This window comes from Haliotis rufescens, unplaced genomic scaffold, assembly GCF_023055435.1.
Source record: "Haliotis rufescens isolate VD_foot unplaced genomic scaffold, xgHalRufe1.0.p SCAF_7, whole genome shotgun sequence".
NCBI lineage: Eukaryota > Metazoa > Mollusca > Gastropoda > Lepetellida > Haliotidae > Haliotis > Haliotis rufescens.
The window spans coordinates 51,253,563-51,397,741 of NW_025964361.1; the positions used below are offsets into that span (position 1 = coordinate 51,253,563).

Consider the following 144,179-nt stretch of genomic DNA (forward strand, 5'->3'; position numbering starts at 1 on the left):
TAAAACCAGAATCACTCACTCACTGAAACCTCAAACAATGGATATCTCCTTGTAACACCCAACCCTCCCTTGCAATTCGATAGTCTTCAAAGTATTAAAACTAAATACAATAGAATCAGGACGAATTAAAATAAAGTAAACAAATAATACGATAATCGAAAAAAAGATACAAAATACGTATCACTGAAAACACTTCCAGTTGGAAGGCTTTGTGCTGCAACACCCACCGGCCATGACAAATTAACTACAGTCATAGGGAAAAAATCGGGTGTTCTTAAACTTCTTTTAAGTAGTATATGTATTACATTTTTCGCATGTTTGGTGACATTAACAACACAAGAAAGATTCCATGATTAGCACAATATGTTTAATACATTCAAACCTTCTTCGTGATATCTGTATTCTTGACTGTATTGACAGGACGCTTTTTCCTCCTGTTCACATGATGTTTTTATGACTCAGAGTTGAAACAAAGACGTTTCTGTTAAAAAAAACATTTCTGTAAAATTCAAACCGTCATTTTATGTGTATAACATGCAGTAACTAGCAACTGCAGCTGCCGAATGACAAACAGAACTTACAAGAGGAAATACTTCAAAAACATATTCTTCTGTAAAAGAGTTTGAACAACTGGCTTTTTCACCCTCGACTTAGCACGTTCGGAACAGCACTGGTTTATTATCTTTATTGTGGGTTTTTAGTCCGAAAAGGCCTACAGATACTAAATAGAGTTAATGATGTGAAACGATGGTTTCCAAGCAAATCGTGCACGGCTTTGACCTGTTAGTTAATCACACACAAGCACAGATAGACATTCCGCTTGAAAAAACCCCATAATACCCTCTCGTCGCATAAACACACCACATGTCAGAAAATTCCTTAACTCATATATTGTCGAAATGAACATGTGCTTTTCACGCGTCTTGCCACCCAGTAGAAATTGACAACGCCATGCTAAAGGTAATTTGATTTGACAAAACCAAGTGACGAAGTAAACAAAGCGGAACTGAAGATCGCGCGGTATATGCTACTCGCGTGTCGGCCTCGCGCGTCGTATCCTGCCACATGTTCGCTGTTAGGTTTTGATTTATTTAACTCCGTTCCGTTTGTTTTCTCTAAGTGAGGAAGAACAACAAATGGCGAATTAATCCATGATCAGATAACGGGCACCAGACTCCCGAGGTTTCCGCAGATACTTCACAGAGGTGTGCCCTCTCTCCCGAGGTTCCGCTTATTGCAACGGGACGAAGCTTTCCAGACCGATTTGACTGTAAGGCACTCAGTGTCTGTGTTTGTATGAAGTCTGACTGTATGTGGTAGGCCTTTGTGTCATATCATGCGAAAAGGTGACTTATTGTTTTAGATCACACTACACTAAACTACGGTTATAACGAACTCCAAATATAAACGAACCACTAATTTAGTTCGTTATAACCGTAGTTCCTTATAAGCATATTTAAAGCATATAAACATCGAATGGACGGAACTAAAAGAACAGTTCGTTATATCCGTCAGTTCGTTATAAGTATGTTCGTTATAAACGTAGTTTACTGTATGCCAAGTTTATAGCGGCATGCTGGCTATACCATCAACAGTATTTTCTTTTTATGCTTCTTATATACTACTCAAAAGAAGTTAAGGATCACCTGATTCTTTCATATTACTATAGTTAATCTCTCATGTCATGACAGATTAACTTTACTACCATTATGAAAGAATCGAGTGATCCTTAACTTCTTTTGAGTAGTATACAATGAAACTCTCGTTACGTCAGTTCATATACCACTTAAACGATGTTAGGCTACAGCCTTAGAGAATCTATATCAGTACTGTAAGCGCTAATGTCCGCATTCCACTAGTCTGTCTTACAGACCCTGATACAAATATATATCAAATACAGCCCATGCAAGTCTATAATGTTTGGCAAGTCTAGATCACTGCAGTATCTGAAAATGAAGAGAGTCACTGGGCTCCTTTTTATTATATTTTTATTAAGATAACTGAACATCTGTTTTTTTATGTACGATATGTTCATTTCAGAGACTAGATGTTAGTCTAGCATTTCACTTGTGTCGAACGTTTGTCGTTTAATGCAGCACTCAGCGGTTTGTAAATAGTCGAATCTGGACCATACAATCCAGTGATCGTGTCGAGTGAGTGAGTTGGACTTTACGCTGTTCTCAGAAATATTCTATCTGCGTCACAGCGGAAGACATCAATGATGATAATCGGGAATCGAACTCGGATTTTCATGACGAGCCGACGCTTAACCAATTAAGACTACCAAAGCATGTCTCTAACAACTGCAAACTCTATACATATGTACATGCATGAATGAGTGAATGTGTCGGGTTTAACGCCGCTTTGAACAATATTGCTGTTTTATCACGGCGTGTCAGTTTTATGTGAGAATGACATGTGAGAATGCATCCACGATAGTCGATATAACAAGCTTACTGTTTTAAGAAAGAACAAAGTACATTTACAGACAGGTATCATCCTGTTTGGGAAATGGGGGGCACGGGTGGCCTAGTCGTCTAAGGCGCCGCGATTCGCTGTGCAGAGTTGCGTCCCTTGGGCACGCCAGAAACCTATGATTGTGGGTTCGAATCCCGATTATGTTTTAATGTTTGTCAGCACCATACCCGTGCTCGTGGGTTTAACCGACGTGGCAAACGTCTGAGACCTGCATCACTTCGTGCTTTCCTCCCAAATTAAGCTGACACGCCGTGATATAACTGAAATACTGTTAAAAGCGGCAGTAAACCCAACTCACTCACTCACTCACTGTTTGGGAAACGGGTGTCAAACTGTTTCATGTTTTTCAGTTTGTCTCATCTCAATATTATATTAACATCACTCGTAATAAAATCAAGCTATCTGATTGGCTGGACATTGTGTTGTAAAAAGCCATACAAATCGACCGCCCTGTACGGACATAATGAGGTTTCACAATACATATTGAATTCATTTTTTTATCAATACATGTCTATAAGCATGTACAACACAACGCAAAAACCTTTTACTTTATTTTGCAAAATTTCCGCCAATGCTCTGCAAAAACTCCGCGGGAATTTTGTAAATCTATTGCGTAGCTACGCGAGGACTCCGCATGATTTTAATAAATTTTCTGACTACATGTGTATGCCTGTCTGTTTTCAAGTGTCAAGTTACCAGCCATGTGGCATTAACTGACGCATCTATTTTGAGACCTGCAAATGTCCAATTAAGATGGACATCTCGTAGCCAGGCTTTCTAAGTTTCTCAAAATCCAAATCAGCCACATGAAAGTATTCCAAGATAAATGATGATTTTACAAAGACTTATGACACCCATTTACTGATTTCATTACCCTTGCCATAGGCACCAATTCCATGTTGTTTAATTCTGTTAAATAACCTCAAGTATCTCTTTACTTAAGACTAACTTTTATATATTTATATACGCTGAGACAGAGTGTTCTCCCTTTCTTTTACGCCCAGGTAAGTTTGTTTCCAATCTCATTAAAATCAGATCTTAGTTCTCGCTACCGCTAAACAAAGATCTTAGGACATCCCATTACGCCGACCAACCAGAGCATAGCTTTCCAGATCAGGAAAGTGATAGTCGGAATGTTTTCTGATCATGCAACCTCGAAAAGGCTAAAAGGGGTTATTCTTAGACGGTTACGGGCTGTACGACTTGTTCCGTAAATATCATCATTGTACTGCCATACAGTCTCGGCCATGTACACGACATTCCTGAAGGTTCTTTTGTTCATTTTTCAAATATTGAATCGAGAACTTTGTCAAATTATCAAATGGAAGTCGCCAGTTTTAAAGTAGTGCGGTATAGTTCGAGAAAGCTACTTTATGATTGGCTAATGTCGACTTCCTGTTGGTCATATCATTGGTCGGTCAAAGTTCAAGAAAGATCGTTCTAACTTCTAAGTCTATACAAAGTTCCCCCTACTAAGTCTATTCAAGACTGCCTCCTACTAAGGCTACACAAGACACACTCCTACTAAGTCTATACAAAACTCCCTCCTACTAAGTCTATACAAGACTCACTCCTACTCAGTCTATACAAGACTCCGTCCTACTAAGTCTATACAAGGTTACCTCCTACTAAGTCTATACAAGACTCCCTGCGACTAATTCATTTCAAGATTCCCTCCTACTAAGTCTATACACGACAGACTCACTCTTACTAAGTCTATACAAGACTCTCTCCTACTAAGTCTATACAAGACTCCCTGCGACTAATTCATTTCAAGATTCCCTCCTACTAAGTCTATACACGACAGACTCACTCTTACTAAGTCTATACAAGACTCTCTCCTACTAAGTCTATTCAAGACTCCCTGCGACTAATTCTATGCAAGGCGCCGTCCTACTAAGTCTATACAAGATTCACTCCTACTAAGTCTATACAAAGTTCCCCCTATTAAGTCTATACAAGACTCACTCCTACTAAGTCTATACAAGACACACTCCAACTAAATCTATACAAGACTCACTCATACTAAGTCTACACAAGACACCCTCCTACTAAGTCTATACAAGACTCACTCCTACTAAGTTTATACAAGACTGCTTCCTACTAAATCTACACAATACACCCTCCTTCTAAGTCTATACAAGACTCCCTCCTCCTAAGTCTATACGTGACTCACTCCTACTAAGTCTATACAAGACCCCCCACCCCCCTCACCCACTAAGTCTATAGAAGACTGCTTCCAACTAAATCTACACAAGACATCCTCCTACTAAGTTAATACAAGACTCCCTGCGACTAATTCATTTCAAGACTCCCTCCTACTTAGTCTATACAATACTCACTCTTACTAAGTCTATACAAGACCCACTTCTACTAAGTCTATACAAGACTCACTCCTACTAAGTCTATACAAGACACCCTGAAACTAATTCATTTCAAGACTCCCTCCTACTAAGTCTATACACGACAGACTCACTCCTACTAAGTATATACAAGACTCCCTCCTACTAAATCTATACAAGGCTCCCTGCGACTAATTCATTTCAAGACTCCATCCTACTAAGTCTATACGTGACTCACTCCTACTAAGTCTATACAAGACTCCCTGCGACTAATTCTATGCAAGACGCCCTCGTACCAAGTCTATACAAGAATCACTCCTGCTAAATATATACATGACTCCCTCCTAATATGTCTATACAAGACTGCCTCTTACTAAGGCTAAACAAGACTCCCTCCTACTAAGTCTATACAAGATTCCCTCCTACTAAGTCTATACGAGACTCCCTCCTACTAAGCCTAACAAGACTCCCTCTTACTAAGGCTATACAAGACTCCCTCCTACTAAGTCTATACAAGATTCCCTCCTACTAAGTCTATACAAGACTCCCTGCTGCTAAGTCTATACAAGACTCCCTCCTGCTAAATGTAAACAAGACCCCATCCTACTGAGTCTATACAAGACCCCATCCTACTAAGTCTATACAAGACTCCTGGTTGCTAAGTCTATACAAGACCCCATCCTACTAAGTCTATACAAGACTCCTTCCTACTAAGTCTATACAAGACTCCCTGCTACTACGTCAATACAAGACTTACCCCTATTAAGTCTACACAAGACCCCCCCCCCCCCCCCCCCCCCGCCCCCCACGAAGCCTATATAAAGAATTCCTACTACTAAGTATACACAAGACCACCCCACCCCCTCCTTAGCATATTTAAAGACTCCCAGCTACAAAGTCTATATTATACTCCCTTCTATTAAGTTTAAAGAAGTTTCTCCGCTACTAAGTCTCCCTGCTGCTAAGTCAATATATGTATCCCTGCTGTTAAGTCAATATCAATTTCCCTGCTACAAAGTCTAAACAATATTCAATGCTTCTACGTATTTCCTACGCCAAACTCAATCTCTTTGAAACAAATATGTTTAAACTTAACTAATTAATAATAAAACCTGCATCAAACTGGATTTAAGAACAATTTACATACACAATATCAGCGGTGCCGACAGATAAAGAACCCATAGCTCCCGCAGCACTGATACACAAACACAACGCCATTACGTCTAAATTTTTCACTGAACATTTCAGGTGGCCGTATACGTACAGTTCGGGGTCGCCTCTAGTGTCAGCGTGTTGGGGGGTACCCGCGATATGCAGTCATTAAGACCAGACTTGTACTAATCATGACAAATGAGGTATCAAGATAATAACCAGGAATATTGAAACAATAATCATAGGCAACTGAGCGCGAGTCTTCATCAATCTCGTGAATGTCAGATAAGTTGAATAACAGGGACTTGTTTGGAAACACGTACATGTATGGGTATGGGTTTCTTGTTTGTTTGTTTGTCAGCAATATTCCAGCTATATGACGGCGGTCTGTAAATAATAGAGTCTGAACCAGATAATCCAGTGGTTAACAGCATGAGCATCGATCCATGCAATTGGGAAACGATGGCATGCATCCCCTTAGTCGCCGCTCACTACAAGCATAGTCGCCTGTTATGGTAAGCATGGCTTGCTGAAGACCTATTCTACCCCGGATATACACGGTTGTTGTCTGATGAAGACCTGTGAGTGAGAAGTGATACAATGCAATGGATGAACAGTGCACGTTGTGCCTACTTGTATTTATATGGGTCAGTGTGGCCCAGCAGTCCAAGGTAACTTCATAACACGCAAAGTTGCGTCCTTCTGAAAGCAGGATCCGCTGATCGCTTGTTCGAATACAGAACACGTCCTGGTAATAATCCTCGGCTTCATCAAAATGGTAAGGGAGCATATATTTTATTTGAGGAAGGGAGAGTTGCATGGGGAGAGAAAAATCTTTTTTTCCCAGCTTTATCAAACAAACTATTTACTTACTGCGCACCATCAACAATATATTTATTTTCACTATTAACACAAACATTCTGACGTTGGTATTTTCCACATAACGAACTATTACTTTTGGGCATATTTTTTAACTATTCACTTAAAAAATCTTCCACCTCACAGAAATCAAATGGATGATATTATTTGGAACGGTACCATTATGAAAATAAAGTGCGTCAGGGAGTGAAGGCGTACTTAATCTAGTTTTCTATCAGTTATTTAATCTAAATATTAAAGAAATCATGTAGACTACATAGGGTAAAATAAGAGTGAGAGTGATTTGTGTTCTTGGCCTCTTTGAGCTGTATTTCAGCCTATTGGCGGCGTTTCAACTTGAGGGGAGGTGAAATGGGGTTTTACGTCGCGTCCGAGATTATTGCACCTATATAGCAACGTTTCAACTTGAGGTGAGGTGATGTGAATGGGGTTTTACGTCGCGTCTGAGATTATTGCACCTATATAGCGACGTTTCAACTTGAAGTGAGAAGAAAACCGGAAGTGATGCCAAAAAGCGATAAAAAACATTTCCACAATCATAAGAAATATCGTTTGACAGGTGAGTCGAGTGTACGATCCCGACTATATCATAAACATGTGTTTATGAATCACTATAAATTGGTGATGTTACCAGGTGTGCGGGGAAAGGTGACCGTATCCTGCTATACCGACGTGGCACCTGTCACAAACACATGCAGAGGCAATTCAATTGTTCACCTGAAAAGAAACACGGGAATATGTGGTACGTCATAATGTAGGTCACTGATGCGTCCAATTTGGAAACATCATTCCCGTGTCTACCATAAAAACTTTTTGAAAGCCTTAAAGGCCTTCAATTTTGTAACACTGATCAAACAACGATCACGCATTGAACTATATTCGATGTATTGATGAACTGTTCTCACATATCCCCGCTCAAGAACTAGCCTAAACAAAGCTATCGATCCGTGTCACTGTGTTAACGTACATACTGAAAGCCCGTTTATATCGCTCAAAGCACCTGCGACGGATTCGCGAGACGACAAGGTAATTAATTCCACGCTGTGTATAGATCATTACAGAACTTAAATCATACACTTATATAATCATAACAGATTTCCTAAAATGATATCACAGCAGTTGCAAGCGCGCAAGGGATATTAGTCGGCTTAATGATGAGGGGTACATATGTATATCGTGAATCAATTTCATATTCAAACTAAGCTGCCGCCATGTTTTTTTTGCCATAGCAAGATTTCACACAATCCAAAGTCTCACCGTTACAATCTTTAAATGCCATTTTCAATTTTTTTTATCCTCTTTCGCTGACTTTTTTTCTGAATGTTATGATTTAAACATTAGTAAGGGTTTTACAGTAATTGTTTTACACAAAAACAAGTTACGCGGGAAGCCGTTGCAGGCATTTGAGTAGCGGGCTATTTTCCCAAACTCTACAAACACACTTGTTCCTGCAAAAAGATAATATTTCATGCTAAGAGCTGTGTTGGCCGACGTTATCTCCAGAAAACTCCGAGACAATTGGAAGTCCACAGGGTGCCGTTTTTTGTCACGGGGTAAGCAGAAAAAAATATTTGTCAAATTGATCTTGTTTACTGTCCGGACAAATCTCTTAGCTTTTCATACACAAGATTTGGGATTTTTTCATCAGAGACCGTGTACCTCTAACCTCAAACGACTCAGGCTGATTCCTTACTTCTCATCAGTAAACATCGGCTGTGAGATTAGGTGAAAATGTGAGAATCATCAGTTTTCTTAACCCTGGCTAATTATGTAAACATTCTTTGGCTGAAATCCCCCAAGGGGGCTAAAGCAGCGAAATGCTTTTATAAATTACGAAAGCAGAGTCGGATCGCTCCTCCGCCTCAAACATAGGTTGAATAACGACGGTTGGCGTTTAAAAGCTGGCTTCTTCGAAAGTAATGAAAAATCATTTGCACTTGTTTTTACTATCTCCCGTTTCAAATTAAGATGCGCTCTTTGTAATCTTGCGGCGCATGATGAAGCAGGCGGTCGGTTCCAGAAGATGGAGGGAACAGGCGTAATAACATGTAATTCGGGGATGCTGGTTTCTAGATTGTCAGCTATTTGGCGAATGTTAGCATCGGGAAAATGAGTCACAGTTATGTTTATACTGTAGATTTTGTTGTTATTTTGTTAATTTACTTTCCTTTCATCTTATTTCTGTTGATTTGAACGCAGACGAATGGCATCACTGTGAAGCAGTTTTTACAACGAAAAAGAATTCCCGAGGTAATGAAACCTAGCCAGCATGACAAGGCTTGGAACGAAGAGACGGACATACTCGGGAGGGAGGGAGGGAGGGAGGGAGGGGCGGAGGGTTGACATTTATTTTATGGGTTTGAAGATTATTGGGTTTTTTTAAATGGGAAACTATTTTGTGTATTTTCGCAGCACATATTATAAAGTTATCAGAGTAGGCAGCCCATGGGGGACATTTGTGTTGTCGAATGCTCGGTATGGTACTGGTGTGTGCAGTTATGTGTATGTGGTTTGGTCATGCGCTTGTGCACTACGAGGCAATGTTATATTGTCGTTTTCATAGGTTACCGTTAGGTCATTTGTTACCGTTAGGTTGCGGCATCTGTGTAAATGCATCTGCATGTACAATTTACATGCGAGAAGTTACAGATATGACGTCACAGAGCCCCAGTCGCAAAGCTTGTATTTAAGTGTTATTGTCTACACTGAGACCTGGGATTATAATCATGAAAACGCTTATTGCCGCCAGGGTCAATTTAAATTGACCATTCACTTGCCCATCCTTCGTAATTTTATAAATCTCTTTGTTCTCACTTTAATATAAATCTAGTCTGTCATACAGACCCTGAAACAAATATATCCAATACAGCCCATGTAAGTCTATAATGTTTATCAAGTCTAGATTACTGCAGTAAATGAAGGAAGTCTCTGGGCTCCTTTCTATTATATTCTAAAACTATAATTTAACAACTGTGTTTTTCTGTAAAATATGTTCGTTTCAGAGACTAGATGTTAGTTTAATATAAATCGTACTTTTCGACTTGTGGAGTCCCATTATCACTTGTGCGAAATTATCTGCTGACAACATTAACGTCAACACACACTGAAGGGGTAAGCCAAAACCATTCAGTTCATTTAAGATTGTCGTTCTCAATTGAACACTATCTGTTAAAATGATGGGATTCTTTTCATCAAATGAACAGAATTTTACAAGCCTCCTCGCGCATTCACTCACTCACACAATCACTTTGATAATGTGTTTAAGTTTTCTACATCACTGTAAAAGTACGGATTTTGGTTAAGGTTATGTCAGTGCATTTTATATATGTTTTACCAAAATAATGACGATATCAGATTAGTTATTTACAAATTTGACGCATCAGTGACAAATATTATATCTGATGCAATTCCCTTTTTTGACTCTTACAATGTATTCCCGTGTTTTTTTCAGGCGAACAGTTGACATGCCTTTAAATGTGTTTGTGAGTGTGCCCACGGTGGGGCAGGATACGCTCACCTTTTCGCTAACACCTGGTACCATCACTATTTGATAGTGATTCCTAATCCTAAACAAACGCTCCTGATACGATCGGAATCGTACAATGGACTCTGCTTTTGGTACAGATTTCTTACGATTATGGAAATAGTGTTGACACTTTTACATGAATTGTTCTCCCAAAAGTAAAACTGCTTTATTAAAGGTCATTGAACGCCTCACCTGGGAAGTTAATTGTCTGAATATACAATTGCAGGTCACAGAGAGATTCAACCCAAGTGTGCCTGTGAATAATTGAGGACGACCATGTGACGGATGAGGGATGTTATTGCTGCTTGGCAATGTCACCAAACATACAGGACTGGATGACTGTAACGTTCGTTAACTTTGGTAACACAGAAAATGAGCGATCACAACACAATGTCATTGCGTGTGCTATTAGTTCTACTTCAAGGGGGGTGGTATAGCTTAGTAGTATAAGCGTACGCCTGGTACACTAAAGATCCGTGTTTGATTCCAGAATTGACACAGCGAGAGATAACTTCCCTCACCACCACCACCACCACCGCCGCCGCCGCCGTCATCGTCATCGTCATCGTCATCGTCATCATCATCAGTGACAAACAATCGTATGAACAAAAATATCTTCATGAAGCTATGCACACTGGTGACAGTTATGTCAGATCCGTGTCTTAGAAACACATGATGCCGTCCCACATGACCGAAATTATGGGAAAATAATTCTTAAACTTCAACACCAGAGAATGCACACACAAGCAACACATGTATCATTCCCCACATCTTGTTTGTAAAAATAAAACGGCTACGCTAGAGATTAACCCTGTCTCAATTATCCACCGAAAAAGATTCCACTGGGTGTGAAAGGCAACATAACGGTAAAAATGATATGAATGGATCACTGAAATCGAAAGTGACAGTATCGGAAACGAGAAACAAAATATTCTTTTCCGGCCTTTCATATGCCCGGTGCACAGTGGCAGAGGCAGATGTACGTGTTGCATCAATGAGCAGATGATGCTTCTCCGTGTACTGTTTTTACAGAGGCAGGCATGTTTCTAATTAGAATACAAGCAAATATTCCATCATCACATTGAATGGGCAATATTGAGGTTTAAAGTCAGTTTGGTTTTGTAGGTTGTAGGTTGTCTCCAGAAGGCTGCATGCTTGCTGTTATACAGCTAACAACTTAGCTTCCATCATGTGTCACACATTCTCCTGCTTGATTAATGCCAATTAGAACAAAAAGTCTCAGATTCTGAAACAAAGAAGAACACAAAACAAAGCTTCAACTAATCCTCAAATCCCTTCCAAACTAATCTATCGCCAGTCATCAATCCATCCACAAGCAGTTTACCCACCCATCCATGAATCCATCAACCTAACCATCGACCCACAAACTACCCACCAATTTATCCAATCAATCCATTCATCCATAATTGTGTTTAGTTAATCACTCCTGCCACCAATTTTCAGCACCCCACCCATCCATCCATTCTTCAGTTAAATCAAGTGTGTCATTAAACTACCAATCCCTCAACCAACCAACCCACCGTCTATCCATCAGTTAATCACTCATATCATTCACCAACCAAAAACTCTCCTACCAACCAAGTCATTTGTTCATCACCAATCTTCAGCAACCAACTTAATCATCAATGCATCGGTTTCTGCAACCCAACCATCTGTCCATTCATCAGTTAATCACCTCTGCAACAAACACACGCACCCATTCATCAGTTAATCACCACAGCAACCAATCCACCCATTCATCAGTTGATCACCTCTGCAACCAACCCACGCACCCATTCATCAGTTAATCACCACAGCAACCAATCCACCCATTCATCAGTTGATCACCAGTGCAACCATTCCACACACCCATTCATCAGTTAATCACCTCTGCAACCAACCCACGCATACATTCATCAGTTAATCACTTCTGCAACCAACCCACGCATCCATTCATCAGTTGATCACCACAGCAAACAATCCACCCACTCATCAGTTTATCACCACTGCAACTAACCCACACACCCATTCATCATTTTAAACACCTGCGACAAACCCACGCATCTATTCATCAGTTGATCACCAGTGCAACCAATCCACCCATTCATTAGTTAATCACCTCTGCAACCAACCCATCCATCTATTCATTTGTTAATCATCCCTGCACCTAACCAATCCATCCGTCCAATAGTTAATCAGCCCTGCAACCAAGCCATCCATCCATTCATTAGTGAATCACCTCTGCAAACATTAAAACCACCATTTATTCACTTGTACCATTAATCTATTTATTCATCACCTAATTAGTGATGCAACAAACCCATCCGTTCAGTTACAAAATTACCTCTGCAACCAACTCATCCATTCATAAGCTTCTAACTTCTGCAACCAACCCCTCCAATCATCAGTTACAAAATTACCTCTACAACCAACCCATCCACCCATTCATAAGTTGTTAACCTCTGCAACAAACCTACTTATTATTAGTTACTCACCTTTGCAACCAACCTATCCATCCATTCATCAACTAATTAGCCCTGCAACCAACTCATCCATCCATTAATTAGTTAATCACTTCTTCCATCAACCCATCCATTAATCAGTTACAAAAATTACCTCTGCAACCAACCCATACACCTATTCATTAGTTAATTACCCCTGTAACCAACATATCCACCGATTCATTTAGTTAATTACCTCTGCAACCAACCCATCCATCCATTCGTTAGTTAATTACCTCTGCAACCAACCCATCCATCCATTCGTTAGTTAATTACCTCTGCAACCAACCCACTCATTAGTTAATCACCTCTGCAACCTCAGTTCAGTTCAGTTTATTAACCAACCCATACACCGATTCATTAGTTTATCATCTCTGCAACCAACCTATCAACCAATTCATTAGTTAACTACCTCTGCAACCAACCCATCAACCCATTCATTAGTTAATCACCTCTGCAACCAACCCATCCATCCATTCATCAGTTAATCAACCCTGCAACCAACCCACCCATCCATCCATACATCAGTTAATAACCCCTGCAACCAACCCATCCATCTATTCATTAGTTAATCATCACTGCAACCAACCCATCCATCCATTCATTAGTGAATCACCTCTGCAAACATTATAACCACTATTTATTCACTTGTACTATTAATCTACCCATCCCTTCACAAACCAGACAACAGGCCATCCCTCGCATAAGTTAATCACTCTTACCATCCATCTACCCATCCCTCCACCAATCAACCCACCATCCATCCATTAGTTAAGTGCTTGTACTATTAATCTACCCATCCCTCCATAAACCAACCAAAACACCCACCATCCATCCATTAGTTAAGTGCTTGTACTATTAATCTACCCATCCCTCCATAAACCAACCAAAACACCCACCCATCCTTCCATTAGTAAACCACTCCTACCATCCATCTAACCACCCCTCAGCAAACCAACCAATCCACCCATCTGTTAGTTAATAACTTCTACCATCCATCTACCCTTCCCTTCATCAAACCACTCATCAATCCAATCCATCCATAGCACGATGACAAATATTCTGTCTCAAGGAAGCAAAAGCGTGCCTCGAGTAGCTCCATCACTGATCTTCTCACCAAGACGCTTGGCCGTCTCCTCCCCAGTTATCAGGCTAATTGTACCGGACACCGCAATCGGACGGCGAAGTATGGTGATGGAATCCATTGGCTCGAGGCGAGAGGGGGACTAGAAGTTTATCAAATTACCACAACACTCGCTAACATGGTCCTCACCACATTTGCTTTAATCTAACACGCGAGTTCCAGTTACTAGAAACACTCACTTGTGATGTCTTGAGTAGCCATCTTGTAAAACATGCCGTAATTCGTCGCATTTCCGGCTGCCATTTGTTAAAGGTCGTAATCTGTCTTATTGTTTAATCTAAAATACGAAATGGTTTCCAAAGGTTATTCGTATTTCATTTGTAATCTTATTTCCCCAATGACACATCTGTAAATTTACAACATAACGATTTACAAATATTTTTTTAGTAACTTAATAAAATTATCATTTGCAGGTTTAAGTATGTTATGAACAATATTTTGTTTTCGAAATATGACCTGTCAGATATTAAGGTTTATATAACCACTAAATCCATGGTAATAGTATGGCGGGAATAAATCCACACATAACATGATCAGGTATGATGCGATTCTTGAATACAAAATGAAAAAGAACAAGAAAGCCAATATCAATAGATAAAAAAAAACACACCAAAAAACATTGACAAAAGTTTTCACATTGTGCAATTAATTAAGACAAATTCTGTACAAAACCGGCTGTTTTTACCAGACCAATTCTAATCTTCAGCGTTGTGTGTCCCTTACGGTTATAACGAGAATCTAAGAATTCGCGACATTGTCCTAAAATACAGAGAGATCTAATTACTCGGCGACATGTTTGCTGTAATTACTTCTTTTGTATTTGCGTGTATACAGTCAGGAGGTAACTGGATACCGGGGTTTCTCCGAGACATACAAAAGTCGGAATAACAAGAACGAAAACGGAATGTATAGTATTTTCCTATTATCCACCTACATCAAACAAAAAAAACCATCTCTTGGTTTCATGCCCTTATGGCGGACACTATTAAATAGTTATTACTCTCCCAGAGAATAGAAACGACAAGTAATTCATTCCCCGAGTCCACAGATGTAATATAATAACGTCATTACTACCGCGGAACGAGATTTCGAGAATTGGACGGAACTTCTAGCCCTAATATGAACTCTGTCAATATTTCACTGGCATGTGTGGACTGCAAAATAAATAAATCGCTTTATTTAGTTTTTTCCCTCAAAATGAACCGCACTTTTATGACAGCTTGATGACTACAGTATTCCGAAGAAGTTGATATTTTGTTATGATAGACTCAATGAATCGTTAAAGATTGTATTGATCGAACACCAGACACATTAAGTATAGAGAGAAACATTCAATATGGTCGCCAGCGCGGAAAATACCTTGCACATGATCTGGGTATTAATTTCGCCATTGGGTAGTCCGAAGCGGTCATTAATTCCCCGAGTTTGTGAAATAGATTTTATTGGTTTTGGGATGACCAGCTTTCAAAGCTATTACAGTCAATCATTTAAATTCATTTGTCACGGAGCAAAATCTCAGTTAAACGCCAATCCTGTCAAAGGAAAATGAAACGGGTGAAATATGTTGTCAATTTCTCGTGTCTATCAACGATGACACCCGACCAGTCACGTGACACCATCTTGGCAATACAATAGGGTGGTTTTGAAAGGGGCAGTCATTTTTCTAACTCGGTGGGATAAACGACTAGATTTAACAAATTGAATGATTTGAAAGGGACAATGATTAAACGACCACTCGGAATAACCACGTGAATAAAACGATTCTGCCAGCCACATATCAAATAGCTGATCTGTTAAAAAGAAATTAATCTTATTGGATTTGCAAATTGGATGCCACCGTTAAACCTGCAAATCATCCGCATATTTTCTAAATAGGAAAAGGTTATCAAAATACTAGGTTTTTCTTGGTCGACCAAATTACTATTTGGCGGAATAATGAAGCAATTAACGAGAGATTGATTGAAGAATGTGAAATGCAATGATACCCATAAAGAAGGATAAAAGTATTAAAGATGTTCAGCTAGGAAACCGATTTGAAGCTGAGGAGGGCTGAATTCATCTTTTATTTATACAATGATAGGAATACTAGATAATGCGATAGCGGTAATGTTAAACCCTTTATGATAAATCGCCAACTACATATCGCTGCAGGGTTAGCTGGGAGGTAGGGGGCAAATGCACCCTTACACGAGGATGGGATTATTCCATTGCATATATAGATGCAGATGCACCGCTTGAATTCAACTGGAGTGAGTTGAGATGCAGAAGTTTTGGAGCCAGCTCAAGTACGAATTGGAATGAGTACGATTTGAACATGTTTGAGTGCGAATAGGGGTGCACAGGTATTGAAGTCAGATAGAATATGAAAAGGAGTGGACGGGTTTTGAAGTCACCTCGATTATGATTAGGGGTGCACAATTGAAGTCAGCTGGATCCCGAATAGTGATGCACAGGTTTTGAAGTCAGCTAGAGTACAAGTAGCAATGATCACGTTTGAAGTGAGCTGAAGTACGAATATTGATGAACAGGTTTTCAAGTAACCTCGAGTTTGAATAGGAGTGAACAGTTTTTGAAGTCAGCTTTTGTACAAATAGGGATGATGACGTTTGAAGTCAGCTGGAGTACGAATAGAAATGAATAGGTTTTGAAGTCAACTCGAATACGAATATGGATGAACAGGTATTGAAGTCAACTCGAGTATGAATAGGGGTGCACTGGTTTTGATCTCAGCTCAAATACGAATAGAGATGAACAGGTTTTGAAGTTAGCTAGAGCACGAAAGAGGTGCACAGGTTTTGAAGTTAGCTCGAGTACGAATAGGGATGGGCAGGTATTGACGTCAGCTCGAGTACGATGTTGTGACTTCCCTGGTGCACCAAACGAGATGCGCTGGTTGAATTCTGTGTCCAAATGAACCAGTTTACTCGCTCCCATTTCAATACAATGTTTCCTTATATTCATTAGTATTTTTATGCTCCATTCAGTCAGTGAATGTATTATTATTAACACCTATGTTTAAATGTAGGTATATACTTGCTACACACCTACATCACAAAGAACGCATCATCTATGTAAACATGTACAGTCAAACACCATTGTGTCGAAGGTGAAGGGACCTACGTCGAGTTATCCGAGGTTCGTCACAACCGAAAATAATGATTAAAGAAGGAATACATTAGGACCATGCTTTTTCTTCGAGAAAACCGTAAGTTCGACACAACGGTTTTTGACAGTATATGATAAATATACAAACAGTGACTAGCCAAAGTTGTATTTTTTATAGAAGCGTATTCGTGCAACATTATGAAAAAATGTCATCTGCGTAGACCAGATTTACGTCGACGTAGATGGCACTTACATCTACGTGAATGATACTTACATCTACGTAAATGATACTTACATCTACGTAAATGATACTTACATCTAGGTAAATGATACTTACATCTACTTAGATGATACTTACATCTACGTGAATGATACTTACATCTAGGTAAATGATACTTACATCTACTTAGATGATACTTACATCTACGTGTATGATGCTTACATCTACGTAGATGATACTTACATCTACGTAAATGATACCTACATCTACGTAGATGATACTTACATCTACGTATATGATACAATAATTGTGAGTATCGTTACTCAGACAGTGATATTGTTTGTAAGTAGATAATACTTTCTTTTACGCGGATTATAATATCATATCCGTTGATGTGAGTAGTATCATCTATGAAAATAACAGTATGGTCTACGTAGATGTAAGTATCATGTACGTAGATGCTATATTATTAGAATGTGGCACAAATAAGCTCCCATACTACTTTTTAAAGTTTTCCTAAAACAACAGCACGTTTTTTTACTCAAATTCTGCAGTGAGCGATGCGGACCCCCAACGTGGTACACACATACAGCGCAGTCGTATTACTTTGACATTTGGACGTTTAATGATTGATATATCACAACTTTATCTATTCATACGTAACGAACCCAGTCATAAAGCCACTCAAATGTAAGTAATACAAAAATATCTCCAATGTTTAACTTTTTACGGTTTGTTTCCGAATTTCTTAATATTCCCACGAATCACAAGCAACGTACGCCAACCAACTGACATCGTCCCAATTGAAAGGAACTTTTTACTGTCGGCGCAGCGATTGACGCCAGTTCTCAAACCGTCCCTGTTAATCTAATGGCGTAAAATATTAAAGTAATGAACTGGGTTCGGTCTCAAACAGCAATAATTATCTCTCAACTGGAATACATTCTCATAATAATGTGTTACGCACTGGTGCAAATACACCCTACAAGCAGGATTCTGATTTATTAACGGCTGCTTAATTAGTTACATGAGAAAGATTTAGTATCGGTCAATTTTGAAACGCATGTAATTTGTATTTAAATGTCAACTACGGGAGTGCCCATTTCATTTCTTGTAAATTTGTCTCCCCTGCTGAGAATTTGAATTCAATACTTGTAGGTTTAATTATACCCACGATGAAGAGTAATGGAAAAATGTTTTTGTGTGTATGTACATCCCTTTGATCCCCATGTTTTGCAATATATAACTCAAAAGCTTGATATATGAATGAATTATTGGCTAAACATTTTTTTGCTCAAATGAACCCAATCTGGTTTAAACTGATGCGGTGTTTTCTGGTACTAATGAGAAAACATAAGAATATGTGGCGTTTTCTAAACATGCCTGTTTAAAATAATTTTGTAATATTGAAGCGAACTAAGTGAAATATGAGATGAGAAAAAAATCCGTTTTAAAGTCGCAAGATAACATTTCATCTTGTTGATGATGATGATGATGATGATGATTATTATTATTATTATTATTTACAGATTAAAAATAAAAAATGCAGCAAAGAGGGTTTGGGTGATCCTGGCACAGTCAGGCTGGTTAGGCTCATCATCAGCTCAGGGACCTTTCCCCCTCTACACGCAGCCCAGACAGCGAATGGGACTTCTCCCAGGAAGCACTGCCTAGTCAAACCCACACAGAACTTTTCGGAGAATGTGAAGAGTCCCCAACACTGAAGCCTTCTGCATTACCCAGATTGTCAGAAGGGCTGTATTCCTGGTAGCAAACCGGGTACTCTCCCAATGTCAGTTAACAGATTGGGAGGTTCCAAACCTAAGACACCGAGAACAATGGGGAGTCGGACAACTTGGTATTATTATTCACAGATTAAAATAAAAAATGCAGCAAAGAGGGTTTGGGTGATCCTGGCACAGTCAAGCTGGTTAGGCTCATCATCAGCTCTCTACATATTCCGGGTCTTACCATGGATGGACCTCTGTGTCAAAACCACAAGCATGGCGAAGACGATAATAAAATGACCGAGCCGCCCCATCATGTCGCTTAAGATACTGTGTCTGTGCCAAAGCTGGGCATCCACTCACAATGTGTTGTACAGTCATTAAATTCATTACATAATCTGCAGTCACACATTGACGGTTTCGAGTTGATAGTGACTGGTCCTGAGCAGCAAACAGAAAGCCTTCTGTTTCACTATTCAGGCTAGACGACTTCATCCAAGCCAAGGACTCTGCAGGATTGCTGAACTTCTCAACACACTGCACATAAAGTCGATGCAGTGTTCTTCCAGAAAGGCTCTCCTTTAAAAACTGAGTCTGGGCCGATTTGATATGGCACTTCGCTTGGTTGACATTTATTTCTGTGCCGTCCAGCAGTAGAGAACCATCAACAAAATCAACACCGACATTGAGATTATGTCCCACATCATTTGCTCGTTTTAGAAAACTATGGAATGCCTTGTTTTCATCATGAATCTTGTCATGCTTCACAATCGAATCATCAGACAAATAAATGTGTGCAAAAGTGCACAAAACAAATCTATCATGAAGAGCCTGCAAATTAATCAAACCACGCCCTCCCATCATAATTGGTAAATATAAGCGATTGAGGGAAGAGCGAGGGTGGTGGGATCTATTGTTTGACATGATTCTTCGTGTGAGGGTGTCAATTCCCTGAATTTCTTGTTTCATCCAATCAACAACACCAAAAGAATACGAAAGGACGGGCAAAGCATAAGTATTTGTGGCTTTGACTTTTTTGCGAGCGTTCAGCTCTGCACTCCAGATTTTCTTAAGATTACATTTGTACTCTGCCCGAAGTTTTCCTTGATATAGGCATTCTGGAGTTTGTCCCTAATCTGCATCCCTAAGTACCTACAGGCCTGACCTTCCACGAGACGGTCAATAATTCCTCCTCCAAGTAAACTGACTGATCCTCCCTCTTCTACCTTGCCACGTTTCAGATGAAGAATGTTGCATTTGTCGAGTCCAAAGGACATGCCGAGATCATTAGAAAAGAACTTGACAAGCAGAATCTGTTTTTAGAGTGTGGATCCTCCATTTGCAATAAGTTCAAGGTCATCCATGTAAAGGAGGCAAGTAAGGGGTGTTGGGGATCTGTGCTGAGGAGGTCCAGGATGATAACCTTCCTCTTTGCTAAGCAAAAAGCTTAAAGCATTTAATGACAAACAGAAAAGCAAAGGGCTGAAAGAATCGCCCTGAAATATTCCCCTTCAAATAGAAATGGGTTCCGAAGTCACCACCTGCCCCTGCGAATACATCTCAAGTTAAGTTGACCAGCAATTGAGTAAAACAAGTAGTCGCTCGGGGAGGTCAATACATTCCAGTGACTTCAAAATCCATTCGTGAGGTACAGAATCATAAGCTTTTCTGTAGTCTATCCAACACATTGAGATGTTACGTCGGTAAGTTTTAGTCTCTTCAAGGATCATTTTCTGAACCAGCAATTGATCCTTACAACCCCAATATCGCTTTCTGGCTCCTTTCTGCTCCATGTAGATAATGTCATTCGAAGCGCAGTACGATGACTCGAGATCTGTAAGACACCCTGTAAATAGTGTGTACTGTGTGTTCAAACAAGTAGTTGGGTGGAAGTTTTTAGGGTCAGTCAGATCAACTTTCTTTTGGAGAAGTATTGTTCGCCCTTTGCAGAACCAAGGCGGAATATCCCATGTATCCACAAGAGAACTAAAACAGTGAAGTAATGGCGTTTGGACACAAGGGAACAGTTTCCAATACCGGTTTCGAATACCATCAGGCCCTGGCGCCGTATTAGATTTGGACTTTTTAATTACATGTTTTAGGCAATCAGGTGTAATGAAACACACCAATGGTGACCTTATTTTTTCATGTACACTATCAATGTAATCCTCTACCCATGGTTCCTCGAGGTTACAGATGCCGGGTACAGACCACAACTGTTTCCAAAATCTTTCCCTAGAATCCATTGTGGGAATTTTCTCATCACCCTCACTCGTTGCATTTGATTGCCTGTAAAATTGTTTTTCATTTGATTTAAACAATTTATTTTGTTTTATGAAATTATTTTTCTTATCCCACTTTCTTTTTCTCTCTGTCCAAACCTTTAACTTTGCCTTTAGAGAATCAAGAATTTGATTGAGAATTTTCTCTTTTTGTGTTTTGTTTTTAATTTTTTCCAAATTGATCTCTGGCGTTTTTACATACATTGTCCTGAATAACGCAGTTTTAAACAAAGTTCAATCAAGGACACATCTTTCCTTGTTTCATTCAATTTAATTTGAAACCGGTTTTTCTTTTGATTATTTTGTTTATTTCCCTTTTGTGGTTCATTTTCTTTGGAAACTGTATGGAGTTCCTCCAGTGTTTGAGCAGCAGCATACACGCAACGGTTAATGTCATGCAAAGAGCAGTCCGCACTGCGAGTAACAGAAATAATGCCATTTAATTTATTAAGTTGATTCTGTGGAAAAGATTCGTTAATTTGTTTTATTGGCCTCCGTTTCTCAATGAGTAAATCAAAGATTAGATTATAAAAGGGCATAAACAAAATATACAAGGGATCATCAGAAAGATCATCGACAGCAGAAGGGTCGAAAGACAGGGACAACTCAAAATCTTCGAGGACAAAATCAGAAATTTCATTTTGTCAGCCCATCAGTGGGTCATCAGGTAGTTTAGGGAAAACAATGCGAACGTCCATTTGCAATTTCGGGTCTGCTTACAGAGTTTAGTAAGGCGTCACTGAGACTATATATTTGACAGAACTACGATAAAAATACGAAAAGTTATCGTGCATATTTAATGTGATATGCTTGGTTAGATGTATTTTTGAATTTTAGAAAATAAATAACCAGTTTGAATCCGTTCATGTGCATTTCGTGAGGTGATGGAGGGATTCGATATTCTCGAGGCAACTGGAATATATCAGAAGTGGGGTGTAGTAGATGAAGTGCAAAAGATTCTTGCGGAACCAAAAGGTAGTAGTAGTTATAGTAGTAGTAGTCAGTAGTAGTAGTAGTAGTGGTAGTCAGTAGTAGTAGTAGTCAGTAGTAGTAGTAGTAGTAGTAGAAGTCAGTAGTAGTAGTAGTCGGTAGTAGTAGTAGTCGGTAGTAGTAGTAGTAGTAGTAGAAGTCAGTAGTAGTAGTAGTCAGTAATAGTAGTAGTCAGTAGTAGTAGTAGTCAGTAGTAGTAGTAGAAGTCAGTAGTAGTAGAAGTAGTAGTCAGTAGTAGTAGTAGAAGTCAGTAGTAGTAGTAGTAGTAGTGGTAGTAGTAGTAGTAGTAGTAGTAGTAGAAGTAGTAGTAGTGGTCAGTAGTAGTGGGTCTCACAGTCCATAGTATTTCAGGTTCCGGCGAACCCTAACTGTAATGCTTTAGCCCTAAGTGAAGCAAGTCTAGATCTGCCAAAGGTTCACTCCTCACTGGGGCTCTTTTCAATTGTATGTAATTACTTGTTTCTATCAATATTATGTGTTTTCAGAGACTAAACGTTAGTTAGTAGCAGTAGTAGTGGTAGTAGTAGGGGTAGCGGTGGTGGTCGTGGTGGCATTGGTAGTGGTTGCGGTAGCAGCAGTAGCAGCAGCAGCAGCAGCAGCAGCAGTAGTAGTAGTAGTAGTAGAAGTAGTAGTAGTTATAGTAGAAGTAGTTGTTGTAAATTGCGTAGATCAAAGCTCATGTCAATCACTCGATTGTCCGGTCCAGCCTCGATTATTTACAACCGTCATATGGCTGGAATATTGTTGAGTGCGGCGTTATGTAACAAACAAACAGTGATAGTAAAGTAGCAGCAGTGTTATTGATAGCGGAAGTGGTACTTTTATTTCGAATTGAGAATCAAGGTCGAATTTCGGCTTTCAGTTAATTCCCTTTTGTTGTCAGGATCCAACACATATGATCGATGATGTGATAACCCAATTCTGATTCTTACTCTATTGGCACCATTCCGGTGGGTTTACCAGTGTAGGAAACGTGGGGGATCTAGACAGACGTTATTTCGAACTTTCCTCAAATGAAACGTGGCGATATAATCCCACCGACCTGAATAAAGTATACATTTAGGATTTGACATTACAAACCTTATCAAAACGTTACTAGGCTGAAAACAGTCGCAGACACACTGCAAACCTAAGGTCCAAAGTCCAACTATGGTTTCCGTATCAAATACATCACCATCGAATAATCATGTTTTGTTTATTTCATTTTTTGACACCATAAATCATGGGTGTATACTTTCTTTTGCCCGTCAGTTTATACGGTAATACGTGTGTACATATATATATGTTTACGTGTGAGTGAATATTTCTTTACGCCACAGTCAGCACCATATGCAATATACTTTATTAAATTATATATACTATGGGGTTCAGTGAGACATAGTGTTAAAACCGGACAGGCGTCTCCAATATATCAACTGAAGGGATATGGCTTCACAACACTTCTGTAGGCACAGGTGGCACAGTCGTTTAAGGCGCCGCAATTCGCTGTGCAGAGTTGCATCCCTTGGGTACAGAAACCCAGGATCGTGGGTTCGAATCCCGGTTCGACCCGATCATGTTTCTAGGTTTGTCAGCACCATACCCGTGCTCGTGGGTTTCACCAAAGTGGTAAACGTCTGACAGCTGCATGATTTCGGGCTTTCCTCCCACAATAAGCAGACACCTCATGATATAACTGGAACATAACTGGAATAACTAGAACATAACTGCCGGATCACAAACGTACAAGACAAGGCTGCAGATATTTTACATTTTTATTGATGACAAAATAGGAATGTCTCCACGAAATATTGCAAAAGTGACACAAAATATACAGGCCACTAGGACGCATAGCAATACACTGTTTAACCCGAGGGTAAAATGACATCATTTCCGTTACACATGCGCAGAAGGAAATTTCTATGTTAGACCAAGTCTTCAGACAACAGAGTTTCCACCAAACCATTGATTTTAAAGATCTGACCAATTTTGCAGCTTCCGAGAATGGCAAATTTATCAATTTGATTAAAATGATGTACATGGCACAAAAGATGGCACGTTCTATTTCATAATTTAAGATTAATTTATGAAAATAATCAAACAGTGGCAAAATTGAAACTGATTTAGATAAAATCTAAATAACAATGACTACAACTAAATCATTAGTAGATGGGGGAAATATGGCGACAAAATGTTCGCTGGTGATACATCGTCATACAAATATATACGTTATCAAAATATTCACATTCAAACGAGTTATTATCCATCACATTTGGGTGGAGAAATGGTGAAAATGAATCTCACATTTGTTAGTCATTTTTCACTAACATGTATATTATCTAGTTTCGCCATTACAATGACGTCACTAAATTACGTCATCAAAATCTGAACACGATAGGACGAGACCGAAACAAGAATGATATGAAAAATGAAAAATATTATAAAAACAAATGATATATTTATCATAGCTCAAGGACAATAATACTTCATATATAATGTGATGCTTTATCGAATAAACCATATCTCATAGATTTCGGCAGTAATAAGTAGATCCGTTGAAATGAATCCTTAATCAACAAGTTGAAGAGGTAGTAATTACGGATAATGTTTCATGTCAATACCCATATTGGGAATAGCTCATTATTGGAGCTCGGTGTGCACCCAAGCGTGAAGCATTTCCCTTCATCGATCTTTGTCATCCGGGCACCGTGAAAGAGGCAGGCAATCTTCGCACTGTTCGTACTGCAAACGTACTTAACCTTGGCATATTTTTCAATGGACGTTTGACGAAACCCTTATCAAATGAACTTTCAATACATAAATCTAATAATTCAGAAAAAAACCACTTAATTGTTGCTACAATTATTATGCACAGTTATAAGCTTCGGAATATATTACATAATATCGTGTTAAAAGTTATAATACTTCTTTTAGAATACTTGAAAAGATATTTAGTGTAAGATTTGGCTCGGAAAATTCAAGAAACGTTTCTCGGGCAATTTGTGAATGATATTTGTTTTCACATTTTAAAGAAAAGACATGATTATGAGGGTGGGGTGGGCGTAGGTATGGGGGGGGGGGTAGGGGTTGGGGGTTGGGGTTGGGTGTCGTGTGGGGGTTGGGTGGTTTTGATTGGATGTTTTCGTGGCTTAGTTACCATGTGTTTTTCAGCACGATCTCAATGGTGACTGGATAACATCCGGGTATGTAACGTCATGTTTTTAAATGTGTCATTAAAAGTACTTATGCCCGAATCTAAAAGCATCACGCCCACAGTTTATTTTTTTGTTTCGCCTTTCCTGACTATCATGAATATGAGCTTTTATACCTACGCCAGCTATATGAAATCTACCATAAGTAAATTATTCAATGATGTACAGCAATCGGCAGTTTTTAATCGACTAGATTTAGGGATGACATTGCATTATGAACGCTGGAGACATTTAATCTAATGTAAAATGTCATTAGCTTGAACACCAAGCAAAACAAATTCCATCTAAAATTATGCCACTTAAATTTGAAAATTAAAGCTAAATTTAGAACGCTATTGACTATGAGTAGTCTCTATCTTTGGCCGTCTACTAGATACTAGATATTTGGTTGAACCAATGAGAGCACCATAGTGTAGCTAAACGTTTCTAGTGTCTGTGATAAAATATTTTTTAGAGTTAAATATGAAAACATGGTAAAAGCTGGCTTATGTTAAACGTTTAACAATTAGTATGCAAGTATACCGGCAAAAATAGTGAGTGAACATGAATATTTTTAGGGATATATTTAACAAATTGTGTGCTAAGTCTTCACTACAAAAATATAACCCAAAAAATATTCACGATCCCTAACTGTTTTTGTTCAGTATATATATCCTACTCAACTTTTAATAGCGATATCCTTCGTGTCGGCGTTTATATTGGATGCTTCATGACATTCGCATACACATTTCCTTTGTAACAGGTTTTTCATCAATAGGAAATATATCCTATCCCTATAAACGTTGAGTAGCATATATTATGCATTTAGGGGACACTGTGCTTTTGGTGATTCCTTTTTGATTAAATTAGTCACGACGCTCTGTTTAATTATTATTCAGCATTCAGATACTGGCGACTCTGATGACCTTTCGATAATTCTCACCGTAGCGCACGTTGTATGCGATATACAGAATGTGGTATAATCTTAGTAACCGACTTAGTAACGTCAGTGGTTTATACAGGCATTATAAAAAACCCAACATTTGTAATTATATTGCAGAAAACACAACAATATGAACACCATGTCAGTAACCAAGAGAGCGTTAACAATGAGGTGCGACGCGACGCGATGATACGCGAAACATCGGCGTGTTCGTTTTGTATTCATTTTGCCTTTATTTTATCAACAATAATATGTCACCATGTTGCTAATCATAATACGACATGATATTAGTATCAGTACTCTGATTCTAGCCGCAACACTTACTCATTTTGACTTTTTTCCAGGAATATTATGATACGTATTCTGGATTTTAATTTAAATATATATCGCCAACTGAAAGCAATTTTGAATGCGATCGTGCCACTTGAAGTCCGTTCCGTCGCGTCGCACCATGTACTGTGAACACGCCCTACAATTCTAGCAGACCAACAATATATGCATTTATACCAATATGAAGCAACACTTCCGTCTAAGCGTTTGAGATTACATCTAACGTGTGGTAGATCCAAGTTTTGACATTCATCATTGTTATAGAGATTGAGCTGTATTTGTCACAACCATCATAAGTAGTGGCAAATGTTCCGCCAGTGTTTTATAAGTACAACACACAGACCACACACACCAAGGGCGCACACATCTCAAGTGTAGTGAAATCTAATCTAATGTCGTACGTACATGAACAACCCTCTTCTAACCTAACTCGTACGCTTGTGCAGCTGGCCTGCTCAGTTGTCTGCCTTCCTGACCTTGACCTTGCATCAAATCTGCCGTTCGTGAGTATGCCACGTTTTGCGCTTGCTGCACGTTCTAAACAATATGATCAAGCCAATATTTCTTCTTGGAGGCATATGTACAATGTCCGCCTCCTATCTAGGTCGGGCTGTGGTACTCTAAGTCCTTAGTTAGTAGTTACAGTCGTCCCTAAACGGGAGGCTAGTACCATTAGAGACAGGGTAGCTTCCATGCAGATCCAGAAGCCAGGTCAACTATGACCTCTACGTTTTCTGAGACCTTGAGTTCTGAGACATTGCTCTGACAGTGTCAGAGGAGTCAAGATGGCGGGCTGTCACGTGACAGCCTGTCGCTATGACAACTAGATATGTTGTTATGGTGACGATCACTGGACTTCATTCTGCACCATTGGGAGGTAGGGAAAGCGGGCGCTGCTCAGAGTATGGGGTGGTGGGAAGGTTTCAAAGATGTCTCGATGATTTGACCGACCGTCAGAGAGATCTGAAAAAAGTAACAAACAAGATAGAATACAAAATGTTACCATTTTCAACATGTATCATTCAAAGATCAGGTTTAAACAGAGAAGGTTGGTACAGCTATGACGATGTATCCTATGGTGTTAACTCACCTGGTGTCTTCTTTCCCGAGTCACACTGGCTGTGTTTATCGCCGTCTGAGTCTTGGTCGATTGAATCTGAAACATAACTCTCTCTTTAGCAATGATACCCTTGTACAATGAGTGAGTGAGTATGGTATTACGCCGCTTTTAGCAATGTTCCAGCAATATCACGGCGGGGAGGGACACAAGAAATGAGCTTCACACAAATACCCATGTAGGGAATCGAACCAAGATCACGAGCGAACAACTAGGCTACCCCACGCCACCACCGCCCCCTGTCGTTGTAAAATATGCCAAGATTAATGTACACTAAACAACTGCATTTGTCCCGGTTCGTATTTATCGTATGTTTTTCAGCATAGCTTCTGTCATTTTAATAACTTGAGCTCGTATATACGAAATAGTGGGCGATTTTAACCCATGTTATGGCTGATACATAATTTCTATACAATTGTTTGTAATGACATATAGGAGCATCAGTTTCGCTTGCTTGGAATGCATGTTGAGAATGACCAGTGATTTCTTGACGCAGAATCAACTGCAAGAACAACAGCATGACGTCGTCATAATGATTTAAAACGGGAATATGTAACACTCACCTGCGTTATTTCTGGTAGACTCTGGGCTATTTGGGGCCTTGCACGTGTCGAGGGGTACTCCGGGTTGACCTCCTTGTTGAGCCAGAACCTCCAGCTGTTCCTGAATCCTCCTCCGGGCTTTCTTCTCCTTCTTCAGCCGCTTCTGCAGGATCACTACAAGAAAGGAGAAAGAATTGTATATAAAGAGGAAGATCGAAACAGAGGAGAGAAGTTGCATATGAAGAATAAAGAGTTAGCCACTTTGGACATTATTTCAGTTTTCTAACCGCATGACATCATGATGAAGGGGGAAGCCTAAAGTTAACATCAGCAGATCCAAGGACAACTAAGGGACACAACTCTGAGTTCCAGCTCCTTAGATCAGATAAGGAACACTATAAAGAGGTCAATTCAATACTTCACGGGAAGCCGTTTTATGATAATGGGGAAGTTTTGGGATAATCACCAATTAGCTGTTAATTAACGTTGATGATTCCCTTCCCTTATTTGATACAGAGAATGAATGCATGAAAGGCATCTGTTATTCAACGCATGTCGTGTCCGATTAGAAAACTAAACTGGGAGTCCTGTAATAGTATGGAAGCCTTTTAGGGCCATTTGTGTTTTTATTTAAGTGGACATTTCAAGATGCTATGTTGAAATATCAAGATACTAAATTGAAATTTCAAGACACATACGTTGAAATTTCAAGATAAAATTCAAAATTCAAGATCATTGTCTTGAAATTTCAACTTAGTATGTATCTTGAATTTTCAACTTTGTATCTTGGTGTTTCAACATAGCATCCTGTAATTTCAACTTAGTAACTTGAAATGTCCAGGAAAAATTAAAAAGCAAATGGCCCTTAACGGCTTCCGTAGTAAAATAGACATTCGTGTTGTCTCTCTGTGTCTCCGTGTCTGCTCACCTCTGTTCTTCTGTTCGTCCATGAGCTGCTTCTCCGTCTGTTCACGAGCTTCCTTCTCTCTCAACAGCTCCATCTTCAGCTCAGCTGTAACAGAGCAACGACACCATTAGAACATCACGTGAGAAACGTCAAGTATTATTAAGGACATCACGTCAAAACCTTCGTACATACACCCCGAGGAAATGGACCTTCAAGAAGGCGACCTTAGTGCTAAACACAGTCGTAAAACACAGGTATCGTTACAGATAGTCGTTACGCTAAAATCGCCTTGTGAAATAGTTTCCTTGACTTTAAATTACCTCACACTTTATCACAAACAAAATGAACATTTACTCAAATATTTCACAAATACACAACCGCGTATATTAAGATGGTAAACAGAAAGATCGTGTTCCACAACTTTTAACGAACGTGAAGAAGAGTATTGCATCTTAAACGTTACCAAAGCAAACGACCTTGACATTGCACACTTGTCTTGACAGAGTCTACCCCCGTTTACAAAGCGGAAAGGCAATATAATTCACCAATATATATCGACTGCAATCGCGGCAATTGAAGGTTAATTGTTTCCCTCCTAAATACAATTAGAGATTTGATCATTGTTTTAGATTATACAGCGAATGAACTGAACCACACTGCTACATAATTCATCAGCAATCGTCTGCAGCCAGCTCCGATGTTTATTACAAAGAGAAATCCTTCTGCACCACGGGCCAATAAATAACGCATTTAATACTTAATAAATATGCACCGAGTCACACAGAACTCAAAAAGCAGTCTTTAAAGACCCACACACTTTTTATTGAATGACATCCGTGTTAGATGTTCCACAAACAATCCAATATCAACGCTTCTTTGCAATGCATTTATTTGTACAGCGCTTCAATGATCGATCAGAGCCCCACACCGACTTAAACTCGGAAACAGAACTTGTAAATTCAATCCAGTTATACTGAATACGTTTCATTGTAGGAGACAGCTATGTGAAACAGAAGGGGATTTTATTCATTTAAGCAATCGACTATAACCAGATTGAGATGGATCCCGTCGTCTGTTCCAGCAACTCTGCTATTATTCTCTCCTTTGTCACTTGAAGACAATCTACATTTCTCAATGTCTCTGATAAATCAATAACACAGCCAGGCTTTTATTCCTTAACCGAGAACAAACCCACTACGTTTCTCGATCACTTAAATTTTAATCTTTCATTTGATTCTTGAGCAAGCAATTACAATTTTTTTTCGTTTTCTACATCAATATAGTTCAGTATTTGTTTATATATCTTTGTGATTTTAAACTGTAGTTATGCAATGTAAGCTTGCTATGTGTCAGCTTGTAAAAATAACATGTTGGTTGGCCATGAAGTTTATAGATTTCAAATTGAGCTCGACGGCCACTGTTTCTACATTGTGATACAGCATTGATGTACATACCTTCTATGTATTGATGATATTTAATGTTATAATAAAATAAACGAACAAAGATAACAATTAATCTACGAAAAAAGATAACAATTAATCTTTGGCCTTCGTTTTTTTGTACATTTTATAGGATTCGTCCATGTTTTACTGCAGGTGGGCGTTTCACGTGGCTGTGCTCCGGCACGTTTGCACCATATTTTAAACATACCTTAAAATTGCCGGTACAAAAACAAACAGTTCGTTGTATCTATCAGTTCGTTATAAACGTGTTCGTTATAAACATAGTTTACTGTACTGATGGTCCCGTAGTGTGCAATTATTCGGTGTCTGTGATCCTTAATCTGTTTCGTGTCCACAGAACATGTAACGTCAATGAAAGAGAAAATCTCGAGTTTCTGTCGGAACAGATGCCATTGGGCGAAAAAGGCAGGAAGGCACAGAATTTGATTTAGCTCAGGTAGAAAAAACATGAAAGACTCCGACCAACCATCACGTCCTGTCTTCGGATCCCGACCGTAACCACTGATTATCACAACACACCAACCCACCCCCACCCATGCCATAACTATGCATCTCCCACCTAACCATCCACTTAACATCAGATCCAGACCCTAACGACCCAAAGCGTGATGACACAACCACCCTAGCAGCCACATCCGCATCACACAACCACCCTCACAACCACCGTCACATCCTCAGATCTTCATCCTAACCAACCATCATCACCACATCCTGACACCTCTTCCAATCCTCCAATCCCAACCTTCGGTCCGCCCCCCCCCCCCCCCCCCCCCCCAACACACACACACACACTTCCTCAATCCCCTTCACCCCCTCCTCCATCCCCGTCACCCCCCTCCGAGTACCTCCGAGTAAGTTCTGTGCCAAGTGACGTGTGTAACGTCCCAGTCATGTTCATCCGAACAAGGCCAGTATGTGTACAATTGTGCGTTGATTGAAGCCTCATTTGATGCAATTTAATCAAAATCGTATTAAACGATCGGAACCCTCAATCTACAAAAAACTACAACTCTGCTTGAGAAATGACTGTAAAATCAAATTTACACCTAACATGAAAGTCGACAGGACAGCGAATCAAGCGCTTCATTGGGCTCCGAACGAAAAGTGAAGTCCCCGCATGCTTATCACTGATATTCCCAGCATCTGGCAGTCTGCGTAGAGTCACCCTGATTGGTAATCCCACCTACTTCAATCACTGAATCAGAAAAAGCCCCAATGATAACTGAGACCTCGTCCAGGCCTATCTTTATCTAATTGCAGTTATTGTTATTCATCGCGATCCATGGATTTTTCTAAATTATTGTCTTCAGGCTTTCCCGATGTTACATTTGACAGAGTCACATAGCGGTCGGCCGAATCGTAATCCTATCAGTAAACCGCACTATTATTGATGGCATGGCGAAATTACGCCACACGTAGATGAAGCTGATTTGAATTTTCGCGCAAGCCAACTCTGAAAACACGATAAACGTCGATTTCCAAACGACTGATCAAAGCAAATGCACATGTGGCCGTCGTAATGGGTCGTTTGACAAAGTCTGAAATATTATTGTTTCTTCACGTCAAGACCCAAATACAAGACTTTGATTTACAGGGACCAGGAGCCCTATCTTCTGTTACAGAACACTAAATTATCTCCTCATTTTCTTATTTATTGGCCTTTAATTTATTTTTGAGATGAATCAGACTCCTCGAAGTACGTTTGACTCGGCGGCGATCTGGGATTATGACGAAGAGGCTAAACAGAAATGAGAAATTTTCACATTCCGCGCTCGAGCGATGATAGATTTGTATGCTTCGTCACCCCCATTGAACGACCAACGAAGGTAGAATCAGGAATAGGAGTAAATCACTGTTTTTCCTTCTGGTCATAATGACAAAGCATTATCCACCGCGTTAATGAGCAATTTCTCTCATTCCGTCTCAGTCACAGCAAACCCCGACGCCTCACCAGGAAAAATGTAATAAAATGTTTAAAATAAACGAGAGTAACGTGACGGTTTTCCAATAATTCTCACAATGAAAAGCCCCATCACGACTCCTTAAGCACTGCAAGACTGATGCAGATTGAATCTGCTAGTTTCAGACAAAGGCCCCAGGAAATGATTTCTACATTGAGTACTCTGTGATAGAGGCGGAATTTGGAGCAGCGACGGAGTAAGGACAAGTGACGACGCTGTGAGGAGCCATGGAGCCACCAAACCAGGTGTGGACAGGCGAGATCAGGTCTTCGGGGTCGGAGCGGGTAGAGCCATCCATCATTATCTGGCTTCTTGTATTGAGACCGATCGACTTTGGTGACAGGATCAGAAAGGAATGGCAAATACGATATTCAAGACCATGTTATTGACACAAGGTGTCGTTCACAATAATAGATTCCTACAGGAGTTGGACTCCGCAAGGTGTGGGTTAATGGACCTATGATTGAGTAATGGTCGTGAATTGTTGCAAATCAGCTGCCTGATACGAATCGGAGTTCAAATTGCGTTTCCTAATAAGGAAAATAAAGGGCGCTTGTGATTATCTCAACGGGGGAGCATTGAGGGGATTGTTTCCTTTAGTTATGCCCTCAGAAACGAGGGCTTGCCATTGAGAACGGTCATCAAATCCAAATAGCAAACCCTTCATTTCCATCGGTTCTTGGCAGTTATAACATGAAACAATTTCTATGTTTAGAAGACATGAGTTAAAAGTAAATGCCTATTTATGCATCCGTCAAATTCCTGAACTCTTTACGTTTGGGAAATTTAAAAAGTTTATAACTCGTAAAAACTTGAATTTCTGTTGACGGCAAACGTGAATTATTCAGTTTTTGCACTGCAAAAACATGTTTCAGGTGTGTTTTGTTATTTACTTAACTTCAAATGTTCAAAAGAGTCGTATAAATCGGTTTACCAATTATTCCCTTCCTCCGGAGCAATGGGTACGACGGAACAGGGGTATAAAATGTATTCCACAGATCTATTCACATCCTTTAACAAGATAAATGATGGACAAACCATTCACGCACCTTTTTGCTCTCGCTGTCAGGTAATTAATACTTCTATTTAAAAGAGTAATCGACACAGCGGATTCTATAGTGCACCTCTCCTAGTGAGACTATCACCTACTCAATGAACCGCACAATCGTAAGGGTCAAAGCTCGCCGCGAGGGGGTCAGGCCTGTCCAAGGGGGGCAGGGGTACCCATGGGGTTCACCTAGGGTGATACGATGCTGAGATGGTTGTGCTAATCTCTACACTGACCAAGGGTCAGTTGGGATGACCACAACGCGATCGCCGTGACCACTAATTAGAAACATGTACATCCGTAACATGGGAAAGGCGGGTTTTTACGACCACAGCAGACCAAGCAGACTCGTGGGACTGTGAATTTGAAAACATTTGTCAGGTCACGCCGGACATTACTGTGATAGAGTGTCAGGTGGGTCAATTAAAACCCGGGGGGTGGGGCGGGGGGCAAATGCATCCCTAATCACAATGAGAACACGAATCAAACACCATGAGAAAGCCAGAAACACGAAATACGATCCCGCCGTGTTCTGTGTGAATGAGTCGAAGCATAGGTAAAACAAATTATTTCATTTCATGCTACATTGAAAAGCAGTACCCGGGTTTGAACTGAGGCCCTCTTTTCATTAATCGAGACGAGTGTTACAATGGCTGTCTCAAGGGACAATGGTATCATGTTGACTCGAGGGGGGTTCATTTTCCCCTCCCTCATCCTCGGGCCAGTGTGGTACGCCATCCATCTACCGCCGAGTTCATCGTGGCTCTAAGTACAGATAACTGTCAGACGTCCTATAGTAAATCTCTGCATGCTTGAAACCGACTGTAATATTTCTGCCAAATTTTCTCCCATACCATAAATATTCCGGATAATGACTTTTCAATCCTGTCAGGCCTACTGCTGATTAAAGCAATTATATTTGAATGCCGATTGCAGTAAGAGTTATAAAAAACAGTTCCAAGTTTCGTGTTGAGTGTATCCTTTCGAGTTAGACGTAATATATACAGTGTGAGATGACGTGTGTGATTTATTTATCTGTTCTTGATACTAAAAATGACATTTATAGCGGTTACTTGTGTTCTTTAATAAATACAATTACACATCAAAACAGTTCATTATTTTTAATGGGTTAGAAGCTACACATAGCTTGTAAAGTGTGTTATAATTAGCGTCGTAGTATTTTGGTATTTTTATTTTTTATATATTATTAATTATAAAAAAAAACGTATGTAAGAAATTACTTTCAAAGTTATCTTCTTGTGTCAAGGACAATAATCCTATCTATGTTTTATCCGATGTCAATTTCATGCACTGACAAATATAGACAAGTTTCTTATCCCTGGCATCCGTGTGATGTTTATGCATCAATTCTAGTTTGGTATTTCAAAATAATTAGTATATTTCATTCCATGACATTTGGTTATTGGAATATAATTAGTATATTTCATTTCAAGCCGTTTGATTATTTCAAAATAATTAGTATATTCATTCTACGACATTTCAAAGATTGAAACGAACACGTGTCAATTTCAGGATCCATCGCCAGAACACATGTACATAGCAAAGGTAGAGGATCCGAACAGGCTGTTCCTTACCTCTGACAGTTAATCCTACCAGTATCAACAGTTTATTCTAGGCCCGTGCTGGGTTTTAACAACATCAACTATTAGCCGTGCCCTCAATTATCGCCATATTTTGTTATGTTTCGGTGTACATTCCGCGAAGCACCTGTTGACCAGAAACCATTGCACGCACAAAACATGTCCACTGGAGATTAGAGGGGGATGAACGAGTGAATTGAGACTCAAGGGTTGAAATTAACACTATGCTTATGCATATTTTCACACATGCTCTGAATATCTCCAGCAAACCTAATCAGCTACGGATTACTGTGGCTGTGTTAATGTGTTGTCTAAACACATGATGAAAATGGACATGTGTTCCCGAAAGACGATAGTGGTGTAATTATTTTGAACATATATCTGTTAACAACAGAACCTCGTTATTGGGGATTCTTTTGTATCCATTGTAAAAATGTGTAATTACTGTTAAACTCTATTATTTCGGAAACCTGATATTCCGAAAATTCGTGACGGAAACGTATTACTTTGGATTAATAAAGGTTTGGCATAACATCAGTCATGTTGTAGTCCATCACCGAGACAAGCAGTGTCGTGTTAACTTATAACAGGCAAAAAACATTACTTTTTTTATTTGACGAGCCACAACGAAACAATCATTTTTGTTTCTAAACTGCCGGAGAAAAGAAAGGATACGCTTGAAAATTGGAAACGTTATCAAAACGTTACTAGGTTGAAAACAGTCGCCGAAACACAACAATCGTAAGACAAAGACACAACCATGATACCCGTACCAAATACATCACCATCGAATAACCATTTCTTGTTTGTCTCATTTTTAGCGACCATCAAATATGGGTGCATACTTTCTTTTGCATTTATGCATTTAAATCAGAAATGTGCATGCATGAAAATGTGACATTTCATGATATAAACAGAACGATCTTTAAAACGATACTAATAAAATAAGAAAAAAACTACCAACCAACAGCTTTACTTTAAACAGTAACGAGAAGCTAACCAGGTAATTGTAAATCTTTCGAACGCGTCTACTTTGTCGCCATGCATAATCATAATGTATTGTTAGAATATGAAATATATGTCAACATAAAAGAAAATGTAAAAATAAATAGATATTAATTTCATCAACTGGAGTTAACTTTTTAAAAACATCAACATTTAAGTGCATGTTATATGTTTTCTATATCGTAATTTACTCTATCGTGTTTACTATAACTGTAATTCCTTTCATATTACAAATAATCAGTATTTTACAACGAATCAAATAATCAGAATTTGATTTAGTGAGCATGCGATTCATTCAGTTTGAAGCATTTTAAAACATTCTTCAAATTAAGCAGTGAATATTCTACTTTTGGACGGCACTGTTGGATAAAACCTCTTCAAGTGAACTCGCCTCATCGAGCGTCATCGCTTCCTGATTTGTCGCTGTGACACCGTAACGCACCCAATTAACACTAATGAAGACGTCGACTCCGACAAAGGTCAACGCACTTTTTTCATAACGAGAGTTGTATCCCCATTCACGTCCCTACCTCGTCATCAGCAGCCCCAAACAAGTATAAGAAATAATTCTGTTTCCAACGGGCACCAAATGGCTTTAGTGGTAAGCAGTCGCACTTCGTACTACCGCAGACCAAGCACATACTGTTAAAGAAATAACCAGATTAGTGTCGCTTCTTTGTAACAATATTTTGGAAATTGTTTCGACTATTATTTCATGTTTGACAGGTAAACCCAAAGATGTAATTGCACCATTTTGTGTTTTCGATCCTTGGGTCATAATTCGTACCACAGCGCAGTTCTGCGATTTCAGAAAAATCCAGATGTTGCTTGACTGGGAACAGCGTGGTATACGCACACGGTTGAACCCACGCTCCTCTGATGTACACAGCCTTGCTTACACCAAAATAAACAAGCGACGAAATAGAGCAAAAATAAACAAATTCTTCAACACCAAGAAGAAACCCACGGCATTCCATTTCCTCGTACTCAAAGTTGGAGGAGTATTTGGTGAGAAAACAAAATAAATATACTCAAACGTGTACAAAAATACCAAACATGTATGTTTAGCTAGAACTTGTATACGTTGATAAAAGATATGCGAATCTATCTGTCTGCAGCCGAATCTGCTTATTACGAACTTGAGTGTTCGAGTCAGTTCCGTATAACCGTGGTCGCTATTCGTAATAAAGTTGATTACATATGGGATTCGACATAGCTGACACGTCGCTTCAATTGATTTTGTTATATATGGTTATAACCATTTATATGAATTTGCATGTATCGATACGTATTACACATACATTAACCTAACTTGTACATGTATCTATGTATGTGTATATCTAGCTCTGATTATTATTATTATTATTATTATGTATAAATTATACTGAGAGACTGTCAATCAAGACGGTACCGTTACCCGTGAAATCGTCCGGATAAAAGAATTTTCGGTTTAACGAATTATGGTTATAGAGAGATAATCGTTTGTATACTACTCAAAAGAAGTAAGAGAACGATTTTTTCATAGGAGGATAGTTAATCTGTCATATGAAAAACTGGTGTTCTTTTGAGTAGAATACATTCTTGAAAGGTTCCCAGTATTTATCGTTCTCTAAGGGGGTTCCAGACATACGTGGGTGACGTGAGATGAAATGGGGTTTAACGTCGCGTCCATTAATACTTATATAGCAATGTACATGCACGTGCGTGTGTGTGTGTGTGTGTGTGCGTGTGTGTGTGTGTGTGTGTGTGTGTGTGTGTGGTTGCTTGTACTAGTCCGGACTGATGCCGCAAATTAACATGAATACCCCACTGAGACACAGTAAACCGACTCCGAGCCGACCAGTCCTTGTTTTAGCCCCTTAATGCCGAGCGCCAGGCAGGATAACAACAAGTACCATCTTTTAACGTTGTTTGGTATGGCGCGGCCGGGGATCGAACCCCGGACCTTTCGCTCTCTTGGCGGACGCTTTACCACCAGACCACCAATGCGCCAATGTGTTTGTATATCTACCCTATCTATTGTATATATATCCGTATGTATTGTCCAGCGTTAGGCTGACACGCTTAAGTACTGTTTAAAGCGGCATCAAATTAAACTCACTCACACTATCTATGTATCTCGCCATATATTCACCCGCTTTTCTTCCTCTCCTCAATTAATACACCCCTGTGTGATATATTCACTCACTACCAAAAATCAACCGCATCTAGGGTCCATTTCATCATCTATGCTGTCTCTTCATCAATCCATCTCGCTATCCATATAGTCCATCTCACTCCATCACCGAGTTCAAGGCCAGCCTGTATCCCATCCTCTCCATTAAGCACACAAGGAAACAAACAATCTCAGACCCGATAAACACGGTCATAAATCTCGACAGTCTAAACTAATTCAAACCTTGTCATTTTTCATCCGTTCTGAAAACAGCACTCCACAAACTTCCTGCCATAATAGAAATTTCACCCTATACTTACGGCATATTAGATACACAATATTAATATATCTGGATTATGTTATTTAAACTCCACTTTGAATGGTCGGTTTCGTCATTAGCTGCGCGAGGCGGGTGGTAGCCACTGGGTAGTGTTAAACAACAGCATCAGTTGGAAAGCCTTGTAAAAAGTCAAAATTTCATCAATCATTCTTCACTCCATTGAAAGCTAAACGTCTTCCTTAACTAGACTACAAAGTCTGTTTTCTATCACACTAAAATATATTTAACCATAGATACGATACGAATGTAAATCAATGGCGAGTAAATTGAGTGAAAAATTCACATGGCGGAAACAGAAATGCGTTGCAGTAATTATTAATTTATTATTCTCAAAGGGAAATTTTTGATGTGAATGATAAATCGAATTACCAATTACTTTCACTGTGAGAATAAAATAAAACATTTTTTTCTCGACTAGAAAAATATGACAACCCATCTTCGATCGTGATTCACAACATGTCATTTGGTAAATCGTGTGCATGTTTGTGTGCATGTTAGAGTGTTCACTCGACAGATGTAGTGTTTAGAGTAGGCGAGGCGATGTTGAGCTGGTTCCAGGCTGAAATACTTTTTTTGAAATATTTCCAGAAACGGCCGTGGTCATATTTTGCTCGGCGTAACACAAAGCTTACACAACCACGTTATTTCACGCCTTATTATTTAAAAAAACACTTCACGATTTTATTTCACATCTTCGAAATAAATAAACTGACCAGTGCGCCATTATTATAAACTGACCACATACATGAGGGATATACTGCCCACTTATCACAACGTATTCTTTTCAAAAGAACAATTTACAAGCCTTTGCATGTGTTTGGGGGACAGTTTACCCCATTATAGCTAACATTAAGCATCATTACTTTTTTATAGTGATTCATAAACACATGCTTATGATATATAGTCGGATTTGTAGAATAGACTCTGCTCTCGGTGGAGATTTCTTATGAATATGGAAATGTTTGTTTCGCTATTATTATTATTATTATTATTATTATTATTATTATTATTATTATTATTATTTCACCTTACGAGCACCACCTCTGTTTGTCAAGACTGCAGAAAACAGTTAATTATTGTGATGTAAATATGCTTCATATAAACCCCATACAACGCCACCCGCCTCTGTAGCCTCCATCACCGATGGCTCCATCAGCCTTGTTAACGATGGAACGTTTAAAGTTGACAACAAAAGTTGCCAAACTCAATATGAAAAGATTTGACTGTATTAAAAGCTATATCCAGCAGCTTTCTAAATTCTGACAGTTTGCCACTGGCAGGATGTTTGGTTAAACGTTGTCCGAGAATTGTCACAAAGCGTTTTATCCTGTAAATTCCAATCACACGCCCTCACCCCAAGGGTATGTCTCTATTAACTTGCCCAGTGATCATCTGTGCCAAATTGACCATAATACTGGGTGTTTGATGCACCCTGTACTTCATTTGATCCCCCCCCCCCCCCCCCCCCACACACACACACACACACTACCCCGAGAGTATATAAAGCATAACTTGACCAGTGATGGTGTGTGCTTAATGTGCCTTATAAGTAGTTGAATGTCATATCCTACATAAAGGGCCGTATTGAATTGTCTTGTAGCCCCGACCAAGCATAAAGCGGTCGCATTGTCCAAAATGATTGTGTGGCTAAGCACTGGTAGTCGATTCAAAATATAGTATTTACAAAAACAGTCAAAATACGTTAATAGCTTAGGCTTTAGAAGCGAAACATACCAACAGCCGCGAATAATAATATGTACAGGGTCGTGCTTTGACCCCGACTGGCCCTGATCAAGTATAAGAGAAGAGTTTTACTAAACATATTTTTAACAGTTTACAAAAAAACACGACGGGACGGAGACGACTGATGTCAGGTTTACAAAAGCAACACCTGTATTTCTTAAATCGGTTTTGGCATTTAAAAAATACCGTGGAATATGTGTTTTGGAATACACGCTTGTATACACCACTGACGTAAATATAGACCGTGGTATATGGCTGACAAGGTAGCATGTATCACGTAACGAACGAACAATCGTTAGCCGAATATTTGTCAAGCCTGTTAGATTTGAGTATTCAAATAAAATTTAGCATAATTACAAATTAATCATGAATAAACGATGCAAGTGTGTACTAAGAACGATTTATCAACAATGAAATTTAAACATTTAATTTAAAAATTTGCATAGCGTTATTAACGAAATACGATACAGGGAATGTCGATTTCGATCGCCTTACGCACGGAAATGTTTAACGAGAACCTGTAATTACATTCTACATTTGGATTCCTCCCTATTTTCTTTTTTTTAACAACAGTATTTGGTAACAGGGATCTCGGACCCGCGGGGCAATATTAAAGTTAAGTAGCCGCTTAGAAAGGACGTATTTTCATAGACAAGCGACCTGGTTAAAATGTTGGTATTTCTCCATTTCGTCTCAGTAATGACAATCTTCAGGAAATGTCATTCCTTTTCCGGCTGGATGCAAAATTTCATCCATGGCTTGAGCGACTCTATTCATCGTCTCTCAGAGGGGGCTATCTTGTCTGCTTGAGACTTGTGGACAATCGGATCGAGACCACACAATCCTTTGGGCTTCCGAAACACTCCTTTAGCTACACCCTCGTTATTTTCCCGTATTCAGTCCTGTTGGCTGCTTAATCAACAAAATGTAAATTTGTCGAAAACGATCCGGATTCACTTTGTGGAGATGCGGCGAAGCATTTTGGGGATAATAAAGTGCGACCAACAGTTAATATATACCGATGGATGCTGAACAGGAGCCAGAGATGTTTTATAAATCGCTATATGGTTTTGTATTGTGATTTCTCTATGTTGTAATTTATATGAACGGAATTGGGGACACATGATAGGCCATATATATCGCACGAAGGATTCTCTTTGTGGGAAGAAAAATGCCTTGTATCAAATGTTTCAAGATATTTCAAACAACAAAGAAATGTTATATTCGCTGTTAAAAAGCAGTATTTGATACGCCGGAAGATTCTCTAAAGAACAACTTCAATGGGGGGACATTCGGAGCGCGCATATTACTTTTAACTTTCAATAGAAGAAGCGTTTCTTTAACATTCCAAGCGGAGACGTATCGAAATACAAATTATCTTTTGAAGGAAAAGAAAACAAGGTTTTAATTCTGAACTATTTGGGAAGGATAGGCTTGCATTTCCTTTGTATCTTCTTAATACAAGGTACACACTTTAAACCTCATTTCAACACCAGTTGAGTCATTTGAGTCGAGGAATTCAGGTTAAAGTTACGTTGTAATTTTCAAGTTATTTCGTCACATGTTTGATTTTTGATTTTTTGTAATTTCAAAACCTGAGTAATTAATGAGATTTTTTTGGAATCGAAAGATTTTCTTCAAAATCAGAAGTCTCTTAAATCCCCTTCACTCTGACCTCCATTAAATCATGGAGTAAAATACAAAGGTTTCGCAATTACAACTAGTGTAATGGTTTTAATGGTGCGGCGAGATTGAAAAGAAATCGACTAAGCTAAATGAAAGCTAAAGTGATTTATACTCGACAGTTAAAGAGTATCTGTTCTCCATTTAATGCTCGTAAATTACTTATATGACAAATGAAAATGGTTAGATGGCATAGCAGCGTCTTTGTTTTTCGTTATGTAATTACAAGAGCTCTGAGCTCTTATCGTTTCTCTAGTTGTAGCCGGGGCGGCGCAGACTAGCCGACTGGGCCCGTATACGCTCCTTTTGATTTACAGGAAAGAAAAGCGATTTATAGCATAAATATTGTAGCTGTCTCTGCATAATGGTCATGAGAAGAAATCTCTTGCGTTTTTCAAGAAGGTAAAAAAGGCCGGAGAACCTGTAACATAAGCCCTTATTGATGTTGAGTTTGTACATCTAGTAAATTCTCAACCGATGTTAAGAGAATCGGACTTCTATCTTTTGATAAACGCGATCTCAGATGGTGTACCCAATCAAATCTCATTATCTATCTATCTGGCCGTTCCGTCTTGTTTTCTTAAGTTGCCTTAGGGGGCCATTTTCTCTGTGAGGTCCAAATGGACATCGTGTTGGGTATTTCTCGGCGTACGTCCTCACATAGCCTTCCTACTATCATTAGTCCAACAAAGAGACGGTAGCTTTTAGAAATGTGCTAATGATATAATGTCCCTGCAAAATGACATTTTCATCTAATGTGTTCTCCAAATGCAATTCATTGTTTTAGCTCGAGATCAATAGACCAAAGTCCCTGGCCTAATAGAGACGAAGAGCATGCTAGCCATTCTTAACGATAACCATCAAAATCCGAAATGAAATTGAATTAGTCCCTGATTTATGCGAGTTTGACTGGCAAGCGCTTAATTATTTATAAAATCCAATCTTTTCCCTTTTCGCCATCTTCATCGACGGCCTCTGTTCCTCCGGCTACGTTGAATGGACCGACGTCGACAACGTCGTAACGTTGATGAGATGTTGAGGTCAGAGTTGATATACTTGAGTGAGAATGAGAACATATTGTTGAGAAAACTAACGGTAATCATTCACCCATGGTGCAGGTATTCTGGATTCATTATTCATTATATTGAACAGCGATCAAAATGATGATGATAATGATGCTGATGATGATAATGATGGTTAATTGCCTCATGGTAGGCATGCATGTACGGTTGACAGAGCGGCAACGACGACGATGAAGCATGATGACACCAATGGTGACCATCATCAAATAATCATCATCATCAGCAACAGGCACGGCAGCATAATCGCCTTGAAATCGACAACAATCTCGAAACACGTGCAATTTTACAGCCGTGGAGTAATCTAAGTGAGAATAATTCTAAACAGTGTTTCAACACACTGCCATTACAGATGTGCTGCCGACATGCGGCACGCTGCCCGTTGTTCGTATCAGATTCATCAACCGATACAAATCTTTCACCATTGAGAGAATAAATGGATGGAGTGGTTGCTGGAGATTTTAACACGGAAATCGCCGAATCTCTACAGCTGTAATAGCGCACTGAGAGGAAGCTCATTCCTTAGGCGAACCATTCCTCGATATTTCTCTCAATTAACGTAACGCTCTCTTTTCCCCTTCGAGTGGTCTCGCCGGACGAAAAAAAAAGCCGAGTTGTCAGAGGCAGTAATATGGTGTCAGACAAAACTAATTTATTCACTCGTAAAATTGAAGGTTCATTCAATTTTTGATGTCTGTTTTTCCTACTGTAAAACACGCATTTTGCCGGCTGAGATTCCGTTTGATAGCAGCGTAGTGTCATTTAGAGCCATTTATATGACATCGTAGGCATCAGGAAATGACAGAATTTTCATAGCTAGATTAATATCTTGCAATCAGTTGTACGCAAATCTGGCAAAATGAGCACTCGTACTTATTGGAAATGGAAACGCTGGCGATAGAGGATAACGCGGTAGCAATGAGATACGGCTGATAATGAAAGCTGTTTTAAGGTTTCCCTTGTACCTGTTGTAAAACTTCCCATAATGATAGAGCCGATATTGATACATAAATCGGTAATATTTTCGGCGGGGTTGCTTTAGATGGTTGATCTATGGTAATTGATGGTTTTTCGATCAAAGGAACAAATGCGCAGATCTCTTTATGCGCACGAGTGTGGTAATTTGTGACGTCATCATCAGCGTTATCGTCCAACATTGAGAGAAATTTATGTATAAAGATAATAGACTTTGAGAGAGATGATTCTGTTTTATCTATCATGAATGTGCATGTTTTCGTCTGTCATCCACGGCAATGTTATTTGGTCTGTGACATCCCGACTGTTTGGGAATAGTGGCTAACAAGACGGACATGAACAGAATAGCTTATTGCCACCAGCAGCTGTCTGTTATAATATCGCCTAACAATACCGACAACAAGAACCTCATATTCCATAAAGCACACATTACGTTTGGTCCATACAAAGTCATACATCTTTCAGCAGCATTCACTGTATGAAAGACTGTCTTTTATCTAATGGGCATCTGGTAAAGCCTCGCCATTTACCGAATGTTAAAGAAATCTATTACAGCACAGAAGTTTGTTCTATCTTGAAGAGTAAAAGTCCCAATCACTTTTATCGATTTGTTGTTCTACTTGTATAACGAAATGTCTTTTGTTAAACATATTTGTTGTTGGAATCAGTGTTTTTCCTACCCTAATTTTCATTTTAAATTGGCCTCAGTGATTATTTGCATGACAGTTTTTCTGTGAAAATGTACCTCTGACAATGTATTGATAAGCAGCAGGTGTATTTATGTTCGGGGGATAAAAATATACTATTGGCAGAGGGACGTTAAACAGATGTCAATTTCTTTAAAGAGTTTGTGAAATTGCATTACCAACAACGATTAATTACAAAATTCAACCTCTATATTTAAATAGTGTGTATATTAAGTTGTTGTTTTTTAAAAGTTTAAAAGATTACAGATGTCATGTATATAATTTCATCATGGTTAACTCTAATAAAACGCAGTCGCTACACTTGTTTATATTGAGTTTCTTCTCTGGTAGGGTCATCGTTCGTGAAGACAAAAGTGACAATGGTTATGGCCATCCGAGGCACGAGGAGACAAAGGGCTCTCAGTTAGTACTGCTATTGTAACAGCGTATACGTTGCCGACGCCGGCATTGTCACGTCATAAGCACAACGTGAGCGGCAATAGCCACCCAACCACTACGTCTACCACCAAGGCTTAACGATATGATTTATGATGAAGAGGGCACTGGGGAGGCGTCTGATAAATTTTACTTATTTCGCTCCCTGCTCGTTTATCGTTGTTTTGGTGTTTTCACTGTGTCGAGTTTCTCTATAGATAGGTTTATACATAAAACATGCCGTTATTTAGTCAGTGTAGTTATCCATTGTGCTTGCTTGGCGTGAAAGGTTGTTAAGATAGATACAGTTGTAATCTCCTGCACATGGGCATTTCAGATGAAAAACAACTTGGACCATTTGATGAATACTTTGTACAAAACGAGTACTGGAAAGGAATTCTACGTAGAAGCGTATCTTGAATTGGCATGATATACACAAATAAACAGTATGATTGAAACATTTCCACAATTTATCCAACGGTAAATCGATTGAAAATACCATATGTCAAAGTTGTTGAAAATATTTAGCAGTATTTGTGTTTCCCTTGTAACAAGAGGGTGTTGTCATCTTGTAAAGTAAACATATGAAACTAAGACATGTAACCATCTCAGTGTCTCAATCCATCCAACAAAGTGCAAATAAAAGCAAACCAAGCCGTCATAATTAATTGCTGGCCTCCGCAAACCCTTTCATCTTTCTTGCTCGTCAGGATACATTACAAATTGCGTCCACGAAAAACAATAGCCCCGGAAGATCAATGACAGAAAAAAACGAGCCTTAATTTCTCCATTGGGAAGAAACAGACGGTTTCTATCTGCCAAAATGTATTCTCGTAAAGCAAAGCTGAAGCGCACTGCGCTGAAACAACGCACTCAATAGCAAAAGACTGAGTACAGTATGCCTTTTGGGCGAATGCAAAGGTCATAAGCCATTATGGTAATAAATCGCCATAAAGTATTCAGAGGTATTGTATGCATGCCCTCAGTCATATATAAGAGGATGCTTGATGATAAACGTTTGTTGTTGTTGTAGCAACGAAGAGGAGAGAGAACCTAAATCACCGAAGCATCTCTCTAATACAAGAGTACCATGTGGTGATGGGGAACGTGTCGGTTTAGAGACTTGGCCTTATTACATTCATAATCAAGGCCAAACTATTGCCAGTCTGAGGTAAAGTGGATAAGAGACAACAGCTCAGAGAGAATACATTGTATTTGTATCCTAGCTATCATAAAGACTATCACGTATTTTTCAGTTCATGATAATATGTTTTTGCCCAACCGATGTTATTATACTTTATTCTATAAGAATAGATTTTTCTATCTTTCCGGTATCGAATTTATTAGTTGTTTTCAAGAATAATCCATTCCCCTTTTGTCGTGGAATAAGTACATGTTCGTAAAATACACTGTTTGCATTGCCCGGTTGTAGAAATGGCTTGGCACGAACCAACAGGTAACTGTTTTGTTGTTGTTGAGATAAAAAGAAACAACATACCTTTCTCCAGCGTTATCTGTCTCTCGTGATGACGTGCATTCTCTGCTGCGACCTTGAGAAGTCCTTGGATGTTGAGAAGGAGCGTTTCAATGGATGAGATCCCTGTCGCTTCTCCGTTCAACAGTTGAGGGGCGTGTCCATGCTGCCCACCCACCACCTTTTCTCCCACCTCTCCCGGGGCATGGAAAGAGTCGTTGATGTCAACACTGTCGTCCAAATCTGCAATTAACCAACGCTTGTTCGTTAAAACAGTTAAACACGTCGTATTAAATACGTATGTGCACGAGATTTGTGTGTTTGTTGCTGTTGAACGCCGCACTCAGCAATATTCCAGCTATATGACAGCAGTACAAAATCGAGTCTGGACCAGACAATCCAGTGACTGATATCATGAGCATCGATCCACGCAACTGGGACACGATGCCATCCATCAACCAAGTCAGCAAGTCTGACCAACCGATCCCGTTAGTCGCGGGACCTGCATCAATTCGGGATTTCCTCCCACATTAAGCTGACACGCCGCGATATAACTGGAATACTGTTAAAAGCGGCGTTAAACCCAACTCACTCACTCATACTTAGGGCCATGTGAGTCTAAGGAGCGGGTTCGATTACAACATAATTTTCAAACATATAGTGGTCATGTTCATTCAATATATATATTCTTACACAACAGGACCCCTGTAGTGATTCCGGGTTCGAGTTGGCCCCTAGACACCTATGCCGGTCCTAAGAGGCGGCTTAATTAATCGGGTGGTCAGGCAGTAATCGCATCAACAGCCTTCTCGACGTGAGGGCAGTGAGTAACGGTGTCCCGCTGAATGGGAGGATAATAAAATGTTTCCACAATCAGTGCGATTTGCAATGGCTATGCCCACTAAAACCAAGGGAGAAAACTCAGGACTAACCCGTTCATCGTCTTATCCAATTGATTGAGATTCCGTACAAAAAAAACGTAAACGGTATTATCACATCAAGTGAAGCAACTTAAATTTCAATAGATTACATGTGCAACATTATGAGAATGTGAAAACAGGGGCAGACCACTCGATATGTACCTTGAGTCTAGAAGTCGGCCATATGCAATGCAGCTTAACTGAAGCCATTTTATAAAGTGAAATGGCTGTTGAAGTAATCAAATATTATTGGAAAGAAGTGGCATTTTACAACCGGATAATCACTCATCCGACTCCAACAGAATTTATAAAGGTATTCAATCTGCACCCATTTGACATTTGTAATAACACGCCCGTTTCAGAAAAATATTTTAATCTATTTCAAATATACTTTAACTGATGTAAAATGTGCTAACACACCTCCTAATTTCAAAACATTTTCATAAACCAGTAGCGCGTATTCAAATTAAATGCATCCCTTGTTTTTGTATCAGTGGGAGAGAGCACCTGACGCTGTACTTTCTCCCGCATTAACTAACATGATTTCCAAAACATGATTTTCCCACAACCTCTCCTCCATAACTTGATCATGTGGAAAAGTCAGAAGAAAGATTATTTCATCTTTTCGGCATAATGAAACTTTAAAGACAGTCAAGATATGTAGAATTTGCCTGGCGTCTGAATGTTTACAAACTGCATGTGTCATATGCTAAAAAAACAGGGGCATCACACAGCGAAAATGCAAGAAACACGCAAAACGAAGAAATAACTGTAAGCATAATTGAACAGATCTTCAGAAAAATATTACAAGTTAAGGGACAAAATGAGAAAAAAGATGTTGCACGTGGCGAAATGAAATAACGTTTTAAAATGACTTTCAACTTGAGTCTCTCTATAATTACCCAGGGTATACAGGGAAACATGTACATTTTATTAGCGCCGCTAAAGGAAGACTAACACCGGACCAACAGGGTGAGCTGCCCCTCAGATTACTAGGCAAGTCGGAGTGGAATCCTCCATACTGCCCTGAGAGGAGTGTTCTAATTATGCATTCAGGGCCTGTATATTTCGTAATCGCGTCCGCTTCTGTCTGAGTTTATATGTTATGCCATGTTATTATAGTTGACCGCATATGACTATGGAATAGCAACTCTAAATATCGATACAAGTTATGAATAAGTTAAAAATATAATTACCACATAAATAAAAATAAATAAATAAATAAATAAATAAATAAATAAATAAATAAATAAATAAATAAATAGTTTTTACTTCATTAGATGGAACACTGTCGATTTGACAAAATCAGATCAATGCCCATCAAACGCTCATCTGCTCTCCGCAATAATGATTTTGGGAGCTATCTGTTCCTTCGTTAAAAAGATCGCCTTGGAAACAACTAGATTTTGCTAAAGTCCTTTTCATTTAATTCCTGAAAATAACTTAACAAAAATCGAATTACACTTGGCCTGTAATATAATTAGTGGCATGAATAATAAAGTGTTAGCATGTGCATTTGCATGTGCGTGTGCGTGTGCGTCTGTGTCGACTTGTTGCAGTGGGTCATTTTAAGAGGTAGTATGCATGTTAGTGTTTCTAGGACATAAGGCCAGTGTTGCACCCAGTTCTAAATATGCAATTACAAGCTTTAGGAAAACACTAACATCTGCACTCTTGAACTGTGTACCGTGTTTGCAACATGTCCCTCTGTTCTCTGTGAAAATACCACCCTCCCGCAGCTTGATCTGTCTGTTTCACTCCAGTTGCCTGTTCGTAATTACTTTTGAACTCAATGTGATTCTCAAAGAGAACGAAGAACTATATTATCTATTCCGCCACCAAACTGAGGCGGAGGGATTTCAAAGATTACTCCGCCATCTGTGTTACCCCTTATAGCAGGACAGATGTAGCTTAAATACTTTGCTTCCACCGAGGGCGCTTTTCATATCTTCATAAAAAATGTAATTTTCTTTTAGTTATGGAGTGCCGCATCTGAAACGACTTTGCCAACTTTTTTCAAATCCAGATGAAAGTTTTGCTGTTTGGACCATCTGCAAAGTGGGAGTAATTTCGTGGTTACGGCCATCTCGAGACGGACTTCACGTCTTTGAAAATTTCAAACGTAATCCATCAAACCGTTTCTATGTGCAATGTTGGCCGTCTCGCAGACGTAGAGGACTTTTGACACTGGTGGAAATAGGCTGGGGAAATATTCGACTTGCCAACTCGGAGAATTTATTGCCTGACGTAAAACGCCTGTGATATTTAAAAGATCGTGTGAATGACTTGCACGTGCTTTCCGTGTGAGGTGAGGCAGGGTGGGACACGCAGTGTGGTAGAGTTTATATAGCCTTATAATGGGGACGTTATGCACTCCTAACAGGGTGATCTTGCTTTGTACAGTAGCTTGCGCATGTCGGAACCCGCTTCAAATACCTAAAACAAAAGTTGTATGAAAGAGTTTGTATCGATTTTAAACATTGACTTCGGTGGAGCTGGTTCTTTCACAATTTTGATCACGAGGACATCGGTTTATCCGGCTGATTCTGATAAACGTGAATCGTCTGTATTAACGAGGTTATAGTATATAGGGGAAATACAAAACGACGATAAATACGTTAAAAGTAGCTGTGTTATTCAAATTTGCAAAGAATTGAGAGATCTCGAGCACACAATCTGAGATATACGTAACTTCGAGAAAACCGGGTTTGAGCTAATAGTCAAGTAATCTCCTTCACTTATTTTTATCAGCCGTATAAAAAAGATCATATTTCTCATTCCTTTGTATTAGGAATAGATCAAATAAGATATTAAAAAGATAAATAATACCATGTTGTTTAAATGATGCTAATTAGTAGTTCCGAGTTTTATCCAAATCTATTTTGGTTCTGCGGTAAAGGTCGATTTTTTCCATCCCTTCATCAAAGTGGCTGTATTCTTTTAACATGCCTCCCGTTCCCACCCACACTGACATAGCCACTGACCTTCCGTATAATTCATCCTTGATCATTGAGGGGGGCTGGCGTTATATTTTAGTTTGGGTAACGCAGCACCCCCCAAATGACTCAGTTCGACTGGTTCATGGCGTGTTAGTTGTACATGCGCTGAAGGCATCACGGTGCCCTTTCATCAGAATTTGTCATCTTTAATTCCTAGATTACTTTTCAGAAATTTCAAATAATTGCAAAAACATAATTTCCCTGCCTACATCGGCTAGAGCTGCGATTCGTATAATTAATACCATTCCAACACCCGTTTTTCCCATCCCTGTAGATATGTTTGTATCTACGAGACATATATTCCTGCGTTTCATCTTTCAATCAGAAACACATTTCTCTCATTAAGACCCTCCTTAAGATAGGTTTATACGGTAATCATAGATATGAAAATCAAATACACGACTGTTTCCAATAAGAAGTAATTGTCACTTTGTGCACAAGAAACCCATCAATGAATTAGCTTTACAGCTTACGCGGGGCTCTGTTCCAGGTTTCAAAAACTCAAAAAATATTTAAACGTACCCCCAGCAGCGAACGTTTACGTTAAAGATGACACGGTACAAAAGTACAAAAGATATTTGCTGTTGAATACTTTAATTTTGCTGTTGGTTTAAATTTATCGTTTACCGAAAACGATTTTGCAGAATGAGGTTAGACTACATATGTACATAGAAATGAAAACAACTTTTATCACGTGTTTCAAGTTTATTCTCTCATCAAATATAAAAATATATGGCCTGCATACATAGCAATATGCATAAACATTGCACGTATGTAAATATTGTTTATCTGACTATCATATCACAGTAAAAAAAGTTACGTTTCAGCAAAAAATGTAGAACATAAATCCCAACGTGTAGCTTACAAACTCTCCGAAGCGCCCATATAATCAAGCCTTACTTACATCACCTAAGGGTATATGCACCTTGCACTCGAGCAAGGAAAATTCATTTTCGTTCAAAGCTGAATAATAAAAACCTCTGGGAATTTTTCAAAATGTTAACATTTACATATCTAAAGAATTTCAGTGTTTAAAATTTCCCAATTTTAAATCATTTGACAGTTAACAGAAAACAGCGGTAGAAGATTATATCGTTTCGCAACAATAAGGCAGTTGAACACACAAGTGTTGATTGTCCATTTCAATATTGATTGACAGGTTTGATTGTCGCGGCTGGCGTCTCCATAAACCTGCGGCGTTACTGTCATGTGCCCTGCGTCAAACACCACAGCTTGACTAGTCAATCAGTGAAATTACCCTCCCTCCCCCCTCTCCCGGTGTTTCTCGCTCCCTCCCACCCACGTCCAAATCTTCACCCTCATGCCGTAACTGCATGTACAGATTTGATATAAATTTGTTTTTGTTCTTTAACTCGGTTTGAAATATTCATGATGGATGGAGAGAGGATTCGATCCGGTGGAGCTTCGAGTGAAATTCCATCTTAATAATCAAAGGCTTCGTCCTGGTTTCGTTTCGTGGTATTGTCAGGCTTGAAGCGATGGCACAGTCCGGGCGCTGCATCCATCTGCTTGAAACGAGTATACCATGCATGGACAATGCTTTTTCAAGAAAAAAATATGGGGGGGGGGGGGGGGGGAGTAAGGGGCGGGGTGCACTTTGTAATTTTGCATTTCTTTTGGGGTATTTGTTTGACTTTGTTAACAAAATATTACCATTTCGGTTATAGTTTTTTTCACTTTGCATACCCGATCACTGGTATAACGTCCGAATGTCAAAACAGGCTTAGTGTAGAAGTTTGCTTAAAAATGGTGGGTGATGGTTGGTACGCACCCCAGGAACCTTCTCTGGAACCGCGTATGGGGGTGTACATTCCAAGACACTGTGATTTTAACTTTCTGTCGCAGACGTTAATGGAATCTGAGACATAAAATGCTTGGCAGATCACAGCCTTAACTGACCCTTTCCTCAACCGCCTGTTTACCTCGCTCCAACTCAAACATGTGTCCATTTAACCTCACTGATGACGATCACAGTGTCAACCCCATCACTAAAATACAGCAAACCACCCGTTTCCCCATCTACCCTTTTCGCACTCAGCCTCAGAATCCGTTCAATATCCAAACACCATCAACCTCTTAATTTACTCATTCTGCTCAAACAGATTTTGATCTTCAGCTCGAATCTCATCAATTTCCCCATTCAACCTTGAATTTGTATTGATCTCAACCCACACACCATTAACCATGTGTTTTCTCATTCAACTTGACACCGGCGACCACAATCTCATCAACCGCCTGATTCTCATTCAGCCTCAACCTAACGTGGATCCGAACCCCAAACACCCCAAGCTCCGCATTCACATTCAACCGCAAACTTAAATGGATCCGAACCCCAAATACACCAAGCTCCGCATTTCCATTCAACCTCAACCTAAATGGATCAGAACTCAAAACACACCAACCCCCACATTTCCATTCTACTCAAACCTTAATGGATCCGAAACCAAGATATACCACCCTCCACATTCCCATTCAACCTCAAACTTAAATGGATCCGAACCCCAAACACACCAAGCTCCGCATTCCCATTCAACCTAAAACTTACATGGATCCGAACTCAAAACACACCAACCCCCACATTCCCATTCAACTCAAACCTAAATGTATCCGAAACCAAGACATACCAACATCCACATTCCCATTCAACCTAAAACTTAAATGGATCCGTACCCAAACACACCAACCACCTGATTCCCATTCAACCATAAACTGATGTGGACCCGAACACCCAGGTCCCGATGTAGCCCGTCCCCGTGCCCACGACCTCACCCCTGCCCGCGTGTTCCGCCAGCCCCCAGGACGTTTTCCCAACAATCCTACACACTAAACAGAAATACAAATCACTGTCTCCGTATCTGCCGGCTTTACGAGAGTTTTACAGTTTCGTTTCGTGTAGCATTTCTCCCTACCGCATTGAAAACCAGTTTGTGCCGTTTTATTGTGCTACACAAATTACTGGTTCCTTAATCATGTTGTTATTACTTGATTAATTTTGATTAAAATCACTTTATGTCTTCATGTAAATAGAATGTGACTGACAGCAAAAGACGGGTGCCCAGTCCCTAGCATACCATACGCAACGAGATGTTAGACATGTACATGTATAGGTGAGGTGCAATGGGGGCATTATTGCAAGCAAACAGCAACCGCGCATTGTCACTCCGTGTGTTAATATTAGTTTTGAAATGCCGAAACATTTTCTGATATAGCCGGCTCACTTGAGTGTTTAGTCCCGCACTGTGAGGAGTCTTCGTACGTATGTACAGTCGACGATAGCACACACCACTATTGATAGCTCTATCATGTAAACTCCTGACAGCGCTGTGCCTGGGGACAAACGTGTCACGCAGGCTTTGACAAGGGTTAATACTTAAGCGACAAATCACATGATGTAAGAATTTATGTAACGCTTGCTCGCCTGCCTGACGGGTGTGGCCGCGTCTGCCACCGATGTCGCTCTTCTACGACCATTGTTGCTGCTGCTGGTGTAATCGTCGTTGCAGTCGTTACTATAACATTATGTTTGTTTGTTTGTTTGTTTATTTTACGCCGCAATCAGCAATATCCCAGCTATATGACAGCGGTGTGTTCATAATCGAATCTGAGCCTGACAATCAGTTGTTGGGGAAACAGTACTACCAAACGTATAAGAAGTCGTACAACCAGTAGCATTGGTATTGCAGCTGCGGTTGTGATATCGTGCATTTGGTGCATGTCTTAAAATGTCATAATGTCTTTTTGCAACGCATGAAGCTTGGAACGCAGCATGCAACATGGTGCAAACAGAGATGTGCACAATCCAATACCATAGGCGACTCCGCTTTGCACTCAACATTGTAAACTCCACTCACTGACCTGTAAGGAGTTTGTAATATGATGCGAATCCTACCAAATCGCCAGATGTTTCCTCACGTGCTAATATGTATAAACAAATACGCATCTACATGTTCCCTTCTCTTTGGCATCACAGTAATCATTTAGTCATATTTGTTTAGGATTCCAGAAAAGTTTATTTTTCTTTTTGTACGATGTGGTTAACTGCTTTTCGGACTAGTGTGAACGGAATAAGTTGATACATATGGCTTGATCCGACATGGCTGAGGGTTCGTGTTTCTCTAACTGTGAAGGCGTTTTGTTGATTGAAAATAAATATGTTTTCGTGTGTTTGCTTTGCAATAATAGCTTAGAATGCACTTGTATTGAATGGGTTGAACACCGTTTCGCACTCATGTTTACTGTTAACAATATCAGTTTCCTTCCCACTAATTATTTGCTTACTTTTCACCCACATGGCAACAGTTTCGTAAAAAAATGCATAACAACAATAAACTTGTAAATATCATTTGACAAGCGGCATGTTATTCCCATAATGATGGCTAACACTTGTATTTATGATTATTATTGTATTACATCGCATAATAATAACCGAACCTGTCGAACTGTGTTCTTGGGATACATTTTGAAATTCTCTTTTTCAAATTCTAAACTTTTAAACAAAACTTTATCACCATAGCAAAATGGCTATACCCACTCTATTGAATTATAGTTATAAGCATGTATTGATTATGGACAACAAAACTCGCATACATCGTATACAATCCATATTATTAATCATAAAAATCTCATCTGTGCATTATAAAGAGCTTTCTTCCAAACAAAATCCGTTCCTATTAACACACGTTTCGTGACAATGGCCATCAACACTATTCCTATCAATCAATCCTTCCTATTCAGATAGCATAAGATACATCTTTAATTATCCCCTATACGATTCAACGTACGAACAGCGATCTCGAGGCGTATTTAGCCTATCGGAATGTAAGCAATTCAATACCCACTGAATTAGCTATAACACATAAATAGAAGAACCACGCGCCAGATAACGAGATAATATTCTATATTAAAAATAAGTATACTTCTCATTCAGCTAGAACGCACAAAATGCAAATTGTAGTGGTACAATACATCCATTTAAAACCTAGCATCTACTTATATTGGGGAATTCATTAATCGCATGATTACATCGAAGTCTGATTAGTATGTGCCTGTATGTATACGCACATAGCTGGTGATAACGTAGCCCTGTTTGGCATGTCGAAGCTTGCTCCATAACCTGACCAGATCCAGTCCAAGAAAAGTCGTATTTTCATCTTTAATGATTTCTTTTCTTTCTATTCTTTGATATGGCAAACAATCTTCCTGATACCTGTTTATACTGCATTAACCGCGGCTCTTTCATCCCGGAGTCAAAAGTCGAAATTCGTATTTTTGTTCAGTTATTTGTTCTTATTATTCTGCGACTCCCGATTCTCAAAGCAAATACGGTTATAGAAGTTTGCCTAATCACTCAATTGCAGTGGTTGAAAATTCCCATTACCTGGCTAAATTCACATGACTGTAATGTTTATTACTCAAATGACAGAATTCCCAAAGGGCTCAGGTGGCCTTTGAGATAATTGATATTTAGGCCGTCTCTTCGCTAAGCTAATGAGACGAGTCCCCTCGTCATTTCCACATATTCTTAGTTAATATCATTGTGGAAAAAAGAGAAATCATTCGCTTTGGATGTCTATTTTTGAAATAATTTCTCTGCGCATGAATACAACGTTACAGTTGCCGGTTTACCGCTCATGTTATTCCGAGACGACGTGGCTTTGAATTGTACGGGATTCGATAATCAAAACATTTGCAAAACAGGCGGTCAAGGGGAAAACCAAATTAAACCTCCATTACGCAGACCCAGTAAATCAGAGACAACGGCAAACCCAGGGGAAACAGAAATTGAAATGAACGAATGCCACAAAGATCAAAGCTTTCACCGTATTATGAGAATAAATAAGGCTTTGAGTTGTCCCCCAGAATACAACCTTCGTAATTATAATGCTCATTTAGGGAGATTGAGTCAGGTCGCATATGAACAGACTTGAAACATGAGCCGGTTCAGACTTGGCAAGACTTAGGGTCGAACAGTTACAACCTGATGAAAGCTTTTTACTGATCATAAGTTCAATCGCCCAATAATACTAAATTAATTAGAAAGCATCATAGTAATCAAGGTGTAATTATGAAAGCTGATTAACGCAGCCGTTTAATTCTATACAGTTGGGCGACATGTTGATGTAATTTAATCCTGTGTCACTCCGTGCATTAGACAAGTTATGTCAATTGCAGTTTGGCAGCTAGGCGGAGCTATATCACGATAACGTATATTTCACACAGAAAGCGTACATTGCAATGTTAAGTACAGATAATTGAATTTCCACGTGCCCCCCATTTCTGAATCATATTATTACTTACATACGAGAATGAAAGTACCAGCAGTCAACACTTGTCAATCGTATGTTTTCCTTGCAACATATTATGTCAATTACATACAAGCGAAATTTATTTAAGGGTAAGACAGCCAGAATCAATATTTATTTGCTCTTTTGGGTGAAACAGTAGTCTTGGAGACCACACGTTATTCATCACATGTCGATTAGGTTAAATGTCTTGAGCTGACGAGTATTGATTTAAACTAGAGTGTGATTCCTTATCAATATAAATATCGAACAGAATGCATTTTCTTCTAATCATTTAGTAAACAAACACTCAAAGGATGCCTAAAGTACCACAGCACACCCATCTATAAAGCAAAAAACAAAATATACAACTAAAAACAAACAAAAATTCTAAAAAGTATAAAACATATTTCACATACATGCATGACTTGTATATACAGATCACATGACAAATCTCGTCATTTGTATAATACGTGATCAAACCTACACGTCAAATTGTCAATACCGGCTGTTATCCTTTAATTAATACAGATGAGATTTAGGAGCCTGAAGCAAGCATGTCAAATTTGGAAGAATATTTACATAAAACACCGCACCGGAGGCAGTACATAGATTATATGTTCAAAGCGTGTTGCACGACAATAAATTTTATTAGTGTGCTTGTCATATTAACTTGAAATCAATTGGAAAGTTGGCCCACCCGGCAACATTTGGGAAAATAAGACACTTAAATTATGAAGCGAGTAGACCTCTTTCATTGTCCTGTCAATACCGTCGAACACGTTGCAACTTTTACAACTATTCCTGTAACATATCACTTATTATGTAACGTTACGACAAACAATCATCCATAGCGTGTAAATACATATCGCGTTATGATACCCGTGTACAATATAACATTTATGTAGAGGAAGGGAATTGGTTCATTCAAACAATGATAACAACTTTAGATTAAAAAGATGTTTTAATCGCGTCAAAATCTGGTCTTTTACTTGTTTTAATTGTTTTAGCCACATTTCGCCCTAGTCACAAGGTGAGAAAATTGTGATCGCAAAAGCCAATTTGTCAGGAAGGCCAATGGAGCTTTTGCCACGAGACGTACAAAAAAGCTGGGTGTATTTAAACAATCTGCAAAATAAATGGGGATTATTTGATAAATGCAATATGTTTTCATAGGTCTTTTTTTAACATGCGGAGAAAGGCCTTGTTTCTACAACAAACTAGAGTCGTGGAAGGCATTTTAGTTGATCATTGAGTGCACCAAATGTACACCTCTATTATATCGAGAAATAGTTCCATTATTCCGCGGAAGGAACAAGGTGGTGCTACATGCGATGTGTCATTACGTGGATCAAACAGCCACTCATATGTACAACATTGTGGACAGGGAGTACAACAAGCCCACACTGGATTCAAATAAATCCACAGAACCATCAACGTAAAGACGTCATATTATCCACATAAACCCCCATTAGAATCGAGATGGAAAAAGAATATTTTTTCGTTTTAAAGAAAACAAATTGTTAGATTAGCTATGCATGAGTATACTGAGGCGACTATTGTGTCTTTTGTAAGGGGAAAGGTATCCGAATCTATGAACGCCCGAGAACGCATTTCTGTTGTAACACATTCTGTCTGCCTGTTTTATAATACAAGCGATTAAAATGGAATACTTCGAACTATTAAATAATAAGTTTATAGGCCATTAAATTTTCAAATGGTTAAATATTACAGCACGTCTCATTAGCTACCCTGTGTGTTTCTCAGCTCTGAAATGAAAACAAGTGTGTCCTTTTTTCCGAATGCTTTAACTCGGGGAACCATTTTCTCGAGCCTCTGACCCGCGAAGCATTAATCTTGTCACAGGACAAAAGCGACCTACGAGTCTCGTGCAAGAAGCTGGATGGAAGGCGACCCCCCTTGGTCCCTCCCCCCTTTCCATCTCACCTGGACGGGTACAATACAAATGGGGGAATCGCTGAGACGAGACAAGAAATATGAATTTTATGTGTGCGAACTAAAGAGGAACTCAAAGGATTAAAATGCACTTCGAAGGACTTTTGGGAGCTTGTGTGGTTAGGTTTTGTTGTAATCCGCATTTGCCTGTCTTTGTATCAAGCTTTCCCGCTTAGCGATTTCATAACGTTCTTGAGAAAATGCGAACCTATGAAATTACTGCACCTAATTCCGTTGTTCAAAGATGTCGAGATTTAAATATATGGAAGAAAATACACATATAAAACTAACAAAGCTTCCCAACCGCCATTGTTGTACACAAGGTCATGTGACGATGTATGCGCCCCCATGCGGTAAGATAAAGAAACAAGGGCAGATAGCTCTTCTTACCGTCATCTCGGTCATCCTCTGACATTTTGTCATCATCCGGGTCGTCATCGTCATCATCACTTCTGAGGGGCCCGACTGATTTATAAGCATCTTTAAGGTGCCCATTGACGTGGAGGTTGAGTGGTTTGTCTGAAACAAGACACCCGATAATGTGGTCAGACATTAGTGGCATTGAGACTCGAAAGGTAAAGAGATGTGAAAACTGGATCTTTTGCCATGTGTTGTTAATACCAAGAAATTCGACTTAACATCATATCCGAAAAATAGACTGGGATTATTTAATAGGTGAAATAAATTATGCTGCCTCTTAATTGCAGCGGAAAATAATCGTGATTTTTTTTTTATAAGAAAATATTAGAGAGGGAGAGTCTGTATAATGAGTGAGTGATAATGTTTTTACGCCGCTTTTAGCAATATTCCAGCAACGTTACGGCTTTGTACTCCAGAAATGGGCTTAACACATTGTACCCATGTGGAGAATCGAATCCTGGTCTTCGGCGTGACGAGCGAACGCTTTAACCACAAGGCTACCCCCCGACCGAGTCTGTTTAAGAATTTAATGTACACTCTATGATGAACAAAAATGTTGAATGTTTTGACATTGGAAAATAGATCACACTAATTCCATTCATGGTAATAAAAGTAAAAATATTCTTTTAAAACAACCATACTTATACATACCGTCTGATAAACATTATAGTGAAAGATAGTGAGTGATATTGGTATTATACCGCTTTTATTACAGCAATATCACGCCGGGGGACACCTCAAATGTGTTTTCCACATCGAAGCCGGACTTTCGGCGTGACAAACGAACGCTTTAACCACAATACTGGGTAACTGTGAAGAATGTGAGAGGTTTAAAGTCTTCTCAGAGCAGTTGCCTTTTTTATTGGTGCGTTAAAAAGTAAAGTGGTTGCTCACTTGAATCGTTGTCCATCATCCGGGGATGACTCCGGTCAGTGTCATAGGGGGATTTGCCAATACCGTCATCGCGACCTCTGAAAAACATAACATGGTGAATGAGTGAATGAGTTGGGATTTACGCCGCTTTTAGCAACAATCCAGCAATACCTCGGCTGTGCACACCAGAAATGGGTTTCACACATTGTACCAATGTGGGGAATCGAACCCGGGACTTCGGCGTGACGAGCAAACGCTACCCCACCGAACATAAGATAGATGAACTTATCATTTGAAGTAAGTGAGTGAGATGCACACTCCATTTATAAGTATTGCAAACTCGCACCAAGGACACCAGGAACGTTACTTTTTTATTAATCAAGATTTTCGACGTGTATAGCGATTGCTTTAACCACTGGACTATATAACGACAACGTTTGTATCTCAGATAGTGTAACTGGGTTATTTCCCTTGCACAATCACAGATGCACTGGTTGTGCATTTGCTATAATTTCTTTATTTCCTTATTTTCCTCCATCAGGCTAACACCATTGACCGTGGATACTATATTAGCTTTACTCTCAAGAACGCCAGATAAGGATTAGTCATAATTACGAAAGAAATTCCGATCAATAGATAAATAGATTTAATCAGCCTCTTGATGAAATGATTTAGCATACACCGACGTCATTTAAACACGCAAGTAACACACTTAGAAACATAACAACCCTAAGATGTGCTTAAACCTCTGTTAGTTTAGAAACTGTGAGGGACGAAACTTGTTTGTATGAATATCCTCGTCCTAGTATTTACGTCCTTCCGCGATGCAAATCATGCTCTCTGTTAAAAAATTTAAAGAGATAAAAATATTGACCATGGCTTTTTGCGAAGTATGTAAGTTAAACATTCAGAAAAAGAAAATATTGTGCTACTTTTACATAACATGCCTTTCACTCTTTCTCATTGATGGGAGCATTAAAGCTTTACCTAGTTGATTACCATGGTTTTGTGTGCGTATATATAGATGTCTGGTTGATGACGCTTAGGTTCTTCAATATGAGGAGACTTTGAAGTCCTAGATACAAATTTCTGACGCATATTGTGTTTTGCAATAAATATTTATCCAATTGAAAAACAACTTTTTTTAGCTGCCATGAATCATTTGATCAAGTCCAAACAAAGAAATCATCTTCTATGACGAATTATAGAACAAAAATAACTCTCAAGTTATTTGAACTTCCTTTTCTGAGGAGATGATACATAGTTATCTCCCTTTGATAAATCTTTGGTATTTGAAAATTACCTCTGAAAGCGGAAGCACATTTACTCTCTTTCTAAAGCCTGTCTCTTCAATTAAGAGTATACCTGTTGGAGTGCGCAAAACAGGTTTAGCGCACATGTCAATATTTTCTCTTTTGTTTCATGCGTTCGCAGCAATAGTGCAATTGAGCGAACTTCAACAAAAGCAAGACGACTTGGCTCTAATCGTCGTTGATTTAATACGTGTGGGATTGAATCCGCATGTCGATGGCATTACAGCAACGTTCGTCTGTCTATGAAGAGCCATCATCCCACCGCCATTATCAAATGGAAACGGAAGCCAGGTCGAAGCCAAGTATTGTGCTGAAATCTATTTGCAATACAAGTGAAAAGCACGCGTTGTAAGGCATACGAAACGATTTTCATATACGTCCTTACCGTTGTTCAAAACAACAGTCACGGAAAGCAGTTTCAAGCCAAACAATAAATTCATTTGAAGATAAAAAGCACTGTGTTGTTTTCATCAATCGATGCCAATAGCCGTAAAGAGATTGCGCTTAACGCGACACGACAATTACTTTATAAAGAAAGGGCGTGTGGAGCATTTGTTTTTAACAATTGGAAACAAATTTCTTTGGATGCGTGAGCGAACGTTAATCAGTTGCATGTTGTATTTTGAGAAAAACCCTGACTAACATATGTGAGATGCATTGTCTTTTGTGAAAATTCTTTAGTTTTGACTTCAAGTGAGTCCCTTTCTGCTTTCAACAAAAGTATAAAGAAAGCCAAATTGCGATTATATGTTCGTGGGAGAAGTACCATGAACAAGAAGGTGTGTTAGGTTCTTGAGTCTCGATGGTTTTGTCTTGAGGGCAACAGAAATACTGAACGCTTATTTTGTACAGAATGGATGAGTATCAAGTCTTGTTACAATACATTGTCTGGTTTCTGATCGATCAGGGACGTTTATCCCGCACACATGTACATATTTTTTCTAAACCCAATCACAACTCAGTGACTAAGTGGGCTTAGTAAAATATTTCTTTTCAAAATCATTAAACATTTTAATCTTTTTGTTCATATTACGGTATCAATCATTCTCATAGGCTACAGTTTGGATCGATTTGGATATTTAAGGTTATGTAACATGTTTTATAAGGTATTCGCAGCTGAAACAAAATCTCATAAATATTAATATCGATCCGGAACTTTATACTGCGCAGATAAGGTATCTATAAGGGGTCAATAATAACATTAGCTTTTCTGCATCTGTTACATTCTCTGTAGCTAATGATCAATTTTGTGTCAGATGTCCATTAAACATACGCCTAAAGTTGTCTAGTGGCTGTATAATTGAAGATGTCTTATGGTTGTGTAAGTGAAGGTGCTTAGTGGTTGTATAAGTGATGGTGTCAAGAGGTTGTATAAGTGAAGATGTCTTATGGTTGTGTAAGTGAAGGTGTTTAGTGGCTGTATAAGTGAAGGTGTCAAGAGGCTGTATAAGTGAAGGTGTCTAGTGGCTGTATAAGTGAAGGTGTTTAGTGGCTGTATAAGTGAAGGTGTCAAGAGGCTGTATAAGTGAAGGTGTCTAGTGGCTGTATAAGTGAAGGTGTTTAGTGGCTGTATAAGTGAAGGTGTCTAGTGGCTGTATAAGTGAAGGTGTTTAGTGGCTGTATAAGTGAAGGTGTCAAGAGGCTGTATAAGTGAAGGTGTCTAGTGGCTGTATAAGTGAAGGTGTCAAGAGGTTGTATAAGTGAAGGTGTCAAGAGGTTGTATAAGTGAAGGTGTCAAGAGGTTGTATAAGTGAAGGTGTCTAATGGCTGCAAAAGTGAAGGTGTCAAGAGCTTGTATCAGTGAAGGTGTCTAGTGGCTGTATAAGTGAAGGTGTCAAGAGGTTGTATAAGTGAAGGTGTCAAGAGGTTGTATAAATGAAGGTGTCTGGTGGCTGTATAAGTGAAGGTGTCAAGAGGTTGTATAAGTGAAGGTGTCAAGAGGTTCTATCAGTGAAGGTGTCTAGTGGCTGTATAAATGAAGGTGTCAAGAGGTTGTATAAGTGAAGGTGTCTAGTGGCTGTATAAGTGAAGGTGTCTAGTGGTTGCATAAGTGAAGGTGTCAAGAGCTTGTATCAGTGAAGGTGTCTAGTGGCTGTATAAGTGAAGGTGTCTAGTGGCTGTATAAGTGAAGGTGTCAAGAGGTTGTATAAGTAAAGGTGTCTAGTGGGTGTGTACGTTAATGTGTCGTGTGACTGTATATGTGAATGTGTCAAGCTGTATTAGTGAAGGCGCCTGGCTGAATAAGGTATGTGACTGCATAAGTAAAGGGGTTTAATGACTGTAAAAGTGATGGTGTCTAGCTGTATACGTGAAGGTTTCCTGTGGCTGTTCTTGTGCAAACATCCACATCAGACAAACGTATCTATGTTCTTGCACTAGCAGCCACACCAGCCACATACATCTAGGTTCTTGCACTAGCAACCACACCAGCCACATGTATCCTGGTTCTTGCACTAACCACCACACCAGCCACATGTATTTAGGTTCTTGCACTAGCAGCCACACCAGCCACATTTATCTAGGTTCTTGCACGAACCACCACACCAGCCACATGTATCTAGGTTCTTGCACTAGCAGCCACATCAGCCAAATGTATCTAGGTTCTTGCACTAGCAACCACATCAGCCAAATGTATCTAGGTTCTTGCACTAGCAGCCACATCAGCCAAATGTATCTAGGTTCTTGCACTAGCAACCACATCAGCCAAATGTATCTAGGTTCTTGCACTAGCAATCACATCAGCCAAATGTATCTAGGTTCTTGCACTAAACACCACACCAGCCACATGTATCTAGGTTCTTGCACTAACAACCACATCAGCCACATGTATCTAGGTTCTTGCACTAACCACCACATCAGCCAAATGTATCTCGGTTCTTGCACTAACAACCACATCCGCCAAATCTATCTTCGCTATCTTGTAGAAACCAGTCCAAATACTAGACATCTATAAGCCTTATACAAACCATTCAAAATACCTAAAAAGCATTATAAGTCTTGTAATATCATTCAAACTGATATAGATATATACGCCTTGTACTGCCCTTTCAAAATGCTACAGATGTAAAAGCGTTGTACTAACCGTTCAAAACATGAGAGATCTATAAACCTTGAACTAACCGTTCGCAATGCTAGAAATCTTATAAGCCTTGTACTAACCGTTCCAAACGCTAGAGATATATAAGCCTTGTACTAACCGCTCCAACTACACGATATCTATCCGGCTCCTAATGGTAACAACGTCGGTGCTCGAACCAAAGTGAAGCCATTCGCGAGGGGTATACACGAAACGATTGTACTTGAGGGACCTAGGGTTCACCGAGTGCTCACTCTATCCCCCTGTATCCCCCTCCACAGATCCCCTTACTCGGCCGAGGGTGCTAACAAAATTACTTTTCCACTTGCCCAACAATTTCTTGTTTTAATGGCAATATACACACCATCTGTGAGAGTACTGCAGATAAACTGACGGAGAGAGCGGGACATATGTTTCCCCCGGCTTGCCAAACTTTACAACAATCTGTTATTAATTACAGAATTGTGAGAAGCCAATAGTTTCAAGACAGCGCACATAGCGGGCACCAGCGTCAGGCGTTTTCATACAATTTCAGTTTTGTTTGAGGAAATCTCGCAATGCCCGACATGGCCAACTTCTTTGTGAGTTCTGTTCCGTTTTTGATATATAATCCGGGATCAAAGAAACAAATGATTTGTCATCAAATCGTCAGCAATAATTTTCTTACCACAAATTGGGTTTTTCTCATTATTTTGTCATTTTCTATCAGAAATAGGTTTCTAAACACTTTCACGTGTTTGATAGATTTTCAAGACGAGGCTCCAGCTGCCCCCATCGGATTCTTGCTGCTTTATAACGAAAATATCATAATTAATTATTTCATTATGCATAGCAAGATGTTTTAGTAAATCAAGATAGTACAGGTACTGTGTGTAGGGATTCAATCTGCATCTTACATTTTATTGTGCCTCAAGCATGGGCTTGACAAATAATTTGTTTGCCGCATGTGCTTCATCTTCTACAAGAAGCACCAGGGAGCTTCCAGGTGTAACATATCACTTGAAAGGTTGCATATATTTACTTTTTCTTTGGACTGGGGCCAACCGAATGTTCACGGTTTATTCATTGGGAGAATGAGAAGTTGATAACACTTTCTGTATCAGAAGGATGAGGACTTGGAACCGTCACATATACCCTCTGTTTTGGCATTTCATAATTTGTTTTTTTTTATATAGGTTTGCGACAAGGTGAATTCATCGACCTACCGCTCTTACTAATAAATACAGAATGATTATGTATATGTTACTCTAACTATCTTCAGTCTATACTTTATTTACTATTCTCACACATTCATTTCTTTGTTTAGATAGTTATTCGCTTTGTCATTCTCTCACACATTTCTTTTTTCAAAATATTCCGCTTTAATTAGGATACGCCTTCGCTTATCCATACTTCAACAGTACTTGCAGCTCCGTTCATCCGCTTCCTTTCTTTGTGGTCGTTTTAAGAATGTTTGGAGGTTAAAACCATTTGAATGAAACAATCATTAATGTTCTTTAATTGAATGTAACATGATACCCTCTGAAAATGTTCTATTTATCCAGACCGCATAAATTAAATTCGTAATTTCTGTTTTCAACATTTTGAACTTAACATCTCTTTACAAACCTCATAAAGTTAATATTTATAACCTCGTAGAAGTTGATAAATTATTTAAAGTTAAGGCACATCTTTCTGTACGGTTTATGACAAGTATAGATTTCACAGAGATTAGGAATTCCCATTATAAATCCAAAAGTATTGAAGAAAAAACACATTAAGATATTTATCTTCGAGCTACAAAGTACAACGCACTTCTATTCACTTCTATTCACGGAGCGTAATATAGGCTTATTTACCTCGAGGCGGGAGATAGAGATTACACACGCACTGACTCCATCTACATGACAATTGTAACAGATATCAACACATAATCCTTATGTTTATTGTAATATCGTACATTTGTGCTAAATGCAATTACCACGGTTGTCTATTTTCACAACGTACGAGATAAACGTTTTCCCTTCGTTTCAGGTACAAAGTAAATGAGTTTTGGAGGACTTTGAAAAACTAATTCTGTGTCGCATCATTACTCGTGGTGTTTTTTTCCAGTACTGCCAGCGCGATCAAACACTAACCGTGTTATGTTCTGGTTACATTCTTCATTTCAACATACCGTGATACATGCGAAAAAGTTAAAATGGGTGTATAATGATTAATGCACATAGCATATATTTTGCAACAATGTCTTTTTCTTAAAGTGAGTGAGTGAGTGAGGTTTTACGCCGCTTTTAGCAATATTCCAGCAATATCACGGCGGGGGACACCAGAAATGGGCTTCACACATTGTACCCATGTCGGGAATCGAACCCGGGTCTTCGGCGTGACGAGCGAACGCTTTAACCACTAGGCTACCCGACCGCCCCTTTTTCTTAAAGAATACAATACTGATAATAGTAGTTTGATGAGATTCTCGAGTCCAGTCTTTCTATTACGCTCATCGCATGTTTTCCATTTCATATTGAATCAATTTTGAATCATAAGTGAATCGTTGCTGATTAAAAGAAGAAAAAAAACCATTTAATTGATTAACAAACGCATATCACACACATGAATGCGTACCAATAACCTACACGTAAACACATACACTTGATGACCTTTCTGACATTTTCAATTCTAGGTTGAGTCATTTCTCTATTACATTTTCCCTATTCACATTTCTATTTTTTTCCCCATTGCCTTTTAAACCCAATGTCGGATAATCGAGACTGGTTATTCTCTGGCGTTGACGTTTTATATTTACCATAATACCAAAAAACCCACGATGAACTATATCGGTTCGCAGACCTACAATATAATTCATATCTATACACAAGATATTACCGCACACGTATTGCGTAAGAACAAACGCATAGACGTACCTGGGCGACATGAGATCCGACTCTGAGCTTGACCTGTCTTTGATGATTGATCCGTCAGGTCTTAGGCCTAGGTGCTGAGCCATTGCCATGGAGACTGGGGGTGACATCATAGGGTGAGTGAGGGGCATGAAAGGAAGAGGTCCCATGGCATACGGATGGTGTGGGAAGCCGTTGAGTAGGGACTTCCTGTCTCCTGGAAAATACGAAAGACCTATATCGATTTATTGATTAGAAATCAAAAGGTTGACAAACAAACATACAAATCACATCACAATACATCATCATTTTTATAGAAATTAAGAAGCATTTGAAGATGGCTTTATATCAATTAAGTTTGAATTACATAAAACATATATTTACGTATTTAAAGAAATAACGGTTCAATGTGTTATCCATATATGGTATCCATTGCAAGAACAATTATTATGATGAACATATGCGGTGTTTTATGTGTGTTATGTGTTCTCATATTTGGAAACGTACACCGGCTAACACAGAATTATAAGAGGGTACATGGAAACCATCATTGTAGTGGCCGGGGAATCGAACCAGTTTCGCCCATGTAGAAAAACAATACGTTGACTGCTAACGACCCAGCTAAATGATGTGTTGGTGTTATAAACCCCAGTTGGTTAAATTGTAGTTATTTAATTCAAATTAGAACAAGAGGGAGTGAGAAAATGCTGTCAATTTAGCAGAATCAACATATTTGTCGAGACAAAAATGCCTTTTTTTTCAATTTTGCTTTTCACTCAATCAGGTGATATCAGAAATGCAGTTCTTCTGATAAAAAGTCATGCAAAGGTCGTGTTTTAATTCAGTTGCGTTCGACAAATCATTGAATTTTATAAAGCACGGCATTTAATTATTCCAAATTAACCCCCACTTAAGCCTGTAGTTTTATGCTGTTCCTGTCAAATGACTTAATGATCGACTGTCCCATTTGTCACTATGGCAGTGCAAACTTCCGGGGACTGACCGATGCCGGAATTCGGTTCAATATCCCTTCCGACATTTGTATTTAACCCAGTGTGCCGCATCCAATATGGCGGTCGCCATGTGCTCAGACGGAAGTGCGGACGACAGGGGTTTACGTTATACACCTGCCATATAAAGATAATATGGTCTTACAGTAACTGATAGCTTTATCAATTTCCAGCATGAGTAATATTGTTTCGTGTAAATAGGTGTTTTTACAAGGGGTTTCATTGTTCACCTACATCTAAAAATGTACTCACATAATGTACACAAAATCAAGAATGTACATTTCTTAGGGACACTTATTATAAGAGGGGAGAAAGGGGGGGGGGAGATGACACAAAAATTTTTTTTAAAATAAATGGTCATTTTGAGCATTTTCTAGAGACTGGTCATATATTATAGTAAGGGGTTCATTACGTAGTGTTAAATAAAAAAGGGGGAGTGAGGTGGGGGCCAGTCAAGATCAGTCCACCCCCACCTCTTACCCCTTCCTCTAATATATTGGACCAGTCCCTTAGTTCACATAACGTGTCATGTTGGATATTTCATCCTCTGCATGTTTCAATGACTCATAACAATGATCGTTTCTTCAGACTTAAAACGAGAGCGTGTGCCGGAGAGCGAAAGGTTGGGGTTCGATCCCCGGCCGCGTTATATCAAAAGACGTTAGAAGATGGTACTTGTTGTTGCACTGTCTGGCGCTCAGCATTAAGCACACACACACACACACACACACACACACACACACACACACACACACACGTGCATGCAGGACGCTTTATAAGTGCAATAATCTTGAACGCGATGCAGTAATGTCCATTATCTTATTCAATGTTATTGTTATCGCTAAACCTTCGCATTTAATCTGATCAATACTATTTTGAGCCAAATATCCTCAATTCTAAATAAGCCTTTATCTGATTAAATGCTAAGAATTCAGTATCACTTCAAAATTCAAATGTTTCCGTTTCAGATCATTAATCCGCTTTTCGAATAACCCTTTGGCTAACACGATTAATTGAGAACATGGCTGAACAGGAAGTGAATTAAATGGCGACATCTGTACATGGATGTTTAGAAAACTTACATCCGAGTGGACAAACGTTATTTCAAGCTGTCATTTATAATGACAACAAATAGGCATTTAATGACACTAAGAAAGCGTATTTATTTCAGCCCGTGATAGCAACCGTGGTAAAACAGAATATGTAGTCGCTATTGGAAAACCAGTAATATTCAACATGTCTGTTATCTTAGATGAGACGGGTCCCGTTATCCAAATATTAAATCAGAATCGGAGACCGTGTGTGCTGAATTAAATATAAACAAAAGCATAGCAAGCAAACAATTCTAACGTCTTTAGATTTCTACATCAAAGATATATATTTGTTATGGAAATAATACCTCTGACGGATCGTTATAAACTAAACATGGCCTTTCTTTATGTTACATGTATAAACATAAACTGACTAGCAATAATATTTTTATTGTCAAGTCGTCCAAATGTTGCGCTTAAGGTGGACGGGAAATCGCTATACTGTTAATCAACGCCTAGCTCTATGGGAAGATGCACCGTGGATAATGTCACGCCGGTGAGGTCGCGTGATCTCGCCAGTAGCGTCAAGGACATTGTGAAATATCTTACATCACTATCGTGAATTATAAATGACATGTAATTAATTCAATGTCAACCTAAATCAGAAAAAAATATGGTTATAGATTTGTAAAAACATATTTGTCTGCGAACATCTAGTTTATATAAGTCTCTTTTCGGACGCTTCAAGTTCTGATAAAGGACCCGTTATGTCCTGAAAGGATGAAAAAGTGTTGTTTCTTGTTATATATAATCCTGTTTTACACTATACGCCCAAGGGCGACTGGGTAGCAAAATGGTTGATGCGTTTGCGTTAACACGCCGAAAACCCGGTCCATTCTCCGTAGCATACCATGTTGTGTCCCGTGCCTGATATTGCTGGAATATGGCTAAAAGCGGCGTAAAACCATACTCAGTTACTCTACGTCCTTTACGTAACTTAACTGTCAGCCAATATAATTTAAATTTCATCGAATTTCGTTTACATGTTACATTTACATCATTGCAGTAGTCGGTTTCGTATCATGTCGCTATTCTACCTTATATAAGCCTGTACCTAAAGAATACCAATGTATTGATTCCTCGAGGCTTTTGTTCATATCATCGACATGCGCTTTAAATTGTCACTCACATTCCTAAGTTTGCATAAATATATACCTTTCCATCAATAGAACTACTATATTTAACTTCACAGATTTGTGTAACGCTTTGTTTTTAGTTAGGAACAGGGAGATCTATACTTTTTCAAAGTTTATTTAAAGCTCCATGGCAGCGCGGACCTATAGAAAGACACACGAGGCGAACCCTCCGACCTGGTCTATTCTCTTCACAGCGTCTAAACCACGAAAACATGAAGCAGATCAAACAATCTGTCTGTATTTTCTTTAACAATGTTGCCTCGGTGTGCGTTTCACTCTCGCGGATACCTTGGTTTCACCTGTGCTGCTTATAGAAAACTCGAGTATGCTCGGAGGCTAAGCGAGTTGGAATACAGGTAGAGGAATATTGATTAAAAGCGCCGACCTTCGGCTGATAGTCCTACGCAGGAGACACAGGTAATTCTGTATAAAGGCTTATGATCTCAGCTGCCCAAGATGGCTATACTAGAAGACTATTGGCGTTTTGATTTGTCTCGTAGCATCTGCTTCATACAGGACACAGAGGCAGGATTACGTTGGAGGGATGAAACGCTGGAGACTTTCTCCTTTCTAAATCCTGCAAATTCACGGACATATGCAACCATACCGATCTTCCTGTCAGGCTTATTGAGTTTCAGCCGATAGAAGAGCACTTTCAACTGTCTTAAAGATAGCCTTTGTTTGGGTTTACGGGGCTTTTGTGCTTCAGCAAAATTACTCGACGTCAAGAGTTGAATTGATCAGAAATAGAAAACTACATTTCCTCTCTGTCAAGGCAGCAAAACCAACATGTAAAGAAAGGGAAGCCTTATGAGCTGGTGATACGCCATAATAGTCTTCCTGTCGTGGCGCTGACAATGTTTTCCACACGACAAGAGAAATAGATGTAGAACAATAACGTCATATTTGGTTTCATTTCTATTTGTCTGAGCTCAAATTCTGAAGAGAACTCTTAAAGGACAATGCCTTACTAGTCCATCATGGGTTGTGCTCGTCTATTCAGATGCCAATGCGTAGCTTGGTTAGCAAACACTCCACGGTAGAACATGAATTTTTACTTGATCATAGTGTAAGGGAAAGAAAGCAAATTGCTCTGAGATTCCCTAGGAATCGCTGCGGTAATCGTAGAGTTTCCTTCCCCCAGGCCCGAGTAATCAGCAATATTAGACGCAGGGTGGTTAATGCATCACAACAGAAGTTCAGAGGTACAAGTGGGATACAGATATGGGTTCAATGCAGTACAAGCCAAACAAGTAATTAGTCAATACGGCGGATGAACGTGGCTTCGGATCAGTCTTCGGACAAATAGTATCTTCTGCAAAATAGGCAGGTATTATCGATTGAGGCATTGAGGGGAGGTTGTCAACTGGGTGAGGGGTTCACCTGTGTGATGGGACTTGATGGCGATGGGGGAGGGGAGGGGGAGGGGTTGGGTGTAGTGACTGGTTGATTGTGTGTAGTCGTACCCCGTTGGCGTTGATCGTTTGTTCACAACGCTATTTCTGGATTGTTTCGAATATTTACAAGACGATGGATGAACTTAAGCGTAAAGAAACAGTCACTCACTCATACATAGACGCTTCTGTAGACTTTTGTAGAAGGGAGGGGCGAGGTGTGTTTGTTAGTTTGTTTGTTGTTTAACACCACACTCAGCAATATTCCAGCTATATGACGGCGGTCTATAAATAATCGAGTCTAGACCAGACAAACCAGTGATTGACATCATGAGCATCGATCCACGCAATTGAGATACGATGACATGCATCAACCAGGTCAGCGAGCCTGACTACCCGATCCCGTTAGTCGACTATTACTACAAATATAGTCGCCTTTTACGGCAAGCATGGCTTGTTGAAGACCTATTCTGACCCGATGGAGGGGCGAGGTCGTAGATTGGAGGGGTGCTTGAAGCGGTAAAGAGGAAGAAGATAGATGGGAGAGTGAGATCTGGGATGCGATATTGGTTCATGGTGCCAACATCGGTTTGAGGATATGCGACATTACGAAACATTACTTGGCTAAAGTGAGGATATAGCTTTAGGCAATTTAATGGATGCCAGATGGCACGAGTCAGCTGGGCAGCAGAGTGGGCGTGTGCTGAGAAACGGGCGGGGTCTAAGGAGAGCAACGTGAACACGTCGTGAGCACCGTATCGCTGCTGATGAAGGTCGAATTACGATCCTTGAATGAGTGAGTGACATTTTACGCCGTATCGGTAACACTGACCACCTGGGTCGACGAGGTATGGTTGTGAGGGGAGAAGACGGGGCTGAAGTCGTCGGCAGTTTAGACAGCAGTGGGAATAAATATATATGGTAAGAATACAGTGGACAGTGTTAGGCGGGTAGAACACCACAATCACCGTGGACCTAGACAACGGTGTGTGCGTGCATGCGAGTGGTGCTGACCCATCGAGACACCATGCCGCAGTTTAACATGAACACCCCACTCAGAAACAGCATACGGACTCCGAACCGGCCAGTCCTTGTTTTAGCCGCTTAGTGAGTGAGTGTGGTTTTACGCCGCTTTTAGCAATATTCCAGCAATATCACGGCGGGGGACACCATAAATGGGTTTCACACATTGTACCCATGTCGGGAATCGAACCCAGGTCTACGGCGTGACGAGCGAACGCTTTAACAACTAGGCTACCCGACCGCCCTTTAGCCGCTTAAGGCTGAGCGCTCGGTAGGGTAACAACAGGGTTTGGTATGATGCTCTACCACTAGACCACGGATGCAGTATTTTCAGCAAGGTATACTGACTCCGAGCCGACCATTCCGTACATTATTCCCTTAATGCCGAGCGTAGGCAGGGTAACAACAAGTACCATCTTTTAACGTCTTTTAGTTTAACGCAGCGGGGTTCGAACCACCGACCTTATGCTCTCCGGGCAGACACTTTACGTGATTGACGATATATTTGACGGTGGTGACACCCATATAATATTTGGCGTTGGTCGGAACTAGGATATGTCGTAAAAACCGAACAATACAGAGGGTAAAGTCCTTCCGCGAGTGAGAATAGTTCCTCCCACGCACGATTCTACTGTCGCTAACATTATTTTTAAAAGGTGAAGGTTATAAATGTGGCCCGCCCCATTGCAATATTGGTTCATTCATATTTGATAAATAATGTTTGGGGGAACATTTCAGTGATGCTTCTTGGTAAATGTCGTGTACGACCCAGTCAATGTATTCATACATATTGTAGTTCACACAATGCACCTCGAATACTTAACATATATACCATAACACTTAAGAAGGATTAATTATCCATGGAGAGGGCCGCCCTAGTTCTTTATCATGCCCCGAACCTGATAAGGTATGTTGTGTTCAGAGGAACAAATGAGCCAGGCATTCACCCACAGAACAAACAAACAACTAATTCGGAAACACAAATAAAATAGCAAGACATTATTTCAGCAAAAGCTATTTCGGATCACGTTAAGTGTTTTTTTGTAAGTTATCAAAAAGCAGGTGTTTTATTTTGCAGAACCGGTAAAGCATTATTTGAACAGATGTGTAGCTCACCGTATCATCTTGACGAAATGTTGACTCTTTCCATTACCATCAATATTTACAGAAATTGTAATTTGATGTCACCGTCTGGTTGAAAAGATCATGAACATTTTCAGTTATAAGTGAGTGAGTGAGTGTGGTTTGACGGTGCACTTAGTACTATTTCAACCATATCACGACAGTGCTATCAGAATTTGGCTTCACACATTGTACCGATAGTGGGAATCGAATGGTTTAACAACTAAGCTACCAAACATAGACAAGCCAAAACGACCATGGCACTGAAAAGTGCTGGATTCTCATTGGTCAAAATAAGATCAGGTATCTAATTTCATTCGATTACTCAAAATTATATGATTTTTCACACAAACACGTGGCGTAAGAAAACATCGATCGCCTACGCATCGATGCATATAACTATGCATTAACAGTGACTATCGATTACCGTCAGAATTGTTCTATTTCAGAACAACAGCTTATCAACAGGATGAAATTTATTTCAGAACACACAATCAAGTACAACACACAAACCAACACCGTCACAAAAACAGTCTTTAAAACTCGTATCAGTCCCAAATTAAAATAAGAGGTATTTAATCTACAATTAGACCTCCAATTTCAAAACAGTATGTTTACCTCCCAATTCGCTTACTTCTATTCACTAATCCTCATATCAGGAAAGGTGAGCTACAGTGACTGGCTGTGTTATTACTTTTTGCATTTGTTTTCTATTTATCCGTATTTAAATAGAGCACAGGGCGTCGGCTGTAATGACACAAGGACAATGAAATGCGTGATTACGCATAGAAATATTTTGGAACGAAACCACACTCATATAAGGAGGCAGTGTAAACCTCGAATACCAACAAACGTCCATATTCAAATAGTATATCAAGTCTCACATCTACTGATTATGCGGAGTTCAAAGTTGTATATTCATGATGGGACTTGTATCAATCTCCATTGTTTGCTCGCTAGTATTTATTGTTACGGTTTACATTTCTTCAATTCCTTGACGTCAATTCCTATGTCTGCTTATGAATTATGATTATGAAACTAATAGTACCATATTCATTGACAGGTGTAGATTGTGCGGGAAGATAATATGTCTTGTTGATAAATATTGAAACATGAATATGTTGTAACAAGTCGTGCGTTGTCCTATAAAATCGGGAATGGGACGCTATGGCTTTGGTGATGTTGAAGGGTCGAATAATGTGTGATATGGCGTATAAACTGAAACCTGTCGAGTCCGGAAACTCCGTACAACGGACGATTGTTACCAGAATATTCTCCATAGGGGACACGACCCCTACCCATGATTCATTAATCCGTTAATCCGGACATGCTTCGTATAATGTATTGTCCGGTTTAACGAGGTTTCATTGTAAAGTTAAATATGAAGATGGCGATTACATGCTTCGTTCTCGAATAATCATGGGTATTGTAAGGCTGGTGCTTTAGCGATCTACACACAATTTTACTTTCACGGTTCGTGTTGCTTTAATCGTTATTTCGAAAGCGGAGCAATGAGAAGCGCTTTGATGTTCACCCCTTGAATCGATGAGTTTAAGCGACAGAGAGTTTGGTCGATGAAATCGCAAATAATTATGCAATGTGAACGACACAAAGACACCGTTCTATTGGTCTTCAGTCTACTTCTACACTTACAGAGAATGCTAGAGTGAACTTCTGTCCTTCGCATACAGTAGCAAAATGGTGAACTGATAAATCAGCCGTGTTATGCTAGGGGTGTAGGTGGGAGAGTGTTTACGTATTCAAAGAAAAGACGACATGCTCCTTTACCCAATTAACTCTCAATAAGGATAAAGTTCGTGCAGATATCATATCATCCTCATCCTTACCCCAAACTCGCACCATTACCCCTCACCCAAACCTCAGATCCTAACCACCACGCTGCGATGTCCTTTTTGGGTCAAATAGTGCAGGAATGTTAAAAAAGATTTTTAACATTCATGCACTATTTGACCCAAAAATTGTTTCCAAACTTTCAGCTGCAAGACGATATGTTCAATTTTTCAACCACAGAAAAAATGGTTCATAGAAACTTACTCGTGTGGAGGAAAACATCCCTGGTGAGAGAAATCAACTAGACCAATGGTACATTTCATTCCCAATCTGTTTTCTTGATTGCATTCATAGTGTATTTCAATTTATTTTACCGGCAGACTTAATCCTTCAAATCTGCCAATCGATACTTAACTGGATTGCGCTATCGACACGACTCCATGTAGATTCATGTTACATAGTTAAATTGACATGTTATAACTTCACACACATCTGTAACGTTAGTTGGTCCTACCTGTGCATTGGAACTAATCCATAGCTTAATTTGATTCCGACCCCAGGAAAAGTAATTCATAGTGCATTGAACACGATCACCCTAGTGTGCATTTCTTTACCTGTCAAACTAATGAAAAAGACATCACGTTTTTACAAACGTGAACCCATAGATGATGCCATTATCTTGTACAGATCTAACGACTCAGCCAAAGAACGTAGACAATTTAGTCGTTTAATGCAAAGCCTTTCGGTCGGACAGTCTCTGAAGACTATTCTACCATACAATAATGTTTCTATAAATTGCTCTAATCACAAGAAATTCTATAATCCAACCCATTTCATTCTATTTAACTGCTGCAAAACAATTACACTAATCCATTGTCATCTTCTATTGAGTAACAGCGCGAAACACCAGAATCGAGTCCCCTATGAATTAATTCTTTTTCTACTGATGAAAATCCATATGATATTTTCTAGACTGCATTAGATGTAATTAGCTTTCAAATGTCCCATTGTCCAACATTGTCACAATCCATTTCTACATTAGCGGTCTGTTTGACACGTTTGTTGTGATGAAAAACCCCTCCCCAGCATATGTCCGTTTCACCCAGGCCATCTTCAGCGTTTTTCAGGTAACACAATGAGAAATTTCAAGAGCATGACGCTGTATTCTTATTCCATATCGATAAGTGCATCGTTTTGCTTTAGGGGACCACAGACAGATAAGATTAAACGTGTTTCATTGAGTAAATATAAAATGCAACATTTTAAGTTATTAGGACAATTACAACGTATTTATATGATTATTTGAGACAATGTCAGCCTCTCCATTGAGCGATTAGAAGAATGGAATGGTGGGCCTCGCACAGGTACGGACAGGTGAAATTGATTAATTGCAATGTATTACCGTCAAAGCTACAGCAAGCTTTAAGAGCTACATGAGGGTAAGGAAATTGACATGCGTCAATTTCAACTATGAACAAGATTTAAGTAAACGTTTCCAAACTGGTGTAACTTTCAATTTCATACAAACTAATGCCCTTGCAGTTGCACAACATGACTCAAGATTGTTTGATGGTGCTTGTTAAAGCCGAGCGCAAAAACGAGCATATTTATTTCGGCTTCGATTTTGATTAATATGTTGAATGCATTGCATCAAATTAATTTATATCATCGATAATTCATACGAAGAGACGTTTTAACATTATTACCTTAGCTCAGTATAGGGTAACCCGCCACACTCATTAAAGAAATATATCAGTTCTATTTTAAATATTGATACAGTAGTCAATGTAAATTTATTTTGAATATAAAATTACTCCATTGACACGCTATTAAAAAAGTTAGTTTGACCTTTTGATAAAGCGTTATTTAATTGGTGCCAGAAATGTAAATAATTGTTTGATTAATCCCGATTTTCACACATTAAATACATGTCAGTAAGGCATTTTAATTTCAAAACTACCAGTCATTAATCATGTTTGATTCAACAACTGTTGCTACCGTATTTTGAGGGAGTTATTTAGGGATTAAAGGCTGGTCCCATTATCTCTCAAACCCTCCCGATCAACTGTTAAGTCTGTCAGGCGAAGAATGGACGTGACTCTTTGTTCAGAGAGTGAACCAAAGCCGTTTATATTCTTAAGGGATCACAAAACGGAAAGGGAAATACGTAGTTAGCAATCAATAACAAAAATACAATGTGTGACAAGTTTGTGACGATAAACCAGTAATTTCTTGGGCTTCATGCTGAATCTTACTCCTCCCTGACCAATTCCTTACTAAGTCACCGAGCTAAACAATGGATGGAGTGATCAGGTATCGCGTCTTTGTTGGCGCCATAGAAGTCTATTGTTTCAGCGATAGGACTACCATTCGACTATTAGTGGTTGGTGAATTCATAGAATTTCGGTATAGATTTTCGTGCTCCGCAGCTATAAGTGATCAGCTCCTAACAGCTCGCGAGCAGTCCTTACCATTGATTTTTGAAAGAAATTATAAATTTAGCGAGAGCAGTATAGCACCTCTGAAACCAAAGGTACACGATTATCAGCGAGGATTACAGGGATAATCGGCTTAGACTCTGCAGGAGAAGGGGAGCGGATTTACATGCAACTTATTAATACAGATGTTACACGCTAAACAAAATTATTGCCTTCAAATAAGGTTAGGCTAACATTGCCTGTTATCTTTGATTTTTTGAAGCCACGGTAAAGAAGAATCAATGTTTAAATCATTTCTGGTTTCAGAAGTAGTCAGTTAAGCGGTAAGCGTTAACACTGATGTTAAGAGCAGTTGGCAACATGGTATGTTCTCAAGATCAAAGGAGTTATGCTCAAAGAAAAATATGATGAAAACAATTTTCAGCGGGTTTTTGTACACGTTATCCCGTAAGGTCTTTTCATGTTTAGAACTGCTTTGAATTATGAATGAGTGTATGGCTCACGTCGGTGTCCAATGCCTGACAGGGAATACAGCGCGATGGGGAACAAATTCAAACTATTTAAAATTAACGCTGTCAAGTTAAGTTTACAATAAAATACGCAGTCCAATTTGAAATTCATATTTTAGGGCGGACAAAAATTGGGGGAAAATATGATGGCATGAAATTGAAGATCCGTCACTGGGCGTTGAGGTGTGGATTCCTATTGCCAGTGATTTATACCGTAGCTCACCTAATCAAGATCACTCTGGCAGCGACTGTTGTAAACGGTGCAGCAAATGACATGCTTAGTACGTTACTGTCCCCGTTCTTGGAAGCTTCATTAAACTGGTAAACATCTACAAACTGGATGACTTCCTCCTTCACTTAACATTTCTTGATAGACACGTGATGGTCCGGGTTAGAATTGGTCTTAAGCAAACCATCCTTGCCGTAAAAGACGACTAACGGGATCGGGTGATACGGCTCGCAGACTTGGTTGATGCATGTCATCGTTTCCCAATTGCGTGAATTAATGCTCATACCATTGCTGGATTGTCTGGTCAGGAGTCGATTATTTTCAGACGGCTGTCATAAAGCTGGCATATTGCTGGGTGCGGCGTAAACAACGAATGGTTACGTTCATGATGTACGTGATTGACGTCATCAGACTCTAATTAGTCTTGACAAGATCAGATGCTTTCACTGAACCTGCAGTTCTACGCATGTTACTATTTGTCTACACCGAGAGTGGACACCAGGCATGCGGCACCCTTGTGAAACTGGGTTTGGGACTTGGCAACGCTATGTAGAAGTCTCCTTGGGGCGAACATCCAATCTAGGTTCACTGTGTATCATTGGAGGTGGAGAACCATTACTCTCGAACCAGGAACTGATACGCGGGTAGGGAATGGAAACTGGGGAACGTGCTAGAAAACACGGAATCAGGCGACACAAGAGTTACGCCCCCTTGTCGGGGAACGATACACTGGTTTGGGGTTCAAAGACGGTAAGAAGGTGGGCAGGTTGAGAGGTGGTGAGTTGGGACGTGGTGGTATGGAGATGGTGAGGTGGTAGGATGGTGAGATGGTAGGATGGGAAGATGGACAGAAGGGGATATGGTTTGCTGACCAGTGTGTGGGCTTCGCGTGTCCTTGCGTGTCAAGATTTCAAGGAGCGTCATGCGACTCTTGCTCTGAAGTTGTTTAACATTCAAGGCTTCAGTAAAGCTTTCAAAAAGTTTTATGGCAGACATGTGGAGGACATTTCCAAATTTGACGCATCGGTGACACATATGATATCCCCTGCAATTACCTATTTTGACTTGTACTATATGTTCCTGTGCTTTTTTTGCAGGTGAACAATTGACTTTTCTTTGCATGTGTTTGTGACGGGTGCCACCTTTTCGCGAACACCTGGTGTCCTCACTACTGGTTAGTGAATTATTAACACATGCTCATGATATAGTTGAAATCGTGCAATCGACTCTACTTTATGCAGAGATTTCTTTTGGATATGGAAACGATTTTGTCGCTTTATTTGTAGGACCTGATGTGTTGTGCTATGTTGGTGTTGTTTGTTGTGTTGGATTGTGTGGATTAGATCATAACAGTAAACTTTGTAACCGTGCGTGTTGTGTGGATCAGATTAAATCTGTATTCAGTAAAGTTTTGTTTGTTTGTTGTTTAACGTCGCACTCAACAATATTCCAGCTATATGACGGCGGTCTGTACATAATCGAGTCTGGACCGGACAATCCAGTGACTGACGTCATGAGTATCGATCCGCGCAAATTGGGATACGATGACGTGCAGCAACCAAGTCAGCGAGCCTGACCACCCGATCAATAGATGTCAATATGTCTGAACAAATATGCGTCGTGTAGTAGATACTCAAATTAAATCAATTTTATAAGATAGTTACCATAGAGCCTTGGGTCGAACTGGTAGTCACTTCCATCTAGACGGCTCTTCTTCAGTTTCTCTATCGTCTCAGGGCTAGCATGAATAGACGGGGACCTCTTAGGGGGCCGACCGGGCCGCGCACTGAAACACGCATCATGGAGATGAACAGCCAGAAAATATAACTATAACAATTGCAAATGATAAAAACAAATATGATAAATATTCAACAATTCGCAGATTCCAGGATTCTTACAAATAAGAATGTGTCTACACATGTAATGAAATAATAAATGGCCAAGATGTAATAACCAGAGGACCGCGGTGATGTGAAATGTAATCATTCTCCGGCCAGTGATGCTGGTTTGAAAAGGAACCATTCAACCCTCGTCTTGTCACAGTTAATGGATTTAGGTAATTAGGACTAAGTTGCCTGTCTACATGGAAATGTTAATTCGAGAAAATAATGATAGATGTATCTAAAGGATGCTCAAGCATCTTGGTTTGAAAGTATTGAACAATTCTCAAATCCTTTATTCTCTTTGTTCGTAAAAGCGGATTCGCAATAGACTCGTTCCGAAGCATCTGCTGAAATGCGGAAAGTAAATACTGGTTCTTCTTTAGATGATTTCGAAATCAAATACAAGGAAAACAAATTAAATACTTTTACCATCAGGGTTTAAAGTATACATGCATTAAGAAGTATCGATATCTGTATGGAATTGTACCCAGCCATTGAAGTCGATGCATTAATGCAGTTTCAAAGGAAGGAAAAACGTATCTGAAAAGGACGATTAGCATTGTGTTTACGAGTAAATAACAATCCATGAATTGAAAATATCCACTGCTTAAGTGGAGAGGTGGATTCTATTAAACAGCAATTGCATTTTTCGATATACCCTAGTGATTCCACACACAAGGCCTAAATGATGCATATTCCTTTTGAAGAAAGAGTTCTTGTTCCATTACTGTGGATACGGGAAGAGAAGTAAAAATTCTTGCCAATGGCAACGATCTGTGAAACAGGTTATTAGTATCATTACTATGGCGAGTGTCACTTATTTATTCAGCCTATATGAGGAGACGTTTTTCAGAGAACAATCCCCATATCTCATCCCCTTCCGCTTGGGGATGTCCACGAGGTACATTACACTCAACAATAAAATCTCTATTCTTCTTTGCCCGACAGACGCCCATGTTAGCCTCCCGAAGCGATGTCCATCTGCCTTATAAAACTTGATATATTCCCCGCATCTGTACATTGTTTATTTATGTTTAGAAAGCATCATTGACAGTAACTATATATGGAACGACTGACAGACTAGTGTGTTGGTATGCGAGGTCTGAGCGCTAATGTTGAAATACCACACCGGGATTTGCTTATATCTTGGTTTGGTTTTGATAAAACTTGCCCTGAACAATTCAATGTTTTGATTTGTTTATGGGCTTGAATTTGAAACCGTTGGGGCCCACAATGCGACCGTAGTGTACCTGTTGTGACGGACACCCGAAGGATGAAAATTTAATTTACTACCTCCGCCACACAGGCTGCCTGATTCACGAGACTAGAAAATGAACACAACGACAAACAAGCGAATGTCAGCTACATGAAAAAACGACGGAGGTGGATTGAAACGCTACACCGTCGGCGAATACAACACTAATTGAATTTCGACCATATCTGCATAAAATATTCTACGCTGCCAAGCTGATTGGGACAGAAGTTTTGACTGGTAACAAATCGCGACAGTTACGATTTCTTTAATTTGTCAGTTAATACCTTTACACATCTTGTAGTTTCCATACTGTTGTGAGCAACCAAAACATCAAAGAGTCGTCAGTGTATTCTCTGCATCATTTGAATAAATCTCATTTGCCATGAGGTTTTATGGTCAACCGTTAAGCGAAATGCTCAAACGTGCACCTGTTGATTCTTGTGTCTAGGCGGTACATACGAGCCCAGGTGAGCACTTGTAATAATATACATTTCAGACCGACTGTGATAACAATAATCTTATTTTTACAACACGAACAGTCATCAAATATTTAACTATTTACTTTGATAATACCTTGGTCAATACGAGCGCATAATATTTCAAAAGACGAAGTGTAATAAAACCCGAAATGAAATATTTTAAATCATGGTATCGCAGACACAAACGGAGTGGGTATCTTTTGCAATATGCTATTATTTAGTTTTCATGTTTATTTTGTTATTGATGAAGATGAAATGAAACACTTTTCTGCTGAAACGACAGAAATAATATTTAGATACCTTTTGAGCTGTGAATCCCAACTGGCTAACTTTGCAATTCGCTGTACTCGTTGTTTCCGCCGACACTGATATGAAGGGGTTGAGTTTATTAACTAATAAAGGCCCGTACTGTTATATTTACATTAAACACAATGTATTGCTGCCATATCTAAGTGCAAAGCTTATTTAAAAGTTTGAGAAGTAGTTTTTATATCATTTAATTATAAAATATCGCTTAGCCTCCAGGATTTCGGAGAGCTTAGCGCGTCAAGCTGATTGCGAGGATGCCCCGAGGCGCTCATTAAGAGATATATATCACTGTATCATAAATATTAATCGACGTTAAACAAACGTTTTTCAGGGAACTGTTAATTGCATCATTAATATGGCATTAATCTATGAATTATAACATACACATCAACTTCAAATTACATTAGTAAGTAACAGAGTACATGTAATCCAACACTTTGTAACAAAATATAACATCAATAACAATATCAACTTAGCACTTATAAAAGTGATCATATATTAATCGTCTAGTCGGTTCGAATGCAGCGTTGATTAATATGACGTCGTTAACGAGAGAGAGAGAGAGAGAGAGAGAGAGAGAGAAAGAGAGATAAATGTCCATTTACGATAAATGTATCAGACTTGAAAGAACACTCATTTGTTGTAGCATTGCTCGTTAGTCTCGCGTGAACTGTTGCGTAAAAATGTCAACAGTGTGAAGCAACTTGATTTTCAATTTGACAGCAAGCTGGAATGGCTATTTGTATTCTTCGTTTAAGACAACATTTGTGTATACGAATTTCATATTATAGCTCCACGTGGCTACATTCTTCCCCGGGTCTGTGTCTGTTAATACAATACATGTTTACAGTCGCTGTGATTATTACATCATCTTTTGTGAAAATTTCTAGAATAGTTCTCGAAATGTATTCATGTAATACACATGAAATACATATATGAGGTGTGGTATGGTTCCGCCATCTCAAAGGATAGGCAGTTAAAGCCCTAGCATATGTGCACATGGTATTGCAATCATGTATTTGCTCGATCTAGATAGCATATCTTCGACACCTCATGACCATAAGCAGAGAAAAGATCAAAGAGAAAATCTGCCCCAAAATATAGATATGAACCATTCCATTTCTGAAATAATATTTTCTTCTCTGATATACACACAAAATAAGAAACATTCAATGAAACATATGAAACTAACACAGTTCTAATTATAGTTATAAATACATACCTTCTAAATAATGAAAATATTTATAATAATGATAATAGAATTACCTTTTCATTTCCATGGTGGAAAACATGAACGTATTTTAATGATTCATTAACACGTATGTCAATTGTATTTTACTTAATACAAATTGTATCTATTGATTTAAAAATGAATACCCATTCACACAGCCCCTTAAACACAGCATACATCTCTATTCGCCCCTGTCCCAAGAATGTCCACTCCTTTCAAATTATCCCTCTCGTTGTACCTCATTTCGGATGGGGGACCCCCTAGTGGCTTGAAACGAGATATTCCAGAATTTCAAATATCATTATATTTATTTCAATTCATGCATAACGCTTGAAAGAGCCAGAATCACGTTTCACATAAACGAATTGAAAGGCGCCTGCAATAGAATGTAAAACCTACGACCGAGCTGTCAAATCTCAAAACTGGTTTTTTAACTCTTTTCTTAGTCGTCTTCCGCAGGTGCTTGGCTAATTAGCGACAAGGGGAATAATTACATTGTAGTATATCTGGATACTGTTTATTTCGCATAGGTAACTCGAGCCCCACAAAACAGGGTCCCTGCCTCTTTCTACCCAATTATAGGACATTTTCCGATCTACTTGTTCTACTGAGCAATATGAGAAACTCCGGCACAGATCACAGCTAGACTTTAGCAGAGATTGGACCTAGGGGGACAAAGATCTTTTCAATGGACGTATCGTAAAGAGATCAGATTTCTCTCATTCATTCGTATCTCGCCCTCTTTCTAGATTCTATACCCTTTTAATCAATTCACACTGTAGCTACGATCCACAGCCCGACGTCGTCCCGAAAGATTCGTATTTAGTTCTAGTCACTGATTCCCAATGTTGTTCGAGGTGGCTTAGCTCGACTCCAGCGCTCGACCAAAGGTCTGCGAAACTGACAAGGATGCTTTAAAGCTTTTTTGTTATCTGCGAGTCCTCAACTCTCACCTTGGTGAGAATATGGGGGATCACAACAAAACAGGCAAATGATAACTAAACGGATGACAACAATGATGGGGAAGATGTGCTCACTCATGACTTGTAAATGTAGATACTCCCCCATTCAAAACTTAAGTGCAATAAGAATCCAGGGGCCCGAAATGAAAGCCGATTCGGAGTAGTTTTTAACAAACAAATAGATTTGTTGTTCGAATACTGTCGAGAAGGAACACAGCGTTCGTTATCTTTATTTCATTTTCCTCGGTCTGCTAAAGATGTCGTGCTGGGAAAATGATATTTATTTTCAATTCAATAGTTGCTGACGACTTTCGCCGACGACCATAATGATGGAGGGACCTAATTCATACACCTCGTGTAATCCTTACGACCGCGGGTGTTTCTGTATGAGAGAGTCTATTGAACAAACGTTTTACCTTAAAGCCAAGTAGGCACAACTGAAGAGTCGGTAATATAGTCTCGGGGTTCCACAAGGCGATCTAGTACAGGATCCATAATGTGGTAACGCCAAGTCCGCTTTTTAAAACGATGGCAAAAAAATTATTCCCGATATTCAGTTGGGAATACTTAATCGTTTGACGGTCAGTGACGGAAGCATTTTGATTTCCGATGACGTCACTAATGACGTCACAGGAATCGAACGCGAAAGTTCTGAATCTAAAGCGATGTAAATGTAATGTGTTTTTGTAAATGATTATCTCAAATGAGATCTGGTAATATTCATTTCAGCCGTCTTCCTTTGAAATCGGTGTCTGCCCATTTCAAAATATATTTCGAAAGATAAGCATCCATCACAAAAGGTTTGCTATAATGTTTATGTGTGTACAAAGCAATAACTAAACGTGTCTAGTCATCGCGAATACCCGCCAAGACCAAATTATTCTGTTTGTGATAGTTCATTAAATCAGATAAGTTCAAACTGTCTGCGCGACATTCATATAGATGGATACGGGATTTCGCAGCAACTCGTTTTTTCTTTATCATTTTTTCTTTAAACAAACTGCAAACTCATTCGCACAGACATATAGTATTATGCGACGGGTCAAGAGACATAAAGCTACAAGACCATAACAAACTAATTTGATGGCCAGATAGTGCGCCTCTAACATAAACTACCAGTAAAGAAATCCTATTGTTGAGCTCTTCATTCACACTCCGATACAAAGATGATATCGCCTATATTATAACGCTATCAAATAGCACGGCGGGATCGGATGTCGCTGTTTGGAGATGATCTGAGGGGAGATAACTCTCATTCTTGATGCCATCTCCTCAAAAGAGTCAGAGAAATGAAACGGGGACTATATTGTAAATCAAGGGACAACGCTTATAATCTTCTAACTGTGGGAGGTACACACTTTATTCCGTCCTTCTTTGTGGCTGAAATTTTGACTGTTGGTTTTATGATTTGTTGACAAGAGAGAATGTCCTACATAAACGTCACTCTACTAGAAAAAGGAATAAAAATCCCATGAAATTCTTGAATTGTGGGGCAGGGTACAAATTAATAGAGGAGCGGATGCGGTAGAATTCAAGAAAACCTGCTCTTGATAACACAACCCCGTCATTTTCTGCTCAATCAATCCAAATGGGTTTCGATCTGTCAGTTCAAGTCCTCATATTCCATAATTTATTGAAGTGTGAAAGATGAAGGTGATACCAAACATTTTTGGCAAATGTAAACCAACCCGCGAAAAGAAAATGACCCTCGCATTCAAATCAAAATAACGAGTTAAAACTCCAGAATATAAAATACTCTTTGCATTTATTAGAAACTCTACACCTATCAAAAACCGTGTTAAGAAAAGAGCATTGATATTCAAGTATTATTTGTCTAAACTTCAACCGATGCAGTGAATAAAGTCAACGTTACGTTTCGTCATAAAGCTGGTGCTAAAAGAGACGTGAAAAGGGTGAGCATTTGATACCTCCCATGTCGTAGAGAGATATGTTTATAGCAGCACCATTTCACTCGGACACAGAAGATCCGTTTTATCGTTTGTCTGTAGATAATAATGTCTTATTTCTTGGCTTTAAGTGCTTTCTTATTGTTTTCTTGTACCATTGGATTAGAAGCATGTCATCGTTGGTACCGGGTGATACGAGTAAGTCAACTGATTATTTTTAAACTAATAAACATGTTTTCACTTCGTACTGTATGTCGTTCAGCTTTTGATACAAATGATAAGATGTATCATATAATTTTGCATTAATGAACCTTAACGTTAAGTTCGTCTGTATAACATACACTTTCTTTTTCACAAAATATAATGAAAAGAAATGTTTAAAAGAAATACATAAAAACTAAGACTTTAAGATGTCAAAAGGTTAATAGTGTGTTTGAACGAACACGATAACGAGAACCGCACATAACTATCTAATTATTTTTATAATAAACGTGCGATTAATTGTTTCACATCACACAAACTAACCAATGCCATACTCATAATATCCCTGATGTGCATTTTGTTTAAGTAAGAAATACTCCTTAGTTAAAAACGTTGAAAGTTTGTGAAAGTCAAACACGAATAAAACACATATATCTTGATAGTCTGCATATAGAAGTCATTGGTTCCATTTGATAAGAAGCTTGAATCGAGAAAGAATGCCTCTTTTTACTTCGTAATGCCATAAGGTAAACTTAATTGATTTTGTCTTGTGAAAGTAATACAGAGCTCCCCAATATGCTTTGGCCATTGCTCACATAGCTATTTTGCCTTTTAAAAGGTAATTGGAACCAAAATCTTATTCCGCTTTCTTATACGACCAATCTCATTCTCATTTGCTTTTAATTATCAACCTGTCAATTTGGGTCAATAAATTATGTCGAATAATCGGATTAATTAATGGGAACATGGAAAAAATGAATTCTGTGTATATGAAGTTTTTTGTGTGTCATAATGTAAAAGCTCACCAGGGTCGTCTGTGGGGCCTTGTTTGATTGGCTATCAACCAAAGGACAAACATACTTGATACATTATCCGATGTCATTCATGTTTTATGCTGACGACATCAGGGATATGTGGCGAATGTTGCTTGTGGGTGGTCCAATGAAAGAAGGCTTTCACTGAAAATACGTTTTTCATAATTCTCATTTAATAAGAGAATTTCACCCTGTGAAAAAATGCTCTGACAAATAAATTATTGGTGAATACTTAATTAACTGGGATCAGAGGAGTTGTGATGTGCATGTGTGTATTCAAAGACGTATATATACGTCTTTGGTGTATTGAAGTTAGATAATGTTGTTGGGACATGATGACCAAAGACACGACTTTGTTATATTGGATTAGTGAAAGTTACTGAGTGGTACATTTTGTTAAACTAAATATAAGTAAACTATGTGGGGTAGAGTGTTTATTATCCAATGCTAAATACACCAGGACATCAACATAAGTTTGTTTGTAAATATTTGTATATATAGGTACCAACCATGGGATACAAGTTGCATATCTGATGCAATTCACCATTTGGACTAACAAATGTTCCCGTGGGTTTATTTCAGGTGGATAGTTAACTTGCCTTTGCATGTGTTTGTGACGCCGATATGGCAGGATACGCTCTGATACGCGAACACCTGGTATCATCACGGTTTGATAATTGACAAACACATGCTTATGAAGTCTGAAACTTATTATGAAGATTTCTTATGATTATGGAATTTTGTTGATTTTATGTACTAAAATGAAATAATCCCGGGTGACTTTGAAATAGAACCTCACGCGTTCCAGCCAGGCGGTTGTCTCATTATAATTACATGAAAGAAAATACTGTATGCATACATACAAAAAGAGATGTATATTAATATTTGGAATAAATAGATATGTAAACATGTCATGATTCCTTTTAGAGGTTTACAGCCTTCAGATCAAAATATGATTCAGATGTAATGGTAAAACAATATCCCAGGGGAACATGCTAAGAGTGTCGGGGGGGGGGGGGGGGGGGGGGGGGGGGTGGAGGATGCGCATCCTTGCCGATAACCTGAATAAAGGTAAGGTTACCTTTTGTTTGCTAGAGATCGAGTACATGTAGTCTGATCATGTAAGCATGGGGTAGTGTGATGTTCCTTTAATGATTCCCAGCATACGTACAATGTGGTAATCACAGAAATATTTAACATAGCAGTGATGTCTGTAACATCTACACTTTCACTTTCCTTTCAGAGAAATCAGTACAGGGAGCGGTGCCCGAAGAGCATTAAAATCATTATCAATTCTCAGGCGTATGAGAACCGGTCCTCATTCCCCCGCAGGTCACCTGATTGACCCCTGGTCCGATCCGATGTCCAGCGAGCCTGAAGTGGACAATACGAAGCCAGCGACACCGAGAAACTGATCCAACAACGGTCTAAAATCAACATGTTAGTAGTCCCGCACGCCACGAGGCTATCAACAAGCTAGTCCGTGTATGTCCTCTGGTTAGCAATTTCACACATCGGGGCGTAACAGACAGATGGGGGTCGGGTGAGGGGGGACGGGGAGGTGCGAGAGGGGGAGAGGTGACCCTGGGGTCACGACCCCACTTTGACAATGATAGCTGCAGTATATTATAATCGGGAATAAAACTTGGGACACAGGAAGCGAGGGTACGGATTAAAATACGTTGCCTGTGATACGGGCAGATGACGAGCTGAGATGAAAGGGATGTCGTTATTTGTGCTTCTTAGTGTAGGAAGTGATCACAAACTGACAGTTGAAATATAAACTGATTAAACTGATTGACGGGTACTCATCTCGTGATAAACCTAGTGGAAATTGCCGGGTGGGAAGGAGAAAGTGGCTGTGAGATCAAAAGGAGAAAGGATAGAGAAAAGAGCGTCTAAGTTACCCAGAGTTAACTGAAAGAAGATTTTAAGGATGAGTGAAAATAAACAAATAGTAATAAATAAATGTTATAAATAAATAATACTACTCTACCCGCACGCCAGACAAATATTTACCTTTCAAATTAAAAGTTACAAACTCGACCCTTTTCACGCGAGAGGCGTGAGATAGCGCCCAAGCGAACAATAATCGTGTTTGTTCGCCAGTTCGTTATCACAAGCGTTATAACAATAGCAAGTGGAAAAGCTTGGGTTAATTCCCGTGGTTGAGACTGCAACAACGCTACCCACGACGACTTGGCAGGTGGGAACGTTCTCAGGCCGAGCGCACCTCCAGTCCAGGTTTGCATCAACCAGCCAGGCACTTCAAAAGAAACATTTACTCTCGTGGTATAATTTACACTCTTCATAACAGCGAACTGTCAAGAGACATACCTGCGATCTGGACAACAAAGAATTTTCATGCAAGCCATCCCGGTTTTCCATTGTGGAAAGAGATTGTATTTCCCCTCGCTTTGCACGGCTATCCCAGTAATAATACAGTCTTGGTCACATCTGTTTATGTTGAAACCCAGTTGAAATGATCAAAACACAACTACCTAAGCCTGTATTTCCAAAGTAAATAGAGACTCCGTGAATAAAGGCCTATTTTTCTATTGACTACCTTGAAACATCGTTACAGGAAAGAACGATTCGGGTACGGTGACAATCAGCCGCGCTTTTTAGCCACGATACAATATCTCCAGGACATGGCAAATGACGGCGATTTGAAAAGTACAAATTTATCCGTCTTATTTCGTCCGGACTATTGAGAATGGGGAATTAGTAACACACACCAATATGGCCGACCCGTTACAACCGGATAACATCGTTTATTTCCGACTTGAACTGCATTTGGTTTGTATCGACAGTGGAGATTTGTTAGTAATCTCGCCGACATTTTGTAGTTTGTCTTCTTGATTTGAGCATGGCAGCAGTGAATTAAAAGGGGGGTTTTAACAGTGTGTAGAGAACAAAGGCTAACACAATGCAGACGCATATTCATGAAAAATGAACAGTTTGGCGTATTATTAGTCAATCATCAGCCGCATGCGACAAACGGTATTTGCTTTTTAAGCAGCACGAGCCATTACAACAGCGATTGTGCTGGGGAGTCAAACACACTATGCGCCTACTGAAGCACAGGGAATTACTTCTGGTCTGGCAAAATTTCTTGGTACATATGTTTATTTTTTAACCATTATAGTACAAAAAAATTGTTTTTGTCTGATTCCATGTCGGCGACAACTGGAGTTGAAATGGTGGCATGGCAGGTATTTCTAAACTTAATCCATATTGAATCATCATGTTTTTGTCTGTTAGATAACTTAATAAACAATAAACACATTTAAGTTCCCTATGCATCTGTGTTTTTATTCTGACAGCAAAGGCCATCGTTGCTGTTTCTGTGTCAGGAAAAACTTAGATTTGAAAGAAAAAGGAAATGTTAGATTTGAAACTGTTAGTTGATTGAGGATGTTTATAAGGTAATAAAACATTATTTTCATGAACTAAAAAGTCAGATTTAAAGTTTAATTTCAACATACCTCAAGCGTTGGCTCAATCACGTTACTCCAACATAGGAAACCAAAAATACTTGGGATTAAGATTAACATTGAAAGAATTAAACTTAACCGTAAAAACAACATTTAAAGGAATTCACAAGAAAAACTGATTATTTGATCTTAAATATTATTATTATCCCTATGCAAAGGATAGCTGTTTCCTTGTCGTGTTTCCGCGAGCAATAGCATTAAACTACAATCGGCGTTCCCAGCCCATGTAACGGAAGTGCCATTTAATTGATCTAATTAGCTCTTGGGGCTCTAACAAATAATAAACAATAGCAACGCTTACGGTCCTTTTACCTATAGCCCTTAACACGTAGGTGGTATTACGAGTCTGGGGAACGGTACATACAAATACTTGAGTTTTATTTGCCTAAGTATACAAATTGAACTGACAACTCTTAAAGCATTCAACTGTAAATATTGTTTTACACTTGAATTGTTAATTCGCCCTGTCGGTATTTATTTCAAACTCATGAGAAAAACCTATGTAAATGATTTGGCGTCGCCAGGGCAGGATTCTTATTCCCGTGTATTTATTTTCCGATCTTGGATTTATTAGATCAGAGTTTGATAAAGCTTAAAGGGGGAGACAATTAACCAAAGCACAAGTCCAAATAGAACATCAACAAGTATTTGCTTAGTCCTACGTCTCAATAATATCCACCACATTCTTTCCTCCCCTTGAAAGCTTTCTCATTTCAATTCACTCTGCGCCGTCAATTAAACGCTAGGGATATAGAGGTCAGCTGAAGATATGTATTTGTCCAAGCCTAGTGACCACCTGGGTTAAAAGAGGGTACTAGTCATTCAAGTGATGGTTGCCGAGAATCGACGATTTGGTCAAAGCATTTGACACGAAAGTGGCGAAGTAATTCGCCGTGACCGAATGCGTGTGTTTTACAAAATACGGGCTTGACTTCTGTGACGTCCGCGCGTGTTGAGTATCACCTTTAACCCCTCTCGCCGGTATCTGACAAAGCGACGCTTTTGCTATCGCGAGAAACACAAAGGGACGGAAGCCGAGTGATAATGCTAAAAAAATCGTTAACGTTTGGCAAAACATTTGCGTAGTGTTTCGCAATTTTCTGTTACTTGCCATTGATTGACTTTTTTCTACGAAGCAGTAGTCTATCCCTGTTGCTAATTCTCTTCATTTTCAAGCAGTTATCACATTCTGTAAAGCATTTACAAAGGCCCAACCAGTCTTTATGAGTGGGTCTTATAAATCATCCTATTCAATCATAAATTTTGACAGCTGTGCTCATAATTGACTTACAAAAAAGGCATTTATTTTTCCCCAATTGCACTTTGAACCTTCGTAATATATATGAGAAACTATTACAAGCACTTTAACAAGTTTTTGAAACATTTTAATGAATACGATATATATGATCATAATCCCAATTTAGATGAAAACAGTTTCATGATACAATTTCTTTCAAGAATATATAAGGTACATTTTGAAATGTAAAGTTTTCAAATCGTTTTATCTAAATGATACGATAGAAAATATAAGTCATTCAATTTTCAAATATTAAAATATTTGAAAGTTAATGAGGACCGCAAAGGCTTGTATATTACCTGCCTCCTTACTACTCCAGATTGACCCCAAAATTCAACCTACACCAATCACAGTATCAAGACATGGTGTTTCCTGCCCCATAAACCCATTAGCAATATTCACCATGTCAACACAAGCGGGGATTATTTTCAGCTTCGGTGTACTGACGAAATATTCCTTATCTTGATCTTCATCAATGCACACTAGCGAAAACGTGTGATAAAACATCCACATGCTACATCCTGAAGTAGAGTGACATCACCGCTAGAGCAAAAGTTTACAGCCTTGTCATATGCATCTGCGCTGCGCCTATATATCAGCGAATGACGTTACTAAATTGTCAGTATTGAGGCAAGCCGTGTGGGAAGTTCTATTTCGCTGTGTTGTGTCAAAGGACAACCAGAACGCGTGTGAAATCGCACACGTGCCCCGAGATGTCGTGAACAATAGTTGAATATTCGGTGTGAAGCTAAACACTTTCCTAAATCGATAGTCGAAGCCATACTTGGCTATTTCCTTGTAATCTTTCTTTGTTCACAAATAACACAAATGTTCGTAATAACTGCCCCTTTAATGACGGTGGCGGAGAATTTGGTAAATGCTGGCTTTACAAAGTATTCGCTTTAATTCGTTTGTGCGCTTGTTTATTGAGGAATTTGAGTGTGTTTTTGTTATTTAACAATTTAAGGAAAAAACATTATATTGATGGTCGTATGATTGTTTAAACTCACATTGTACCAAAATGTCATGCATTTTTAATACTTCACTTCAGATAAGCATGCAATCGTGTCCCAAGCTTATACTTCATTCACATTAATTGTTCGTTCAACAGGTAAATGTCTACACAGGTAAATAAGTCATTGAATTGGTTCTAAGAACGGGCTATTCAATATTCAGTGTTCAAAGAGGAATATTTATCACCAACATGTATTCTGTGTATTGGATATACATTCCTACCAACGAACAATAGATAATAACGGCGATATTAAAGATTCTTAAGTAAATACTACAACATTCTTCCACGTGAATCGATGTTTGTAGATGATTTGGTGTTAGAACTATCTAACTATAAACACAAATATGTGATAAGGCACAAATTTGGTATTTCACTGGTATTTGAACTGGATTACTCTGAGACGGCCCTTATACATTGGATATTTGGAGTCCTAAACTTAATCAACTCACTCTGTGAAACATAACCTCCCCCATACTTCCACCCCTGCATCCACGTTTTCTTATTTGGACTATAGTGAGAAAGAACGCATACATTAGATATTGTGAGTCCAATACACTTGCATCTACCCTAGCCCAACCCCCAACACACACACATACACACACGCACTCACACCCCCCCCCCCCCCCCCCCCCCACACACACACACACACACACACCTCAGACGTTAAGATAGGAAACGCCTAAAGAGAAAGACAGTAAGTATAAACGTAAGTATGTACGTGTATGTATGATACAATATTATTCATAGCTGTTTAAATAATTAATATAAGTCAGTTGCATAGATGTTCGCTGTAACAACGATTTATATATGATCAACGTGAGTTTAACAGATTATCATCTCACTGTGGATTCGTGTAAACGTTGATCCCTCATTCACCGCAGCACTTACATCACGGAATACAGGACAAACTTCTCCTTAGCTATCTCTTTATACTCACGCCAGCTTTCTCCTTTACAAGAAAACATAAACACCCATTTATCCTACTTTACAACATATCTTATCATTCTTTTCTGAAGAAAACAAGTTAGGGGATATCTTTTGGAAATTATGTACTTAGTATTCACTACAAAAATATACCCCAAAATATTCCTAAAAATAACTTTTTTTGTTTGGTGCAGTATTATTGTTCCAAGTTTCTACCTACCCAAGACAAAAGAGATACTTTATAGGGTATTGCCTTCTTTTCACTGGTGTTGTGAATATGGAAAGAGTTTTATCGCTTTTATTTCACTGGTGGAAAAACTATTATAAGTTACTGTTCTTTACTTAGAAAAAATGTTATCACATGGCATGTGTTACTTGAATACTGACAACTTTTCTTTCAACAGTGTCAAATGTCAGTGATGTGTGACAAAAGTTGCTTCAGATTTCGTCTCTCACACCAACACAAATTAATGGTATGTTTAGAGCTCATAATTTATAAGTTAATTTAATTATATTATTACATACAGGATATTATAAACCTGCTTATACTGAGCCTCCTCGAGCGGTCCGCGTGCAATAAAACAGATGGCGGTTTTGACAGGCTGCACGTGCTTGCGACTCACAGCAATAACACTGTACAGAGCACAGAGCACATTTACTTCTAAGAGTGAATTGAAGTCTTCTTTTATATCCAGAAAACAAATTACTTTTCACATAGTCATGTAGCCTTTTACGAGGGCAGTATAGTGTCTTTGCTACGTCATTTTCAACCTAATCTTTGTTATAAAGTTGATATATATCAGTGTATTACGTAACTATGATTATCGTTATTTGCATAAATTTGCATAAACAACCAATATGAGACACAAGACGCAATTCGTGTCATGATACAAACATTTTTTCACATAATTTTCTTGAAGTTTAGAGATTAAATGAGAAAACAAAGATCAGAGTTTAAAAGATAAGGTCGCTTTAAAAATGCCGTGATAACCCAATTTGTGGTCATAACGGAATTAATTAAATTATATTATGATACATGTTGTATTTAATCTAGATTATTATCTAATCGATTTCTCCACGACCCCAAACACAGACCATTCTTTCTTTCTTAAGACGTTCACTCTCAGCCTCAACATTGTAGTCTAGTAAATAGTGGGCGTTTGAGACTCGGCTCAGGGAACTTAAGGGCTTAAAATCTGTTTGATTTTGACTCTGTACGGAGGGCATGTTGAAAGGTGTGTGGCGTAACGCGCGTGGTCCCCTTTTAGAGAAACCCCTACCATTGTGACGTGCCTCGGTTTCAGGCCTAACCTGTCAACGCCTTCGGATCGTTTCTATTGAAGGCACAAGCCATTTTATAGACATTCGGAGTACTAAAGATCACGGAAGGTGGACGCCAGTCCTTTTGGTCGTTGCACAGTCTCTCTATAAACAGTCAGCACTGATTGAGCAATACATTGTGTTGAATTTTGTTTCGTTGCTCAGCGGAAAACGACGAAACATATTTGTAATGTGTGCCCTATTAAAATCCTATCAACTTATTAATTCAAGGGTGGTTTTCAATTAAGTTGCATCAAGAGTGTTGCGTAATTAAATCGAAAGAGCGTGTAGCTGTGTTACAATGGCCAGTATTGCCGTGACGTGTTTGGAAGAATAGTCGACCGCTGTCAAACTCCTCTTGCTCAAACTCATTATCAGATGCGAGAATCACACTTTCATTTAATCTTTCCTATGAGAGAGGGGAGAAAATCGGAAATAATCCAGCCCTCTTGGCAAAATTGAGATCTTTTGTAGCAAAGTTAGAAAAAGTTGTCTCGCGGAGGTCTCGCTGGGGTACGCGATAATGAGACTTCACGAGAGATTTCACCGAATAAGAAGGGAACAATCGCAAACCAAATTAATATTCTTCAAATTTCCAACTCAATTCAAGCCACTCTAATCACAAGCAAATGTGAGTTTCTTTTCCTTGCATGTCAACTCTCTTTCTTTGTACTCTTAACAGCTGTAGGTCGGTGGAGTAACGACAATTAAATAACGTTTCATTGTTTCGACAACGAGACCAAATGTTCCGAGGCGAAAGGAAGAAACGCCAAACACAGCGTAATTAGACTCAGAGTTGAAGTCCCTAATCTCTACAAACAGACATTTGTACATCGGCTCATCCCACTATATCTTGACAAATTCATTCGCATGAGTTTGGGATCAACATACCTCCCCACCAGAGGGCGTTTGTCTTTAAGCGGTGGACCCCGGATGACAACGCTGCTATTTTCGCAATAATTTCTCGGCCTTTGATAAATAAAATTGATTGCAATTTTCCAAATAAAATAATTATTGTGGGGAACTATTGATAAAGTGTCAGTAAGGGGAATTAATTTGAGTGAATATTAGCCCCGGCGTTGCTAAACCTGCCGCCGTCGTTACAACACGAATACGTTGTCTTGTCGCATTAAAGGAAGTTTCGCCGTCTCTTTGTGGTTGGAAGACTCCGAAGCTTTCATTACACCTTTCCGGTTTTAACAAACACGCATCACAAATTAGACATTTTTCTTTCCAATCCTTTTATGTTCTACCAACAAACGGATCCCTAACACCTGCATGTACCACAAAATGGCAGAACAAAGAAAATCACATTTTTCTGTGTTTCTAATTTTTGGAACAAGAGTGACACATTTATCTTTGCAAAGTGGCATTTATGACGCAGAGAAACATTTGAAGTAGCAAGTATCTCTTATCATGCCCAAATCCTCTACCTGTCTTGTCGAGAAGAGTTCTCACGCAAATAACAGTTAAAATGTCATCTAGGGTCTTCAAAGCCTACCTTGATAAAGACAGAAGACTCTTTATTTTATTGATTCAAACCTAAAGTCTTGAAATCGCAAAGTATGTCAACTACCACGGATCGTATTCGTTTCGATAACGATCCTCATTTTACATCTTTGTAACAATATGCTTATCTAACGTTAGGCGACGAAGGGGCGGTGCATATCTACGAGATGGGCGATATTTGAACGTAAATATCGAATAGCTTAAATCGGATGAAAAACAAAACAAACACAAAGAAGCAACAAACACTTGAAATAATTAGCACAACTGGAATAAATACGTTTAAGTAAACCTTCAACACGAACGGCCATTTTCTTATTCGAGTTTGTAAGACCTGGTATTTAAACACACTGCAGCATTCGAATATTTAGATTCGTCTTTTTTCAACGCTCCAGATTTTGAGTCATTTCATTTACATATTTGTGTACTAGCTGACAGAATTCTGTTATTAATGATGTATAACACTACTGCACGTGTTTAGACGTACAAAGACAGTAAACAATGATGAAAGATATGTCGTTTGTAAACTTCTGTGCAAGAAGCTGATTTATGATGCATTCCAATTCCGACTGGGAAATATGAACATGCAGTTTTTTAATTGCCTAGTTCTTTAATGTTATCGTTATGAAATGTTAATCAGTTAAGTTATTGATAATTCTGTAATGGATGATGACTCTGTGGAAATTAATTCCTTAATAATTCCTACATATAAATTCCTCCCGAAGTCTCCCTTGACTACAATAAAACCAAAATCAGTTGAAAAGCAATACAATGTCATTAATATTCTAAATGCAATACCCTTATGGTTTTTCCGTCTCAGACAAGACTCGTTCTTTTGATATATTTGCAAGTGAATATTCAATTCAAAAACATTATCACTTGCCAATAGGTTGTTTCGATAAATAAAATAGTCAATTAATATGTTTTAATAGAGGTCGGGTACTTTACTTCGGTTACTGAGCCTAGTTATGCATTCAATAAAAATCGCTAATTCATAGCATAAATTGGCCAACTAATAAAACAGATTCTTCTAAAACTATAAACTCAAAGACAACATTCAATGTACAGATAAGTGGATTACCATTATCGGTGTTACCGATAGGGGTTCACATTGTCATGACGTTTATGATCAGGCAGTGACTTGTAGGGCAAATAAACCCTGGACTTGATAATGGTTAAAACTGCCCCTAACATGACCCCTTCCTGCTCACGTGTCGAATAAACAAACACCCGCCCCCTAACGGCCCTAAAATTAGCGAACTTGATGCATCGATTTTTACAATATCACATATGCATATATATGTAGTGTTGCTTGAAATCGCTTCGTAAAGTCCACATTCTTAAAAGGTATTCAGAGGCGAAGGGGTAGCATAGTGATGAAGACGTTCATTTCCCCTCATGGTTATAATGTGTGAAGCTCATTTCTGGTATCCCCCGTCGTGATATTGCTCAACTATTTTCACTCACTGAGGCTAGTCATATTATTAATGTACACCCCTACACCACCCCCATCCCCCATCCTCCTCCTCCTCCACCCGTAGGGATACCGGGGTAGAATAGGTCCCCAGCAACGTAAGCTTGTCGAAAGAGGCGACTTAGTGGATCGGGTGGTCAGTCTCGGTGATTTGGTTGATTGAGTGTCATCGTAACTCGACAGCGCGGTCGTTGCTCACAATATCGATTACTCTAATATGTACAGGCCGCAGTCATGTAGATGAACTGTTGCTGAATACGGCGTTAAACAATAAACACACCCGCAAGTATTAATTGTCCTGATCTGGAAGTGCTTGGATCATGAACTCGTATCATGACTCGTACTGTGTCTTAGCCTCGGCGACCTTGTCTGTATCATGTTCTCATAGCATAGAACTCGCTCAATCTGAACACTCTGTCAAGCTGGGTTATCTAAGTATTCTATTTCCGGTCAAGACACCTACATATATTTTCTACCTCTGATGGGGATCGAACTTGTGCTTCCAGTACTGAACGAACGCCTAACCACCTTCCTCCACAAACCTTCACCTGAAGATGATATCGTCTTAATAAATGTTTCCAGTACCCATGAGGATTGGGTGTCCATGATGGCCGTTACATTTCAGTGTATAGAATTCTCCCCAACTTTAGTCAGACAACCGGGCTGGCTACACAGCAAAGGCACCAGACCAGACAAAAGGTTGCCACTCCAGAACTTTCTGTACTAACCAACAAAAGTAACAAAAGAGGAAAAATATTAATAGTATTTAATACTATTTACTTTTAGTTCGCAGAAAATAACAATAGACTGGTGGATTGTCATCCTAGCAACTTTAACTCCCGACCATCGGGCGTGCAACCTTTCACAACTGACCGTCCGTCAGCATAATAGGCCGTCTCGGACAGACGGGTATTTTAGACACTGCCTTAATTTTATAAGGTATTTGGATGTGTGAGCACCAAGAACGAACAACTGTCATTGCTGCTATGACAACTGTGTAACCCTTCTCCTTCCTTCATCGCACACCTCTGGCAACAGTGTCATCGCACCTTACACCGTATAGAGGTGTTCACACCATCGACCACTAGGCTATTTATATTGCGCATATTTCCACACCACTAAGGGCATGCTGAAAGCGCAATTTTAACCCGGTCACGGGATCGATGAGCACTTAAGAATCATTCTCAGCTTCCTGGGGAGTATACAACCAAAACTGCCTGTTAGACCCTGGAAGGTTAACAATTCACTTCGAGGGATATTCATACAGCAACACTACAGCTTCACATATTACCTGCGTGTCAGAAGTCAGAACCCTAAAAGACTAGCAAATATTTTACATTTTCGGGAACACCTGGAGTCATCACTATCTGATAGCGCTTCATTAACACGTACTTGTACTATTGGCGGAATCGTACAATGGACTGTTTTGAGCACATATTTCTTAAGAATATGGAAAGAGTTTTGTCGCTTGTGTTTCCCTATATTGCTTATCCTCTTCTCTGGACAGATGATGAGGTACCTAAGCAGCACAATGTGCATCACATGAAAGGGAACAGCCAGTGACACAAGCGACCCGAAACAGTAGGATGACGTTACATCAAAAGAACTAAACTAAAAGTGTCTAACTTGTCATCAGGATTAAAACAGAACTCAGCAGTTAAGGACAAGGAAAGACATGCACAACACCGCTCAGAACACTCGATAACACACACGGAGTGTTCTATACGCGAGGAACAGATGCAACAAGGTTGGTAGAACACATCATATCTTCATTTCACAAGATGGGTGGGAAAAGGTCGTGGTTCATTTTTGTTGTTTCATAATTCTTGTTATGTGTCGAGAGCAGTGATAAAACTGTCGTTGTAAAGACTGTTCTTTCTCACAGTTTTTATCTTTGAACTTTCGTGGACATGGCACCACTTCCTTATAACCCCACCGCCGAAACAGGGGCTGTTAGTGTCGCTTTCACAGCCACAGACAGCCATCATCTCCGGCAATTAAAGATAAGTAAATCCAAATGAAACAGAGAGAGAATTAGGTGTGAATGTGACTTATACACTCATGACACCAGACAATAACTATAATCCCTCCACCTCGTTCAGGCCCTCATAGCAATTTGTCTGATTGCCGGAGTTGAGATTCGAAAGTGCTAATTACCCTCCAATCCGTTCTGTGATTATGTGTGAGGATTTTAATTCCCAGGTCGGTAAAGTAATGTGTCCATTTCACAGATAAGACCGCTGTTGTTCAAATAGAGAAGCTATAAACACGGACATTCAGCAATAAAGGTACTCGTAACTTTACCACTTACAAATTTAGGGTATTACAATGGTCAGACGCGCTGATAAGTGTGTATACCTTTTCAAATGGATGTTCTTAATTGTCGTGGGTTTCCATGGTTGCAGGTATCTAATTGTGTGACTGTCGACTGATTGAATGTGTGTTTATTTTATCCTGTCCCAGGGTGGAGGGTTCTCGGGAGGAGTTCGGGATTTACGACCTCTGAGGAGGAGGATCGACTCCAGTCCTGTTCTGTTTGTGGACATAGGAGCCTTCTCTATTGTCAGCTTGAATGTAGATACGACCTGATACAGTTGTCAGACTAATATTGAACAATTAGAATGGTCATCTAAATCGTCGAATGTCTTTCGTTATCACAGTCGGACAATCGCAGCGCCAAAGTAAATCTTGAGTTATCGCCAAGGATTGCAATCAGGTTTACTTAGACGTTAGGAGAGTCCTATTGCTGAAATGGCGTGATCGTTAGATCGTGAGATAGTACAGGCGCGAATGATGTCATGCAGTTTTCAATTAACTGAAACATTATTCTTAGTATATCTTGGATATTAAACTGCGTTGCCATTGCCTTCAAAAGAAATAAAAATGGAAACTAATACTGCGACTGTTTTGTCGTTATTCAGTTCGAGATAAATGAGCATAAATGTAACGTCTTCCCACTTATCTAGATTACCCCAGGGTTCGACGAAACAGTTATATAGTCTTGCTAACTCTGTGGTTCGACTAAACAGTTATCCAGTCTTGCTATCTCAAGGGTTCGACTAAACAGTTATCCAGTCTTGCTATCTCAAGGGTTCGACTAAACAGTTATACAGTCTTGCTAACTCTGGGTTCGACTGAACACTTATACAGTCTATCGTAAGGGTTCGACTAAACAGTTTTACAGTCTTGCTAACTCTGGGTTCGACTAAACAGTTATACAGTCTTGCTATCTCAAGGGTTTGACTAAGCAGTTATACAGTCATGCTATCTCAAGCGTTTAACTTAACACGTATACAGTCTTTGTATTTCCAGGGTTCGACTAAACAGTTATACAGCCTTGATAACTTCAGGGTTCGGCTAAACAGTTATACAGTCTTGCTAACTCGAGGGTTCGACTGAACAGTTATATAATCTTGCTAACTCCAAGGTTCGACTAAACAGTTATACAGACTTGCTATCTCCAGGCTTCGACTAAACAGTTATACAGTCTAGTTATCTCCAGGCTTCGACTAAACAGTTATACAGTCTAGTTATCTCCAGGCTTCGACTAAACAGTTATACAGTCTTGCTATCTCAAGGGTTCGACTAAACAGTTATACAGACTTGCTATCTCCAGGCTTCGACTAAACAGTTATACAGTCTAGTTATCTCCAGGCTTCGACTAAACAGTTATACAGTCTAGTTATCTCCAGGCTTCGACTAAACAGTTATACAGTCTTGCTATCTCAAGGGTTCGACTAAACAGTTATACAGACTTGCTAACTCCAGGGTTCGACTAAACAGTTATACAGTCTAGTTATCTCCAGGCTTCGACTAAACAGTTATACAGTCTTGCTATCTCAAGGGTTCGACTTAACAGTTATACAGACTTGCTAACTCCAGGGTTCGACTAAACAGTTATACAGTCATGCTATCTCCAGGGTTCGACTAAAGAGTAATAGTCTTGCTAACGCCAAGTTTCGACAAAACAGTTATACAATCTTAGAAACTCAAGGTTTTTGTAATGCAAGAAACGCTCAGTTCGTGTGATTTCATATAATATTCCATTACATAATTAAAGTGCTTCCAGACGAGTAGGCACGAGAATAATAATAATCGTTAGAAAACAAAGTGAACACAGGCTGCGAGGGTGGAGCAAGGGTGTACGTATTAACATTTTCGCTAAATGACAAATATGATTAAAGAACACAAACGATCCAATAATCAACCATGTTTTACCACACTTTCTTGAGTTCTGACCTGCGTCTCAATCCGAAATGCAATCAAAACTCCATACATTCAGTGTGACTCGCGACATTTGAGAGCGTTAATGGTAACTATGGTAACGAGAACCTCACAATAGGGCCATATGTACCACGATATTAATAGCTGCATACATTTGCACTTTGCGACATTTCGCTAATATTTTCAGTATAAACACACACACACACACACACACACACACACGCACACGCACGCACACACACACACACACACACACACACACACAACCATATATTTGAAAGGACTGCGACAATCATTCAACTGACCCTAACACGAGGAGTTACGATAGACACGATTAGCGCTCTGCGGAATCAAGGTACGATAATCTCCCAACCTCAGTGTCACAAACAGCCAAACGTATCATTGGCAGGTTCAGTGTTGTGATATGAAGTTGAGTAGCCCAGCATTTGTTTATCTGCGGTACCGTTTGGGTCTCCCCTGTTTTATCTTACAAGTGTTTGATAATCGAAGATTACACTTGAATAAGCTGTTTAAACCCTGACATTAAGCCACAGGCATTTGACTCCCTGTTGTATTGGTGTCAGGGACAGTTATTTTGTATCTAACAGTGTGATTCAAATGCTCGAACATGCATACTTAAACAGACGATGCGTCAAAGGAGTCATGTCTATACAAGTACAAACTAGCGCAAAGAGGAATATGTGTCACACAAGAAAACCAGTCGATTAATCATATCCACAAGTTGCATGGGACGGAAGTTTAAAACCGCATCTTTCCGTCTTACGCAATACGACTTAATCGTTTTAATACTTCAAACCGCAAATTCTTTCAATGCTCAAACATTGATCTCAATTTAAAGAAAAACGGCTTCGAAACAAGATTGAAATGTTTACGATCCACTAATTCTACAGGCTCGCTTATGAAAAAATAACTTTCTCTAAAGCGGCATCAATCCAACCATTCAATTAAAATTTAAAAAATCGGGTGATCCATTGCTTCACACCACATCAAATAAAGTCAACAAAATCGGAAAACCTTTGTCCTCGCACGACAATTTCCTTTAAACATGCCTTCTGACCGTTGCAAGAACAGCGCATAATTTGATACAGATTAAAGCATGCTCAGGCGTTGTTTAATTAGCTCCAGCGACCAGTTGAGCCATGGTCCGGTCACCTGATCACCAGCAATGTCAAGCCAGCACCAAGACCCTGTGTCGTTATCTTATCACAGAACGAGTAATGCGCTAATTGTCAGCAGACACGGCGTTGCTCTCGTGGTGGTTCACGGTGTTGAGTCGTAATATCGGTTGTCGAGGGCTCTTGTAAAGAGCCTATGCTCTTTAACTGTCTCGGTGGACGGTGCTGTAAATTGTCCGTCACGGGAGTCGAAGATAGTGCGAGAGGAGTATATAGCATACTTGAACTTCCTGTGGTGGAATGCTGAGTGCAGTTGGCATTGAACAAGGGCAGATAACTCTAATTACAGTTTCAAAAGCCTCGTAATCGCAGCTTGACATCGATAAAATATCGGGAGGTGTTTGCACTGTGACTAAACTTTGTTAGATGAGACTATGAGATCTTTATGGATAAAACTTGGAGGCTTCATTAAACATCAGTGCAGATGACTTTGTATGTGAAAACACCATATAACATCGGAGTTGAGAAGTCATAAACTGGTTTGATTTCAGAGCAAACCATTCAACAGGGGTTTGTCAATACATTCGTAAGTTACTTGACCCGAAATGAGGTCGGAATTTATGTAAGATTTTCTGTTGTGAAATTTGGATGTTGTAAACGTTATTCGACTTGTGAGTTGCTTCGTTTGTCCAATTCAATGTGATTCAACTGAACAGTCCGCGAACAACTGTTTCAAGAGACAAATTCGGCTACCACTATGTGTGTCTGAGAAAATACCTACCGAAAAACCCTGACTCAATTTGAGATGATTAACAACACTCGTGACTGTAGGAACCATGCCACTGTTAAAATATGTGTTCTTCTCTTTGTCATCAGGAACTTCGTGGGAAGATGGAAATAAAATATCAAAAACCCCTCCATACTACTACCGCTAATAATAATAATAATGATAATGATAATAATAATAATAATATAAAAATAATAATAAAGAAAGAAAGAAATAAAAGGGACTAAATCCTTTCCATAATCACAAGAAATCTCATTGTCCATTGTGCGATTCCGACTATATTTTGAGCATGTGTCTATGAATCACAATCAAATAGTAATGACACCAGGTGTTCTCGAACAGAACAGCGTATCCTGCTCAGTGGTACCCCTCATAAGCATTCTCTGCTGAAATCCGATTCCACTGTACGATTCCGACTGTATAATGACAATGTTTAACATGTGCGTTGTTTTTTTCACCCCTCACGTTAGATGTCAGGTGCAGTATGCAAACGGCGTGTATGAGATCATAGTGTAGACAGCTCGCGTATCTTCTTAACACTCAAATTACGATGTAATTCGGTCCAATGACCACTGACGTAACAATCCGTGACGTAACAAAACACTTCTTTAAGCGCATATTAATATTGACGTTTTAAAGTAAACATCGCATTCTGAATTGCAACTCGCCGAAAAGTCATGCAATTATTGTCGGAGAGTTTATTAATTTTTAAGTTTTATGTACAACGTTTTCTACACAACATGTATAAGCTGGTGGTAGATTACCGCACTTAATGTTGAAGATAATATGGTCGAATTAGTTCAAAAGCATGGTGCAAAGCCAAACGAACTCGATCCTATTTAACAATTTATTAATTATTTCAATGTGTGTTTTAAAGGCTGTGTCAGGATTAACGAACCCATTTTGTTTAAAATAACTCTTGTTTGTTAAAAATCAAATTATGTATCTACAAGAACTGAATCACCCACTCATTCATTAGGGGGCCGCGGAAAATCGGTTTAAACGTGATACTGAATGTTAAATAAAATTAAATGTATGTGTCTCACCCAACACGGTGATTGTGTTCATTGGAGTAATGCAATCGTAGTGATGTGAGCTTTTGCATCCGTTCACCAAGCCATTGCTTCAAAATTGGAACTGATGAATAATAGATTAGATGCAATTTTATGTTACAGATCTCTGTGTATTTAATGAACATATCACGTCCAGAGCTGTCATGAAGATGAGTGAAAAACCATGTCTATTTCAAATGTTAAAGAATGTCAACACGCTCTTTACCCTGTATTTAATAGTTCGTATTTATTCAGTTAATCCAGCCTGATGATTCTATCGATAGGAGAGTAAGTAATCGTTGGAACGTAAGATGATACCGCGCTACATTTCATGCCGATATTGATCACTGTTTCATATCTCCCAATCAAAACAACCAAGTTCTTCTTTAGCGACATTTCATTTTATTTGGTGTGCATCTGCAATCGGCCCTTCATAAAATGAAATATGATCGGTTTGAGAGCAAGACGGGAGACTAAGGGGAGTAGATTTCCTTTCTACAGTGTCCTGGAGCCTGGGCCATCTGCTGGTGCTGTTTACAACCCCAACAAATTCAGACAGTGTTTCCGAATTAATGGACCGTCCCAAACCTCTACTGTGTATAGGTAATTTTTGTGAAGCTTTTCAAAAGCACACAGACGCAAAGGGAAACCTATGTTAATGATGAAGTATGCCACGACCCTTTGACTGAGAAACTTGAAACCTTTCTGAAAAGAAACCCTCGCGTTTTGTGTATCGTTCATGTGTTTAAAATGATATTCATGGATAATGATTCTGTTTCTGCCGCAACAGGAGATCGGAGGGTTTCTGACAGTTCGCGACGGTCGACCGAAGATGTGAAAAAGCTTGCTGATCCGACGTATTTATCTCGCCTTTACAATAAGACAATTACTCTCCTCTCTGTCCGCTGGGGGCCCAATAGTTTTCAGACACAGAATTGATGGGAAGAGCTCTGTAACTATTTTGTAATATGATTTGGAAGCATTCGCTCAACGGCCGTCACCGACAGCCCCCCAAAATGTTGAATGCTGAACGATCAGATTTCTTCAACCAAAGACGACAATTCGCTTTACAAGATTTGATGAAGAACTACAAAGCCACAATAGAAATTCCATTTTGATAATTATTGTCAGTTTTGCCCACGACCATAACGATATCGAGTTGTTTCTTTCAAAGAACGCACAAGTGGCCTTTTCACGAAGCAGACGACAATAAGACGGGTAGCAGACGACACTTGGAGTCGCCCAAATAAGATGCTAGAATCAAGTTCCAACTTCAAATTTGAAACTTTAACTTAAACCAGGACACAATAAACTATATTCTCTATATTCGACCTTTACATTTAATGTACTTTCATAAAGATTTCGCTATATTATGAAGTTAAATACTCACTCATCCAGTTCTGGAGCGTTGGCTCATAACCATTTGAAAATAACGTAGCATAAATGTAATTACATAATAATGAACATAAAGTCATTAAAATGAATACCATTTATTTAAATTGCGTATACCTTGTGAGTAATGATTATATGGTTATTTTATTGTGTTACCTATCCGGTGTTCCTGTTCAGATATATGTAAATACATATTTACAGATTATATATACGTTATTTTTCAGACATTTGTGAACTCTTAGATTGTGAAGATTAAGAGCTGGATTTGTTTTTATCCTTTTAACCTTTTTTGACATGATGGGGGAGAGAGGAAGAGCTGGATTTGTTTTTATTCTTTTAACCTTTTTTGACATGATGGGGGAGAGAGCAACATCAGTGCAACAGCGTGTTAAGGCCAGGTGATCTGAGTTGCACTTGACGGGTTTCTATTTCAAGGGATCTATCGACAAGCTTTTGTTTGATCAAAGGACGCGTCAAGATCACATCATTTATTCATAAAGTCTTAGTCAATAGCATATAGATACAAAAGATTACTTAAAATCCTCTCCCCCATACCTTCTCCTCAAATAACGCCAGTTATGCTCGACGTGTTGCAAATCCAGTCACGTTATCTCGCATTAATCGCAAAAAAATAGAATCACATTATTTTTAATTAATTATCCAAATTAAAAAAATGTTTTTCTCCGTCAAAGGACTTTTTATTAAAATGAACAGAAATTTTAAAAGGATCGTTAAATAATTCAAATGTAAGTGATACACAAGTTATATAAAACCAATAAATAAATAATTCATAATCTCCAAACATGTATTCAAGCGCGAAGGCATGGATGAATTTCTTTAACACTAACATGTGTTGAATCCGCCCTGTTCAGAGCTGTATTGTACGCCAAACAATACGTACATGACTGCTAGTGATTCCGCATAGAGAGCTAGCCATTGATAGTATGGACGTTTAGACCCAATATAAAGACCAGAGATCATAACCATGGTCGCCGTGTTTTCCTAAAGCTATAAGTAGTGTTTGTGGAGTGTGTTGCTCATTAAATAGTTTACGATTTTAATACATTATTTGAAAAATTAATAACTGCCCCATTCTATTTTAAGTCACACATGGCCGAGCGCAGAGACAACTTCGATCGCGCGGAAAATGACAGTGCGCAATGACTTAATTGATTTATGAAAATTATAAAAGAATGAAATTGAAATGTAGCAACCTTGTTCCTTAAAATGAAACTATTTCTGTTATCCAAATCATCGGTTTCTCTCCAAGCCCTTTCTCAGAATGCAGAATTAAAACTAATACTGCTTGTAAACCCCCCTCATTGCAATAAAATTCTGTTGGCAATGAAATATTCTTCAAAGGGAATTTTACAGAATGTATTAATACTAGGCTTGTGATCTAATTATGTGGGTGAAGACGATAAAGGTTGTCTCTTTGCTAGAAGTACGACCGAGGTTGTCAAGATGCTTGTTGAATTAAAGGACTTTTGGGATGGCTATCTTTTTGCAATGCTGATAGTGAGTGACCGATCGTAAACCATCTGCGAGGGGTGCTATTTAGTTGATTGATGGAGAGAGAGAGAGAGAGAGAGAGAGAGAGAGAGAGAGAGAGAGAGAGAGATGAGGATGGAGAGAGAGAGAGTGACAGAGAGAGACAGAGAGAGTTTGTGATACAGAACAATGGATTGTTCGACTGATAAGTTAGTCGATTTGTATTTATTTTGCAGAATCAATCGGTATGTATTTATTTTGGAGTAGCAATTGGTATATACCTGTTGCGGAGAACAATATGATGCTGCAGGGTGCGTTACTTTGTGTGTCTGACAGGGAGAAGGGGGAAAGAAGAGGAGACAGATTCGAAGAAAGTAACTCTACATTACAAACAAATGTCAAACAAAACGACACAGCTCATGATATGATGTTACAAAGAATTGTATAGTCCCATAATGGACTAAAGGTACACCAGAAAAACTAAACTCTCACTAAATCCGAAGGTTCGATTCAATAATTTGCATGTAATCTGTCCAAAAATGAATCGTTTCTACGAATATCTGTATATATTTTTGTAACTGTATTGATTATTCATAAAAGAAACGAAACGAAATAATCACGTCGGATATATGAGATCACACAGTATCGTCCATCAATCGTATATATACTGAAATTATTCCACAATTTTGGGTCAACACTCCCATTACTTACTCATACTTACGAAACAATGTAACTGCCGATAGTGCATCTTTATATTCATAAAGTCAGGGAGTAAGGACCAGTAAGTTACAGAAGGGAGTTAAATATTTTTACAATTGTTTGTATAAAAACCTTTCTTCATCAACAGACAATACATCTGTGAATGTCACCAGAATATAATTCAAAATAATTGAGCTGTTTCTGATTTAATATGTTTACTGCAATCAACGATGTTTCAGCTATTAGCAACACGTTTGAGGCATGTTCTTTGTCTGAATTTGACCTTGTCCGAAACATGCAAAGTATGGAGGGTCAGATATGAAATCATTAAATCAAGAATACAATTACTTATAAAACAGTCTCACAACAGCTTGTCATAATTTCCCTAATGGATAATACATGTATAAAATCAATACATGGAAACAGAAAGGTATTTCATACGAATCAATATTTCCCGGATGTGTGAATCGCATTCAAACGTAAACATGGACGTTCAAATTAGGGATCTAATGCTTCTTGTTGTTTTGATATTACAATAAGATGCAGTTAAATATCATTTCATAATCATGAATGAGTCAATGTGTTATGTAATCTGAATACGCATAATGCTTTGTTTTAATATCAGGTGTTGCTTCCAATTTGAAATGGACATATGTAAACATACAGCCCTCATAGTGATATGAACATCAACTCAAACTTATATTCATAATTCCAGATTCAGCGTCAAGAACAAACATATATATTGATTAGGTTTGTATGAAAATTGCGCGCAATATCAAGTTCAAATATACTTAGGAAGTATTTCACTGATGTCAACGAATGCCACTCATACTTGCAAATATGTTGTATGAAGTGAACAGTTTACCATCTACATTTAAATTGATGGAATTGTTATAATGTTTACAGGGTTTCGTTATGTCAATGTTATAATGGAATTTACATTGCGAATAAAAAACAAAAAGTTTTATCTATGTATACATATTGTATGAAATGTACACCTTTGTCCACGTGTAGGAAAACTTGCTGATCCGGCAGGAAAGAAACGCACATCTCCAGAGATGAACAACCATGGACATTAAACAGAGAGAATGGCCTTCTTTACAAGGGGGCTACATTTAAATCTACACTGACTAGCACGTCCTAGAGGAGTTCACGATGCATGTGACCAAATCACACGCGTGAGATGTGTTCTTACTGATTGGGATTAGCTATGTAAGTTTTCAATCCCTCATGAATACAGACAAATGCTTTTTAGAATACCTATCAAACAGACTGGATGTAATTGTTAAATATCAGTTGCAAACGTTGATATAGAGATATATGATATGTTCTAGAATGGACGCACATTTACATATTTATAACACTAACTGTAATTAATACTTCAATTGTATAACGTTGATATGTCCATGTGTGTTTTAGATTTATGTATTTGCTATCTGTTAATGTAAATTATGCACATAATTTAACCAGTCACTGTCATGCCATTGAATGTGACATGAATTGTCATGACAATTAAGCATTGTAGGATGTTGAAATGTGATACAGTATTCTGTGTGGAATGCTGATGAAAAGAGTTTTGACAAAGACAAGCTATTAAAAAAAAATATTCTTGTGCCTAATACTTATATAAACTGTGTACTTTGTATGTGGCTAACTGTCAGCATGACACTTATGTCGTGTTGATGCTGATCGTGAGACATGCCAATAATCAATATTGCTTGTCCTTTTGGTCAATACCTCCCAACGATTATACAATACATAATCAGTAACGATTAACGCATTGCTGATAACTTAACAAAGGAGATGAGGATGGGGATGTACTTGTATTATTACAGTGTTACATCACTCTAACCATAGATAGAGACTGATGGTCATGACAGGTTTGCATTGGAGTTATTCATTGATGTTCATTGATAACAGAACAAAGGAACAGTTGTTTATTTCACACGTCATAATAGCGTGACAAATATGCTAATTATTCAACTTCTGTATGAATCAGAGATATACAAATATAGCTTACACAGAAAATATGTATTTTCCTGTTCTGATCAATTGTCATTTGTATCATTCATTGAACGGAAATGCGGGAAATAATTATTTATTAATTACCGTTCGCTTTTCATGTACATTACATCATCCTGTGTGTAGCTTGCAGAGTGATTTGTGTATATTGCAAATAACGACCCGGGCGTTCCAGCGATGTTCATATCTGGATACTATCTTAGATAAAAGTAATTCATCAACAAACAAATCCCTGTTGCATTTTTATCATATTTGACATGGCAATCTTATCTCGACGCGGTATAAACAAATACCATTCGTCTTAAGTCGAATTAATTGTCTGATTAGCCGTGAAATGTACTCGAGGACGTGTTTGTTGGTACACATCGTAGCTTTAGATATGGCAATTAGTACGTCTATCTTGACGACTGGTTATTATTATGTAACATTTCCTGATACAATTACATCAGAGCAAATTTCACTAATTGGACAATATATTACTGAGCTCTTGACATAGCTTTCGTCGCTGTCGTATTGTGTCAAGCATATGTCAACACCCATCAAAGACGGTGTTTATTTCATTCAACTTTGATTTATATTGATACATTTTTTCAAAAAAAAATCATGTGATGCTTTGTTTATGAATAATAAATCAAACACGAACGTTTTTTTGTTTCGCGAGGAGACGTGTTATGATCCTGTTTACATACTCATTTATGCATGTAAATAGCAGTTTGAAATGAACACATGTCTATTTCACAGTTTAAACTCATATACCGCTTGACGGCGTGGTACTACGCAGCGAAATAACAGAATGACTCTGTCAATCAAAACAAATAGATTATAGCGAAGCAGGCCAACACAGAGATGGGGGTTATGACGACACTACAGCAATACATCCACACACACACACTTACCTTGAATTCGTACAGTCGTCATATAAAATATCAAACTCCTTGCACGAGATAAGTTTGCATCGGTTAACACCTGGTTGAATCGCCCCAAGTCCTCGTAGGATTCGAACCTGCTCCACATTGCACACTACGGGGGTAATGTCCAGGCGTTTGAGTTTGGTGTACACTGTGTGGAGTCCTCCGACGAGGTGTTTGAGGAAAAGTTCAAAAGCCTGGGGTAGACATATCAACTCACGGCCGTCTACCATAAATGCTGCAACTTTTGCCCCTCGGTATTCGATCAATTTACACACATTGTTTTCGGGGTGGCAGGCGACTGGAGGGGGAGAACTGTATGTCCCCGGTTTCTGTAGCTTGCTCATCAAATTCAGGGGGTTGTGTCCGCTGGGAGTAAGCCCGGGGGTAGGGCTCGGCTGGGTGGTCATTTGATGGGGTAAGACCTGGCTCGGTGACTCCATCGCAATCATAAGCAAAACGTCCTCAACACGAGTGAGGCAAGGGGGATTCCACACTAAGATAAATACAATTGTATTTATGCCTGTGCCGGGGCTAGCGTCTAAGCCACGCCCATCCAGCGAGCTTTCCTCTCAGCGCGCGGCTTAGCTGTCAATCACGCTTAACGTCACACTCTCAAGCCGCGCTATTTCCACAAATCGTAAATGCTATATTCCCCAGTGCGCCTTGTCCGGCTTATCGTTGTATGGTTGTTGATATTTATTGAAGGTACAGAATGAAATCGCGTGAAATGCATGATTGAACCATGTGGTTCAGTACCAATGTGTTTCGGCAAGAGCTGTATTAAATATCGACCCTGACTGGCGGTCTAACCCTGAAATGTGTTACCCGGCCCAGTGAAAAATATGTTGTCGTTTGTTGTCATTTTCACGAGTTCATTTTATCTCCTCTACTGTCGGTTCTCAGGAAACAGGTTCACGTTTCTTGGATTTTATTAAACGTTTATCAATAAAAATTTAACTTTGCACCTTCTAGTATCAACCGCGTCCTTGGTGAATTCAACAGCTGTTCGTCTCGGAAACTGATACCCGCCAAATCGAAGGGATGACAAGGGCTGACTTGAATTGTTGTACATATCACCTTCGTTCGACAAACGCTTCTCAGTTCAGCGTTATTATTTGCATCCATAGAATACACTGCCATGTCAATTCGTCATTGCTACAAAAACCGATTTGTTACAAAAATATCAAATGTCGTTCAAACCATTGATTTAAGCTTTGAAATCCATGCACTTATAGGATGTAACCGGAACTATTGCTTGTGACCATGAACACGCAGACGTATTAAATATAATATCTGTCAAATTGTATTAAATGTCTATATTTCCCATTTACATTAAATTCAATCTCCATGTCATTTAAACAATATACATGAATCCACCAGTTGCACAGAACATTAAACAAATTCAATAAGTATATGTGAATTAATCATAAACATATGTCATTCATACTTAACGCAAGACATAAAATCTATCAGAGTGCATAAAGTTGATCAAGAATGACAAAACTGGGTTTCGAATCAAATGTGAAGAAACGAAAAAAATGTAATTGTTACAAATATAATCAATTTTTCTCTTTAAATATAATCAATTGTATCTTTTAATATGATCAATTGTCCTACTCTTTTAAGTAAATCAATGATTTTTCCTCTTTTTTATATAAGTAATAGTTGTTCTATTTCAATATAAGTAATTTTTCTTCTCTTTTAATGTAACGTTTCCTCTTGGTCTCCGCGCTGCTCGATGTTTGCACGGCATTTGTGGCACACAGTTATGTAATAGTTTGTTTTGTGTCGTGTTTGTTAGAAACCAACTCAGAGATGTTGAACTAGTCTACCTGATGCCCAACCGTCCCTTAGGCACAACCATCTTATTAGTTGATTACATGCCAAAATTATACGTTGAATAACATCCAAACCTACCGAAAATCGCGACATTTGATGAAACAATACGGCTTATTGATTTTTTAGCCGTCGCAGGTCCGATCTTCAGGCTAGTTTAACTTCGCTGCAGTTTGTTTGTGACTGTTTTAGAAGATTCTTAGGCGCTCCATCATGCTTTTAGATGCTGTTAAACGCCCGGTGAATATAAAGACACAATTAGATCAATTGGAATTACAATGGTTGAAATATGTCTGAATCCTATCCGGATTTTTATTCTCCTGACATTTCTGACAAACCGATTTAGAGGGAGCAACATTCTAGCAAAATTATCAAAATATTTAAGAAACGTGTACATTTCATGTTGATTTCAAGGCTGTATAAACTTAGATCTTGACAGATTGTCTCAAAACACGAGTCAAAAAGGAAAACATTTGGTTAATCGATCTGCAAATACAAGTCTCGATTTCCTTCACTTGCTTAATGCTGTAAAGCTTGCGACATTAACACAGCGCAAGGTTTTCTCTCAAGCGCCAGCTCTCACGAATTAAGATATTGTTAATCTAACTTTGCAATCTGTTGCGGAGTGGAAAAATTATTGAGCTAAATGACTGATCCCCGAAGCGACATCGGGAAATTCCGGAGTTTCCCGAGCAACCGGCCCCTCTTTAATCCGACGCCGCGTCAAGACACAGGGAAATGGTCAAAAGATCGATTATCAAATTCTTGTATCTTGTTTTTGAGAAGGGTTACATCACCTGTCATGAAAACAGCATAAACCCGATTTATATTTAAGATGAAGATAACTTTTCTGGCATGAATTTCTTGACACGCTTGTTTGACATTTGATTGACAGGAAATGCACGTGAAATTGATTACAGTTTACAGAGAAGATTAATACTCCCCTTACGCGGCCCGATGGAGTGTAAGCTTCTTTTTACTAGTGACATTTATCCACATCGTGATAATTGCGTTGTTTAACACTATCCTATTAAAACCAATACATAAATATGCAATTTACACAAACGTATGCTGACGTGTTTGAGTGGCGGGTGCTACCGGTTGAGCAGGACATGCTTACCCTTTTCACGAAATACTGGTGTCATCAATATGCTTGTCGCTGATCAATTCATAAAAATTTCATCACTATTGCGCCTTTTACGCATTATGCAATCTGCTGCGGCAGATAATCGAAACTGTTTATTCTTCGGCGTTAAACAAATATGCATAAAAGGCAATGTCACTTGAAAATAGTGTTAATTTCTTGCGTTCTTTAATGATAAATTAAAGTTTAAAAGAATCAATTACCCCTTTTTTATATCCGTAAAATTGCTAAATATAAACATATGTCAATCGCAAAGTTTACGCTATTACAAGTACGTGTATTTTATTATTCTTGTCTAAAATATGATGTCCTGACAGATTATGAAGTTGAGTTAAAAATCGGTGGCACACAGACACTTCCCCTGGAATATTGAAATTTGTCACATCTCAAATTCCGTGGCCACTTTTTAGGATGTATGTAAACATTCGTCAGCATGCCTGTCTGTTTAAACTGGTGCCCATTTAACCCTCCATCCCTACCCTCTCTCATCCCCTCCCTCATCCCAACTGCCACTGTCACTTGTGACGAAACATGGCCTCAAACAAGCATAATAATTGACGATACTGTTTAAATATAGTTTTATATATTTACATGTCAGCAAGTCACAGAGCTAGTTTTCAATCTTAGAAACTATATTGTGTAGCCCCGTAAAGGCTGACATGTTCTGATAATAGTATCGGAGATTTGACAGTCTACCTGTAAGATATTGGGTACAAATAAGGTGTATACTAACGCTCTGCGTCATGAGACAACAAGAATATGTTCAAATGTATTGAGCAAAATTGTATCAAGGCCTAAATTAGGATGTGTATATCATGCGAAAGGTTCATCTTCCTTGAATAAGATTATTTGTAAATATGAGAATATTAATTTCTCAGAATTCATTACATTTATCACAAAAATACATATCACATTAACACGTCATATACACAGTCATGATGCGTGTGTCCTGTAAAGCCTGGGTAGGTTAGAGAGACTGCACTGTGTTATGCAAGTCAAATATGAAAGAAATAACGGTGATATTGTCTTCGTACAATCTCTAAGCGTCCACGAAACAGTTTTAATAAAAAATGCTTTAAACAAATAAAAACTTAACATTCCATTTTTAATCAAAGCCATTTTATTAACAGCCGGCAAATACTCCTCGTTCCTTTTGTTGTCATATAATATGTTTAAAAATTAGAAAGGCAGACTTCAATGATTTTGTTAAAAGCTGAAAATGATTCTGTTACAGAACCAAAACATATGATCTGGGCGATTAGCGTTCAGTCATCAGTTCATCAGAAACTAAACGACGCCTTCAACTAATTTCAAATATGACGAATAGTATTCTCACATTTCCACAATGGGCTAATTTTAAAACAAAATGATAATTCCTATCTGTTTAAAGAATAAAAACCAACACCTTTTTTCCCACAGAAAACCAAAACAAATTGTCAAAATGGAGAGGTGTTACAAACTGTCGGGCAAAGCAAATATACACTTGAAAACTGGATTTGACAAAAAAAAAGGCCACCAAAACGTTACTAGGCTCAAAACAGTCACCTGTAGGCCTAAAACACAACTATAATACTCATATCAAATACATCACCATCGAATGACCATTTCTTGTTTGTTTCATTTTGGACACCATCAAACATGAGTGTTTACTTTTTATGCCAGTCTGTTTACTTCATTAATTGTACAAGGTTTATCTAAATGTGGCCAAACAGGAAAAGGAACAGATAATATTAAAGTTAAATACCATGTTACCCAATGATGTATATATAATTGACCATGAATTGTCTGCAGCGAGTTCGTGCAGCTCGTCTGCAGTAAGACAGTGTTTTTTCGTCGTGTCCTGGAGAAACAATTTAAAACACGGTTCGAGCAATCGATGAATTGATTATGAACCGGCAACATGTGTTTCCATCATTGTCATGCCTTGAGGACGAAAGCTGTGACTTTTACTTTTAACTTGCTTACAAAATGGTATTAAAACGGAGATTTCGTGACGTTCCCATGGCAATGGTTTTAAAATGTAAAAAACATGTTTGCACTTGCCAATATACTTACTCTTACTTACATTGCGAGCTCAACATAATTGAAATCGCAAACGTTGCTGATTATATCTGGATTAATATATGTAATTTTATCAGTTTAGTAGCATATGAAAACTTGCTGAATTTTTTATCAAGTAGATCCAGTTCTTTAAGACCGGACTGGCGGAAAACAATATAGATAGGCCAGTGTTAATCTCTCACTAATCACTCTCTAATCACACATTTGCAATCACACGTAGCAGGAAAATGTCAATCATGAGTGCATTTGGGAATAATGATTGACTGGGCAATTTGGATCGGGGCAAAGAATATCGGATTCTGAAACAACTATACATACTATTTTCTTTGAAATTATTTTGTCGTGTTTTTGTTGAAATATGGCAACGGCTGTTTTGGTCGATGGGACATCATATAGGTTGTTCGCATATATATCAGCATTTATATACGGTTTAGTACACGTATTTAACAATGGATTTTGAAGTTTAAGGATTAATATTTTTATTTTTTAGTGTATTTTGTATTGTTTCTTTTAAAAGAAACAAGGTGATACATGTTGAGTAAAAAATATTCAGCTAACGTGCACTTGTGGATTGTCTTCAGATTAAAATTCGTCTTCTTCATATTTTGTCAATAAGTTGTTTACGCATATTTATCATTTGGTTTCCCAGTGAAACAGTTAAATACACCTTAAAACATAGAACCTTATTTTTAAATATACCTATATGAGATGCTATAATTGAAATCAACAAGACACTGCACACGTTATTGCACACAATAAATTCTATCCATAGTACATAACACGGGAAAAATATTTATTTCTGTTAAATTTAAGAAACGAATTACTATGACGCAAGACATACATAGTAAAAACAAACGATATTTGATGTGCTTCAGTATAGCTTGAGGACACACTGAGTGGGAAACCAATAAGCAGCCTTATATGGTAATGGGCGGAGTCTATCAGAGTATCATATCATAATTCAGAGATTACTGGTGCAAGTTCTAATTCAAGCCAATTTGTTACAAAATACTTGCAAACGAACCAACTCCATACTCACGTTTTAGATAACGTGCCTTCGCCATGATCTCATTATTCTAAAATAGACCCCAGTATTTAACGAGAGCCATCCTCTGACGCAAAAGTGATAAACTTGCGAGTTGATCGGGGAATTATGAATTCATATGCTAATAATTGTGCATTTTTTTTAGAAAATGAGAGTGAAAAGGACAATTCACCGATGCGCCATAAAAGTACTCCCCGTATATGATTGGCATTACGAGTATTGATCTTGTATTGATTTAGTATTTTGATGCAATGTCTCTCTGAGTTTCATTTTTCAGACCTTCAAGTACCAATGTACATTACAGTACTGTTGAACATTAATACAGTTTATTGATTGGGAACAGAAATACTTGATCAGGCAACGTGAAGCACAATGTTTTTACAATATATATTTTTTTCCGAACTGATATATTGTTGATGTATATTGTGTATTGAAAAAGCGCATTGTTGTCCATATATCCTTACGAAGCTATACTACTCAAAAGAAGTTAAAGAACACTAGATACTTTCATATTATAGTTAATTGGTCTTGTCGTGTATCAAAATATGAAAGAATCGGGTGTTCTTTAACTTTTGTCGAGCCATGACAGATTAACTACAGTTAAATGAAAGAATCGGATTTTCTTTAACTTCTTTCATAGATATACATGAATAATATATACATGTGTTGTGTGATTTTCGATATGTAATTGAAAATGGTTACAAAAAGGGGTTCATTTTGTTGCGAGTAAAAAATGGTGAGGTGAGGTGATATTGGGTTTAACGTCGCGTCCAAGATTAATGCACTTATATAGCGACGTGCATGCACGTGTGTGTGTGGCTGCTTGTTCTAGTCCGGAATAATGCCGATTTATAGTGGTAGCTCACTGAGATACCATGCCGCAGTTTAACATGAATAACCCACTCAGACGTAGTATACAGTCCTTGTTTTAGCCCCTTAATGCCGAGCGCCAGACAGGGTGACAACAAGTACCATCTTTTAACGTCTTTTGGTATGACGCGGCCGGGGATCGAACCCCGGACCCTCTGCTCCCCGGGCGGACGGTCTAACCAAGACCACGGAGGCGGCCTGAGTAAAAAATGACATTTGTCTGTAATGTCATGAGATAATTAGAGGTATCTTGCCGTTTTAAAGTCTATTATAAAAGAACATTGACAAATGTTTTAGAGCCATGACAGCTGTAAATGCGAGTAAACTGTTGTATAACAAGGTTGGTATATAAAACGTAAATCATATAATTTAAAAAATATTTTTCAGTTTTGTATAAACATATTAAAACGTGTTTTTTTCGATATTGAATGAAATATTTAAAAACGATATATATATATATATATATATATATATATATATATATATATGAATTTATATGAATATGAATTTATATGAATGTATAATAATTACGGTTCTTATGATAATGTTGACAAAATCACTCACCCGTATCGCCTTTATCTCGCACCCCACCCGAGTCTTACTGTGATTTACGCTAAAGACTGGGATTGAATGGTAATGAGTATTGTCACTCTCAGAGGAATGCGACAAACACATCGTTTTATGAAAGTATATATATGCGCATTTTAATCTTAATACTTATGGTTAGTTTTTTTATTTCCCTGTCAGGGCAAAATCATACATCACTCGTAACGAGCTTTGTAAAGAGCTCCGAACATCGCTATCAAATCTCCTCGGTGTATAAATTGACCACAAATGTCGTTCCTCTGCCCTTAGAGCAAAACCCCCACGACTCTTCTCACTTCGTCACATCGGCAAATCATAAGCCGACGCGATGGATCAGTTTATTTCTATTTTATGTCTGAATGGACAGAACTTTTCTTTCATGGGCGAAAAATAAACAGCCATAAAACTGTCCTTCGCCCCAACGGATCCAGTGAACTCCATACAGCGATGTTGCAAACTCCTCCACTCCACCATTCATCTTCATCGGCGTCACCGGAAATCTTCGTCAAAACCCCATCAAAAGACAATTAAATTAATATCGAATCCATTGTGCGACATGGGGAGAAAGCTCGCTACATGTGTTAGGCAGTTCCAGGCTTTGGGAGGAAACTGGCGGATGGAGTTTATGTTGAGGTGGTTAGGTACAAACCCTTCTATTTTTCACTTATTTTGCAACATTTGTAAGAAATCATGGTTGTTAATAGAACGGGCGAGCTTACAGACTGGGAAATATTGCGAGGAGGTCATCCACTGTTTGCACTGGTAAAAAATATAAAATGGTAAAATCATGCATTCCTTAAATAGCAACCTGCGATCAGGTTGCTGCTGATGGTGATTGTGATGAAGATAATGACTTAATGGTATTAAATATAATGAATTCCTCATAAAAATATTCGCAGCAGGGTGACGCCCTTTTATGGTTATGATATTGATTATGATTATCAGTTTGCCGATGATGATAATGATGATAATGATGATTAGTTAATGCTCCGATGATCATGGTACTATTTGGTGATGACCAGTTTAAAACTTTGTTGGTGTTGTTGTTGTTGTTGATGATGATGCTGCTACTGCTGCTGATGATGATGATAACAATGAAAAGGGCGGTGATGGCTGATACAGAATATGGCGATGATGTTGATGATGATGATAAGAACGACTGAAGAAGATGACAAATTAAAGGCTTTTGTGATGGAAACGAGTTTTATACTGATGAGGATGAGGGCTACAACGATGAGTTGATGAAAACTATGGCCAATATGAGTTAAGCATGAATCATGATGGTGACGACGATGATGAATATAAGATAAGTAGTAGCCGTTGTAGAAGTAGTAGTAGTAGTAGTAGTTGTAGTAGTGGTAGCAGTAGTAGTAGTAGTAGTAGTAGTAATAATAATAATAGTAGTAGTAGTAGTAGTAGTAGTAGAAGTAGTAGTAGCAGTAATAGTATTAGCCGTCGTAGTCGTAAGGAATATTGGGTAAAACGTAAATAAGATGATGATTGTGACGATTAAAAGGCGATGACAAGGAAGAAGATAGCAAGTTTCAACTCGATTGGGATGGCAACGATGACTTTGACGATGAACACGTGATGATAAGGAGGACGACGACTATTTAGAAGAAAATGACGCACTTAATACAGTTGAATTGTGAGGGGAGAGGTATTCCTCAGCTCTTGTTTGTGAGTGAGTAAGCGATGAGGGTGCAGCTCTCACTTCAACTTTCGGCAAATGTGGCACATTAAAGAAAGTTAATTTACATATGAGTTAAATTTTCTTTCAGTCTTTAACATGTGAATGCACCGGTCTTTAAACAGGTAATGTAGCGTGTCAAACGTTATCAATAATATAAATGATATATCAGTTACATGAACAACCACTTGAGAGAGTAGTGTTAACCTTATCGACCCGGACCTGTGAGTGTTTGAACCCCTTCACCCAAGACTCTAACCCCCACTCCAAACCCCACCCACCCATATCATTTATGTTATTGATAACATGGGTATGGTTATGGGAGGTGGAGAAGGGGAGATGGGGAGGGGGGGCGGATGTGTGAGGTTCATGAAGTGGAAACGGGTGGGAGGTTAACGTGAGTGGGAGGGATGGGAGCAGGAGAGAGAAGATGGTGGAGAAGAGTGGTAAGTGGAGAGCGCCGAAGAGGGAGTGGAGGATTGGGAGGGTTGTTAGGTGGAGGGGCGGAGATGGGTGCTGGGCGAAAGCGAGGTAAGAGATGGTGATGAGTTGGAGGTGGAGAAGTGTGGGAGGTTAAGATGTGTGGGAGGTGGGGGTGGAGAGGGGTAGGAGTTTGAGATGTGTGGGAGGTGGGTGTGGAGGTGGAGAGGGGTGTGAGGTTAAGATGTGTGGGAGGTGGGGGCGGAGAGAGGTAGGGGTTTAAGATGTGTGGGAGGTGGGTGTGGAGGTGGAGAGGGGTGGGAGGTTAAGATGTGTGGGAGGTGGAGAGAGATTGGAAGGTAAGATGTGTGGGAGGTGGGTGTGGAGGTGGAGAGGGGTAGGAAGTTAAGATGTGTGTGTGGGGGGTGGGGGGTGGGGGGGGGGTGGAGGTGGAGAGGGGTAGGAGGTTAAGATGTGTGGGAAGTGGAGAGAGATTGGAAGGTAAGATATGTGGGAGGTGGAAGTGGAGAGGGGTGGGAGGTTAAGATGTGTGGGAGGTGGAGGGGGGTGGGAGATTAAGATATTTGGGAGGTGGATGTAGAGGTGGAGAGGGGTGGGAGGTTAGGATGTGTGGGAGGTGGAGAGAGATTGGAAGGTAAGATGTGTGGGAGATGGGTGTGGAGGTGGAGAGGGGTAGGTTAAGATGTGGTGGAGGTGGGTGTGGAGGTGGAGAGGGGTGGGAGGTTAAGATGTGTGGGAGGTGGGGGCGGAGAGGGGTAGGGGTTTAAGATGTGTGGGAGGTCGGTGTGGAGGTGGAGAGGGGTAGGAGGTTAAGATGTGTGGGAGGTGGAGAGAGATTGGAAGGTAAGATGTGTGGGAGATGGGTGTGGAGGTGGAGAGGGGTAGGTTAAGATGTGGTGGAGGTGGGTGTGGAGGTGGAGAGGGGTGAGAGTTTAAGATGTGTGGGGTGTTGATGTAGAGAGGGGTTTGGGGTTAAGATGTGGTGGAGGTGGAGGGGGGTGGGAGATTAAGATATTTGGGAGGTGGATGTGGAGGTGGAGAGGGGTGGGAGGTTAAGATGTGTGGGAGGTGGAGAGAGATTGGAAGGTAAGATGTGGTGGAGATGGGTGTGGAGGTGGAGAGGGGTGAGAGTTTAAGATGTGTTGGGTGTTGATGTAGAGAGGGGTTTGGGGTTAAGATGTGGTGGAGGTGGAGGGGGGTGGGAGATTAAGATATTTGGGAGGTGGATGTGGAGGTGGAGAGGGGTGGGAGGTTAAGATGTGTGGGAGGTGGAGAGAGATTGGAAGGTAAGATGTGGTGGAGATGGGTGTGGAGGTGGAGAGGGGTGAGAGTTTAAGATGTGTGGGGTGTTGATGTAGAGAGGGGTTTGGGGTTAAGATGTGGTGGAGGTGGAGGGGGGTGGGAGATTAAGATATTTGGGAGGTGGATGTGGAGGTGGAGTGGGGTGGGAGGTTAAGATGTGTGGGAGGTGGAGAGAGATTGGAAGGTAAGATGTGGTGGAGATGGGTGTGGAGGTGGAGAGGGGTGAGAGTTTAAGATGTGTGGGGTGTTGATGTAGAGAGGGGTTTGGGGTTAAGATGTGGTGGAGGTGGAGGGGGGTGGGAGATTAAGATATTTGGGAGGTGGATGTGGAGGTGGAGTGGGGTGGGAGGTTAAGATGTGTGGGAGGTGGAGAGAGATTGGAAGGTAAGATGTGGTGGAGATGGGTGTGAAGGTGGAGAGGGGTGAGAGTTTAAGATGTGTGGGGTGTTGATGTAGAGAGGGGTTTGGGGTTAAGATGTGGTGGAGGTGGAGAGGTGTGGGAGGGTAAGATGTGTGGAGGTTGAGAGGGGTTTGGGGTGAAGATGTGTGGGTGGTGGAGGTGGAGAGGGGTGGGAGGTTAAGATGTGTGGGAGTTGGGGGTGGAGATGGAGAGAGGTTGGAGGGTAAGATGTGTGGAAGTTGGGGGTGGAGATGGAGAGGGATTTGGAGATGGAGTGTTTATACTCCTTCTGGTTATTCTTTATACTCTCTCTTGTTTAAAGAATTTACAACCTCTATTTAATCCATATATTCCCTCACGTTAGTGTCTATACTCCCTCTAGTTAAGTGTATATACTCTCTCTATTATAGTACCCATATTCCCTAAATATCTTTCAGGACTATCAGTACCCATACTCCCCGTAGTTGTGTATCTATTTATTCATCTTAGTGTCAAAAATTCAGATGACAGCCAAACTTTCCTGCCCATGTTATAGACGCTACCTTGTAATATAAGAGCAGAGTAATGTTCTGGGGTGAGCGGGGATATAGGTGTGTGCTTAATGGTGGACAGGGGTCTGGACGGGTGTTTAGAGGTGGGGAGGGTCGTTATAAGCAGAGAGGCACCCACGTTATAACTCCTTCGACCTTTCATGTGTATATTCAACTGTTGACATATCGCTCTTGAAACCTTGTTCATGGACAACGTGAGAGCTGCGTGTCACCGACACTCAACAAATATTGACCTGTTCTCCGACTGGTAAATAAACATTGTATTTTTCGCTCTTTAATCTACCAAGCCAAATTGCGAAGCGCTGTTTATATACACGAGTGAATTCTAAGCACATCGGCCAGTAACATAAGGAGAGTCCTTCATGTAAACCCTGAATCTTTTGATTAAAGATGAAGATAAATCTGGACTTATGTTCATAATTCGATGCTTGCTCCATTTGAAGTCGGTGTTACCGATACACTGGGATCTTCCCACCAAATACAGCACATCAAGGATATATGAAATATTCACAATTACAGATAGGAATTACTGGGATATAAGCTGCAAATAAATGATAATTGTATATCAAGTATTAATTTCATTGCTGTGAAAACACGAGAACATTCGCCAGGCATTTTATTACAAGCCCTTTAGAAAGATATAAGGTCGTGGCCTGTTTTTATTTGACATTCTTATTACATTTGATATATCTACTCAGGTCAATAATAGCGTCCGTTCACTGTTCCTTCATGAATGTATATTGGTTTGCTCCGTGTGTTATCACTTCAGTGCAAAATCATAAGTAGAGGACGAGTTGGTATTGGAATAAAAGCTTAAGGTATGGCTGTATATTTAGATGAAGGCGACAGTTGAATACTGTTGTCATTTTATTGCAAATATATTGGAAATTGTAGGAATTAGTTTACTTTCAGGACATAAAGATATGATGATTTACTTTGAAGAAATGATATGTGAATTTTCACTGTATGGTTTGGGAGGTGGTAGCGAAACCTGCAAATAGTGAGGGCAATTATGTTCTTTTGCGAGCCCGGATACGACAAAGTGTATTTAATTAAACCCTGATTTAATAAATACAACTCATTCATAACCTATTAAGGAGCGGAAACGCCTTGTTTAAAATGACGAATTTATACACATAGTCGTGTAAAGTTTTATGGTGCATGTTTGTATTCACACTGCTCGGGGTTTAGATTTAGATTTAATATATTGTCCATGCTGTCTGAGTGTTTATAATTTGTCAGGGGCTTGGCCACAGCCCTTTGTAGTAAGACGGCATCGTTTTCTGTGTATTTACTGTGGACGTGTTTCGCTGTATTCAATGGGCGCCTCTATGACTCTAACGTGTATCTGGGGAAGTTTGAGTGGGCACCATTTTGACTGTATTCATTATGTGGATTTGCGAGCATTATTTCCATATTTTCTCTGGGGGTTATTAATCACTTGTACATATTCACTGTGGAGGTATCTTTCATTTGTACATGTTCTGTGTGGGGGTATTCACCAATTGTATATATTCTCTATGGATGTATCCATATTTTTTATATATTCTCTGTGAGGGTATTCACTATTTGAATACGTTCTTTACTAAGGAATCCATCATTTGTATTTATTCTCTGGGAAAGTATCCATCATTTGCATATTATCTATGGGGAGGTATCCATCATTTGTATATACTTTTTGTAGAGATATTCATCATTTGTGAAATATCATATTCTCTGTTGAGGTATCCGTCATTTGTATATATTCTCTGTGAGATTATTCACTATTTGAATAAATTCTCTGCAGAGATATCAATCATGTGTATATATTCTCTGTGGGAATATCCATCATTTGTATAAATTTCCTGGGGAGGGTATCTATCATTTGTATATATTCTCTGTGGGAATATCCATCATTTGTATATATTCTCTGTGGAGGTATCCATCATTTGTATATATTCTCTGTGGAGGTATCCATCAATTGTATATATTCTCTGTGGAGTTATCCATCATTTGTATATATGTTCTGTGGAGGTATCAATCATTTGTATATATTCTCTGTGGAGGTATCCATCATTTGTATATATTCTCTGTGGAGGTATAAATCATTTGTATATATTCTCTCTAGAGATATCAATCATGTGTATACATGTATATTCTCTGTGGGGATATCCATCATTTGTATATAGTTTCTGGGGAGGGTATCCATCATTTGTATATATTCTCTGTGGAGGTATCCATCATTTGTATATATTCTCTGTTGAGATTTCCATCATTTTTATATAGTTTCTGGGGAGGGTATCCATCATTTGTATTGATCTCTGTGGAGGTATCCATCATTTGTATATATTGTCTGTGGGGATATCCATCATTTGTATATAGTTTCTGGGGAGGGTATCCATCATTTGTATATAATCTCTGTGGAGGTATCCATCATTTGTATATATTCTCTGTGGAGGTATCTATCATTTGTATATATTCTCTGTAGAGGTATACATCATTTGTATATATTCTCTGTGGGAATATATATCATTTGTATATATTCTCTGTGGGAATATCCATCATTTGTATATACTCTCTGTGTAGGTATCAGTCATTTGTATATATTCTCTCTAGCGATATCAATCATGTGTATATATTCTCTGTGGGGATATCCATCATTTGTATATAGTTTCTGGGGAGGGTATCCATCATTTGTATATAATCTCTGTGGAGGTATCCATCATTTGTATATATTCTCTGTGGAGGTATCCATTATTTGTATATATTCTTTGCGGAGGTATCCATTATTTGTATATATTCTATGTGGAGGTATCCATCATTTGTATATATTCTCTGTGGAGGTAACCATCATTTGTATATATTCTCTGTGGAGGTATCCATCATTTGTATATATTCTCTGTGGAGGTATCCATCATTTGTATATACTCGCTGTGGAGGTATCCATCATTTGTATATATTCTCTGTGGAGGTATCTATCATTTGTATATATTCTCTGTGTAGGTATCCATCATTTGTATATATTCTTTGTGGAGGTATACATCATTTGTATATATTCTCTGTGGAGGTATCCATCATTTGTATTTATTCTCTGTGGAGGTATCTATCATTTGTATATATTCTCTCTAGCGATATCAATCATGTGTATATATTTTCTGTGGGGATATCCATCATTTGTATATAGTTTCTGGGGAGGGTATCCATCATGTGTATATAATCTCTGTGGAGGTATCCATCATTTGTATATATTGTCTGTGGGGATATCCATCATTTGTATATAGTTTCTGGGGAGGGTATCCATCATTTGTATTGATCTCTGTGGAGGTATCCATCATTTGTATATATTGTCTGTGGGGATATCCATCATTTGTATATAGTTTCTGGGGAGGGTATCCATCATTTGTATATAATCTCTGTGGAGGTATCCATCATTTGTATATATTCTCTGTGGAGATATCCATCATTTGTATATATTCTCTGTGGAGGTATCCATCATTTGTATATATTCTCTGTGGAGGTATCCATCATTTGTATATATTCTCTGTGAAGGTATCTATCATTTGTATATATTCTCTGTGGAGGTATCTATCATTTGTATATATTCTCTGTGTAGGTATCCATCATTTGTATATATGTTCTGTGGAGGTATCCATCATTTGTATATATTTTCCAGAGGGTAATCCATTATTTGTATATATTCTCTGTGGGTGTATCCATCGTTTGTATATATTCTCCTGGAACCTATCCACCACTTTTATAAATTTATATTCTCCGGGGCCGTATCCATCACCTGTATATATTATCTGTGGGGTATCCATCACATGTATATTTTCTCTCTGAGTTAATCTATCATTTGTATATATTCTCTGCAGGGATATCTATTATTTGCATATATTCTCTGTGGACATATCCATCATCTGTATTTATTCTATAATGAGATATCCATCATTTTATACATTTCTGTGTAGAGACATCCATCATTATGTATATATTCGTTTTGGAGATATTCATATTTTCTATATATTTTTATTGGGGGATACGTGGATAATCGACCGTGTTCGGCAGCTCTTGGGAGTTTTTCGGGCTTCGGTCCTGCCCCACACTGAAGCACGTGCAGCACATGTGATGTTTCCTAGGGCTAGTGGCGAAATAGGCCTGTTGGCTCAGCAGTGAATGGGTAACTAGTAGGATGAGACGGTATTGTGACTGTTAATCTTTTAGCGCTCCCCAGGCCGCTTACGTTGTATACTCACCAGGGAGCTGAGAATGAAGATCGTGTGCACACAGATCCAGTGACCGGGCTAATATTAATGTAGCGCGTAGAGTACACATTACCTGTGGAATTATGAGCTTTAAAACGGACAACTATTATTAATAACCGCGTGCTTAAGAGGGATAACTTTCGTCATATTAGTTTTATTTTCTCAGGCAGCATGTGCAACAATCCAAGATTACGAAGTGACACACAGGCAAATCAAACAAAGCTGGGACACTGGGAACCTATTTTCCCCGCGAGTTTACAAGAAAGTTCAAAGGACCTTTGTTACTGCTTGGTACAAGCATAGTATTACCAGTCAACAGACCAAACTATAGCGTTTTACTTATAAATGTCAACTGGTGTTTTGCATATTTGGTACAATATGTTGCATCAGCAATATTCCTCCAACTCCAGCTCTTGTGTCTACATTTCACAACCTTTGAGGTACAATCGAGCATGCTCTTTCTACCAAGATTTCAAAGACAGTCATGCAGCTCTTGAAGTTGTTTGATCAAGGTTACAACATTCAAGGCTTCAGAAAAGCTTTCAAAAAGGTTTATGGCAGACATGTAGAGGACATTTCCAATTTGACGCATCAGTGACAAAAATTATGTCCGATGCAATTCCCTATTCTGACTTGTACCATATGTTTTTTTTCGTGTTCTTTCAGGTGAATAAGTGACTTGCCTTTGTATGTGTTTGTGACGGGTGCCACCGATGGGGCAGGAAACGTAACCTTTTCGCGAACAACTGGTATGACTATTTGATAATGATTCATTAACATAGGCTCATGATTCAGTCGGAATCGTACAATCGATTTTGGCAGAGATTTCTCATGAACACGGAAAGGGTTTTGTCCCTTTTATTTTATGAAAATGGTAATGTCCCATTTATTTACCACGTATCATGAAAGTTAAACAATTGATATCCAATCGCAACAAAAATGTGATTTGTATGTATACTTAGAAATCTAACAACAGTGGACGCTTAAATTCAGTCGTGTCCATATACTGATGAGGGCAATCTATAGATATACCAATTTCTAAATTAAAGGAAGTAGGTAGACAGCACCGGAAGGCAATACAGTACTTTTAGATATATTTAAACAAAGGCACCTTTATAATAGATCATTGGTCTGGTGATAGGTTTGTCTCAGTATGTATACCGCGTTGGTGCCACGGTGAACGCGCGAAGGTCCATTCTGCAATATAGCCGTTGTCATCTTCCAACTAACTGTACAGGGTTCTAGAGTGGAAAAACTAGTGACAGGTTGCTTGAACATCGATCTATGTTGTAGAGTACAACCACAAATACAACCAAATGTACAACCACGTTTAGAACTACATTCACAAGTACGTTCAGAACCACCTTTACAATCACATGAACGACAACCGATACAACCACGTTAAGAACCACGTGTGCGACCACTGATACAACCACGTTTACAACCACGTGTGCGCCCACTGATACAACGACGTTTACAACCACATGTGCGACCACTGATACAACCACGTTACCAACCACGTGTACGACCACTAATACAACCACGTTAACAACCACGTGTGAGACCACTGATACAACCACGTTTACAACCACGTGTGCGACCACTGATACAACGACGTTTACACTCACGTGTACGTCAACCGATATAACCACGTTTAAAACCACGTGTGCGACCACTGATACAACCACGTCTTAAATCACGGGCACGACCACCGATTGATACAACCACGTTAACAACCACGTGTGCGACAACTGATACAACGACGTTTTCAACCACGTGTGCGACCACTGATACAACCACGTTTACAACCACAGGTGCGACCACTGATACAACCACGTTAACAACCACGTCTTAAATCACGGGCACGACCACCGATTGATACAACCACGTTAACAACCACGTGTGCGACAACTGATACAACGACGTTTACAACCACGTGTGCGACCACTGATACAACGACGTTTTCAACCACGTGTGCGACCACTGATACAACGACGTTTACAACAACGTGTGCGACCACTGATACAACCACGTTAACAACCACGTGTGTGACCACTGATACAACGACGTTTACAACCACGTGTGCGACCACTGATACAACGACGTTTACAACCACGTGTGCGACCACTGATACAACGACGTTTACAATCACGTGTACGACCACTGATACAACCACGTTAACAACAACATGTGAGACCACTGATACAACGACGTTTACAACCACGTGTGCGACCACTGATACAACGACGTTTACAACCACAGGTGCGACCACTGATACAACCACGTTTACAACCACGTGTGCGACCACTGATACAACCACGTTTACACTCACGTGTACGTCAACCGATATAACCACTGATACAACCACGTCTTAAATCACGGGCACGACCACCGATTGATACAACCACGTTAACAACCACGTGTGCGACAACTGATACAACGACGTTTACAACCACGTGTGCGACCACTGATACAACGTCGTTTACAACCACGTGTGCGACCACTGATACAAAGACGTTTACAACCACGTGTGCGACCACTGAAACAACCACGGTAACAACCACGTGTGTGACCACTGATACAACGACGTTTACAACCACGTGTGCGACCACTGATACAACGACGTTTACAACCACGTGTGCGACCCCTGATACAACGACGTTTACAATCACGTGTACGACCACTGATACAACCACGTTAACAACAACATGTGAGACAACTGATACAACGACGTTTACAACCACGTGTGCGACCACTGATACAACGACGTTTACAAGCACAGGTGCGACCACTGATACAACCACGTTTACAACCACAGGTGCGACCACTGATACAACCACGTTTACACTCACGTGTACGACAACCGATATAACCACGTTTACAACCACGTGCGAGACCACTGATACAACCACGTCTTAAACCACGGGCACGACTACCGATTGATACAACCACGTTTACAACCACGGGTGCGACAACCGATCGATACAACCATATTTACAACCACTCATACGACCACCGATACAACCACGTTTACAAACACTGGCACGACCGCCGATACAACCACGTTTAGTACCCTGGATACAACCACCTTTACAATAAAGTTTACGACCATGGGATAAACACGTTTACAACCACATTTACAACCACGTTTACAACCACGTGTACATCCACGTATGTAACCACTGGCACAACGAGTCACAATTGAGAACCACCAATATTGATTTGAAAGGTAGGCAAGGGAAACGTGAAGGATAATAATGCAACATTGTAATAAACTTTTATATTTTTGTTAATAATATTAATAGTGGGACTATTTATGGAATAGAGACGTTCTATGGACTCAACATTCTGAAATGTCGAAAACGTCATGGCGCAAGTCTGAATTGTTTAGAGAATTGCTCACAGCTGACTAAATCTGTAGTAATTGTAGGTAGTGATATTTCCGGTTCCGGCCCCGGAGACAGTCCGACATATTGATGAGACAATATTATGAGCAATCAGACACAGTCATTAGGCAGATAACAGTCGATCTAAAAACGAAATTACCAGACTTGAAGGGGTTATTTTTAAAAACTGTTCTTCATGTAATGACCTCAAGGTCATTTGGCTTGACTTTATCGATCTATATATGTATCTTTTGTTACAGTCAATATCGACATTGTGACAGTTCATAATCGGCCATCTGTAACGTGATGGATAGTGGTGGTTCTGTGGTGTAATTGATAGAGTGTCTGTGCTTCGATCCACGGCCGAGTCATACCAAACGAGGTTAAAAGATGGTACTTGTTGTTACCCTGCCTGGTATATACTCTCTATGCTGAGTATCCATGTTAAACTGGTGTTACACTGGTGTTTCAGTTGGCTGGCACTATAAAACTGGCATTATAACGGACTACAAGAAGCAGCCACACACACATACACACACACGCACACACGCCTGTATATATAAATGCAACTTAATCAAGATTTGGGAGTAAATACTCGTTTGGTTCAATGGTTATTCATACAGTCGTGGTTGAGGTAAAGTCGAAGACGGTAACACATATGTTCGTATTTGAAAATATTAAACTTATGTGGTCTTGTTTTCAGAGTATGAATGATAAAGGAGTTTGCCTTTCCCACTGTCTGTTCATCTGTTCATCCAATCACTCCTTCAGGACATCATATCTGTCACCATCCATCCATCATCAACCCACTGCGCCTCTACCTCCTAGCCCTACCTTGATAATACATCCAACCCACATTTACCCATCACCCGTGTATCCCCAATGCATCAGCAATCCATCCATCCACCATCGATGCACTTAACATGTCTTCATCCGCCCATCCGCCCACAATCCACCATCGATCCATCCACCTACCATCCACTCATCCACCCACCATCCATTCACATCCCATATCTTCATCCACCACTATTCATCAATTTATTCCATAATCCACCCCTATACCATCAATTCATTCAATCGCGTTTGAACTATATGCGTGTCCATTCGTATGGCGTAAGTCTTATATTTGTAACTGTATTGATGTCTGCCTTTATGTCTGGCTGTCAATCCCATCATCTTACATTCTGTCTGTCCAGCTGTATTTAACTCAGCATTCATCTCCTCGGTATTGTGTCCTGTTATCAACATTATCCAAACACGACCTTGTACCAACCCTCAGATAATTCACTTTTCCCTACAAATATGAAAAGGGCTAATAGAGCATAGCAACCCTTCAGAAGACAGAGCCACGTCTTAGTTATTGAAATAACCCTCATTAAGGAGCCAATACCTCCACACCAGCCTCGAGACAGTCAAAACACACAATGATCATCCGCTAGGCCAATCGTGGTCAATTACTGGAAGAGATATCTCAACAACCGCTACACAGCTGATTTGTCAAGCTTGATAGCAATTGCAGGATAGAGACATATAATTGCATACAAAACAAACAGAGCGGTCGAGTCTCCTCCATCTCAATTGTCAAGGCAGATTTGACCTCTTACGGGAAGGACGTTGACGTCACATGCCGTCTCATGCAACGTTTCATGCGGCGTTGATTGGTAGAAATTGGTAGAAATTGGTAGAAATAACTGTAAGTGTTTGTCATCCCTAGAGAACAAATATCACTTAACAGAGTCCAGTGGTCTGTTGCCTCGAAGGGAAAATGGATATTTCTGTCTGGATGAATTCATCAATGGTTTGTATGGTGCTGAGTGGATTTACTATACAAATGGTTTCTTGTCTTAGACAATTATTGCGTTTAGGCAGTGAAAGGAAATAGGCTCGATGGAAATAAAGCGGCTGATTGCACAGATATGATTGATATCATAACGTAGCGAGCCTTTTCTCGATGTTTGGCGAACACGAGTTGCAATTTATGGAATGACCTTTGCGATGGCGAAATGAATTGTTCTGCCATCCATTGGCAGGGCGTTGATGCATTTTCTATCAGCCCTTGTCAAGGACTTCAGGTAAATTTAACGTCCAAATGAAGACATCAAATAGGTTTTTGTTTCTTCATTGAATACCTATGGCGCTGTATGCTAATCGTTTGCTGTTGTAGTTTTGGGCGCGAATATGTCCTGTAAACTGCCGGGCAAAGTAAAGTGTACACCCATGATGGTGGTTAAAAATAACAAACAAGAAATGGTTATACGATGGTGATGTCAAATGTGGGTATCATAGTTCTTTTGTACCTTACGTTCGCAGTATTTCGGTGACTGTTTTCAGTCGAGGAACATTTTGATACAGTCGATAATGCTTTGGTCAAATCCAGTTTTCAAATGTATTCTTTCTTTTGTCCGGTAGTATATTTACCAACGTTAAAGGGGGGTGGTTCCAGTCTTGGTTGAGATGAAGCAGTTAGCACCCTCTGTAAAACTGAAACATTGCCTCATTGTCATTAGGGTAGCTATTAACAGCTGGAATGACACATAACATAACATGTGAGTGAAAGGAATCAGAAAGTGATGTTTGAACGACTTGAATCGAATATGCTGGGGCTGCCAATTTGTCAGAGCATAGTCCCTTCAAAAGAGGTGGCAAGTTTGGATTCGCCTCGTTTGATAATGTCCTTTGGACAACAAGTAAATATTAAATGTTAACGCCAGAGAATAGTCAGTCTCGATCATCTGCCGAAACAGTTCCCAAGGGGCGTAAAAGGCAAATTCGTGGTGAAAATGGACACATGCATGGATCACTGAAAATCAGTAATGACACCACGTGTTCGCGAAACAGGTACGCATATTCTGCTCCACCGATACCTCCCGCCACTTTCACTATTTGTTGACGGGTTGGACATTGTGTATTGTCATTGAAAACGAACATCTGCATTCTAATGATAACATGCATCTGGTTGTTAAGGATGATATTTATGTTGCTGGAGAGTAATGAACATGCATCTGGTTGTTAAGGATGAAATTTTATGTTGCTTGAGAGTAATGAACATGCATCTGGTTGTTAAGGATGATATTTATGTTGCTTGAGAGTAATGAACATGCATCTGGTTGTTAAGGATGATATATATGTTGCTTGAGAGTAATGAAACATGCATCTGGTTGTTAGGGATGATATTTATGTTGCTTGAGAGTAATGAACATGCATCTGGTTGTTAAGGATGATATATATGTTGCTTGAGAGTAATGAAACATGCATCTGGTTGTTAAGGATGATATTTATGTTGCTTGAGAGTAATGAACATGCATCTGGCTGTTAAGGATGAAATTTTATGTTGCTTGAGAGTAATGAACATGCATCTGGTTGTTAAGGATGATATTTATGTTGCTTGAGAGTAATGAACATGCATCTGGCTGTTAAGGATGAAATTTTATGTTGCTTGAGAGTAATGAACATGCATCTGGTTGTTAAGGATGATATTTATGTTGCTTGAGAGTAATGAACATGCATCTGGTTGTTAAGGATGATATATATGTTGCTTGAGAGTAATGAAACATGCATCTGGTTGTTAAGGATGATATTTATGTTGCTTGAGAGTAATGAACATGCATCTGGTTGTTAAGGATGATATATATGTTGCTTGAGAGTAATGAAACATGCATCTGGTTGTTAAGGATGATATTTATGTTGCTGGAGAGTAATGAACATGCATCTGGCTGTTAAGGATGAAATTTTATGTTGCTTGAGAGTAATGAACATGCATCTGGTTGTTAAGGATGATATATATGTTGCTTGAGAGTAATGAACATGCATCTGGTTGTTAAGGATGATATTTATGTTGCTGGAGAGTAATGAACATGCATCTGGCTGTTAAGGATGAAATTTTATGTTGCTTGAGAGTAATGAACATGCATCTGGTTGTTAAGGATGATATTTATGTTGCTTGAGAGTAATGAACATGCATCTGGTTGTTAAGGATGAAATTTATGTTGCTTGAGAGTAATGAACATGCATCTGGTTGTTAAGGATGATATTTATGTTGCTTGAGAGTAATGAACATGCATCTGGTTGTTAAGGATGATATATATGTTGCTTGAGAGTAATGAACATGCATCTGGTTGTTAAGGATGATATTTATGTTGCTTGAGAGTAATGAACATGCATCTGGTTGTTAAGGATGATATTTATGTTGCTTGAGAGTAATGAACATGCATCTGGTTGTTAAGGATGATATTTATGTTGCTTGAGAGTAATGAACATGCATCTGGTTGTTAAGGATGATATATATGTTGCTTGAGAGTAATGAACATGCATCTGGTTGTTAAGGATGATATATATGTTGCTTGAGAGTAATGAACATGCATCTGGTTGTAAAGGATGCTATTTATGTTGCTTGAGAGTAATGAACATGCATCTGGTTGTTTAGGATGATATATATGTTGCTTGAGAGTAATGAACATGCATCTGGTTGTTAAGGATGCTATTTATATTGCTTGAGAGTAATGAACATGCATCTGGTTGTTAAGGATGATATATATGTTGCTTGAGAGTAATGAACATGCATCTGGTTGTAAAGGATGCTATTTATGTTGCTTGAGAGTAATGAACATGCATCTGGTTGTTTAGGATGATATATATGTTGCTTGAGAGTAATGAACATGCATCTGGTTGTTAAGGATGCTATTTATATTGCTTGAGAGTAATGAACATGCATCTGGTTGTTAAGGATGATATTTATGTTGCTTGAGAGTAATGAACATGGTACCTGCCGGATAAATAACAACACAAAGCTGGGCTGTGACTTACATCATGGCTTCCATCAACCATTGAATTGACAACACCAACTCTTGTGGAGGCTTTGGGAGAATATGAATATTCTAGGATCAACATTAATAATTTTATTAATTTTCCTATGCATTGAAATATGAACATTCGCATTGCCCATCGTACTGAGGTTATCACTTTCTCCTCAGTTGCAAGAGTAGTATAGTCAGTCCTGGTCTGAATATATTTTAATATACGTGGAATACTTTCTTAAACTTTGGCAGATGAAATGTCAGTCTTCAATATATCTATGGTTTCCACTAGGCAAATGTGTTTCTTTCAAAAAGTATTTATCAATTCATTAAAACCTTTTGAAAAAAAACCCGAATAGGATGGCCAAATCGGTTGCATCTGTTTGTATTAAGGATCTCTCCAACTAGTTTATTGCTATGAAACATGTCAACACAAGCAGATAAAAGAAATAAAGCTGCTACTTGCAGAGGAGTTTCATTACTTTATCAACGAGTGTTGATGGATTTCATATCGTGTGACATAATTTGATGATTCTGTTTATCATATCCGATTCACTGCTACGTTCATGCGCACTACGTCATCAATATCAAGCCACGGTGCTGCTCTCATAGTCTCTCATGGTGACGTCACATTCACTTCACTTTCAAGCTGAACTGGTTGCGACTGACATACAGTTTCAAGAACGTGCTCATGGGATCGCGTTGTGAGATTTACGTTATGTATTGGTTTGATTTTTTCCTGGATGACGTTCTCCTATAAGTGTGTTGTTAGATTTCTTCCCCTTTCATTGTTCGGTTAGACTTAAATGTAAGTGCCTTTAATGATACTGTTAGTTAAGAATTGACGTAAATAGTGTTTGCGTTTATGGCGAATTAATGTAATAACCGGTATGCACACTAAGTAAACGTGCATTTAAATAAATAATTAAGTGAATGAGTGAGTGAGTGAGTGAGTGAGTGAGTGAGTGAGTGAGTGAGTGAGTGAGTGAGTGAGTGAATGGTTGGTTGGTTGGTTGGTTGGTTGGACGGAATAACAAACAAATGTCAAGTCTTGTAAATAATTGCGTCATGAGTAATAACTTCACAGGCGGCTTATTGAATCATTAACACAATAACTGTAGACAACAATGAAAACAATAATGCAACACAAGCCACATCTATTATATTTTAAGCTAATCAGGAAGCAGTAGACTGTTAGTAGACGTTATCAAGGTTCTGTCGGTTTATGGAAACATTAAACGCCAAAACAATTGCTTGGTAAGCCAATCCAATTTCACGGAATCACCTGCAATTTATTTATATATAAATGACTTTCTCCATTAATTGTGCTTATTGATTAAATGAGGTTCCCCATTCATTGTATTAATGGATTACAGATAGCATTCTCCTTAATTGTGCCATGAGATGCAAATGAAGTGTTCCTTTATGTTGCTTGGCGTAAACGATATAGTGATCAACCATCAATCAATCCGTTTACCCATCCATCATCACCCTTTTCATCCGTCATCTCATCGTCAAGCCATTTATTCAATCACTCATCAATCAATTCACAACTAATATGCTAATTATTTATTCATCTTCTATTCACCAACAAGCCATAAATCCATTACTTTGCATCAATCCACCTACAACCACCAACCATCCATCATCAACCATACATCAATCCACCAACCATCAATCCATTCATCATCCATCAATCCACCATCCAACAATCCGTCATCCATTAATCCACCATCCAACAATCCATCCACCAACCATCAACCCACCATCCAACAATCCATCCATCATCCATCGATCCACTATCCATCGATCACCATCCATCAATCCACCATCCAACAATCCGTCATCCATTAATCCACCATCCAACAATCCATCAACCATCAATCCACCATCAAACAATCTATCCATCATCCATCGATCCACCATCCATCAATCCACCATCCAACAATCAATCATCCATTAATCCACCATCCAACAATCCATCCACCATCCATCAATCCAAAATCCAAGAATCCGTCATCCATTAATCCACCATCCAAGAATCCTTCAACCAGCCATCGATCCACCATCCATCAATCCACCATCCAACAATCCATCCACCATCCATCGATCCACCATCAAACAATCCACCATCCATCAATCCACCATCCAACAATCCACCATCCATCAATCCAACATCCAACAATCCACCATCCAACAATCCATCCACCATCCATCAATCCACCATCCAACAATCCACCATCCAACAATCAACCATCCAACAATCCACCATCCAACAATCCATCCACCATCCATCAATCCACCATCCAACAATCCATCCACCGTCCATCAATCCACCATCCAACAATCCGTCATCCATTAATCCACCATCCAACAATCCATCCACCAACCATCAATCCACCATCCAACAATCCGTCATCCATTAATCCACCATCCAACAATCCATCCACCAACCATCGATCCACCATCCATCAATCCACCATCCAACAATCCATCCACCATCCATCAAATCACCATCCAACAATCCATCCACCATCCATTGATCTACCATCCATCAACCAAACATTAATCTAACACCTATCAATCAACCATTCATCAACTAAGCATCAACCCATCCACAACCATCAATCACTCCACCAACCATCAGTCAATCAACCATCCGCCCATCCACCATCCATCTACCAAACATCGATCCACCATGCATCAATCAAACATCAATCCACCCACAACATTCCATCCATCCACCAACCATCAATCCATCAACCAACCATCAATCCATCCACCAACCATCATTCCATCCATCAACCATCATCCCTCCACCTACATCAATCCATCCATTAATCAGTCCACCATCCATCGATACATCCACTATCATCAATATATCCACCAACCATAAATCCATCCACCAACCATCAAAACATCAGTCCTTTAATCATCCACAAACCACCTATAATTCATTCGTCCATCCATCAACCTTTAATCCATACTTCTTACATAAATCCACCAACATTCCATCACCCATCCACAATCCATGCATCAATCAGTCAACACACCTATCATTCATTAATCCCCCATCCATCAATCAATCAATCCACCATCCATCAATTCATCCTCCATCCATCCATCAATCAATCATTCATGAACTAAACATCCACCAACAACCATCAATCCATCCACCAACCATCAACTAAACATCAATCCCATCTATCAATCAATCCACAACGTTTAATCCATTCACCAACCATCAATCCATCAAGCAACCATCAATCCATCCACCATTCGTCAATAAAACATCAGTAAAACATCAATCCACCATCCATAAATCCATTAACAGCCCATCAATCCATCCACCCATCACTAATCCAACAATCAACTATCAATCCATCATCCATCCATCCATCAATCCAGCATCCATCAACCAAATAACAATCCGTCCACCTACCATCAATCCATTCATAAATCTATCCTCCAACTATCGATCCATGCATCAACCATCCATATATCAGTCCTTTAATCATCCACAAACCACCACGCCCCCCTCCTCTCATCCATAATCAGACATCAATCCTCCATCCATCCATCCATCCACCCACCCATCACCCATCCATCCATCCATCCATCAATCAGCAACCAATCCACCAACCATCAATCCACACATCAGACATCAATCCACCATCCATCCATCCACCCACCCATCACCCACCCATCACCCATCCATCCATCCATCCATCAATCACCAACCAATCCACCAACCATCAATCCACACATCAGACATCAATCCACCATCCATCCATCCACCCACCCATCACCCATCCATCCATCAATCACCAACCAATCCACCACCCATCAATCCACACATCAGACATCAATCCACTATCCATCCATCCACCAATAGCTAATCCATTCACACATCATCATTCATCCATCACGCAATCCCTCAACCACCAATCCATCAACGAAAAATCAATTCATCATCAGTGCATATACGCATGTAAACATTCATTATCCCATCATTAATAATTTCTACATCTGTCGTAAGTTTATTCTTTCAAATTCTCACAGAGTGTGTGCCTCTTTTGACCTAGTTATCATCCATCTGTGTTCACGGAAATATAAAACGTCCTCTCCGTGGACGGGAACACCGTGGTTGCATTCTTGAGCGCAGCAAGGACATCAGCTCCTGCTCCAAGGAAAGGTATCTCTATCATTGGCTCACGCGTTCTTCTAGACATGGACCGACGTTACGACCAAAGGTTACACGGAAAGTAAAGGCTAAACGCTAAGGCGAAGGATGAAACATATTCCGGAGGCCAAAGCCTCAGGGTGAAAGGTTAGCCTTGCATGAAGCCTCGTCTATTTAGACATAACACCACCTCGTCGCTTCTTGTTATTGTAAAGCCTTAACCTATGTGGGCTGCTGTTTAGCCTTAGACAGTGAATGCCAGTGGGACATTATGAGACCTCATGTGTAATGAAGCGAAGGTAGGGTTAGCGATGGGGTTGGCCGAGGGGAGTAGGTGGAGTGTAATATGGGTAGGGACAAGGTCGGGGATGGGGGTGGACGTCGGGTAAGAATGGAGGTTGTACAGCTGAACGTCGGGTAGGATGGTGTGAGTAAAACGTAGCGGGTAGATGAGTAGGGTACACTACAATATAAATAGGGCGTGAGGCGGACATACGAATAGGTTGGAAGGCGGCTAGGTGGGTAGAGGGGAGGTTCGGTACGGAGCGGGGATAGAATAAAGTATAAAGAAGGAGTTAGATCGATATATGAATAGGTAGGAAAATGGTTCTGGTGCTAGATGGATAGGAAAGGGGATTAGAATGAAACAGGGAGGTTGATGAGAATAACGTTAAGTGGGAGGTTATCATGGAAGAGAGACAGACAGACAGACAGACAGACAGTCGACTGATAGATAGACAGATAGATAGATAGATAGATGGATAGATACTAGCAGATAGATAGATATAGATAGATAGGCAAGAGACTTTGTTAACAAAATGCTCTGTTCACCATCCATTGAATGGGTACCAGGTAGGATTAGATGGTAATGTGACTGTTAACCGTTTAGCTCTTCATAAGGCAGCTTGGGTTGTATACCCAAGGGGGCTGAGAATATGAACACTGATCCATCGATCGTGGTTAAAATGTAATGCATTGATCATGTTTTGGGTGTGAATTTGGCATATTGTAAATATGCAAATTATTAGAATGTCCTCGTATTCATTCCTCAACTACCCATTTTTCCGTGTTATATTAACTGCAAGAACAACTGAACCTATAACCCTGCTACAGTTTGCACAGTTGAACCTTTCTTCAGCGGCAGTCGTGGCGTCATTAGTTTCCAGTCCTCATCGTTGATGTAATGTGTTAACACTAATGTACATTTCAAGTTAAAAGTGATCAATGACATTGACTTGATTTAAAGCTCACTGTTGCTTCAGATCAGATTGAATGTTCCAAGATTGTCTTTGCTGCTATTCAAGATGTCAGTTTCAACTCTATTCAATTCATTAGCGTGACTTATTTCCCCTCTGTTTCACTCGTCTACATTACCCCTGCAGAAGCCAACGTAGCTACGCTTTGTTGTATACAGATAGTAATCATTATAATTCATTTAATGTCGATTGACTTCAGCCGTGCTTGCTAGCAATTCGTTCCACGCTTGTCAAGGATTCGCGTAATATATCGTTTGTCAATAGACTTGTTCATTACTTCTTTCAACAATCCAGACATTTCATTTTTAAAGATGAATTGATTCCTAATTTTCCTCTCCAACATATCATGTGGCCTCTCTTTTATTCAGATCAGCTTTTATCTTCAGACCTTCACCACATTACCCAGTCCTTTGTGGCAATGACTCCATCTCATCAAAGTGGGACTCGACCCACGTTCTCAGAAAAACCAGTGCTCAGACCAAGAGGCTGCCGTAACAAGCCAGTCTTACCAATCACAAACTGCTACTTCAATTGGCTAGTGTAATTCCTTTACTAATGTACACGCCACAATGTCAGAAGTTATTCTGTCGACATGGCAATAAATTGAAATTCCCTATTACTTGGCGAGCAGCGATAGATTGTATTCTTAATGTTGCTCAGCCCTGTATTAAAGGCTATCCGAGGCTGACAAGCCATTTTCCCATTATCTATGGCGGGCATATGGAATGTAATCTGTGAAGAGGGTCCATAAACCCTAATGCAACGGACGCATGTTCATTTAGGGCAATTTACGAACGAGAGAAAACAAATGACATTGGTCGAACTGAGAGCATCGAAAGCCATTATTCACCGGCGCTAGAGGGCGCATCCGTCTGTAAAGACAGTCCCGCAGATTAGTTGAGATCAGAACGAGGCTTAGGCTGCGCGTGCCGTTACAGCAGGCGACATCGACTAGTTGCATCTTGAGTGTCAAAACTGGTTTATAACTTAGTGAGTGACTTTCATAGAACGAGATTAATACAGTTATAGTTCTCAAGCAACACATTAGAACAATATTGGTTGTATTGAATCTCAGTATCTGATTCCTGGTTTTCAGGAGTGTGTGTTTAAGTTTTGGGGCCTGGG

At 39.2% G+C, this 144,179-nt stretch overlaps 1 protein-coding gene across 2 annotated transcripts; it reads right to left on the reverse strand.

Moving 5' to 3' along the window:
* Window positions 1-24,082: 24,082 nt before the first annotated feature.
* LOC124111241 (dachshund homolog 1-like) lies at window positions 24,083-113,776 on the reverse strand. 2 transcript variants are annotated; one of them, XM_046470887.2, is made up of 10 exons: window positions 113,256-113,776; window positions 81,146-81,267; window positions 67,763-67,955; window positions 60,495-60,571; window positions 59,571-59,699; window positions 47,028-47,246; window positions 29,377-29,460; window positions 28,470-28,622; window positions 27,880-27,945; window positions 24,083-27,752 (listed from the first exon to the last, which is right to left on the reverse strand). In XM_046470887.2, the coding sequence occupies exons 1-10, from the start codon at window positions 113,717-113,719 to the stop codon at window positions 27,637-27,639; spliced, it is 1,623 nt and encodes a 540-aa protein (XP_046326843.1). In that variant the 5' UTR covers window positions 113,720-113,776; the 3' UTR covers window positions 24,083-27,636. The 2 variants fall into 2 exon arrangements, with proteins under 2 accessions (XP_046326843.1, XP_046326842.1); XM_046470886.2 differs by having other exon boundaries at window positions 67,763-67,973.
* Window positions 113,777-144,179: the final 30,403 nt, after the last annotated feature.

Coding starts and splice junctions, on each gene's coding strand:
- LOC124111241 (XM_046470886.2), bottom strand. CDS start 113,719: ATGATTGCGATGGAGTCACCGAGCCAGGTCTTACCCCATCAAATGACC. Junction 27,946..28,469: donor GTCTACCAGAAATAACGCAG/GTGAGTGTTACA, acceptor GTTATGTTTCAG/ATTCAATCGACCAAGACTCA. Junction 27,753..27,879: donor CTCGGGAAAGAAGACACCAG/GTGAGTTAACAC, acceptor TACTTTTTTCAG/ATCTCTCTGACGGTCGGTCA.